This window comes from Eleutherodactylus coqui, chromosome 1 (genome assembly GCF_035609145.1).
Source record: "Eleutherodactylus coqui strain aEleCoq1 chromosome 1, aEleCoq1.hap1, whole genome shotgun sequence".
Classification (NCBI taxonomy): Eukaryota; Metazoa; Chordata; class Amphibia; order Anura; family Eleutherodactylidae; genus Eleutherodactylus; species Eleutherodactylus coqui.
Window position 1 is genome coordinate 410,231,991 of NC_089837.1, and position 144,179 is coordinate 410,376,169.

General features: G+C 44.7%; 1 protein-coding gene across 1 annotated transcript; it reads right to left on the minus strand.

Annotated features, from left to right (window-relative positions):
• Positions 1–7,161: 7,161 nt before the first annotated feature.
• Positions 7,162–112,499, minus strand: NDFIP2 (Nedd4 family interacting protein 2). Its single transcript, XM_066580755.1, has 8 exons — positions 112,266–112,499; positions 77,853–78,009; positions 73,949–74,076; positions 47,581–47,668; positions 40,169–40,293; positions 32,864–32,930; positions 17,136–17,241; positions 7,162–12,175 (listed from the first exon to the last, which is right to left on the minus strand). The coding sequence occupies exons 1-7, from the start codon at positions 112,305–112,307 to the stop codon at positions 17,138–17,140; spliced, it is 711 nt and encodes a 236-aa protein (XP_066436852.1). The 5' UTR covers positions 112,308–112,499; the 3' UTR covers positions 7,162–12,175; positions 17,136–17,137.
• Positions 112,500–144,179: the final 31,680 nt, after the last annotated feature.

The following is a 144,179-nucleotide window of genomic DNA, read 5'->3' on the forward strand; positions in this document are numbered from 1 at the left end:
GTTCTGTTTCTGCTCTACTCGTAATACACCATGCTGAGGGGTAGGGGTAGGCCTAGAGGACGTGGACGCGGGCGAGGACGCGAAGGCCCAAGTCAGGGTGTGGCCACAGGCCGAGCTCCTGATTCAGGTGTATCGCAGCCGACTGCTGCAGGATTAGGAGAGAGGCACGCTTCTGGTATCCCCAGATTCATCTCACAATTAATGGGTCCACGAGGTAGACATTTATTAGAAAATTAGCAGTGTGAGCAGGTCGTGTCGTGGATGGCAGAAAGTGCATCCAGCAATCTATCGACCACGCAGAGTTCTACGCCGTCCACTTCTGCAACTCTGAATCCTCTGGCTGCTGCTCCTCCTTCCTCCCAGCCTCCTCACTCCATTACAATGACACATCCTGAGGAGCAGTCAGACTCCCAGGAACTGTTCTCAGCCCCCTGCCCAGAATGGGCAGCAATGGTTCCTCTCCCACCGGAGGAGTTTGTCGTGACCGATGCCCAACCTTTGGAAAGTTCCCGGGGTCCGGGGGATGAGGCTGGGGACTTCCGGAAACTGTCTCAAGAGCTTTCAGTGGGTGAGGAGGACGATGACGATGAGACACAGTTGTCTATCACTCAGGTAGTAGTAATTGCAGTAAGTCCGAGGGAGAAGCGCACAGAGGATTCAGAGGAAGAGCAGCTGGACGATGGGGTGACTAACCCCACCTGGTTTGCTAAGCCTACTGAGGACAGGTCTTCAGAGGGGGAGGCAAGTGCAGCAGCAGGGCAGGTTGGAAGAGGCAGTGCGGTGGCCAGGGGTAGAGGCAGGGCCAGACCAAATAATCCACCAACTGTTTCCCAAAGCGCCCCCTCGCGCCATGCCACCCTGCAGAGGCCGAGGTGCTCAAAGGTCTGGCAGTTTTTCACTGAGAGTGCAGACGACCGACGAACTGTGGTGTGCAAGGTTTGTCGCGCCAAGATCAGCCGGAGAGCCACCACCACCAGCATGCGCCAGGCATATGATGGCCAAGCACCCCACAAGGTGGGACGAAGGCCGTTCACCGCCTCTGGTTTGCACCACTGCCTCTCCCCCTGTGCCCCAACCTGCCACTGAGATCAAACCCCACGCTCAGGACACAGGCACGACCGTCTCCCGGTCTGTACCCACACGCTCACCTCCGCTGTCCTCGGCCCCATCCAGCAATATCTCTCAGCGCAGCGTCCAGCCGTCGCTAGCGCAACTGTTTGAGCGCAAGCGCAAGTACGCCGCCACGCACCCGCACGCTCAAGCATTAAACGTGCACATAGCCAAATTGATCAGCCTGGAGATGCTGCCGTATAGGCTTTCAAAAACATGATGGCGGCGGCAGCCCCACGCTACTCGGTTCCCAGTCGCCACTACTTTTCCCGATGTGCCGTCCCAGCCCTGCACGACCACGTCTCCTGCAACATTGTATGCACCCTCACCAACGCGGTTACTGTCAAGGTCCACTTAACAACAGACATGTGGACAAGCACAGGCGGGCAGGGCCACTATATCTCCCTGACGGCACATTGGGTGAATTTAGTGGAGGCTGGGACCGAGTCAGAGCCTGGGACCGCTCCCGTCCTACCCACCCCCAGAATTGCGGGCCCCAGCTTGGTGGTGGTATCTGCACCGGTGTATGCTTCCTCCACTAAACCACCCTCCTCCTCCTCCTCCTCCTCCTACGCAACCTCTGTCTCGCAATCAAGATGTGTCAGCAACAGTACGTCGCCACCAGTCGGTGTCGCGCGAGGTGGCAGCACAGCGGGGGGAAAGCGCCAGCAGGCCGTGCTGAAACTACTCAGCTTAGGAGAGAAGAGGCACACGGCCCACGAACTGCTGCAGGGTCTGACAGAGCAGACCGACTGCTGGCTTTCGCCGCTGAGCCTCCAACCGGGCATGGTCGTGTGTGACAACGGCCGTAACCTGGTGGCGGCTCTGCAGCTCGGCAGCCTCACGCATGTGCCATGCCTGGCCCACGTCTTTAATTTGGTGGTTCAGCGCTTTCTGAAAAGCTACCCACGCTTGTCAGACCTGCTCGGAAAGGTGCGCCGGCTCTGCGCACATTTCCACAAGTCCAACACGGACGCTGCCACCCTGCGGACCCTGCAACATCGGTTTAATCTGCCAGTGCACCGACTGCTGTGCGATGTGCCCACACGGTGGAACTCTACGCTGCACATGTTCGCCAGGCTCTATGAGCAGCGTAGAGCTATCGTGGAATACCAACTCCAACATGGGCGGCGCAGTGGGAGTCAGCCTCCTCAATTCTTTACAGAAGAGTGGGCCTGGTTGGCAGACATCTGCCAGGTCCTTGGAAACTTTGAGGAGTCTACCCAGATGGTGAGCGGCGATGCTGCAATCATTAGCGTCACCATTCCTCTGCTATGCCTCTTGAGAAGTTCCCTGCAAAGCATAAAGGCAGACGCTTTGCGCTCGGAAACGGAGGCGGGGGAAGACAGTATGTTGCTGGATAGTCAGAGCACCCTCATGTCTATATCTCAGCGCGTTGAGGAGGAGGAGGGGGAGGAGCATGAGGAGGAGGGGGAAGAGACAGCTTGGCCCACTGCTGAGGGTACCCATGCTGCTTGCCTGTCATCCTTTCAGCGTGTATGGCCTGAGGAGGAGGAGGAGGATCCTGAAAGTGATCTTCCTAGTGAGGACAGCCATGTGTTGCGTACAGGTACCCTGGCACACATGGCTGACTTCATGTTAGGATGCCTTTCTCGTGACCCTCACGTTACACGCATTCTGGCCACTACGGATTACTGGGTGTACATACTGCTCGACCCACGGTATAAGGAGAACCTTTCCACTCTCATACCCGAAGAGGAAAGGGGTTCGAAAGTGATGCTATACCACAGGACCCTGGCGGACAAACTGATGGTAAAATTCCCATCCGACAGCGCTAGTGGCAGAAGGCGCAGTTGCGAGGGCCAGGTAGCAGGGGAGGCGCGGAGATCAGGCAGCATGTACAGCACACGCAGGGGAACTCTCCAAGGCCTTTGCCAGCTTTATGGCTCCCCAGCAAGACTGTGTCGCGGCTCCCCAGTCAAGGCTGAGTCGGCGGGTGCACTGTAAATGGATGGTGAGGGAGTACGTAGCCGATCGCACGACCGTCCTCCGTGACGCCTCTGCCCCCTACAACTACTGGGTGTTGAAGCTGGACACGTGGCCTGAACTCGCGCTGTATGCCCTGGAGGTGCTTGCTTGTCCTGCGGCTAGCGTCTTGTCAGAGAGGGTGTTTAGTGTGGCTGGGGGAATCATCACGGATAAGCGTACCCGCCTGTCAACCGACAGGCTTACACTCATAAAGATGAACAAAGCCTGGATTTCCCCAGACTTCTCTTCTCCACTAGCGGACAGCAGCGGTACCTAAACAATACGTAGGCTGCACCCATGGATGGAAGCATCGCTCTCTATCACCAACAAAAACGGGGACCTTTTAGCTTCATCACTGTGTATTATATTCATCCTCCTCCTCCTGCTCCTCCTCCTGAAACCTCATGTAATCACCCCGAACGGGCAATTTTACTTAGGCCCACAAGGCTCAGTCATATTACTTTAGTAAACAATGTTTATACGTTTCAATTCTCATTAAAGCGTTGAAACTTGCACCTGAACCAATTTTTATTTTAACTGGGCTGCCTACAGGCCTAGTTACAAATTAAGTCACATTAACCAAAGCGATTAATGGGTTTCACCTGCCCTCTTGGTTGGGCATGGGCAATTTTTCTGAGGTACATTAGTACTGTTGGTACACCAATTTTTTTGGGCCCTCGCCTACATTGTAATCCTAGTAATTTTTAGCCCACCTGCATTAAACCTGACGTTACCTCAGCTGTGCTGGGCACTGCAATGGGATATATTTATGTACCGCCGGTGGCTTCCTGGGACCCACCCATGCTGTCGGTCCACACGGAGTTGTAACTGCATGTGTCCACTTCTAAAGAACCCCAGTCTGACTGGGGCATGCAGTGTGGGCCGAAGCCCACCTGCATTAAAGCTGACGTTTCCTCAGCTGTGCTGGGCACTGCAATGGGATACATTTATGTACAGCCGGTGGGTTCCAGGGAGCCACCCATGCTGTGTGTGCACACGGAATTCCCATTGCGGAGTTGTACCTGCCTGTGACTATTTATAAAAAACCCCGGTCTGACTGGGGCATGCAGACACCTTGACAGAATGAATAGTGTGTGGCACATGGGTTCCCCATGGCTTTGCCCACGTGTGTAGCTCCTGATGGAGGTGGCACAGGATTGGATTTCTCATTGCTTCTGTACAGCATTATGGGCTATCGCCCCGCCCCTTTTAAAGAGGGTCGCTGCCTGGCCGTCAACCCTCGGCAGTGTGTGCCTCCGGTTCCTCCTCATGGCAGACGCACCTATAAATAGACATGAGGGTGGTGTGGCTATGAGGCCAGCGTGTGGCACGAGGGCAGCTAAAGGCTGCGCAGGAACACTGGTGTGCGCTGTGGACACTGGGTCGTGCGGGGGGGGGGGGGTGGGGTGGGCAGCATGTAACCCAGGAGAAGTGGCAGCGGAGTGTGATGCAGGCAGTGATTGTGCTTAGTTGGAGGTAGTGTGGTGCTTAGCTAAGGTATGCCTTGCTAATGAGGGTTTTTCAGAAATAAAAATTGTTGGGAGGGGGGGCCCACTCTTGCCGCTATTGTGGCTTAATAGTGGGACCTGGGAACTTGAGATGCAGCCCAACATGTAGCCCCTCGCCTGCCCGATCCGTTGCTGTGTCGTTTCCATCACTTTCTTGAATTGCCCAGATTTTCACAAATGGAAACCTTAGCGAGCATCGGCGATATACAAAAATGCTCGGGTCGCCCATTGACTTCAATGGGGTTCGTTACTCGAAACGAACCCTCGAGCATCGCGAAAATTTCGTCTCGAGTAACGAGCACCCGAGCATTTTGGTGCTCGCTCATCTCTAATTATAATCACTTACTTATATCATAGAATCATAGACTGGTAGAGTTGGAAGGGATCTCCAGGGTCATCGGGTCCAACCCCCTGCTCAGTGCAGGATTCACTAAATCATCCCATACAGATATTTGTCCAACCTTTGTTTGAACACTTCCATTAAGGGGGAACTCACCACCGCCCGTGGTAACCTGTTCCACTCATTGATCACCCTCACTGTCAGAACGTTTTTTCTGAGATCAAATTTGTGTCTTTTCCCTTTCAGTATTATCCCATTGCTTCTGGTCTTTCCTTGTGTAGATGAGACTAGGGCTGATCCCTCTGCACTGTGACAGCCCTTCAGATATTTGTAGACAGCTATTAAGTCTCCTCTCAGCCTTCTTTTTTGCAAGCTAAACATTCCCAGATCCTTTAACCGTTCTTCATAGGACATGATTTGCAGACCGCTTACCATCTTGGTAACTCTTCTTTGAACTTGCTCCAGTTAGTCTCTGTCTTTTTTAAAGTGGGGTGCCCAGAATTGGACACAGTATTAAAGATGAGGTCTGACTAAGGAAGAGTAGAGGGGGATAATGACCTTACGTGATCTAGACTCTATGCTTCTCTTAATACATCCCAGAATTATGTTTCCCTTTTTGGCTGCTGCATCACATTGTTGACTCATGTCCAGTCTATGATCTATTAGTATACCCAAGTCTTTTTCACATGTGCTGCTTAGCCCAATTCCTCCCATACTGTATGTGCTTTTTTCATTTTTCTTGCCTAGTGTTAGCTAATCCTCATAGTTTTGTGTTGTCGGCAAATGTGATCATTTTTCCATCAATTCCCTCCTCCAGATCATTTATAAAAATGTTGAACAACACTGGGCCTAGAATAAAGCCTTGTAGTACCCCACTGGATACATTCTTCCACTTGGATGTGCAGCCATTTATAACCACTCTGAGTACAAATCATGCCATTCACACATATAAAGTTTCATTCGACTCCAACAATTCAATTTTGGTGCATTTTTTTTGCGAATGAATATATCTTGTATGCATCTTCTCTTTTAATATATCTTGTCTTTCTAGATCTTTCTGTATATTTTTGTTTTTATCACTTCAGGTAAAACTATTAATTCCCTTTGCTAAAACCTGATGAAATTATTATATGATCCCAGCATTTTATATGAAAAAAACAAAACAAAAAAAATACACACTCAAGAAGGAATGCAGAAAAAAAACCTGCAATACCAGGGCGGCCAATGTTTGTGACAAACTGCTGTGTTGGAGATTTTACAACAAATCCCACATTACTCACCTATAAACATGTCATAATAACAGAAATCCTACAATACTAGTGTATTCAGGCTCTGGATAATGTTGCAAATACAGGAAATACATTACAGACAGATACTTAATCACCATTAATACCCATACTAATTTCATAGCAGGGATTTTCAAGGTAAGCAGAAAAGGATCATACTCGTTAGGCCGGTTTCACACGATTTTCTGTGATGATGTGACAGCACTACAAAATCGCATGTATGTGAAGCCCATGCTTTCCTATGGGTTCTATCATATTTGCAGGCTGCTACATTGCAAAAAAAACAAAACAAAAAAAAACAAAACATGCTGCTAAATATTGCCGCAATTTGCACTATTTTGTAGCCCATGTTTCCCCATGGAGCCTTCCTATGTGTTGCATCGCACGAAAATGGGGTTTTCGTGTGGTGCCATGCAACTTTTACAGTAAGAAATCCTACTGTGTGCCCTAAAATAAGCCCCAGCTGCAGTTAAAAAAAAAGACACAAAACACAATACATCACCTAAGCGGTGCTGTCCGGCTCACCGCATGTCTCCTCAGGTCCTCAGGAGACTTGCTTGTAGTTTTCCCCCAGTGCTTCCTAGTCAGGGGTTCAAAATCCCCGCCTCCAGGAAGCACTGGCTCTGATTGGTTCTCGAGCACCGTGGCTCAGCCAATCAGAGCCAGCGCTCAATGGACCAATCACGGCCATTCAATGTGATGGCTGTGGTTGGTTCATCAAGCGCTGGCTTTGATTGGTTCTCAAGCGCTGCGGCAAAGTCACACGACTGTAGCAACACAAAATCACGATAATCGGACAGAACATGGATGTGATATCACTGCGATTTTCTGACGGCGATATCGCTGTCACCCGTGTGACAGAGGCCTTATAAACACACTAGGTATTATGTGCACAAATAGGTAAAATGACCAAATCAACTCACAGAAATGATCTTTCAACAAAATGTTTTATTGAATTGTTAATTACAATACACATACACTGAAATAAAAAAATAAAAAGGCAGATGAATTTTAAGAAAAAAGTGTGCAAATCAAGTGATAAGCAATATTTCTGTAGTCCAAAAAAAGTCTGGTACTTTGTTTGGCAACATTACAATATTTAAATAGCAAAATCATATATTTTTGAAGATCTTGTGTCAGTCCAGAATGGTTAAAATATTTCCAATTCAAGTTGTTAGGTGCAATGAAAAAAAATTAATATATATATATTTTTCCAATAATACTAACAAAATGAATATCCAACTGCCACAAAATCTGAATATGCAATGCCTGACTCCCAGCAAGATCTGCCAACTATGAACCTTCAATGTCTTATTCAAATTAGATCTCCTCCAGAAGAAGGAAACTGCTTCTCTCATGCCACCTATATACAGAAGGTTGGCTACCTTCATACCCTTTTCTCCCAGTGGAGATATGTCTGGCCTGCAAGGTGCCCTATGCCAACCTGGCAGTCTCCACAAGAAGAAACAAACTCTCTACCAGGCCTAATAGTACCATGTACTAGTAATCACTGGATTATAGTCACTTGACTTACCATCCCTCCAGAAGTGGGATATATAGATATAGTAGAGATCTATATCTTCACTGAGCAGATCAAGCTTCGTAGTAGTAGCATTGCGGCCATCGGTATTAAAGGGAAGCTGTCACACTGAGCATGCAGTCTGATCGGTGGGCTGCAGGATACAGAGCAGGTCATTCTAAGCAGACGGATATATAGTCATGTTGGGTTTAATCAGACCAGAGAATGGGGCATATCTTCTTGATATATAGTTAGTTTCTATACATAGGAGTCATGTGGGAAGTCCTACTTGGTGACTGACCGCTAACTCTGTATGTATAGTCATAGGGAAGGTTGCCAATAACTGGGTAAGGCCGCCCACTGGAGTCCCAAGCACAGAAACTGCAAGGATGTGAATAACGAAATAGAAGTTATAATGAATCCTGTCCTACAAAACTATATGCCAATTTGCCCAACATTTCCTACTCTATAACCTGCTGCCCACAGGGCAGACTGCATGTTTAGTATGACAGGTTCCCTTTAAGGCTACATTTTTCTGTATTACTACATAGGTTTGTAACAGATTGAAAAACAATATGGGAATGTTGGATTTCAGTAGTTTGTTTCCATGTTAGGTAAGCTGCTGCCAAATACCAGACAGTGGCTTATTCCCCCATGGACAGTTTTAATCGGAAATAAGTGATAATGACCTCTCACTTGATGGGCTGATCATTAGTTAATGTGCTACTTGACGTTGTTGGACAGGGTGTGAACAATCGGTTCATCCAAAAAATTGGAAGTATTTAAGACCAGATAGGACTGGACTAGGTTGACGGTTTTGACATTAATAGAGCTGCGCCCTTTCTCAGTTCATCTAGCCCCTTTCACACGTACCATTTTGTTTGCTGCTGTAAACTATCACAGCAACTAAATGTGTCGTTGGGGGTTTTATAAAATCTCACTCACACAATGCAGCTTAAAACCGCCTAGATTTATAAAGAAAGTTGCCAATTTGGTGCATTTTTCCTCTGTTGACTTCAATGGTTGTAACATGTAGTAATGAATGTAACTCAACGTACCTCTAGAATTACATTCTAATTTGTAATATTATGCATACGATGCCTTTACAGTGAATAAAGATACGAGTACCATGCTACTTTGATGGCACCATAGATATCGGCACCGAAGTATTCTCCATACACCAACTTCTTCATAAGAACTCAAAACATATACATGTTATACACTGTGGTGACCCTCTACATGACCATTTGGGATTTTTTATGTAAATCAACATGCTTCGAACAAATTAATATTTCAGAGGTTTGATTCACATTTTACAAAAGGTGTCTGTGGTTTGACCTGCAACTGAAGCCTGCTGCAGCAAATACAGCTTTGCTCTAAGGACGCTTACCAATAGAAGCTTGAGAAATGCATAGATTCCATACATATGAACACATCTTTATGTAGTAAGTCTAGATCCAGAAAGTAAACTTTAGCTCTAGTGTATTACTCTTGAAGGGACTTGAGAATGGAAGACAGGCAATGCTTAGCAGATTTTGTGGCTAAGTGTTACACAACATTTGTTTGACAAATTCCAGATAAGTGAAAAAAAAAAATACTATGGATATCAGAGAATAGATTACAGCACCAAGAAATTCCGAGAAGATAATGACCCATGCAGAAGCCCTGTGCATTGGGTTTTAGTGAATCTCAGAGAATTGGTTAATAGGCCATTATTATAGAATTTAGAAATGCATAGAATTGCTGATATATGGTGCCCTACTCTATAGCACAGATGCAAAACTTGAGAGATAATAGTAATGCGATTCTCCTATCCTACAGAACCCTTCCATTTAGGTAAAACAAGAGATTGCCATCAGATGTAAACTTATATATGATCAAATAAAGCTTTTCAAATAGTAATGCATTGCCTGAACTACATGACAGCTGGTGGCACTGCAGCAGTGGTAATGGGTAACATGTAGTCAACTTAAAGAGGCCGTCCACTTTGGACAATCCCTACTTGTTAGAAGGGCTTCTTGACAATTAGCGAAACACAAAGTATTCCACTGCAGAGACCCCTAGTGACCAGCTGTGATCTGGGGGAACACATGGCAGTAAGTGTTCAGTGTTCCTGCAGCGCACCTATAATGGAAATTAGGTATAATACAGCGCCCAATCAAATCAATGGACTGTCTATGCAATGCAGGAAAGGACAGTTCTTCAGACAGAAGAAATGTTTCACTCCGGCTGGCCTTAACAAGGCATATAGTGTATATATGAAAATAAATGAAGATACTTTGCAAGTGAAAAAGTAATTTTTAGAATGAGCGATCCCTCGTTTTAATAAGACCGACACCCCCATACTACATACAATATCATGGGAGGCTATAGTGAATGTGTCACTTTTCCATTTGCGATCGTGTTTTTTCTATATTCTCATCTGGTCAAACTATTTAGTCAACAAATAATGCAAAAGGCACTATGAGAGTTAGTAATTCTGTTTTAAGACTATGTCCCCATTGGCATTTGGCGATACATGAGCTTGATTTGGCTTGGAGTTATTTCTCATGGACTATAGAGATAGATTCTGTGCCCATCTACGCATCATTAAAACTGCTCTACCTCACTAATAGTGAAGCGGCTCTCCATGGTCTCCTCTAAAGTATCACGGCCGGGTCAATGTATCCAGCTAAAATATCCCACTAAATGAGAAGTAACAGAATGCCTATGAACTATTGGTTCTACATCCCCCGGCTACTTGTCTGGCGGTCCACCATAGGTAATTCTAAGGAAAAATAAAGTTCTAGATGCACAATAGATCAGCAATAAACCGAAGGCTGGAGAAGCACAATAAAGCAAGACTCAGGTATTTCTATAACGAGCATCATATTTCATAGAACAAAATGCACAAATGAATCCCACACCATTTCCAAGTCCTATTCCAGTTACATTATTTAACTCCATCGTACCTTTCTCCCTTGTATGGCACATAATTAGGAAGAAAACAAACATTTCCTATGACTCTTGGCTGCTGTCACATCACACAAGCTGCAATAAATGGAGCCGTCCTTTTCCAATCATGTGCAAAATTAGCTCTCAGAGTTGACGGGATTAGGAGATGAGATTATGTTTTCCAGCAATAAAACGTTCAACAGCTTAATTAGCATTACTAAAAAATGCTATCATTCCAGAAGTAAAGGCTGCATAATGCTAAATAAATAATGGAGACATGTTTGTCCTTCCAAGGACACAATAAACACTGCTCCGCGTACTGCATATTACATTACAGAGTATTGCTGTGTACTGCCACTGTTTCCCCTCACCATGCTACTAATAGACACTTTACAATTTGATCTGTCAGCCCATTAGGATATTAGTTTGAGAAGTAGCAATTTTTAAAAAATGGTTATAAATTGTGAGAGTGTTAGTTGATCGATTTTAACCTCTTCCATCCTAGTCTTCCCTCCTTGGGCATTGAAGAAAGCTATTAATTGGCACTTGGAAACTGAATATGTCAGATAAAATCAGAGAAGACACGCCGAGGATATTGGTTATATATCTCAATGGCTGATAATTCGGAGGATCAAGAAGACATTGGCAAATACATTGTGTCTGATATAGTAGCGAGGTATTTGAAAGACACTTGTGCAAAGCGAACACTCTGTGTTGATCTCACCCTCATGCTAAAGATTTTCTCAAAATCATTAGTTTTGTACCTTTTTGTTCAACCATTAATCAGATTAGACATTGACAGATCACAAGACGAAATGATACAATCCGATTAGACCACAAGTGATTGTATGGCACATTTTTAAACAGTGTGTATCAAGAACCGTTCTATTCATTCATACAAAAAAAAAAAAAAAGCTAAATGTTAGTAAAAATAGACATATATTATTCCGATTTAAATTAACTTAATTAACATAGCGCTTCGATAGAATAAACTTGCCGAACAGACGTACAGAGATGGAGATTTACAAATGAGTCGTTTTGCAAAATAATTGTGCCTTTCTTTTAGGAAAACCTATTCATGCTGAAGTCGTACGCACAAATAAAGAAGGAAGAATTTGGTGCTTAATTGAGCAGAATCTGTCAATTCTTCGAATATTGGCTAATTATTGTGATAAAGACAGCATGGGCAGTAGAACGCCGCCCGCTAATGTGTTGGCGCAGGTCAGGTTTAACATGCTACATGGCAAATTCTGCATCAAAAAAATGGTCTGTCATGTACAGGGATTGGAAAAAAGTTTCCATTTGGCAAATGTGCAATCTTAAAGGAGATATTTACAGAGAGATTGGAGAATTCTATCAAACAACCAGAGCTGCTGGCAACCAAGCGACTCGTTTTCTTGCTTAGTAGTCTTCTTGTCTATTAATCTGGCGCCTTCTACACCTTCTTGATTCACATTGGATAAAGAAAGGAATGTCTGCTTGCTTTCGCCTAAAAGGAAACAAAAAACACTCTTTTGAAACCAAAGCAAAGCGGAGATCAATATTTTGTATAAATATACTGTTACTCCCACGGTAACACAAAGAGAACTTTCAGCTATCTCTGCGATGTTAAGAAAATGCTTTTTTTCCAACATTTCTCATGCAGTGATGTATTTAAAGGGCAAAGGCAGATTTTACTAGCTAGACTCTTCTCCGAACAGCACAGAATCAATTCTACTCTAGGAGATTATATTGAGCCGCTTCATGACCCCATAGCATAAATGACAGTGCTTCATATCTCTAGTCGCTAAAAAAAAAAAAGTTTGCACTATACTAGCAACTCTTCAAAGGGATACTAAACTTAAATGCGGGTTGTGCTCATCAAAGATCTACTGCTTTCAGCCAAATCTAAAACTTTAGAAGAAAAAGACAAGCAATATGGTTTCAACTACTCCGCTCTTGAAAGATTAGGAAACAATCTCCAAAGCCACAAAAAAAGGCTATCGACGTTCCCGAGAAGACGTCAATGGTCTACTGTCGGAATCTACTGAACAAGTTGTCGGAGATTAGCAACCCAGAGAAAACTAGTGACTAGTACTAACCACCAAGAAGCCCAACTAGGAATAATGGAATGGATTAGATTACAATGATTTTCTAAAAATAGGTGAACGGCCAATTAGTTGATAATTAAAATAAATGATGTGGAGATATTCTTGTCAAGGGAAGTTTTCTCTGCAATACATTTACAGCCGCTGTAGGGAAAATGAACAGGGGGTCAGGTAAAAGTTGGCAGGGCCAAGTGCCCCTTAGTGACTCTTCCATTTGAGAAAACATCCCCTTCTGCCAAACTATGTTCATGGGGGACATAATATAAGTGCAACCATACAGACACAGAGGCCACTTCTACTTCATTGTTATACCGATGAGGGACATTCTGGAGAGCCATGAATGAGGTAGTCTATGGCTAGCACTACACAGTCATCAAATAAGCCACTGAAAGTCAATATATACTAGCCTTGTTGCCATGTGTCTTTGTGATATCAGGTTTATTATAATTAGGTCTGGCAGCAGCTATGAAATCAAAAAATGTCTGTCAGCTGTTGTGTTATTCACTGTAAACAACCCTAAGGCCTAGCGCCCACGGCCGTGACGGGCTCCGCAAGCGGAATTCCGCAGCTGAGTCAGTCATGGCGCCCCCTTAGAGACCCCATACTCACCTCCGGATCCACTGCCCGATGTCCTGCACCGGCGCCTATGCGCAGTACAGCGCATGATGCGCTGGCAGTGTCATATGACACGCCCACAGCATCACATGACACACCGCCCGCGTCATATAACGCGGGTGTCGGTGGGCGGGGAAGCATTTTCACGCTATCTACCGCTGTGCTGCAGCGGAACATAGCGTGACGGACGGCTTCCATTGACTGCAATGGAAGCCATCTGCGCATACGCTCGCAGCAAATAGAACACGCCGCGGGTGATTACACAGGGCGGAATTCCGCACAGTGAGCATTGCGCTGTTAGGTTTAATAGACCCTAATAGCTGCGGGGCAACGCCCGCGGATTTCCGCCCGTGGGGATTAGGCCTAAGGCCTCATGTCCACGGGGAAAATCAGATCCGCTGCAGATTCTCCATGGAGAATCTGCAGCGGGTCCCTCCTGCCCCGCGGACATGAGCGCTGAAAATAACAATAAATCAGAATAAACTCACCTCCCATCCGCTCCGTTTCTTCTCTTCGCTGCGGCGTCATCTTCTCTCGTCGCGGCCGGATCTTCTTTCTTCGGCTCGGCGGATGTGCATGATGACGTCGGTGACGTGCCCCGCGCATGCGCCGGGCCGAAGCAAAATGATCCGGCCGCGACTGAGAGAAGATGGCGCGGCGCCGAAGAGAAGAACCGGAGCGTGTGAGTAAACTCTTATTTTTGTCTCCCGCGGATCCGGACGGCTTCCATAGGCTTCAATAGAAGCCCGCGGGAGCCGTCCCCGCGGGAGACCCGCATGAAAATGGAGCATGGTCCGGATTTTTTCATGCTCCATTTTTTTTAAAATCCCTTTTATTGACCATCCGCGGGTATTTATCTACTCCGCGGGTGGTCAATGCATCCCTATGGGGTGCGGATCCGCGGGCAGGAGAAGAGTTAAAATCCGCTGCGGATTTTAATTCTTATTTTGCCCGTGGACATGAGCCCTAAGTAACAGTACTTGCAGTTTATTTTAATACACTCTGCCAGTCACTTTTCAGGCACTTTCCCTAAGGTCATACATTTCTGTGATATCGTAACAAATGTACTACTTGCGTCAGTCATTCACATGTCAGGACTATAAGATCCCGGGGACATTCACATGTTCCACGTCCAATGTTGTGTACCTGATCCTGTGCAGTAAATGTTCTGTTGGGGGGATTTATGTTGAAGGAACAGGACAAAAACTGAAAGCCAGGATGAGGTCTCATCACCATACAATTAACCACAGAAAGAGAGAATTGCCTGTGGCCGAGCACTTCTCTAACCATGGACATGACATAGGAGATATGAGAGTTTTGATATTGAAGGGTGGTTTCAAGTCACAAAACCATAGAGGAATTTGGGAATATAAATTGATAACTTTTGACATGCTGAACAGTGGGTTGAATTATTCACGAGGATTTATGGGTGTATGGCAGGCATGAAACATCTATAGACTGCTGGCCTGGTGAAAACCCCCATCAACAGTAATTCAGGGACCATAAACTTTCATTCCCTTATCAGTGTCTAATTAAAAAATGTTTGTGTACAAACACCGAGTCATGACCGACTCCTTGGGTGACGTCACATCGTGAGATTTTCTTGGCAGACTGTATTTGTGGGGTGGTTTGCCATTGCCTTCCCCAGTCATCGGTAAACCTTGAGCTGGCTACTTGAATCAAGGCAGGGATTGAATCCGCAACCTTCAGGTCATGAGCGAGAGCTTAGGACTGCATTTCTGCTGCCTTAACAGAGCCCTGGACATACCATATGCACAATCAAATTAGCAGTTGGAGATCAAAGAGGTTCTTCTATTTTCCTTGCCCTTTGTTTTTGGTGTCCACCTTTGCACCATCATATGTGAATAGCTAGATTTTAAGCAATAGCACTTTTGATATAGTGACAAACTGGTATCTGACTTGTATACACTGATCAGTCATTACATTTGCCTAATGTATAGGTCCCCCTCATGTCACTAAAACAGCTCTGACCTGGTGAGGCCTAGAATTCATAAAGCCTTTAATGGCGTTTTGTGGTATCTGACACCAAGATGTTGGCAGCTGATTCTGTGATTCAAGGTTTACCAGTAGAACACTACAGAGAGCATCCCGCTTCCTCTACCTACTTGCCCATTGGTCATCCAGAAGCCATCTTTCCCCAGCTATGTCATGCAGATGTACCCAACCATCCACATAATGTACACAGATTAGACCAGGCCACCTATTTCCATCGCTCCACTGTCCAGAATTGCATCTGCTGCTATGCAAGTCCATATTCAGCCGGTTGCCATGCACTGACACCTTTCTATCCTAGCCAGCAGTAACCTTTTCAGCATTTAGTGCTACAGTAGCTCTTCTGTGGGACCGGACCAGGTGCGCTAGCCTTGCTGGGAGCACCATTCAGGTCCTACTGCTTTGGACATGCTCAAACACAGGCATCTAGTTATTAAGATTTGGTGCTTGTAAAGGCCCTTTTACATGCAACGATTATCGCTCAAAATTCATTCAAACGAGCGAAACTGAGCGATAATCATTCAGTGTGAAGCAAAACTATCGCTCACTTGTCGTTAGTGGTTGTGTAAGCTGACTTTTCAGTAAACTTAAAAAACCTAGCTAGCAACGCTGGCTTCTGGTTCTGCGTGACAGCTCCCCACTGGGAGCGAGAAGTGGACGTGCAAACAGTAAACCGCCGGCAGGCCTTTCAGTTTGAAAGCACCGCACGAGCGCTAACGACCTTAGTGGCTACGTCAGTGCTCGTGCAGTCACTGAAACAACTGGAAAAGGGTCTAAAAATTAACTCTTTTCCTGCTTCCAGCACATCACCTTCAAAAACGAACTGTTCACTTTCTGCCTATACATCCCATCCCTTGTCATCAATGCTACTCACATCCCCGTCAGTGCTTTTAATCTTATGACAGATCGGTGTAAATGTTGAAAGGCTCTGGACCACAGCCAATATTATCCGCATGCGGATGCTCCCAAGTCAAGGAAAAAACGTGCTCTATTGTTTCCGATTAAAGGGAAACTAACCATATGGGGGCATATACACAAGTGTTCATAAATAACTCTGTAAGTACAGTAAACATAGGAGTCAAGAGAGGTAACTCACAGAATGTCCAACAAACCCCCAGAACGCTCATCACTGGAAGAAGCAGATGATTTACAGCAAACTAAACCAGTTCTACAGCTCCGTCCTGCTATGAAATTTATGAAGGTTGCAAGATGCCCTTTAATATACATCATTATTGCATAAAAATATTCAGTGCTTTAAAATAAAAAAAAAAGCCCAATTCATTTAGCTGTCCATCGCCCCACACATACTAATCAGTGAAGACTCCATAGAGGTGTAACATGCAGTCTACCACGGAGGGCAGTAGATCAGCATATAAAGCAGCTGTCACTGCAGGGCAGGAGAGTCCCCAGCTAGAAGGTGCCACCTTCCTGATGGGCTGCCGGCTTATTACACCAAGCATCTTATGCCACTTAAAACATGGCCATCCATTTAAACTTCAAGGCTCATTAAAAGAAAATTGATGGGAAAATAGCCGAAAATAAAGTACTGCCTGCGTATCAGAGAGACGGAAGCTCAGATCCGCTTTGCTAACTGGCTATTTGGGACACATTTACCCGGAGCTAATGTAGAGCGTTACATGAATTTAACCTTCACTGCTGAAATCATAAAGTCACCTTTAATACTAAAAACAAGACTGATGCTCTGCATTGTTGAGTTAGAGATTAAGTACTTACCTCTAGTACAAGAAAAAAAATCTTGTTCTGTGAGTGGCCGCCATACTTTCAGACATGTTTCGTACTTTGAGGTAATTGACGAACCCTCTAAAGAACAGCAACAGACCTAAAACAGAATAAAAAAGACACTTCATTGAATGATGCCGAATTTTACACTTTTCATGTATAATAATTACAGATGAGCGAGCACGCTCGGTAAAGGCAGATACAGCATCGCTCTTGAGTAACTGCATACTCGTCTGAGCAAATGCGGGGGGCGGAGTGGGGGGGGGGCGAGAGAGAGCGATCTCTCTCTCTCACCCCCCCCCCCCCCACTCACCCCCGCATTTGCTCGGACGAGTATGCAGTTACTCGAGAAGACCGATGCTCGCTCAAGCATCTGCCTTTACCAAGCGCGCTCGCTCATCTCTTATAATAATACATGAGACTGCTGACCTGTGTGGAGGGAATAAAATGCACATAAAACAATTGACAAATAAGACAAGAGGGCGCCATTTCTGGGTAACAGAAAAAGGGTGTATTTTTCTGATATCAGACAACACTTGATGTAAAAGCACTTTCTACCCTTTAACCCTTTCCAATACAATTTTTTGTTCAGGGTTACCCAAAAGACTTTTTCTTTTTTGCTGTTCTACAACAGTGCTATCTGTTGGCTAAGCCCAGTGTGTGTGCACCAGAGAGGCTCCAACAGCAGAGTGGCTGGCAATAGAGGGTAAAAATACCCTGTCGGACGTCTTCTGACATTGGAGCTGTACGAGCTTCAATCAGAATGTAGGTAGATGTCAGACAGTGGATTGGAAAGGGTAATATATTAATAGAGACAGTGCTAGTTTCAAACTTTGAGGCTGGATCCACACGGGGGGGCTGATCAGCAGCAGAAAGCCTACCCCCAAACCCGTACCATTTGGTGCAGATTTTATCGCGTATTTCTGTGCCGAATTCTCCCCTCATTGAAAAGAAGGGAATTCAGTCGCACAGCATGCCAATTTTATTGGCATTTCTGCTGCAGAATTCCACACCACAGGTCAATTTCCGTACAGGTTTTTGCGCAGATTTCCACAGCTTGTGGATGAGAAATTCAAAATCTCACCCACTTTGCTGCTACTGTAAATGCTCTCCATGCAGAGGGTCTGCACAGAAATTCCATGGCAAAATTTTTTTTCTTTTGCTTCAAAAGACAGTAACTCATACCATGCAAATTTGTTAATAAATAACATTTATTAAAATGTGCACTTTATTCTGGTGTCGTTTTCTAAGCGTCCTTTTATGTTTGAGGTCAGAAAGCGTCTTAGGGGCACATTTTGAAGAAAAATATCCAAAACCTATTTTTTTTTTAAGAGACATATTTAGTTGTGAGATTTTCAATTTTAATAATTACTTTCGGCAACACAACAGCAGTTAGCAGATAAAGAGGACTCACCATTTATTACTATGAATCTGCAGTTTTTGGAAATATCCCACATGTGGCCCCAGGGTAGAACAGGACTCAAACACAGGTTTCAAAAATGATGCGGCACCTTGTGGGTTTTGGGGACTCCCTTTTATTTTACAGGCACCACTTCAGGTGTGCCCAGGGGCCTTGAGGTGCCACGAAAACCTCCTCAAAAGACCTCATTTTAAAAACCAGAACCCTCAAAGAATTAATCAATAATAATAATAATCCTTAGGCCTAATGCCCACGGCCCGGAAATCTGCCGTGTTTCACCGCAGCTATTAGGTTGTATTGAACCTAATAGCTCAATGTTCACGCTACGGAATTCCATCACGGAATTCCGCAGTATGAAATTACCCGCGGCATGTCCTATTTGCTGCAGGAATACGCGCGGCGAGCTTCCACGCCGGCCGTCACGCTATACTTCCACTGTAGCACAGCGAAGTATAGAATGAATACACTTCCCTGCCCATCGCGTCATATGACACTGCTGGCGCGTCATGTGCTGTACTGCGCATCATGCAGGACCTACACAGCGGATTCCGGAGGCTAGTATGGGGTCTTTGGGGGACGCCATGACAGACTCCGCTGCAGCATTCCACTTGCTGAGCCTGTCATGGCCGTGGGTATGAGCCCTTATTTGTATAGCGCCAACTTATTTCGCAGCCTAGCGTAGTGAGTGTTTTGCCCCAAAGAGGTTTGGTGGTACTTGTTAACGTTGGGCTATGAAAATGAATAATTGCACTTTTTTCAAAAACACAAAGGTTCAGCCCCAATTTTGTTATTTTTCAAGAGAGGCCATATGTGTAAAAGCATCCCAAAATTGTGGTCTGACTAGTATGTCTATAATCTATAATGTGGGGGAGTATGTAAGCTGCGCGTTGTACATCAGGGTTAATGATTTTTTGGTGGAAAAGAGAATGGGAAAACCAGAAATCCCGTCATTGTTGCATTGGTTTTATTTTTATTGCATTCATCGTGTGGTATAAATTACATTATTATTACATAATTACATTACATTCTTTATTCTGCGGGACAGCATGGTTACGATAATACCAGATTTAGCCTTTCCCTCACAGCCAAGATAACGTTAAAAAGTCCCAATCAATAGAGAAGCTAAATGCCTAACAACAGGCGGAGGTTTGCAGAGAGGCTACACGTCAAACTTGATTTAGAACCAAAAACAGTTAAGTATATTACAAGATTGATAAGATATACACAGTCCATTAGATGAGCACATGGTGTCTGAAACTTGGTGTCCTTTAACCCTCTCCACTCCAATTTTGGATTCAGGGTTTCCTAAAAGGCTTTCTCTTTTTGCTGCTATACAATGGTGGTATCTGCTGGCTAAAGCAGGTGTGTGCGCCAGAGAGGCTCCAACAGCGAAGTGGTTAGCACGTCTTCTGACATTGGAGCTGTACAAGCTCCAATCAGAATGTAGGAAGACATCAGGCAGTTAATTGGAAAGGGTTAAAATTCTCTCTCAATGCTTTCCTCTGTAAAAAACTAGCGCCATTTTAACCGATCACATCTCAACAACCAACCGTGCCATAGCTCCACTTCATATACACCACCAACTACTGGTTTAGATTTCAATTTCTAACCCCCATATATTCTCAGGTTATCTTCCCCTATGCTAATTTACTCCTCGTGGTGCCTAGAATCATGGGGTTATGATTTTACTGGATGCACAACCAAAATTACAAAACGAGAGAGCGGAGAGAGAGGAGACCTACTTTATTCCCAAGGCTCCCTCCAGGCTGTATATCAGGCACGCAGAACACCATACCTAGCATATGGAACATCTGTACTATGCATTATTTAACAGACAACATTTTGAGGTCACGATGATTTGGAGAAAAACTGATCTTGCCTTAACGGGAACGACTTGTTTAATAAAACAGGTCTGTAATGATGTGCAGCAGGAAATGCGACTTAGGATTTTTTTTTTCTTTTGAGTAGAAACAACCGTCTTCTTCATAAACTATATTTTTCTAAAGCCAAGGAAGCGTGCAACGACTCTAATGATAATCTGGTCACTAGAAGACACTGGAGTGTGTTAATTAGATTTAATTAGCAGAGTGAACGCAAAATGCTCCATCAACACATTCTATTTAGGTAATACATTTGCTTCAAAACTATTTTTTTCGTCATTTAAATTTACTGTTTACAGAATACACATTGTGTGCAACTGTGGCATATTAAACAGAATAGAAGAAATATCACAAAAAGGGATTATCCTATGAATCATTTTTAGAACCAAAAGTCCTGAAAGGGCTGTTAATTGCCATTTTAAAATCCCTTGCAGTAGTTACAGCATAAAACAAAGAAAATAAAAACAAATGTGTACCCTCTTGGACAAAATCAGTCTCCTCTACCCTCTGGCAGCAGGCAATATAGTCCCTTCTTGCATCCCTGCAGAAGGTCTTTTCAGCTATACTGCAGAGGCTCTGCTTCTTCCTTGACAAGCATAGCAGCCATTTCTAATTGGCTACCATGCAATGAACAGAGGATCATTATGCAGAAACCTGTAAGGGGTGTGACTGAGCATGTGTGTCCACCGGCACTCAGCTCAGGAGGTGCACATGCACACCGCTATACACTGTTAGGGAAATTCAATGTTCCGTCAATATGCTGTAAGGCTCCAAAGCAGAGGTGGTTATGGCGGCCGCTGTGAGAAAGCAGTGACACAGACTGGTCCATGTGCAAAGCAATCTACCTTTATTACATATGTCACAACTTATATAGTAACATGACGCAGGGCGGGCTTTATGCCTGATACACTTGTTTTCACATAAACATACATTGTTGCTTAGAGATGTTATCTTAGATTGTACAACTTTTCACATTCCAATATTACATTGACAGTTTGAATACAGAATAAGCCAGAGTTACTAATGCTGTAAATAGTTAGCTAATACGGTAGTAGCTCATGCTGGTTGATAACTCTGGTGCATTTTTAGACTGTCTAATCAAAGTTTATATTATTCATTAGCCAAGTTTATATCACCTATTTATTGCCCAAATTCTAGTGCACATAGTCACAATTAGGCCACACCCTCTCCTATGAAGTCACACCCCTTTTTTGGTGAAGAATCGGCAGTTTCTGGGATAATTTGTGTCCGAAAGCTGCTGCATTTTCAATAGTAAATCTGTGTTTGTAGTTTAGAGCTATATTTAAATGACCTTAATATTCTTTGCAGGATAACCACTTTAATATGGGAGTGTCCAGCTCACGAGACCTGTGGCAAATAACTGCTTTTGCAAGGGAAATTTGAAGCCAACGGCTGGACAGATCATGTCCACCAAAGTAACGGGAACAGCTTGTTAGTGGCCCTCCGCTCTATAGCATTATAAGGGGCCATGCATAGGGTAATCCACTATATGACACAAGGCAGTCTCCTGGTCAGTAAGCCAAAACCATTTCTGAGACTTTAAAAACACAGATATAGAAAAATCTTTCCATTATGCCTTTTTTTCTAGGTAGGCTTCACCCCTCGTTTTGCATTACAAATTATGATGTATAATATGCCCATGTGAATGTGCATATTCTTGTATCTTGCCTCCACCAGAGCAATGAGTGGAGACCTAGTGAATGACAGTATCCACCCTCTTTACGCCCCCAAAAGATCCTCATTGGCTAGGGTGGCTGTGTGTGCTTTGCAGGAGCCGGCTTTAGGAGCTGCCCAAGGACGATTATGAGGGGCTGCAGCGGGGCCAAGAGAGGCTGATGGTGGTGGTGGGGTGACAGGAACTGGCAGGTTACTGAGGTGCGCGGTCGAGAAGGGAGAGTGTCGCTGCAAAAGGACCAGAGATCGACGTTCCACTGTGATTGTTCCCCTCTACCGCCCTCCCCGCTTGCCACACACTGTGCTCCAAGGCGGCTGACTGGCATCAGTGTCCACCTCGGCCAGTAAGACAATCCCTGGCACCCTCACATCTTCGGGAGTCTTCCCGGCAGCATCCATTGTAAGCTAGTGGCAACGCGGTCACTGTTAGTACAGGCGCTGATGCAGCCTCCCGGCAACCAGTGATACTGTGGGATCGCCGGCACCTAGCACAGCTATGCAGCCTTCTCATTGGGGCGACGATCCACAGCGCTGTTGGTGGTCCTGCAGCAGGGGCAACATCTGGACTACAGTGCGGTAGCCAATCACAAAATAGGGGAGTGAACTGGGAGCTCTCGGCCAAACCCTTGTCTCCACCCATAGCTCAGGTGGAGACAAGATATAACAATACAGTGAATGTAACCGTAAGCAGATATAAGCATAACTGATACACGGCTGAATATACGTTTTATCTGGGCATGCTAGGTTACAACAAGACCGGCCACTATTAAAGGTCCCATAACAGTTGTCACCCAACTTTACCTGATTCCCGAAAGATAAATTTGCCCAAGCACAGCTGAATAACTAGATAAAAGTGACATTGAGGACAGCAGTTGTAAGGGCAGCCAGAATGTTTGCCAAGAGAGATCTATAAAAATGATGAGAAGGCAAGGAAATAGCATTTTCAAAAATTTATCTGGATGAATAAAGGATTTCGATTTCCTGGTGTTTTTATTATTTTAAGAACAAGAACTCTTCAGGTCAGTAGAAAAATAATGTATGGCCATTATGGTAAACAGGCATTACCATAACAAGAAGAGTGCTGGCGGCCATACTTTATTGAGATGCAGATTGCACATATTCATAATGGAGAAAGAATGAAGACGACCCTTAGCTTGTATTGTAATGGCCGTGGATGAGATTAGAAACAGGTGCCGGTCAGACAGCAGATTACAGAGGTTAATACAATATTTCCCTAGTCATCACGCCGTGGTGGTGAGAAGTTTGTGAAACCTAATCTTGTTAAATGCGGAGGATTGAAAACCATTATTACCCCAGCAAATATTCCAGAATATATTTTGGGAATGAAGCTGATCCGGCGGATGTGCTGTGATCTAGAAGCATGAAGGCTCTTTGTATGCCTGGCTGAGCATGGCATAATGTACTATGCATCTGAAAGAGCAGACCTCCTTGGGGATCCATACTGCTCCTGCATTCCCATGAATGCCGGTTTAGGCTACAGAGCTGTAAAAGGTCTAAACCTAAAATATGGGCATGCTGCAAGCAATATGTCATACAGAACAGTAACAATCTAGAAATCTCCTCATTTTAACTTGATATTGCCTAACAAATGTGTTTGGCCTGCAGCGCTTTGTATAATGCATAAGCTACTTTCCCTAACAAAGCAAATATGTTCTATGCTACACGGTTTCTTTAGTAGCAGCAACTAAATAGACCCCAAACTATTAATACTTGGATTAATAAGTCAGATCTATATGGCTGCAACACTTGAACTTAGTCAAAACACATGATGCCAGTAATAATCTCCCAAGCAATGCCGAATACTCTAAGTGAAATGTGTATAATAGCCAATTGGATCACACCTGTCACACAGAAGTATCGCCCCTGACTACAACAATTTGGAGCCCTTGGTTCCTAAATTTAAAATGTAGTCGCCAAATTATATGGTTAGTTGCCAAATGTAACCCCTTAGTGATGAAGCCTGTTTGCACCTTAATGACCAACCAAATTTTCAGTTGTTTTCATCGCTGCATTCCAAGAGCCATAGCTTGTTTTTTTGGTGGGGCAAGTTGTATTTTTTAATGGCATCATTTTTTAGTACAGTAATTCTGCAGATCAGTACAATTATGTCAAATTTATACAGGTCTTTTTTGTCTTGCAACTTTTTCAACACTTTTTAAAAAAGAATTTCATTTTTTGTTCAATGACTGCTTTTAAAGACCCCTGACATTTTTCTTTTTTTGTCAACGTTGCTGTGAAAGAGTTACTTTTTAGCGGGATGAGTAGTACCATTTGTTGATCCATGCAATGTTCTCATAACTTTCTATTCTATTTTTTTGTAAGGCAAAACAGTACAAATAACATAGTGAAAATAGTTAATTTTGACTGTTTTTTCATGATGTGCACTGCATGGGTTAAATAATACTAACTTTTTTCTCTGGGTTACATTGAACGCAGCGATACATCATATGTGATTTTTTTTATATAGTAAAGGGGTAAAAGGTGGGGTTTTGACGTTTTAATTTTTAGGGTGCCTACCCACTAGCGCTTTTTTCTCTAGTGATGCGAGATCGGGTGCCTCGCCTCATATTAGTCATTGTTTCCAATGGGGCCGTCGGCAAAAGCGCCAGCCCCATTGAAAACATGGTGAGTACATCGTGGACTTCTGCCACAGCTGTGACAGCTATGGCAGAGGATTCCTTCATCCCCGCGGTGACAGCAGGCATGAAGGAATCCACTGCTACAGCTGTGGCAGAGGTCCGTGATGCTGTCCCATTTCTTCCAATGGGGCCAGCACTGCTGCGGCCCTATTGAAAGCAGTGGGTTTGCAGCAATGATTTTCGGGAAAGGACTTGAACTATAAGCCCTTCCCTGTAAATCATAGCTAGCTGTAAAAAAGGGGAATCTCTCTCTCTCTCATTAATATATATAGATTACATACATACATACATACATACATACATACATACATACATACACACACAATATATATATATACACATACACATACACACACATATATATATACATACATATACATATACATACATACACATACACACACACACGCCTAGAAGAGCCGTCCGACTCTTCACTCTGGCCTAGGAAGTTGTCTTCTGGAGGCCGGGGATTGAAAAATCCCCGCTTCCAGAAAGCACTGGTGTCATTGGCTGTGCGCTCAGCCAATCACAGGCAGCGCTCAGGCATTGATTGACAGCTGAGCGCTGCCTGTGATTGGTCACAGCGCTCAGCCAATCACAGGCAGCCCTCAGGAAAGGCTTATATGTCAAGCCCTTCCGCGAAAATCATTGCTGCAAACCCACTGCTTTCAATGGGGCCGCAGCAGTGCCGCAGCATCACGGACTCCTGGCACAGCTGTGACAGAGGATTCCCGTGGGAATAAAGGAATCCTCTGCCATCCATAGCTGACACAGCTGTGGCAGAAGTCTACGATGCCCTCCCTATGTTTTCAATGGGGCTAGCGCTGCTACCGCCGGCTCCATTGAAAACATTGAGCGATATCGCAGATTTTTTCTGTGCGCTGCGAGACTTAAGAAAAAAAAAACGCAAATAAGTATGAAACCATTGAAAATTAATTGGATTCATAATCATCGCTCTCGCATTGCAAGAAAAAATATTGCTAGTGGATAGGCACTCATTTTTTTATTTTTTTTTTATAGTTCAAACTTTTTATTTTTGTCCCACTAGGGGGGCTTAAATATCAACATCTTTTATCAATATTCTAATACACTACTATATATCAGTATGGTAGTGCATTAATAAGCCTATGAAGCTCAGCCAGGGGTTGAGCCTCATAGGCCACTGTAACTGGCAGACTGAGCATCCATGGTGGGCTTCTAATGCAGCCGCTGTCAAAAGATGTATGGGCAGTCATTAGGGGTTAAATATATAATGTAATAGTAATGAAAAACAACTTACTGTGCTACATATTACATATACACATGCGCTGCCCCCCCCCCCCCCAATATAATCTCCATCTCATCACAGTAATCACCTACACCTCCAGAGTGAGATGCCCCCAGTATAATTTAAACACTATATATCCAGCACATGCCCTTCTTGGAGTATAACTGTAAGCGGGGCCTCATCTCATGGCACAATCACATTCAGCTATATTTCCTGTGGCATAACTGCACTGAGAGCCACCTCTTGCAGTGTAATCACATCTAGAGTTTCCACTCCCTCCCCTTGCAGTAATCACATTTACAGCGCCACCCTCAGTCTAATCACACTCAGCTTCTCTTCCTCCAAAGTATAATCACATTCAAAGCTTCTCTTCCCCTTCCAGTGTACTCACATTCAGAGCACCTTCCTCCCCCAAGCCTAACCCCTGCCTGCAGTAATCATGCTGACCTCCGCCAGTGGAGTCATATTCACAGTAGCCAGGCCCCCCTCCTCCACTGCAGTAATCTCACACAGGAGTAGCTGGTGGTCTGACTCCTATTACATACTTGCCTACTGATATCAAGCCTCCCTTGCCCCTGGCAGGCAATAGGTGTCAAGAAGGCGGATCTTACAGAGAAAAGTTTTATTTTATTACAGCCTAGCAATGTGGCTAGTGGCAAATTGCAACACTCTTGTCACCTGTTGCAAAATATCAATGGCGAACTTTTTGGTCGCCATCTGGAGCCCTGAGAGCAGTACAAGTTCAGGCAAATACGGTACATAAGACATTAAGTAGATAAAACACTTAATTGTAGAATTCCATTGTGCCAGGGACAGCCACCAATGCAGAGGAGTCCCTACACGGAGTAAGCAATCACGAGGCTGTGACACTAGGAGGTGCGCTACCTCTAACTATGCTGATCAGAGGCCCCTACCAACCAAACATTTAGGGCCATCAATGCTTGAGTCCCATGGAACCCCTTTGAGTCTCATGGTCTAGTAAGATATCAGGATTAACTGCAATCACATCAATGTTTTTGTGTTTTCCGTGGATATTATCGTCAAAGGGTCCAGGACACGGAGATACGAGGAGTTTGATGGGTTGCCGACACCAGAAGCTACAGTAGATCACCCACCTACCCCACTGTTCCCGCCATGTTGTAGGGCAGTACAGTACCCATTATTAGGGTTGAGTAGAGTTTGCACACCCTATTAATAACAGATCTGGAGCATATTGAATACAACTGCCTAATAAAGCAAACATTCACATACAATACGAGATAATTGTCTTAATTAGAACCGTTTATTAGCAACATAAAATACCGTTTTTCTTACTTTAATTACAATCTTTATAGGCAGGTAGGTGAGAGGCATGCCATCATTTCTACTATAGTTTACACACGGACAAAGAAAGAAAAGTGGCATAATACGCGTAAAAACTTTTCATTTTTCATTTTAATGGCATCTCAGAATTCACTGCGCGCCGTGCATTCACTGGCGAAAGCGGGTTTTATAACTTGCTTAAAACATATAAAAGTTCTCATAAATATGTTTTATCGTTGCTGAACTATGGCTGCTGTGGAGATTTTCGCTTTTTTCTGCTATAAATATCAGATATGCTGTATACATCCATCTTTATGATTGAGGAGAGAACATTACACTCTCCACACTGACAGAACTAACAACGTCAAGCCAGAGCGCAGCTGTGCACAGCACGGACCGCGCTTCACACGTGCTACATGTTGCTCCTGCCTGATAGAAACATTCGTCCCTTAACTACAATTTGGCAGCTCAGATGTACCAGGCGGGTCTCTACATGGCTTTCATTTAGGCTTCTACACAAACTGCATACCAGAAAAAAATTGCATATTATAGACAAGTCATAGAACGCACCCAAACCACTCAAACAATGGAGACTATTCACTTTTCCCACCGAAAAGAACACCTCCATGGATGGAGACTTAAAGGATTGCCCAGGCTGCTCATTGTATAATTAAAGGTCTAAAGTTATTCCCTGTCCATAGGCATAACCTAACAGCGGCGAGAAGATGTGGGTAAAGGACTCGTGTTCTCAGGATTGTTGGAGGTCTCAGTGGTGATTGGAGATAACTTTAGACTTTGGCATAACCCCTTTAAGTTCTGCAACTTTCTAATAGCTTTGCGTCAGTGACTGAGATGTTCTTCTTGGGTTCAGTTCACATGGTGGAATTAGCTTGAGAGCTGATGCAGAATCAGATATAACTCCAGGCCTGCATCCGCTCATTTGAATGGGAATCCATGCTGTAGTCTATAAGCTGCAGATTTCCACAAAGAAAAGGGACATGTGAATATGTGCCGTGGACAGAGGCATAACTTGAAGCTTCTAGGCCCCAATGCGAAATCTGTAACAGGGCCCCCAACTATAATGCTTTATTCATAGTACTCGGCTCCCTATATGGAGAAGAGAGGCCTTATGGGCCCCCTAAACTCCTGGGCCCAGATGCAACCGCATTCCCTATAGGTACACCCCTAGCCGTGGAGTACGCGTTGAGTTATCTGCATAAGGATAGCCACCATTGACTGAAGCTAATCTGCATGTGGATTGGAAGTCTACACTGAATGCATCTACATTGTATGTTCCTAAGTGAACATTGCCTACAAAGGAGTATTCGCATCTTGGCCAAGAACGCAACGCTGTATGCAGCAGCTGGGAGTACAGAAACAGCCATGTGGGCAGTTTCCATAAAACCCATAGAAATGAACAGAAGCGATAGAAACCACATGAGATCCGCTGTTTCTGTAACTCCAGTGTTGTGGAAAAATTGTAGTTTGCTTTGCTACGTCATTTCTGTAACTCCCATTCCCTTCTATGAGAGTTATGGAAACTGCATAGAACAGCCAATACTGTACTCCTGAGAATCAGGGCCATGCTGGTGATGGGGTCAACGGACCCCCATCTATCAAACTTTTATGGCATATCCTATGACTGTGCTAGAAAAGTCAGAAATGGCAATACCCCTTTACAATGTATTGTGTCTCCAGAACAATCCCAGTTCTTATGCCTTGTTAGCACATATAGACTTCATATAGGCAGATCCCCTCTACGAGGCAGAGCAGTTGCGAGCACCGCCTTCCGCTCTGTCACATTCAATGCATCCACATAAGGACAGCGAATCCCTTGTATGGGCGCTATGTAGAAGTACATGCATGCAGGGAGCTCTAGCTAACAATCTGGGGCGATCAGGCGTTAGGACTTCCACGGAGAGGAAAATAAAATAGCAGCTGAACATATGCAAAAGGACAAAGGACACGGATGCGGCATATATTTAGTTATTAAAGCCTATGGTCATGTCAGCGTTTGCGCATGGTGTGAATACACACGTACTGTAGTCCAAGCTGTTTAGCCGACAGCAGATTGCCTAACAGTTGTCACCTAGCTACAAGATGAATTAAAAAGTAGAAAACTGAAGTTGTATTAATCTTTTTTTTATAAGTATATACTCCGTATAAGGAAATAACCAGATGGCCATTTTAGTTATATTAGCCCACCTCCCTGTGAAGAGTCATTGATTCCCCCCCCCCCCCAGGACATAACCTTCTACTAGACACCATGCATTGATTGCCCTTGCTCATCATCCACTCTGGCCCCCTTCTAGTGCTCTCATAGAAAATTTAAATATTCAATGCAATAAGCTTCGATGTGAACGAGTTGCCATGGAAACCAGTGATATCCTTATGTTATCTGCTTTTATGAACATGCGTATATAGACCGTGCTTAGATCACTGGTGCAGAGGCAATAATCTCCACCCCGCACCCATATACTAACTAAATAATTGGTCTCTTATGTGAGGATAAGTCATGTTGACCCAACGCTACAAAATCCATCCATCACCATTATGTAGGTCTTTATGTGAACTATCTGATCTGTAGGCAGTATGGTGTAGAGGAGGAAGAGCGAGATATATAGAGTTGTGTGCGAGACGTCGCGATACGTCTTTATATCCCTTCTCAATCTGCTCTTAGAACCAGCCAAGGAAAGTCAATATACGGCTAGGCTCACATTGTGCGTTTGTGATCCATTTACCATATGGCAGGACGGTTTTTAGTGCTTGCATCACACAGACCAATAGGCTCCCGTTCACTGAATGGAAGCCCTTTTAGCCCTTTTAGCCTTCATTCGGACGGTATCCATTGGGAACGCAGTTTCTTTATTTTTCAATTCTGGATGGAATAATACAACAGACAGTAGTTCCATCCAGAAAAATCAAGTGCGAAAGAAAAAAAAGCTGTTATTCAGATACGATAATAGCCTACAAGGGATGGATGTGGACAACAGGAGGCACTATTTTGTCCAGAGAATGAAGGCTGGCATAACAGAAGCCCAACGAACCCCATCCTAGTCTAAGGGGTCCTGCTGATGCCACTAGTTTCCGTCGCGTGAAAAATCTGTCCCCGGCTGCCATTCCCTATAACAGAACAGCCCCGGTGAATGTGCAGTATATGATGGCATTTGGTAAACTTATGTGCCCGGAAAAGCTCCCATTAATGCAGTGTGAGAAGAGCTCATGGTAAACTGGTGGAAAGTAATAAGTCCTTCATAGTTTCTAGAAGACTGCAGAATGCGGATAGAAACCATTGCCGTGAGTGCCCAAGCAGGCAAGCCGCAAATCCTGGCTAGGACTACAGGAAGCCCTGTGATTGAGAGGAGTAACAGCACTTTTGAAGCATCGGTATACTTTGGGTTACTTTTAATCATTTACATTTGACTATACCCTATACAACACTACAAGGCACAGGTTTTTGGCTATTCCTCTTTTTTCTATAGAAGTGTCTACAAAGCCTTTTGACCACAAGTCCTCACTGCCTGCATCACTATCCCAGTGAGTTTAAAGTAGGGTTGTCAAGTTCATTCTCACCGAGGGCCACATCCACATTGTGGTTGCCTTTAATGGGCCCTGTTTATTCACAAGGGCATATCTACACTCCGTATAAGCGTGGATTTTTTTATGCACGTTACATGGATAGCTTAAACTCCATTGATTTGCATTGGGGTGTTCATACATGTGTTTTCACACGCGTGAGAAAATTTGCAGCATGTCCTATTTTGTTCTGTATTATGGACTGAGATTGCCCATTAAACTCAATGGGACTGCATAAATACGCAGTGAATACACGATACGTGCATATTCTCTGCGCATGTATACATGAAGGCAGGAGAAATCTATGGTACCTTCTTACCTTTTATCATGCACACGTGAAAAATGCAGTGAATGTGTGTACAAGTAAAAAAACAGAAGAAGGTCCAAATACGCAGTTTCAATCCATGAAAACGTTGCATATTTTATTGACCGACACTGCATATGCCCATGTGAGTGAGCCTTAATGTAACTACTCCTTAACATGGCTATGGAGCTATATGCACTATGATGGCATTTCTCCGCTTCTACCTCTTCAGCACTCGGCCTACGTTGACGGGTGGCTAGGATGCCTGGTTAGGACTGTCAGAGCTGTCACGCAGTTATAATAGAGGAGATCACAGCTCTCCCTCTTGACTGTATATTTATGGTCTATAACTGTCTGTAGGTGAATATAGAATTTAAATGGTCCACTAAGCGCTGAGTTTATGCACCATGGGAATGATGTGAAAGTAAAAAATATTACTATCAAGATGGTCCCTGATAAGCATCAGACAGGAAGCTGCATTGCATGAAAGTGGCTAGTATATACAGGGTAAACCTCCAGAGTATGAAAGGCAATCAGGTAAGTCTTTCATGTATAAGTGTTCAAAGATAGCAGTCAATCATTACATGAGGTGGCCCATGGGACTCTACGCCCAAAAGATAATAGGATCACCGAAGAGCGATTGGCAATCATGCATGTAAACTGCACTCTGACTAATATTTGCACATGGTAAATGGAACAAAAAAGGAAAACCCAAACCTCATTCAATAAGGAGCTTCTACATAGGATACAGAAGCAGTGCAAACCTGAAAAACATTTAAGGTCACCGAGAGTCGTGAATGACTAAACTGCTAGCAACAACATATAAGATACATTATGATTAACCCACATGTATCGTTCAGCTGTGTCACATTCCAGAAGATGTTACATGCATGTGTATAAGGAATCCACAATATCCCACAGACAGAGCCCTCCTGTCGCAGTAATATACAGCTTAGGGTGGACACTCACTGGCGATATTTTCTTTCTTGCGCTGCGAGAGCACGTGAAAACTCTGAAATACAACCGGCATATCGCCAGTGTTTTCAATGGAGCCAGCGGCAGCAGCGCTAGCCCCATTGAAAACATAGGGAGAATAGCACGGACTTCTGCCACAGCTGTAACAGAAGTCCGCGGCATTCTCCATTTCTTTTCAATGGGGCTAGCGCTGCTGCCGCTGGCTCCATTGAAAAGACTGGCGATATCCCGGCGTGATGCAGTTTTTTTTCCTCGCACTGCGCTGCGAGACTTTTCCTTTACTCTCGCAGCGCAGTGGAGAAAAAAACGCCAGTGGGTGTGAGCCCTGAGTCTCTTCACATCTGCAGCGGAGGCTGTTTGGAGCCTCCAACACAAATCCCAGATGAAACACTACAGCATGCTGCTCTATCTAGAAGACATTGGAAGCCCGATTTACCCCATTACAGTCAACGGGGTCCGTTGGGCACTACTGCCGTCCGTCTTGTGCCGGATTTGGCACTGCAGCTATTTTTGTTTTTCGGCTCCTATGACAGGTCTGAACAATGCGAATAAAAAACTGCTGTTGTGAACCCAGCCTTAGTCACAGCACCGATAATGGTCATCCTTATCTAAATAGAAGCCCAATTCAAAATGGAGAACTTACCAAGTACAAGGAATATCCACCACAGCCAATACTGTCCATTGAAATAGCCAGTGAAGTAGTCAGAGAACTGAAAAGAGAACAGAGAGTTATGGTCTGTGTTAGAAGTTATTAAAAGTCAGTAATTTCATAGTACAGAAATGATGAAAGTGGTCGATCCACAAGACAGAGGCGGATAATGGATACAACGTATAATGGAGGGAAGCTCGGCTTCGATATGGCTACAGCTGTACAATAATGATGCGGAAGTCACAGGAGCCGAATACAGAGGTCTCTGTGATTATGCCATTAGCTAATACCGTAACCGTATTTAGTGACGGCGCTTGCAGGGCAGATGAGGGACTTTATTCCTTTTTACTTTTAGCGGCTATGTGGACACTTGATACGCATCACTGGTAAACTGCTATGACAGCTACTTGAAGCAGCAGTCTGACATCTTGCTGCAGGTCATCCCAGGTTATTAATCAATGCATCCTAGGTGTAAGCACCAGCAGATTGGGGAACTTCACTCCCCCAGATCTCCATGTAGCCGCTAGACACAAGACTCCAGACATGCCTGGATCCACTTCTACATGCACCTTGTCAGTTTACATTGACGTGTACTTCACCTCCTGGGAACTTTGTCAGTTTAGACGTGATCCTCAAAGCTGTACCATGTTAATCTTATCAAAATGGCATGTTCACTGCGCCCCTCAAAGGAGCAACTTTTGACCTTCTTAAACCCCCAATGCCAACTGCTGTCAAAAGATAGCAACCTCACAATCCTCAGTCTCATTAAAGTCTTTTCATGTTCAAAACTAGATGCTCCTGTAGTAGGATCCCAGCAGAGCGCAGAACACGACTAAATGAAGCTTGAAGTAGCGCCTCAGCCCTGTTACTGGCCACGCTAGATAGTTTTGTCCTCCGTCTGATAAGGGAATATGAATAGGCACACTGTGATTGATTCTGCGGTGGGGCCGTATGCTTGGCTGATAAAAGCAACCATCACACGTCCTTAGTATTCATCTGTGGCACAGTTCTTACACAACTTGCCTAAATAGCTTCTCGGAAGACGCTATCAGAAACTAGTTTTTAGATGCCTCTTGTTCTCGCTCCGTACAAATTTGCCTTAAATGAAATGTACAGAGTACAGAACACAACAGATAGTATAATCTGCCTCTGTTGATCAGATGTGATAGGAGTTTTATTAATGTGCTAGCAGCTTAAATAATGGTGTATTGACAAGTTTTAGTGTCCTTGGAACCATACTGTTACGTTTCAGGTTTACATAATGGAAACTATTACGGCAGCATAGAGGTACTGCCGCTTGTGTTCTTCACTAGCCATTATTCTCTGTATATGTCCTTGTTAGGTAGGCAGACCTAATATATTAAAAGGACTTATTGATATAATTTTAGTATACCATTAGTTATTAAACAGTAGTTGTTTATGTTATATTGTATAGGTATTGCGTATACGTACACAAAATAAGCACAGTATATGTTGGAGGTATACTTAAAGGAGATGTCTCGAGGAAGCAGTGAATTTTTTTTTTTGCCCAGTCCCCCTAATTAAACATACATTACTAATTACCCCTGTAAATTACTTTCCTAGCTGGTTTCTACTTACCGTTCCAGCGTTTCAGCAACTTATAAAACTTTTTCCCAAGATGGCCGCCAGCTCTTTTCGCATCGCTTGCTGTAGCCCGACGTGCGCGCTCCCGAGACGCTACCAGCTGTGTCTCCATGGCAACCAGACGCCCCGCAGCCGCCGACCGGACCCCTGGAGTGAACACCGCCGACCTGTCACCCACCGCCAGGCACAAGGTAACCGGCGCAGCCCCCCCCCCCCCCATCACAGCCCCCCCGGCCCAGCGACAGCCCTCCCCCCCCCCCCCGGCCCAGCGCTAGTTCCCCCGGCGCAGCGGCAGCCCCCCCGGCCTAGCGACAGCCCCCCGGCCTAGCGACAGCCCCCCCCATCGCAGCGGCAGCCCCCCCGGCCTAGCGACAGCCCCCCCCATCGCAGCGGCAGCCCCCCCGGCCTAGCGCTAGTTCCCCCGACGCAGTGGCAGCCCCCCCGGCCTAGCGACAGCCCCCCCCCATCGCAGCGGCAGCCCCCCGGCCTAGCGACAGCCCCCCCCATCGCAGCGGCAGCCCCCCGGCCTAGCGACAGCCCCCCCCCATCGCAGCGGCAGCCCCCCCGGCCTAGCGCTAGTTCCCCCGGCGCAGCGACAGCCCCCCCCCCATCGCAGCGGCAGCCCGGCGCAGCGGCAGCCCCCCCCCGGCCCATCACTTACCAGGACAGCTGGACGGCGGGACAGCTGGACGGCGGGACAGCTGGACGGCGGGACAGCTGGGCGGCTTCTCCGGAGGCTCGGCAGCTCTGCACCTTCCTCTAACAGAGGAAGGTACAGAATGGCCGCTCCAGCGCGCTCCCGAGCAGTGACAGCTCGTCTGCGCATGCGCAGAAGAGCTGTAGCGGGGAGCACACTGAAGCGGCTCGTGCTGAATGAGAAGACCGGACTGCGCAAGCGCGTCTAAAAAGGCAAGCTGCCGGCGAATTTAGACGGAACCATGGAGACGAGGACGCTAGCAACGGAGCAGGTAAGTGGAATAACTTCTGTATGGCTCATATTTAATGCACGATGTATATTACAAAGTGCATTAATATGGCCATACGGAAGTGTATAACCCCACTTGGTTTCGCGAGACCACCCCTTTAAGGAAATTTTCCCAACGTACACCTCCAACTGTCACTACCGAAGAGCATGAAAGAGACCTAAATCATCAATTTTCTTGATGAGTTAGGTCTCTTTCATGCTCTTCAGTAGTGACAGTTGGAGGTGTATGTTGGGAGAATTTCCTTAAGTATACCTCCAACATATACTGTGTCTATCGCCCACAAACTCCCATGCTATAGATTATTAAGTGAACCCCACATTTACTATGAGGTGCAACTGAATGAAATAGTGCAGTTTGCTGCATTATAGCATACAGCAAAACAAAAAGCCATACTGATGTGTATTCGGCCAGCGGAGGCCAAAAGGACACACTTTTTGCCTTGCTTAGGTGACTGAGGTCCTATGGATACTTCGGACGTTTGCGCTGGGAGCTTTCCTGGCACATACAGTATGGCGAACATACACTACATGTGTTTGCACTGTAAAAGCGGTCTTACATACTTGTAATTAAAATCAGTCTACGAGTAGGAGCATTCCCATATATGTGCCTGCATCGTGCCTATGGAGCAGTAAATATATGCCAATGGAAAACTTGCCACATCTGCTAAATGAGTGACAGGGAAGGTGCCAGAAAGTTATTGGAGTCATCTGCTTTGGGCAGGACCCCTGGCAATAAGCTGATTGCAGAGGTCACACCATTAAAAAGAGTGGCTGAATGCTCATTCCCACTTACAGTAAATAAGTGGAGTTTCACTAATATCCACAGCACAATATACTCATCCCAACCCGGAATTCTTTCCTGTTGTAATGAATTTCCAGACCCGAAACCTGAAGCCTAAAACTAGTGATGACAACATGTCCTTCTCCATTAGGTAAGAGGAACTCAGACCACTAAATGCAATCTCTCCATCCTGCCTGGCTCTAATCTTGGTAGATAGTGATGGATTTGGTTACTTTAATCCACACAAATCTTCAATGCCAACAGTGCACTAGACGGAAATCCCAACATGAGACGTCATCTGAACCTGGCAGTAGTGCAGCCTCACACTCTGGGCCTGTAACATTAACTGATCATACTTCAGTACCGAAAGATATTAAAAAACAGCTTTTAATGCGCACCAATTCCCTTATTTAAATGGGTTGTCCTTAGAAGAGGTCATCAAGAGTAGACTGGCACAAGTCTGCTGCATGGGACTTCTGCTTCCTGCAGAAATAAGTTCAGTGCATAAGCACAAAGGCCTAGCTTACAGTTGATCAGCAGACAGCTCTGTTTCCACTGTAGTGGTCAGGCTTGGTATTACAGCCATTAAAGCGAATGGGAACTTTGCCCGCAATACCAAGCCTAGCCACTGCAGTATTAATAGTTGACTGGCTGAGGTCCGTCGCTCGGGACCCCGACTGATCAGCTAAGTGGGCGCACGCTGTCAGTGCCACAAATATACAGAGGTCAGAGTGGAAGTCTCTGCACGCGCTTGTAACTGCATCACAGCTCACGTTGATTTCAATGAGAGCTGTGCCTGCAGTAACAAGCGCTGGCCACTACACAGAGGTCGGTGCAGAGGCTTCCGCTCTGACCTCTATGCATTTACGGCGCTGACAGCGTGCGCCCACTCAGCTGACCGGTCAGGGTCCCAAGCGACGGACCCCAGCCGATAAACTATTGATGACCTATCCTGAGGAGAAGTCATCCCCTGGAAAACCCCGTTAAGGTAAGAGAACAATAACTTTTGAATGGCTTAGGATACAATAACTAGTTGCAGAAAGGCCCAGCTAAACCTTCCCTTGGGACAGCTGCAAACTCCAGCTGGATACTCAGATGTAGCAAAGTTGGTCTCACTGAAAAAAACCCTTTGATCTTGTGTTTCTATGATTTTACCCCACTGCTTTCCTATTCAAGAAGCAGGCCAGTGGAAAATATTTTTTCCGTTCTACTTTCTGCTTTTGCTATCACACTAATTAATTCTTCTCTACCCCTCAGCCGGATCATGTCCCTGTCTAGCCTTTTCTATAGCGGCTGTCTATAGAAGATATCTGGCTATCAGACTGATACCACAGTGGACATATCTGACAATTACTCTCCCTAAACAGACAGGATCAATTTTCGACTTGTCAGAAGACAAGTGCAGACAGTCCTCCTACAGTCTGCAACGCATGGCTTAACAGAGCCAGTAACACTCAGGGATTACAGCACCACTTCAGTTAGCTCACTGTCATTCACTGATATATTCGTTTTGTATCCTTCAAGCCCCCTGAAATCTGGAAAGGGATCCTGGAGACAACCCTAGGATCTCAGTGCACGGTAGTGGCCGAAATGGAAAATGGTCCCTGCTGAGGAGAGAGGTGGTGGCTGCTCCAATTTGCAAATAAAGAATGAATAGGACTTTTAAGAAAAATGTCATGTAGGATAACGTGATGATAGCAGATATGCTGTTTTTACAGGAACGATGATAGATGACTTTTGACACTTTGCACTCCATTGAGTTATAGTTGTGCCAGAGTTTTACATCTTTCCTTTTTGCTGGATAGAATAGTGATGTGCGGTTACTCATTCCGACTGTCAAAGAGCAAAAGAAACCTGACAAAAACAACTAAGGTAAATGTAGAAGCAGCCATATACTTCCTTGCGGCTCTAGAAACAACTTTCCTTGCATAAAACTTTTTACATATCACAAGGACATAGCAGAAGTATGGAAACGAAGAGCAGAAGTGCTTAGCTGAGTAATGTGACCCTACAATTGTGAATGGCTCTCCCTGGCTCGGCGGGATGGGCTGAAGACTGATCATAGACTTAGCTAACCCTGCCCCTTACCCGAGGAGAGCCAATCACAGCCAAAGGGGCGCATTGCTGGCGGAGTAATTCTACCCTTACAGTTCAGTAATGAGTGAGGGTCTCAGCACTCGGATCCCCGCTCCCCACTGGAATCAAAATTTCTAACAAAAGTCTTATAAGAAGGCAGCTAAGTAGTTACTCAAGATCCATCATGAACTGCCGTAGGACAACCCAGTGTTTCCCATTGGTGACTGTAATCCTAAAAAAATTGAGACTCTGTCCAAGATTTCTTTCTAAAATTAGGTTGAATGTTTTTCCTTTCTTACATCATCTCCCCATTGATTTTAAGAGTCGTTGGGCATGTTTTGGTGTGTTCAAAGCAATAGTTTTTTGCAGCAGGTGCCGCTATCACAGCATGTAAACGCGCCCCATGGAGGCAGATGGTAAACTTTGCCAAGCAGCCATAATACCATCAACAGCCTTGTGGACGTCTCTGGAGGTTTCTAGCAGGTGAATCAACTTACCATAAGCCATGTCTTCACTGCATAGCAACTGAAGGATTTTACATAGATAAGGTGTGATACCTGGTACATTCCTATGTTAAAGGGCCGCTCCAGAGAAAACATATTGTTCTATCCCTGTACCCCTCACCTGATTGCCTGTCATACACTTGAGGTTTCCTCTGCCACTTCCATGCAGTGCAGTCTCCTGTCTGATAATTGTTAGGCAGCATCTTATTGTTGCTCACACTATTCTGTGCCATCAATCTTATGATGCAGCAGCTTGGCATTAGCTAGAGGCTGTACCATCTCTTCCCACTTGGGGGACCGTTTAAATATCATTGCCTTCTATATTCTTCTAAATAAGCTACAGATCATAAGTATACAGTAAGGAGGATGAGCTGTGATCTTCTCTATTATAACTGTGACAAGAGCCTCTAATCATCATCAATAACTGTGATAGTTTCTGTGCCCCCCTCTAAGCAGTTTCTGTGGTAGAGGCCATATAATATAAATCACAGAAATATTAGGCTGAGAAACTGACTAGTTTGATAAGACATAAACCAAAGTAAATCTCAACTAGTATGAATGACATTAGATGACGCAGCTGAGGAGAAGGACTAATGTTAGAGTTTCTGATAGTAAGGAATAACTAGCCAAGGTAATACTAGAATTATATGCGCTGGGGGGACAGTTATATAATGAATGAAAAATAATTCACTGGAGTGGCCCTTTAAAATATCAAAACCTGCGGTATTTATTGCATCACTATTTTGCTTGTAGGCATCGAACACATTCATATAATTGGTGATTACTAACATGTATAAACTATACTAACACAAATGAGTCACCTAATAGAGAAAAAAAAATGATGCAACAGTGAATTGCCCGGCTTCCATGTAATCAACAGAAAAACAATTACATTTGTGTCCTGTACATCAGAAAGAAAAATACACCAGATCAATAGGTTTCAAAATGAAAAATGTAAACCATATTATAGTGTTAAATTCTGTTTGGAGAGATCATACAAGCCGCATCCCTGGGTAAACCCTCTGGCACTTTTGTGCCCAAGTACAGATGTTTCGAGAACATTAAAAAAAAAAAAAAAAGAAAAAAAGAACAAACGACTAGACTTATACTTGGACCAACAGCACCACACAGTGGCCAAACAGATGTATTGCTGCAGATTTGTACAAAAGCATTTTATTACGTTTTTTGAATCACTACAAATCTTTGCAGTACAATCACAAATTAGCTGGGTCATTTAGGGTCCTAGAAAAGATTTCCACAGTAATAACATCAAAAATTCATTACGGGGCAACAACTATTTAAAGGGATTATGGGAGATAATGCAGCCAGACACACACAATATCACTTACCCTCACAATTAAAATCCATTTGATGAGCGATAATCCAAACCCACAGATTGCACCGTAGCGCCCGGCAATTGTGTTGGTTATACAAAAGGATAGACAGAAGCCGATCCAGTTGAAAATGAATGCCACTAAAAAAGATGAATACTAGTAAGCAGATGATACATATTACAGAGTCATAGGCTTGCTTTAACAATACAGCATAATTATTTGAAAGCACATTACTCACCTACTGTGCTCTAAAGTACTAGATTTTACAACATGATGGATGATTACAGGCTCTCTGTGAGGCAAGGAATGGTAGGCGATACAGTGCAGCTCATTATACCTCTTACAGAATAAGGGTCCTCTCGATTCTAGAAAATTAGCAATTACCTAAAGTGCTATTAAACTTTTTGGAATGGAGAATCCTCGATGCTGAGAGTCCTACCTATCATCTGTTTATGCAGGGCAAGCAGTAGTATCTAGGGTTGCTTCCTGCACTGATGCTAAAGAGACACCAACATACGGAAATCGGTGCACATTTATTCCATGATATAACCAGCTCCACGGAACCAGTTCCTCAGTTAGACACGCCAGGACTCTGCTCCGAACACGGTGCAACAATCCGAAAAGGAAAAATGTCCAGCATGGATGAGGAGCAAATTGCGATTGTTCTCAGCCTAGAAACCAAGTAATCTTGTAGATATGACACCTTTTAATGGCTAACAAAAATACATGATGTTACAGCGAGCTTTCCAACCTACTTAGGGTTCTTCCTCAGACTTAATGGAATAGATAAGTAGTATTTTTACACATACATATGAAAACGACAGACATGGTGGGACTAATTTGCACTTAAATTAATACCAGAAGAGGATGAGGAGTAATTAATTAGTCCACCGATAAAGATATGAAAGATTTCTGGTCTCTAAATTAGTGTTAGGGGGTCAGCAGGCCAGCGTGTTATTCTGTTACAGATTTCTTATATACTTTACTGATGCATGAAACCATGCTGATTCTGGTCTTGAGAGAGTGTCAAAGATTGTTATAAACTTGTACTCCTAAAACTTCAAACTTTTTTAAAAGTATTTTAAAGGCAAACCAAGGCACAGTCCATATCATAAACTGCGGACACGATCTGGATGTATGGTCTTTAGATGTAGCCAAGGCCAAGGACAATACGTCCTTTTTATTTTTCGTATTTATTCCATCCATTATTTATCATGGCTGAAGCTACAGTCATGAAGGGAGGGGGGGGGGGGCGTCGGTTGAATTAATTTAGGGGTTTATAAGTAAGGGCCCCCCTTTATAAGATAAACATACCAGTTAAATTTTAAAAAGTATGGAAAGGGGGTCTCCTAACCTAAAGCAGGATCTTCAAGTAGTTATCACTTTTGTTCCATAGCTGTAAGCAGACTGACGGAGCCGATGCAATGACGCCAAAACCTTGATGTCTGCTTCTATATAATGAATGAGAGGACGCTATGACATTAACAGAATCAATGCTAACTTCGCACTCATTTCTAGAACATTTTTCTTCTGCGGGTCAATTCCACAGAACAGTCGTCATCAGATAACGTCTCCGGGATGGAGTGGCACTTCTCCCATTGTAAGGGATGTAGTAATGCATCAGATCTTTACATGGTTATATAAGAGCGCTCCGCTCTCCCGGCGTAGTCTCACATTATTGTCCCTTTCATCTGAGTATCACTTCAGGGCTTCCACAAACAATCACAGCTCTCTTATTTCTTCTATAGCACTGCAGTCTGTTTAATACATAGGCTTTCGGAAAATGGCTTAAGGAAAAGGAGATGCCTGCCCCTTCTTTACATGAGATTAGCTCTGCGGTCTCCATGTAAAGGATGCTGGATGTAAAGGCTATCTTCATGCACAGCTAGTTGGGGGAGAGAATTACAAGCTACAAAACAGGAGAACAAATAGAAGTGGTAAACAAACAGCTTACGTCTTTTTAAAGTGGTCATTTCCTTAAGGCTCCTATTATATTACATACATTGAATAGAAGAGCCCCTCGGAGAGTGAAGAGCTGCTACAAATAGAGCACCTCTCTTCGGAGAGCCAGCAACTCTCTGCATGCCGATTACTGGAGAACAGAGGATCCGCTGTCCGCTTCCCCTGTACAAAACAACAGGAGGGGGACAAGCAGCGGAAGGTCCCCCCATGAGTCAGACAACCTCTTAATAAAGGGGGTGCAGAAATCAGAAAACCCCTTCAGAGTGTGTTCAAACACTGCTGATTTGCTGCAGATTTCACCCCTTCAATTTGAATTCAATTGAAAGGGTGAAATCCGCTGCAGATCCACACTAAAATCCACTGCAAAAGAAAAAATCTACATGTGAATGCACCTAAGTCATACAATTTTTGAACAGACGGGGCTTGGGGCAAGAAGGTATTATTAAATCTGTACCTCGGTGTTTCTCTGGAGTTCCAACAAACTGGACACGACTTGGGTATTATCCAATATGTGCGCAGATCTAGGACTCATTTTGCAGTGTAAAAATGCTGAAGTTCTTCCCAACTAGTTCTGGTGTAGAATATGGATTACTCGCGTGGGCAAGTGACTTCTCTACGGGGTGAAGGTAATAGTCCTGTCCAGTCGCTGGGGCTTGGAGTTCATAACCAATTATGAAAAATAGAGATGAGCGGCAGGCTCGGATACAGCAGTTACTCGAGCGAGCATCGCTCTTCTTGAGTAATTGCTTACTGGTCTGAGCGTGCTAAGGGGAGGGAGGGGAGAGGGGGGGTGGTAGCTGGGGGTGGAGAGAGAGAGAGATCTCCCCCCCCCCTGCCGCCCCCCCCAAGCACGCTCGTATCAGTAAGCAGTTACTTGAGAAGAGCGTACTCGCTCATCTCTAATGAAGAACCAACAATGAAGCAAAGCCAACGTCATCATGTTAAGGTGACACTGACTAAGGTGGGTTCGCGCTGAGCAGCCTGTTTGTACAGGCAGATGAATCATTTGCTCATAAATCATTCAGTCCTTCACTGTACCAGTAGATGTGAATGACTAAACAATCACTAATCACACACAACGATGACGTGCGAATGATTAACACAACGACTGATAAACACTCTTTCTTAAAAAAATAAATAAAATCGCGCCCCTAGAAGGAGTTGTTCTTTCGCTGCAAAACTCAGCATGCAGTTTCATCTCAGGTATATATGCAAGTGATTAGAGTAGGGGTGATTAGATGAACGGTCTTGTCACCTGAGGCCCTAAGGGCGCTTTCACACAATAGTTTTTATGTTGCGTTTTTTTTGTGAACCAAAACCAGGAGTGGAGAGAAATTATAATGGAAAGATTTTCACGCCTTTCGTATTTTGGACCCACTCCTGGTTTTAGCTCACAAAAAAACGGAACATAAAAACGGTTGCATGAAAGCGCTCTAAAAGTGGTTCCACTCTTGGCCTATAAAAGGCTCTCAGGGACTACTTGTGTGTTGTGGACCTCTTGTGTGGAGCTTGTTGACTACTAGACGCCTCTACGATGTAATCAAAGAGATTGTGCCCAGTTACCAGATTCTGAGAGGGGGGCATTATTAGAACACAAGAAGTTAAATGATCGTATTGACGAACTGCCCACCACCTGAGCCATTCTGACCAGACTGTTAGGAGGTGTTGGGACCAGTGGATGTGTAAGGGCACACACAAGGCGACCAGGCTCAGGACACCCTCAACAGACCACCTGTAGAGTGGATGGTCTGATAAGCGCTAGCAGCTTCGACATTCAGAGACAAGTGGTGCCATCATTACATGCCCCTGATTCTGTCGGAAATATTTCTAGGTTCTTGGCTGAAGGACCCTTGGTCTCAAAGCACCCATTACATGTACTGCCTTTTATACCCCCCGTCTTGTTTGTTTTCAGTGGTATCATGAATGATGAAACTGGATTGCTGTGGAGTGGATCCGGGTTGTCTTCAGCAACGAATCTAGGTTTAGTTTGGGCGCTGATGACGACTGTGTTCGTGTCTGGAGACCGAGGAGTGATCGCCTCAATCCTGCCTTTGCTGTGGAGCAGCATACTGCCCCCCACTGCTGTTGTGACGGTCTGTGGGCCATCGTATATGACAGTCGGTCACCCCAGTTGTGGTACAAGGGACAATGACAGCTCCGGGATATGTTCAGGACATCCTGCAGACACATGTGGTCCTCTCATGGCGACTTCCAAGTGGCATTTTCCATCAGGATAATGCTCAGCTGCACACACAAGGGTGTCACAGGAATGTCTCCACCACATTCTCATAGTTGGGGACCTGCCCGATCACCGGATGTATTGCCAATAAAACATGTATGGAACCATCTGGGAAGCCAACTTGGACAGCCTATGAGTTTGCATGATATAGAGGCTCAGTTACAGCAAATGTGGAGCGATATACCACAGGATACCGTACAGAATCTGTATGCCTTCATGCCGCCCGTATCACATCTTATATCCAAGCTAGAGGTGATACAACAGGGTACTAGAGCTGCCACGCCCACCCGTATCACATCTTATCTCTAAGCTAGAGGCAGTACAACAGGGTACTAGAACCTCCATGCCTCCCGTATCACATCTTATATCCAAGCTAGAGGTGGTACAACAGGGTATTAGAGCCTCCATGCCGCCCGTATCACATCTTGTATCCAAGCTAGAGGCAGTACAACAGGGTACTAGAGCCTCCATGCCCACCTGTATCACATCTTGCATCCAAGCTAGAGGTGGTACAACAGAGTACTAGAGCCTCCATGCCCATCCATATCACATCTTGTATCCAAGCTAGAGGTGATACAACAGGGTACTAGAGCCGCCACGCCCACCCGTATCACATCTTATCTCTAAGCTAGAGGCAGTACAACAGGGTACTAGAACCTCCATGCCTCCCGTATCACATCTTATATCCAAGCTAGAGGTGGTACAACAGGGTACTAGAGCCTCCATGCCTGCCTGTATCACATCTTACATCCAAGCTGGAGGCGGTACAACAGGGCACTAGAGCTTTTCTTCAAGTGTTCAGCTTTCTGCAATAAATTATCTTTTTCCTTGGATATTGTAATCACTTACTTATATCAAGGTTACAAATCACACAGAAAGTTTTATCTAACTCCAACAACTCCTTCTAGGTGCTTGATTTTTTTGACAATGAGTGTATATGGATCTTTTTGAGTTGCAGTGCACAAACACGCCACTAGAGGGTGATTACACACCATAATATACAGAATACTTCTGATTCTTTGAATGTAACCGATTTTTAAATTTTAAAAGTGATCAAAAATTAATAAGGCAAAATCTGGATACAAGTGAAAATCTCAAAAATGCCTAAATGGTGAGAGATTTCAAATCTACTATTACCACTTTTTGAACTGCTACTTTATGGCATATCAAGAGTTTACAGTATTTCTATCTCATATTTTAGAGCAGTGGTCCCCAAGCAGTGACTTGGGAGCCATTGTGGCTTGGAACGCCATGCAATGTGGCTCTCCATGTTCATCCTGGGTTATGGCCACTTGAACTGGCAATTTATATTACAAACATGCCCCAACCGCCAAACTATTTGGATAATATAATGCTAATGACCAATTTTGAGCAGCAAATATTTGTAAATTCACATTTTCTTGTTTATCTACATTTAATATTCCTACTCTCCATTTTGTTATATACTGGGGCTTCCAATCTTCACTCAACGTTGAAGGTGGCTCACAAGTTACAAAAGTTTGTGGACCTCTGTCCTAGAGCTTCAAGTCCTCTACACGGACTGATACAAAAACAGCCTGGTGTTGAGTCAGCGACTTATTCTGATTGCCAGCTTTAGAGTCGGGAGAAATCCCCCACCACCACCACCACCAGATTCAGGAAAATTGGCTTCTATCTCATAGGGGTTTTTTCTTTTGCCATACTCTGGATCAACACCGCAGAATAATAGGTTGAACTGGATTGACAAGTGTCTTTTTTGGCTTTACATACTATGTTGCTTTAAGGATTGTGCATCAATGGGGACAGTCAGGTCATACGAATCTACACAGAGAAGGTGGCTCTAGACTAAGGGTCAACTGGCAGGGTATCATCTAACCTGATTCTCCGGTGTCCAGGTAGGGACGCTGCAGGGGTCATATAGAGAGTAATATACTTTACTGTACAATGTATTCTAGATTACTCCAGTTATGCATGAAACATATTATAGTGCAGGCTTAGCAGAATACTGTGACTTAATGTTTTCATATACATAAAACAGAAGTAAGGTGGTGGTGGAACAATTGTTGAACGATCATTTTGCAGATGCCGCCACACACATTTTAGTCCATAGTGGCCAAACATAACTCACAGAAAAAGAAGCCAGATACAGGGTATATACTACAGGAAAAGCTCAATCGCCATTTAACTTGCTAGGGTGCAACAAGCCAGATTGCAATATAGAGGAGCTAAAATGTTCATGTGCAGACTGATGGGGAGCCACTCAACTCAACTCAGGTAGGGGAGGGGTGACTGCTAGGAAACCCAGTCTGCACAATATGAAGTGATACCAAGATGACCGCCATAGATGGGTATGCCACACATACAGTTGTACAACCCACACTGACTAAGCAGTGGATTGCCCTGCATAAATAAGTGTGCCACACAGTCAAGTCCGCCTGGGCTCCTCCAGCATCTATAGCAAACTGCATGCATAGAAAAAACACACTGATAAATTCGGGTGTTAGTTAGCATTTTAGGCCCAAAACACGTAAGCTGGCGCACCACGGCAAGGCCAGCGCGTGTACGTCAGAACCTACGCTATCTCACAATTAACTACATAAAATCACAGAGGTGAGAAAAAATGCTCAAAGACATATATCGTGTATCTGGCCTCTTTTTCTGTGAGTTAGGCCATTGAGAATTTTTTCTTACCTCTACGATTTTATGCAGTTAATTGTGAGATAGCGTAGGTTCTGGCGTACACATGGTGGCCTTGCCGTGGCACGCCAGCTTACGTGCTTTGGCCTAAAATACTAACACTTGCATTTATCAGTGTGTGTTTTCTATGCATGTGGTTTGCTGTAGATGCCGGAGGAGCCCAGGATGGCATGCCTGTGTGGCACACTGATTAAGTCAGCTGAAACCATCGTTCATTGTTAAGTTTCATTCAATTAACAATTGTTTTGGTTGAAATAGTCCATTTCCATCAACTTTAGACTACCTGTATGGTCTCTGCAGTAGGAGTCAGAGCTTCTTGTAGGGCGTAATGGGATTTTATAGCACAGAAGCCTAGGAGTAAGGGCATGACTGTCTGGAGAACTACAAGTAGTCTTCAGTGCAGACCATGGCTGCTCAATGCTAATGTTTAGGAGCTGGATTACGTAGCCAAATGGTTAAGAAAACAGTATTTTGCACTGTAATTGTTTTTCCTTACATAACTGGAGGTACGCTGAAGTTGATTTGGGAAATATATACAGTACAGACTTACTGAAGAAAGCCAGCATAAAGATGCCATCGTTCCCGACTCTCAACTGGTCTGCATCACTGAAGTCATCTCTTGGTGGATATTCTTCTTCCTAGGCCAAAAATAGTAGAAAATAGATGAAACGGTCATCTAAGATATATGATACATCTTATTGATAGGCTACAATTTTATCTACTCAACATGCACATGGTTTTCACACTTTTCTTCCACAATTACTAAAAACAGAACAATGCAACTACACCATGGGGGAAAGCCGTCAATGCCACGTACCATTAGAGTCCATGCTACAGCAGATTACTGACAGACACGGACAATCAGTAAGATAGCCGTCACATTCATTACACAAATACTTCACAGATTTACAAACAATAACTGCTGTCCCAACCACTTATTGGGGGGGATTTACTAAACTAAGAATTCTGACTCCATCTGACCCAAAAACTGGTGTACATATGCCTTGCACTAGATTCATTAATGGTTTCAGACAGCTTTTGCAGCCTGGCTTATTAGGAAAAGCACACGGCTTAAAGTGCAACAACAAAAAAAAAAATGGCCTAAAGTGAGCCAGCCAAGAGGTGGCATAGTTAGACAAGGACTTTAAAAGGTGCTCCAAATTTAAAGGGATTGTACTAAGATTACAAGTTATCCATTACCCACAGGATAGCTAGTAACTGTCTGATCGGTGGGAGTTTCACTGCTGAGATCCTCCATGCTCTCAAGAATGGGGAATCTGTATCCCCTTCCGGCTGTCACTGTGGGGGTCGCTCCTGCCTAGGCCTCCAGCAGAACTCTCCTTAGCCCACTTACCCTCTGAGGGTACTTGCACATGGGCAGAATATCATCTGAAAAATCACTCAAACGAGCTGTTTTCAGCGATAGTTGCCCCATGTAAAAGCATAGATCCAAAAGCGATAGTCGTCCCATGTAAAAATACGCTAAGGCCATGTTCACATTTGGAGCCTCTAGTGCAGAACAAAAGCACAGATGCAATAGGGCAGCATGCCCTGAAAAGGTTCTGGCCAGTAGCCAGATGGGCTCAATTAAAGTCAATGGGGTCTGCTCGGTGATACGGAAATTCGGCACCTTTCAGTTCCAGTATTTTCATTTTTCGACTACGAGAATGGAGCGCAAATAGACCAGAGACCTCAACACAAATCTGTACGTGGCCAAATAATAATAAGGCGATTCTACTCATTCTGTCAATCTGTCTAAACAAAGCTGACAAGTGAGCTACACAAGCAGGATGTGGGGGACGGGGACAGCCTTGCCCCCTTCTCCTACGTTCTCAGGGAGAGTCTGTAACCCCCCTCCCCTCTCTCCCCACTATAAGAATTCCCTTGGAGAGAGAGATGGGGGTAGTCCCCTATTGCTGGGGGATTACGCGGCTGCTTGCAGTAGGACATTTAGAAGGTGCTGCCCAGAAGCAACTTTTAAATGTCCCGTTGCAAAATCCTGTCAGTCCTCGCAGGGATTAACGGAACCCTCGGTGGGTCCCCTCATCCCTGTGGGAACTGACAGGGGTTAACAGTGGGACATTTAAAAAGTGCTTTCTGGGCAGCACTTTTGAAATGCCCTACTGTAAGCAGCGGGGAAGCTATTGCCAACGCAGGAGTTTTGATTCACTCCTGCTCCCATAGGAGTCAACTCCTAGGAATATCCTGCCATCGCGTACCTAAAAAAGATAGAACATGCACTACATCTGGTGCATGCCGGCAGGCGTTTTGCATTGCAAATTCCTCGCAAATGAACATTTCTATAAGAACCCATTGGTTCTTTTAGAAGTGCTCATTTGCCACGGTCCTAAAGCACGCTCATCTGACTGCACCCTTAGTCTGCATGTAGGGTGTGCTCTCTGGTTCATCTTGTATGGACATCACCCAACTTGTTGGCATAATTGTTGGATGGGGCTCTACCTTATAATCATACAACCTCAGAAAAGCAGTTTATGCTACATTTAGGACAGAATAACCATCGCTGAAATGAGCGAAACTGAATGATAACCATTCAGTTAAAACGCGAGCCAACGACTGAACGATGAACAGGAATCGCGCGCTTTTCGAGGGCATAAAAGTCATCATCAGCTCATTGGCTTCTCAGTGCGGTTAAACACCGATCGTTGAGCGTTTCACATAGGAATGTGAAACATTGTACGATAAATGAATGAGAAGTTCACGATTCCCAGCAATGTCTTGCCTGTCTACACAGGCTGCCCGAGCGCCAACAAGCCGGTGGGGACATTGCCAGCTGGTTCGCTCGGGCAAAAGAGAACTGTGAGATGCACACGGGCGGAAATTCCACGGCGAGATTTCATGCGGAATTTCTGCCATTGCACGCTGCCATTGGATTATGCAATGCTATGCATAATCCGCGGGTCACGGCAGGGGCACAGGTCGTATTCCGCTGCGAGAATCTTGCAGTCGGAATCCCACCAGGCCATCTGCATTCACCCTTAGATTTAGTTAAATATTTTGTACTAGTTTTACTTTTTCACGCAGCATTTGTAAGAAAAGTAATATTATAATGCTAAGGACAGAGTAAATGGCCTCTCTAGTTCATACTTCATAACAAAGCAGCAAAAGAAGATGGTAGTTTAATGAATAAAGCTCAGTAATACAATCCTCATACGGAAAGCCTCTAGAGCGTGCAAACTTGTAAGCTGTTACAGTGACAGCAGTAGCAGACGGGGGCTGAGGTTTTCCGTGCCAGGAGGGTTAGGGTTACTGTTACGGTTAAAGAAGAAGTTGTGGCAGAGGTTTGCGCTGGCTGGAGGGTTAGTGTTAGGTGTGGGTTAAATGAGTATCTGTGGCGCTACTGATGCATCAGCATCAGCGACCACAGCGGGACAGAGTGACCCAGTTGCAGCACCTGTAGCCGGGTGCTGCGGACGCAGCTCGGACTGGCAGCATTGGAGGGTGACAGTGCTGTTTGCCGCAGCGCCAGTAGCTTTAGGGAAGGGACTGCAGACTCTGAGCCTTGTTGTCGGTAGCAGAGCAGACACTGACACCCTCACACAGGAGCGGCTGCCTGTGACACTCACACACTGTATGCGAGCGAAAATGCTTGTCTCACTGGGGACACTTGACAGCAGAGGAGCAGCCAGAGGAAAAGGGAGCGCAGTGCACACAAACATCAGGCTGGAGGGGACATGATGGGAGAGCGGCAGGAAAGGTTAAGGGACCAGCATCAGCCAGTCTGGAGCTTGGGGCTCCTAAGTCCACTAGGACAAACCCATTTCTTCACCCAGGACAAACCCTTGTCTCCAGCCATAGTTCCGGTGGAGACAAGATGCACCAGTACCTTGCCTATGTGCCTGAAATGTAACTGCATACCGTGTTTTGCAGCAAAACGACAACTCCTTCTAGGGGCTTGATTTTTTTTTTATATCACTGATTAGCTCTGCTGCCTGACACATGTCTATATAAACATGGCAATGATGTAGAAGGATGCCACATTTGTCACAAGTGAGATGGTGAAATTTTTGATCTGCTAAATACGTATAAGCACCGTTATTGTGAAGTAGAAGTATCTGGGCATAACAACAACAACTCAGCCATGAAGCGGTAGACCATGTAAATTCACAGTATGACTGCCAAGTTTTAAGGTACGTGGTACATTAAACTACCCTCTCCTCTTTTTAAACATTCAAACACTTGAAGTCTGCCTCTGGAAGCAACATAAGAACAAGAAATGTGTGACAGTAGCTTTATGAAACTGGCTGAGCGGCCATACTTCGGTCTAAGATCACAATGTGTAATACAAAGTGTTGGGTGAAGTGGTGTAATGTATCTATGTTTGGTTGATGTCTGGAAAAACACTACCTACCGGTATGCCTATGGTGAGTTATGCTGGAGGAAGGATATTGCTATAGCTCCTGTTTTTTAGGCTTGGACAGGGTTATTTCAGTAATGATAATTGCTGCAGCGTACAAGGACTATTTATACAATTACATGTCTCTAATTTTGTGCCAACAGTTTGGGACAGGCCCTTTCCTGTTCCAGCAGGTCTGGAAGCTATAAGAAACATAAGGACATTGTTTGACGAAATTGGTATGAAGGAATTAAGAGTGGCCTGAATTCAACCCAATCGAGCACATTTGGGATAAACAGAACACTGACTGAAAGCCATAACAAATACTTTTTAGGTATATGGGAACAAATTCCCACAGACATGCTCCAAAAATGTGTGGAAAGCCTTCCCAGAAGAATGTAGGTGGTTCTAGCTGCAAAAGAGTGCCCAACTCCATATTGACCCCATGGTGATGTTCAGATGTCTACATACTATGGTAGCCAAAAAGTGTATATCGAGTAAAATGCATCAAAAAGGTCTGGGGGGGGGGGGGGGGAATTGGAATTACTGCATAAAACAACCACTTTCTAGTACAGTGCAGAGACAGAAGTCTGAACTTTTATTGGTTGCTCCAGGTAACAAGGACACTTTGGCTATGACATATAATAAATCAGGTCCACTGAATCTATAGCCATTACTAATATCTAAAAATTGGGCGGATGGCTACCAATGACTAATGTGTAAAGTGCCTATATCATGTATAGGATCTAGACCAAGCACTGGTCCTATCGCACAGCCATGTGTGGCTAGTCTATTTAAGGTTTACTTGAAGGAAATTGGTTGTCAGGGGTTGTCTGGTTCGTAAAACACGCTTTCAGATATTAAAGAATTTTGACTAGAAAAGGAGTAAATACATGTATTTTTTTCAGCAGTTTTACCGAACTTTACATTAACTGTTTACCACAGTAAAATAATGGCGCGGGTTTAAGGCAGCTTGTCCACCTGTATTCCGCTACAGAAATCTCTCTCCATAGAGAGAAGAGAGCCCGCAGCAGAAACGGCAATACATTGGAAATGCTACAGATTTGAATTCCGCGAGCCCTCTACTGTACCTCTATATTCCTGGATTTCATACAGCATTTTTTCAGCTTCTGAACAAAGGAGCATGCATAGCCATGGCCATGACCCCAAAAGCAGACAGCCATCAGCTGATAGCTATTCCTCCCAACCTCCCAAGTTATGCAAGAGTTCTGAAAGGGAAAAGGGGATAAGCTTTTCCCAGACAGCTCTCACTGTGACTTATCTCCCCTGAGTACAAAAGTATCAGGTGCCTTTAAATTTCAACTAGCTGATCTTTCTTTCCCCTTAAGGCCCATTTACACGCAACGGTTATCGCTCAAACTAACAAAGTTGCGCAATAATTACTACATGTAAATGCAAAGTCACTGTGCACCATTTGTTCATTTATCCACTGAGTTTCAACCTGCATAAAAATGACCCTTAGTTTGTTTGCTTTTCGCTTTGTTTAAAATGGCATTCCTTCAGTCTTTGAAAGACTGAAGGACTTGAGGGGAGGGGTGATTGTGTTTGCCTTTCTAAAACACAATGACTACTTATTTACCCATGCTTGCAGAAGACAATAGCTTATCTTCACATTAATTAAAATCCTGCTGGCCAGAGATTCCTCACATAAACACCCAGCCACCTGAACAAATAAGATGTACAGAGTTACATAGCTAATAAGGGCAATGGCGAGGATTTCAAATGATTATCTGTACATTTAAATGCTCAGCATCTGTAGGCAAAAGTTGTTAATTTGTTCAGTCGCTTGTTCAAACGATAATCGTTGTGTGTAAATGGGGCTTAATCTCATCTCTATTAATTGCGCAGTTGAGCACAATCTATAGTTCCAATAGTGTATTAGGAAGATACTGACTGCAGGATAACTATATATTCTGTTCATGCCCCTATGATCACTACTTTATCTCCCAGCTCTCCATTACTGAGCCCCACCACCACCAAAAAAAACAAGAAAGCATTTTTGTATAAATCTATGAATGTTAGAAGTGGTTGGTATGCTAGAATGTTAGATCTGCTCACAGAATTCATGTGTCTATGTAAAGTTCCTTTAATTCAACCTGGTAAATCGCAGAAATAACATCAAATGCAAATGTTTTTCCCAACATCATATTTTATTTAATAATCACCGTCACTGAATAAATGTGCACATAAATTTCAATTTCTAGCAGGCTGATCTAATAACTTAATCATAAATGTATGCAGTAAAAAGGAGAACTGTAGACTCTGGCGGAACACCATTCTGAGAGCCTTGTAGCCATCAAAGTACTCTCTGCTCCAGCTTCAAGTCATTATTCGGCTGTGCTACAGGTCACTGGTAAAAATAGAATCGGCACTAATGTTACTTCAGCGGGGCGGGATGAGAAGCCTCTAACAGGGATGTGACATTAGAAAAGAAGTAGCGGCTGAACTTTTAAAATGTTGAATAATAACAATAATAGCAACGTGAAAAGGTTCCCGGTGACGGATATTTTTACTTTAGAAATGGCTCGCAGCAAATTAGCAGCTACAAGTGCCTTGAACGCTTCAGCAGCAGGCATAGTGAAGAGCTATTTGTCTAAATATGACAAAACGCCTCTGCCGCGAGAAGCAGCCCACGAGCATAATAACCCGGAAGCTTCAATACACTTCGGTATGAGCGCAGATGATGAATGATTAATGTACTGCAATTTTCCCAACGTGAAATGATCCGGGCAGAATAGCTGAAGAAGGGTCATGCGATCAAATTCATTACTTTAATAAAATGAAAGGTGCGTCTGTGTGGGAAATGAGGGATTTGGGTAGAGCTGGCGGCTTACACAATGTGTGATTAGTGGGAATCATTTCCTTGAAGATCACAGGGGGTTATGCGGATTTCAAAGGGCCTATTGTATTTGTCTTATTCTAAACTCAGGCGCTCGCTGTGTATTTTGGCCATGGATTTGGAATAGATCGGCTCTGTACATATTGAAGTTTCCAGGTGTCAGAGCGGCTAGGGTTCCTTTCAGCTAAGTTTGACAGGTGGTTTAACACTTTCATGTCCAAGGCTTTTTAAAACTTGCTAAACACGTCAAAACTTTTTCTGTTGGAGTGATACAAATACCAAAAAAAAATAAAAAAAAAAATTCCCTTTTAGTATGAATGTCTCTACACATTTTTTTTATAGGGTTAATTTTTTTTTTAGGACTTTTTTTTCCCTCTTACATAGGAAACGTAGAAAATATAAAGTGAATATAGTTTGCTAAAGGATCAAAAATTCCAACTAAATGCACCACTCCAATTTTGCGAGTCATTATAATGGAACGGATTACCTTTGTTCTCATTGTTAGTCTTTATTCACATTAGTGTTTTTACGTGACTAATTTAGCCACGATAAAAAAATCATGACCATGTGAAGCATTAGATTTAGTGATGAGCACGTATACTCGCTAAGGGCAATTACTCGAGCGAGCATTGCCTTTAGCGAGTACCTGCCCGCTCGAGACAAAAGGTTCGGGTGTCGGCGGCGGGCAGGGAGCTGTGGGGGAGAGCGGAGAGGAACGGAGGGGAGATCTTCTCTCCCTCTCTCCCCCCCACTGACTGCCCCTACTCACCGCTCCCCCGCGTTGGCACCTGAACCTTCTGTTTCGAGCAGGCAGGTACTCGCTAAGGGCAATGCTCGCTCGAGCAATTGCCCTTAGCGAGTATACTTGCTCATCTCTAATTAGATTCCACTGTATTCATTCACATGGGCGATTATTAGACACTTAAAAAACGACCGGCTGGTGAAGATAGGCTATCGGCAGCCAAATACCATGTTTTGATGCGGCCGGAAAAGATAGGTCTTGCCCTATCTTTAGGCTGCAATTAGCCTGCAGCTCCATAGGCTTCTATAGAAGCTGCCAGCAAAGGGAGGGGGAGGTCGTTCAGCAGCGGCTATCACTGCTAAACTAGGTCAGCTGGGTCTGTTAAGCCAATTGAAGAATTCTCCCGGTCAAAGGAATTCCGGACTGTGCCGTATATACGCCGCACCTAGCCGTGTGAATGGGCACGAAAATGCGAGATTTAGCAGCAAAATGGTCACGGATTTGTTTTCTCATTCATGCGATTTTTGGCCGCAATGCGGGTGGCAGAGATTCACAACGCTCGTGTGAAAGAGGCCTTACAAGCACATCTAAGGGCCTTTTTACACGGGATGATTATCGTTCAAATACGTTGTGGAGTCGTGTGAAAATGGCCAATAATCATTCAGTGTAAACGTGGCAACCACTGAACAATACTTTGTGTGCTTATCCGCAGTCGTTCCTTTTACGCAGGCATAAAACTCATCATTCGTCATTTACGAGTCGCTGTGTGTAAAAGGTGATCATTCAGTCATTTGCAGAATCCCCTGAGAGACCAACGTGGGACTTAACAAGCTTAGATGAAAAAATGAGGACGTTTTAAACCATTCTCTGCACATGTGAACGGATGCGGTTTCAAAGCAAACGGCTCGTTGCAACAACTAATTACTCCATGTAAAAAGGACCCTTGCTGCGTTGTACCATGTATTGTATCTTCACATGAATGCTGGGATAAGTTGGGATACTCTTCATCTTCCCTCCTGGTCGAGGAAGTAGTGATGTCACCAACATTACCTGTTTCCATGGAAACACCTGAACAAGGAATCGATTTGGGAATAGTGTACACAATTTGAGCGCGATGTACAGCAGTTCTTAGAAGACTGAAGCAGTCATTGCCGGGTCACGCTGCCACAATCACGGCTCAGTTGGGCTACTTAGCTGCTGACACCTACACAGACAGATACAGGACTTGTGATGACCTACATCTGTATACTGGGGAACTGGCCTTTTAGCAGCAGCGTCCTTGCTAGCAAACACCGACAGCTCCATATAGTGCAACAGGAACTGACAGCGGCAGGTAAAATATACACTTCAACAGGTAATGTCACACAATTCACATACTGACCATCTATTATGCACCGCATGCTTCAGTATTCTAGACAATTAACTAATGGCCCATTTACAAGAACCGAGTAATGGCGAAATCGGTACATTTCTAAGCAATAGCAAATATAGCCTTCCAGTGTAAATGTACAAGTTTGATCATACACAAAAATCATAGTTATTGTTTGTATCACTGGAAAATGTTAATGCTTGTCCTCCGAATCATCTCATTAGTTCTTGATTGATGCTATAATCGAATGTGTGTACAAAACGGTTCTTAACCCCTTAGTGAATACCAAAATATCTTTTTACGGTAGTCACTAATGGGCTTTGACCTGCGTGTACATCATTTTAAGGCAGGGACATGGCTGACTACTGACAGCCAGGCTCCTGCTCTAATAGTCAGGAATGGCGAAACCTCAGATCCCAACAGTTTAACCCCTTAGATGCCACAACAATTAGCGACTGCAGCATGTAAGCAGATGACAGGGGAGAGAGCTCTGTCACCCATCAGCAGCCAGCAGTGCGATCGCAAAGTAACAATGGGTTCCCATGTCAGTCGAAAGCGTGACAAAGGCCTCCGTGTCTGCCATTTAACTCAGCCTATTAGATCTCGCCTTCCACAGTGGCGACTGTCATAGGCTTAGTAGAATGCGCTACATAAGTAAATAAGTGTACCATCCTAGTGATCAAACAATCGTATATTCAAGTCCCCTCCTTGGACTAAAAAAAAAATTGCGTAAAAAAAAAAAAAAAAAAGGCAATAAAATTTAATTTAAAAGGGGGAAAAAAAAAATTAAAATCAAGCTTAATGCATATTTTTCCCACAATAAAACATTTTAAATGGATAAAATACATAAAAACACCACAACGGGTATTACCCCAATCATAATGGCCCCAACAATGTGTTTTTGTTATTTATTTCACATGGTTAATGCCATAAAAATGTTTTAAAACAGTAATGCCAGAGCTGTTATTTTGCTTTTGTTCACCTCCGAAAAAATGTTATAGAAAGCAGTATAAAAGTCATACGTACCTAAAAATGGTATCAATAAAAATGACAACTCTTTCCGTAAAAAAAAAAAGACCTCACAGAGGTCTAGGCATCTTAGAGTGGGGAAGATGCAGATGTAATCGTGTTTTCTTAAAAAACTTGTTTTCTCATCTGTATCATTGGGGGACACAATTTTGACCTTGGGTATATACCACCTGCTGATTGGGGGCGGGCACTAAGCAGCTCCTCCCACTTGCTGTATACCGTCTGCAGGTACTCAGCTAATCAGTTTTTAATAGATCCAAGAAAATAGGGTGCATTTGGCACAAATAAAAGCAAGGCACTTCTTTCAATGTCAACCAAGCACCCTATTTTCTTGGATCTATTTGAAATAAAACCGCTGTGACTGCACGGTATGGTTTGACAAGGAGAAGTGATTCTGCGAGAGCGGACAGGTGTAAGATCCCAGCAAAGGTGAACAATTTTTCTTTTGAATCCATACGGATAATCAGCTTTTAGCTTAGTGTCTGTAGGAGGCATACCTCTTCAATCAAGGTCTTCAGGACTATGGGGATGTGGGGACAGGCCAAGCAGCTCGCTACCTGTTCCCCATGAAGAAGATAGACGGCAAGTGTTGGTCCTTCTCAAAGAAGTGAATGCAGGTTGACGGAGCAGTATTACTCTCTGATCTACCCCTACACAGGAGGGCGAACGGCCAGACATCGCTGTTCATTGTCTGCCCTACCTGGAGAAGAAAAGGTAGCACGGCCGGGGTCCAATTCATTGCTTGCCAGCCATAGGTCCCCGGGAAAGTCGCCTCTCCACTTCCTGCGGGATATTGGAGCTGGTCGGGGGACCCTGCTGGAGGCAAGGAAGGAAGAAAGATAGGCGGAAGTTTCTTTGTCATGAAAAGAAGGTCACTATCGTCCTGTTGCATGTTACCTCACTGCATGTGGTATCTTGATCTGCGTTGATAAAGTCTAGTTCCATGTGACGAGCTGGTCACAAGTGGGCTCGGTCATAATTGGCAAATTTACCTCTCTCTAGTGGCATTCTTCAGTCGCCATGGCTCTTTGTTGGTGCTTCCGACAACACAAGTGGGTCCTTGGGTTTACGATGTGGGTTCCTCGCACTGGCGCAGCTTCACAGCAGTGCAGGGTTACCGTGCCAGAGACATCATATGTTCAGGCTGTGTTATGGCACTTATTTCTCGGACAATGGGTGCCACGTTGGAAGCTCCTCTGCGGGAGCCCTTTTCCCGGTGGGGAGATGGGCCAGTTTTCTCAGACCCCTTTATGCTTCATCTCTGAGCATATTGGTTGCTTAGGCACTCATTTATGCTAGTTGCAGTTAAAGAGCTGATTATGCTTCTTTACACATGCGGCTTCTTATAATTACCCACCCCTTGAGTACTGCTCTGGAACATCCCAAGGTCAAAGCTGTGTCCCCCAATGATACAGACAAAAAAAACTAGATTTTGTAAAGAACTTACCTTAAAATCTCTTTCTCGCCATGTTCCTTGGGGACACAGCACCCACCCGATAGGGGTTCTTTTTTGTTTGTCTAAGGTCACACTGGCGTCCCCCTAAGTTATTTTAAGCACTACCATTTCATAACAAACCTCACTGGGGCGCTCTTACTGCTTGCGTACAAAACTAATTAGCCGAGTACCTGCAGAGGGTATATAGCAAGCGGGAGGAGTCAACGCGTTTGTCTGCTTAGTGTCTGCCTCCAATCAGCAGGTGCTATATGCCCAAGTTCTAAGCGGTGTCCCCCAATGAACATGACGAGAAAGAGATTTTACGGTAAGTTCTTTACAAAATCTAGTTTTTAGTATGCTAAAGTAATGGAAAAAAAGCCCTCATATGGCTAGGTCAACAAGTTATGGCTCTTGCACTGTGATTATGAAAATGGCTTGGTCCTTAACCGTGGAACTCTCTGCTTGAAGACATGGTGAATAGCAAAATCGAGAGATCAGTTTAAGAGGACTAGATGTCTTCTTAGAGCACTATGATATTAGAGAATATAGAGATTAAATAACCAGAAGGGCTGTTGATCCGAGGATCTTCCGACTGCCTGACTTGGGGTCAGGAAGGAAATTTTCAAATGTTGTTCCAGGGATTATTCTGACTGACAATATGGAGTCGGGAAAGAATTTTCCCCTCAAAACGGAGTAAATTGGCTTCTGCCTCATTGGTTTTTTTTTGCCTTCCTCTGGATCAACAAAGGAGGTTTAAAAAGGCTGAACTGGATGGACATTGTCTCCTTTCAGCCTAACATAGTATGATACTATGTTAAGGCACAAAATAGGCTGGTCACTAAGGGGAAATAGGCCTATAACTAACTGCAGAACCTCCCATCTAGTGCTTGCAACGATTACAATGCATTACGTGTAAATGGGCTTTAAATCTGAGAAACACATGCAACACATTTCAAATTAGTAGTCATGCAATACACACGTTTAAAGGGTCACTCCAGTAATTTTGTTTTCCATTTGTTATATATATAGGTGGGCTTGTAATATATGTCAGCTAGTATTACCTTATTCATTTAAATCTGAAACTTTCTGGAGTCCTTCTCCTCAGGTGGGTCATGTGATCTCAGTTCTGACCACCTGAGAATTACTTGACCTTATGTTCTTAGGGATCAGTTTTCCAGTCAGGATAATACCTGTATGATGAACTGATGGATTGTACCATATATAGGGAAGGGAAGGGGGGGGTAGAGACAGAAACTCCTATTACAGCTACTGATGATAAGACAGCTCCTTTAACAGAGTTAAAATTAAGGGGATAACAAGATGGCAGCTCATTCTCCTGCCTGCAAACCTAGAGGTCTGTAGCTTATTTAGAGGAATACATAAAGTAGTGATAATCACACTGTCCTCCCTGCAGGCAGAGAGGGTACTGGCTCTAGCTGCGCATACGATTTAGTGCTGATGCATCATGGGAAAGAGGACACAAAGCAGGAAGAAATCTTAGCATCAAGATAGTTCCTGATAAGCATCAGAGAGGAGGCTGCACTGCATGGAAGTGACTGCAATATACATAGAAGACCTCCAGAGTGTGACAGGTGCAGTCATGAAAAAAATGGGTTTTCACTGGAGTGGCCCTTTGAGGCTTGCATTCAATATAAAACATTTCTTGGCATGGATATACATGAGCGGCATAGTTACAGAAACCTAGGTATGAGAAACAATTACAATAGGACATCATTGTAAGACATTTAGGAATCACGTGTTTTACTACAGCTGCCTATAGACAGATATTTTGGTCAATACAATTCCTAAGCAGTACTTGGGGTACCAAGGAAATGGTCATGGGTATTAATGTATCTTGACGCCACCGGAAGCTAGGGGTTTGACAGGAGGAACGCGCCTCTCACACCCCAGCTCCCAATAGGGTCAAGTCTGGAAGGTCCTAGCAGCGCATAATAGCTTTTTACACCCCACCTCCACACCATTCGGAACCTTATTGGTTGTTTGGAGTTACTCATTCACGGTGATTAGTTATTTGGTTTGGCTGATTCAAGGTGATTAGTTGTTTAGGTTGGCTCGAGTAGAGGTGGTGTTGAATAGGGAGATATGCCCCCCGCTCAATGCTGCCAGCTGGGATTCCGTAGTAGCTTTGCAGGACCTACAGGGCTTACAGATGTGCAGCCAATCAGGTACAGGGGGCGTCACCCCCCTGCCAATCGTGACTCCACCAGGAGCTTCTGGTGGCGTCAAGATACACTAATACCATGGTCATGTAATACAACTACTACAACAAACCAGAAGTATGCACAATAAATAAATACTGCTACAATATATTGTGGCGCATCACCAAAACACATATTATAATGGCAAAAACATAAATGAGCATGTATATGTGGCTGGATGTAAAGGTGTAGTCTGGTTATCTGCAGCATATCTGCCTTTACAAGGACATTACTTGGCATTGTGGGCAAAGCTCCAGCTGGCCATACATTACTGTGTGTATTACCATACATTAATTGTGTCCTGGAATACAATGATATGCATACCAGGCCAGTTTAACACCATTTACAGGTGAGGTGTGCCAGCTGGGCTCCGGCAAACAGAGCGAACTTCTGAGTTTATGACTCCACTATGCAGCATACAAGCTCCAGTAGGGTATATAGGGGGCATTCTTCCTGAGAAAGCCCATTTAAAAATAATGTTACAGTCTACAAACTGGTATAATACAGGGTTATCAAACTATCAAGGCCATTAGCACCCAGAAAAATTGTGGATTTAAGCCTTGGGCTATATCGGAGGAGTACAAATAATGTGATGAAATCAGAATTTAGTTCTGAAGAGAGAGGAGTGCTCACTGAACGGATGTAGAGCGTGCCAGAGATCTCTTCCAGCTGCCTGCCTCCATTCAAGATGAACGACTGCCTGTATACAAGGACCGACAGTCGCTCAGCTTTTAGGCAAGCACAATTCTCGCTCACTTGCCCTCTCAGGTCTCGTGTTTATACAGATTGAAAGTCACGCATAATTGCTCATTTGATCGATTATTCGGATGACTGTCGGTTTGTGTAAAAGTACACTTTTTTTAAAAATTTAAATGTATTTTTGATAGAAAATGATTTTTGCAATATGGCATTATTAAAACCTTTGCACCATTTGCATTTTGTGGCCTCCTTCTCCCGTAGTATATAGCAAGCCGCGGAATACTATTCATTATCAACTGCAAGTGAACTCATCTGACAGCTCAGTCTGCAGCCCCATTCACCCCTTTACTAAACGGTCTTCTGAGCTGATTTATGACCAACACTCACTGGAAAAATACAGGATTTAAAAAACATAACTTATTATATTAGGTTAAAAATACAAAAACAAAAAAGTTCCATTCACAATTGCAGAAGCATGTGTGGGAAGGAACTCACCTTAATCACCTCCTATATAGCCCTGCTTGACAAACAGGGCAATCGCCCTGATAAGGGCAGCCCTATGCAGGAAACTCATCCTTATATCTTGGCCCAATGTCCACAGTCGGATTGAATTCTGCTGCGGGAGCCCGCAGCAGAAGCCGACCCTGCCCGCTGGCAAGGACACTGCGTTACCTGTCAGCATCTTCTGTGTGCTGTCCTGGTCTGCGGATGCGTGCGAAAGTGCCGTCCAGCCCGCTGTGCATGCGCAGTATTTTTTTTTTTTAACTCCTGCTTTCTCATGGAATCCACAGCCTTTTCACAATTTAATTGCAGACGGACCGTGAATTGGACAGCTTCTATTGATTTCAATGCAAGTCATCTGTGCGGTGTCTGCACTGAAATGGAGCATGCTGTGATTTGTTTTCTGGAGCCAAAAGGTCCGCAAATCAAATCCACAAGCTTTATTTCATTTGCAGACACCCATGTTTCCCTGTGGGCAGCTCGATTTGCGGTTCTTCTTTATTCTGCAAATCAAACCCGCCCATGGTGTATAGGGCCACCCTTGTCAGAACGATTGCACCATTTATGAAGCAGTGCAGGGTGCTTTTAGGCCATCTGCACATAGGCGGATTTGCATTGCGGAATCGAGAGCAGGCGTCCACCTCCGGATTCTGCAGCAAATCGAGCCTAAAGCATGCTATGGCAAATCGCGATTTCATCTCCATGAGCGGAAATAGATTGCGATTTTCTGCTCGTGGAGAAGAAATCGCAGCATGCTGCGATTCTGTGCGGACTCCGCATGGATGGCTTCCAATGGAAACCATCCGATCCACAGCCCTTTCGCAATGACCTTGCGGAAAGTTTGCGGATTCTGCGTCATCGCTAGGTGATGATGCAGGAAAAGCAGTTATTTTAAAAATAATCCGTACTGCGCATGTCCGACGGCTCGCCATGCGGGCCATCCGCAGTACAGCAAAAAGACTTCCGCACGGGCGCCGGCCGGGCACTGGGTCAGATTCCACATGCAAAATCCGCCCGCCCCTGTGCAGTCGCCTTAGGGCGAGTTTTCCCCCTGTACATACTTTTGCAATGGTCAGTGGAGTTCTTTGCCGCATTTCCTTGCATTTTAAAACCCCAAAGTAAGAGTTATGCTTTAAATCCCATATTTTTCCAGTGACCTAACTTTCCTAACTACAGGTTTATATTGCAGGGAGTAAGGTGGATCCTATACTTTTCCTATCATATTTGGTTCCAATTAATAAGCAAATCACAGTTTAGGCAGCTGCAGAAACCACACAGCGTCTAATGCTGGAAATCATTTTAAAGTCATTGCATTTATCAGATGAAATAAACTAGAATTGATTTTGTTAATTGTACCATGAAATACCGCCCTATTCATTCAGGGCCATCCAACACAACCAGAACATCTGGCAAAAAAGCTGCAGCAGCAGAAAAAGTAACAGCAGCAAGTCAGTCATTAGGAGACTTTAGGCGTACGCCCTTTTGTCTGTGCCCTAATCCGCAGCCTGACTATACCTTGGACAATACTTTTCTATCCCACTAAAAAAAAAGACTGACAGGGAGACCAAAGTGGTCTGTGTGTCACATTAAGGCTGGGTTCTCACGGGATGGAAATCTCACGGCTTGGCCACACCGAAAAGCTGCGGGAATTCTGAGGGAGAGACGCAGCTTCAAAACCCGCAGCATTTCGCCGTGGGTTTTGGAGCGGATCGGCCGCTGGCATTCCGTTGTACCTTTCTCTCCCCATAGAGAGGAGTGAGGCCGCAACAGGAAAAAAATAATAAATTGACACGCTGCGGCTGTAAATTTGCTGCAGATTCCGCAGAAAAATCTGTTAGTGTGCAGGCGCGTGCAGTTTTCTGCATAGAAGACAGAAACTCAAGACTGCGGGGAAAGACGTTACATACAGCAGGCAGACAATCAGCTGTGTTTTGCAGTAGTACAGGGTTGATGTCTTAGGAAAGAAAAGGTGTATAATTGGGTACCGTCAGCATAGAAAAGTAGATGGAAAAGAGGGGAAGATCTAGGACCAAACCCTGGGGAACCCCAACAGCAAGAAGAGAAGAAGTAGAGCTGGTGAATGGTACACTAAACGAGCAGTCAGAGAGGTTGGAGGAAAAGCAGGAGAGTGCCGTTTCCTTACAGGGTTCTTCAAGTTTTTTGTATTCAATTTATGCTGGCCATGCCCAAAAGTAATAAAAGATCCCATTACTCCCCTGTTCCCCATTGTTTATTACTTCCTGTCACAGGCTACTGCAGCCAATCACTGTCCTAGTGGTCCATGATTGGCTGCAGCAACCTATGAGATCCTGTTCGCAGACTAACTGCACTAAAAAGGTGGTCAGAACAGCGGTATGCCGCTGAAGCTAAAGCGTTCGGGAGTATAGGCTCTCTTTACTTTTGGGCATGGCCAGCACAAATAAAAAAAAACCAAAAACTCAGAAACTCCTTTTGATGTCAAAAGTCTATAATGTCCAACACCACAGAGACATCCAAAATTGTCAGAATTCAGTAAAGGCAATTTCTGCAGAATGTACAGTGTGGAAATCAGATTGTAAGGGTGAGGACAGATCGGCAAGAGTAGACCAAGTGTTCCAGAAGTTTAGAGAAGAGGGGGAGATTAGAGACAGGAGCACAGGCCAGTTCAAGAGAGGGTCTTTACCGAAGTTGCCCTTAATGAACAGGAATGAATCTGGCAACCTCATGTTTTCCACTTTCTGGGCAAACTACGTCCTTATTTAGGAAATGTGCCATAAATGGGGAAAAAAATGTAATAATTTTTGTAGAGATATGTTATACACACACACACACACACACACACACACACAACATTAAATTATCAACAGCATACAAGGATCAGGGGGCGGACGGCTGTATCACAACATATATACCCACTTACGGGTACCATTAATGGTGTAGGCGGTTACCCACAGACGACCCCCTGTTCATTCAGGTATTATCACGGTGATCAGTTGAACAATACAGTTTCGGCTCCCGATACCCAAAAGGCAAGCTCACATTTCCTTTAGGCCTTCACATGGGCGACAGCAATATTGCAGTTTTGTTCCCACGATTTTGTAGTATCAGATAATGTGCCGCTTTCACACGGGCTACAAAAACCACGTGAGTTCCCAGCGATGCGACAGCGCTACAAAAAAAAAAACATGTATATCGCAATCGCCCGTGTGAAAGAGGCCTTAGCTTCTGCTGCAGGGAATACGGAGAGGGCTTAGGTCATCCGGAGCAGTGGAGGTCCCGAAAGTCACAGACACATAGCTGGTGACACACACACACATCTATTCTCACATCAGATTTTGTAATGTTGGGGTTTTTCTTGCTTCAGTAATGACAAAAATGAAAGAATCAGGTCACTGAGAGATTTCCGAACACATTGAGAAATCTTCTTGCATGATATCCCGTGCTCGTCACTGTCAGGAGAGCTCCTTCTACACGTCCCGATTCCCAGGCTGAACGCCACCAGACCCATTTATAGCTGACAATAATTCACTACAAACCGGAACATTTGCTTTTCTAGATAAGGATGCAATCTTCCTATCATCTTCATGTTCCACCTTTTAATCTGACATTTGAAGACTCACAGTACCCATTATATGGAAGGTAGGACACTTAATAAGAGGAGGGCAGTAGGACAAAAGGAAAGAATTACCATGCAATAATCTATGGCGGACAGTTCATTATCTAAGCCTTTAATAACAACAGATGGAAACAGGAAGAAAGTTCACATCTCAGCATGAAAGACATTGATATCAAAGTCTAAAACGGTTCCATACCTCTGAAGGACTGAGGAATATTTCATCAAACAGACTTCTAGACTCTCTAATTTGGCCGTGCTTAGCATGTAAAACAAAGACACAAGACAAAAGAACTGACGCAGTTAGGTCGTTGACCAGGAAGAAAGTAACACAGTTTACCAGTTTCTCAGCCTTCAAATGATTAACCAACTACATTATTAAGATTATTGCAGTTGTCAAGAAGCTCCATCGAAAACTTGAAAATAAATTAAGTTATACCAAAAAGGAGACAGAGGAATCGGAGGGGTTGTCGGAGACCCAAATGTGGGGTTCATCCTCTTTACTTACCACTAAAAAGATATAACATGCTACCGATTACTTATCCAAGCTGTAACCTATCCCCAACGTCCGATGACGTCATGCACACAATTGAGGAGCCTTCTCGGTTCAGAGTGTACATGCAAATCAGCAGCATGCACCAATCTTCTCAGACAACTGTTACTGGTGCAGCTGCTGATGTGGCGAAGGTTCTTGGGTTGTATACGTGCATCAGGGGAAGTTCAGGATATTTGGCAAGTTGGACACACGACCATCTACCAGATCGGTATCTTTTTATGGAAAGTCTATTACAAAAATGTTAGCAACTGTAGTAATAGTAGAAGTAATACACATATGGGTCTTCAACAACTTCTTAAGGCTGAAAGCATTAATAAGACATACTCAAGAATGACCTAAGAGAGAAGGATTGTGTACTATCTTCCAAGATACTCCTTAACCTTTCAAATCACATGCCGGATAACATAATTTCATTACACTAATAGAAAGCATAGAATTGTATTAATGTCACAGGTCTAACCACATACATGAACTGTAGTCCTATTAAATTAGAGGACATACACAGTGGAGTCAGAGATGATAAGTCGGTGTATTTCCAACCAGCAGATGCTCCAATTATTTCAAGTACTAAACTTTTCAATGCACTATTTCACACAGAGTCTAAAGCAACAAGAAGGCCAATATGATCCGTCTTAGACTGGAAACACACCAGGAGTTTTAGTTGCAGTTTTCAGAACCAAAGCCAAAAGTAGATTCAAAAGGAATGGGAAATATAAAAGGTCAGACTCATATCCTTCCTGCTGGATCCACTTCTCTTTGGCTCAAAAACTGCATTTATCTTTCCAACCTTAAAGAGAAACTACATTTTTAACCTTAGTCATAAATCAATAATACAAGCGAGTATAAGAAACCCTGTAATATATCTTATTAGAGAAAACTGCTTCTTTTTACACTTATCAGAGCCTTCTCTTCTGAGCACAGACAGATCAGGATTACAGCTGTAGAAGTCTATGGGAGGGGAAGAGGAGGAATTGGGAGGAAGAGACAGACGGTGGACAGAGTTGCTGGGGGAAGATAAACGTGGACTTCTATAGGCTACAGCTGTAATCTGATTGGAGTGATATGATAATTAAGGGTATCAGTAGCATCATTTCATGGACTCAGCGTTTCAGGGTTAACCTAAGCCAAGTCATCAAACCTGAAATCCACAGGTCTATTGTACAAATACTATAATTTGGGACAACTTATCAGGTGCACAAGTTAAAACCAAATTTTATTCCTCTATCATCTGCCATGTTTTAACCTTGGTGCACTCTACCAAACTTGACAAAACCACGCTGGTCGAAACATGGCAAGTGATGGAGAAATAAAATTTAGCTTTAAACTTGTCCACCTCACAAACGACTATTGGTACAGCAAAGTGAGTGATTGGTGCAGGAGGCAAGAAAGGAGGAAAAGTGACTAATAAGTGTTGAAAAAGAAAAAACCAATAGCTCTAATACGATATTTTACAGAGCTTCTTATATTCCCTTGTACTATTGATTGATGGAGAAATATGTCGGTACTCTTTAAATTAGCCATTCACATTTGAAGAAGGTCATTTTGGTAGAGTCATCTAGTAATCTGAGAGGCAGATGTTGGGAGAAAAGGATCAGGCATGTTGAACATTGAATTGGGTTAAGGAGGTTGTCCAGACATACTCTTCTGCCCAATATGAAACGCAACCGCACGCTGGGCAGTTGGGCTGCCAACATATTTGTCCAGTGGCCCTGGCGTATCCTAAATGGATTACTGAGCTGTTGCCTTGACCAGCATACAGAACTGACCCCAACACAGGTGTGAAAGCAGTTGTTAAATATGCTTTTCGGTCTACTCTTCCGATTTTAGTAAAAATGCATATATTTCGAGTGGTTTCACATCTGCGTTGCAACCTCCAGTTGGATGTTCCGTCGCAGATCGGGCACAAAGTACTGGCTGAAAATCAATGGGGGTTATAGTCAATGGGGCCCGGCCAGCGCTGTTCGGTTCGGTCCCAAGACAAAGCCATCTGGCCATGGGGATTCCGGAAATTCAGGTGCAGATGTGAAACCACCCTTATGTCTGGTCCATGCCAAACTACCAAACTTTATAGATTAGGTACCAGATTAAAAGAATCTAGCTGTATGAGGGTTAGGCTGCTTTCACATCTGCGTCAGGGATTCCATTTTCCTGTTCCGTTATGGGAGCAGAAGAGGAAAACCCCCTGGCCGAAAGGGTTCCAATTTATGACGGATTCGAACAGCGCAGAATGGACGCCATTGGCTATAATGGAATCCTTGTGATTCCCGCTCAGCTGTCCAGAATTTTACCAAATGAAAAAGCGCCGCATGTGGTACTTTTGCTTCTGGCGCAGATGTGAAAGCGGCCTTGGTATAGCATAACAGAATAACACATAATTGTGAACTCTTCTGCGCGAGTGTTAGTATGACATAGTAAGACATAAGAGTGTTTAAGCTCTTCTTTGTTGTGCACTTGGAACAATTCTGTTCAGAAAGTATGTAACTACAGAAAAGTGTTAAGAAGAAACCAAGGCTGAAGAAAACCTACTTTGTGGCTTTGATTTTGCATTGTAAAAGCGCTTAAGTACAGCAACTCATCAGACGCCGTTCTCTTTATCTCACACAAGAGGAAACTATTTCATACTGTGTAATTGAGCTGGGCTGACAGACTGAAACTGTCTAGAACAACTCCCCGTGTGCTGAAATGGGCTCATAGAAGGAGATAGCTCTAAGTACTGCTCTCTCACATGGCATAAAACAACATTAGCAGATAACAAACTCAAGTAATGGGCTCTACAACCACAATTGAGTCAAGAGCTGCTGGAAGAGAACACGCACATAAAAGAGGATAACACATCCAAGATCTGCTATCTGTTTGGTACTTAAAGATCTGTAACATTCATTGCAAGTTTCGCTTCTTTTCGTGGCCAAGAAACAAGGAAGATAGCGGCAAACTAGATTTTTTTTAAATCATATTTTTAAATGGAAAATCTCCCATTTCAAACACAAAAATATAAACTCACTTTAGTGTTGAAGTTATAGGGATTTCAGGGATTAGAAATCAAATTCATTATTATTATCATCCGAGTGAAAAAGGCCAAATGAGCATGTAAAACATTTTTTAGGGGAGGGATTTGTGTTTTTTGCTTTTCTATATATACACTGGAGGCCTGCAAAAAGATAAGCTATTACTCCAAGACTAATGAACACATTTTAATGACATTTGGTTAAAACATAGCTTACTCAATGAGAATCAGGAAGCCCTCATAATGTGTGCTGGAAGTACCCACCGTTTGGTTGCGCATGCCTGGACTCGAGGCTCCGTATTGCTGAATGTTCTGGTAAGCAAGTCCAGCATCACTGCAGCAATTCTTGCATAATGTTCCTTTTGAATTTGTGGCTAATTGCAGTAGGCTTTCCCCTTCAGGAGGCATCTTCCCCCAGAAAATAAAACATGGGGAGGTCAAATCAAGAAACTGTGGTGGCCAAAGTCCATTAGAAAGGATTCGAGCCTCAAAGAAAAGCTTGGATCTCAGGCATGGTCGCATTGGAGGTATGACAGGTTGCCCCGTTCTGTTGAAAGTTGGCGATGCCAATTTCCTCATCATGCAATTGATTTTTGAACTCATGGAAGGTCTCCACATACTCTGCACTTTCAAAAAAAGGGGCCAGTCGTGCATCACCGTGATTTCATGTAACAGATGCCAATATTTTCAGGACGAAGAGGGGTTTGGTGGATTTGGGAGGCTTTTAGAACAGTGTATTTTGAAAGTTTACATAGCTAGATAAGTGAAACCATGCCTCGTCTGTAAACCATGTGACATCAAGAATATTTGGATCGTTGATGACAAATGCTTCAAACCAACAACAGTTAACAAGGCATTTCTTTTAATTCGGGACCCTTTCAGTTCATGCACAGCAGTCTCTCGGTATACATGAAGACAAGCTTTTTGGGCATGTTCTCTTGGATGTCCCCATCTGTTGGCTTCTTCAAGAGAGTCTTTATGCACATTGGCTCAACAATCTGTCTATAACATTCTGCACCATATCTTGTGTCATTTTCGGCCTGCCTCCACCATTAACTTCCAACAATTTTCCTGTTTCTAGTTTTTGTATACAACACTTTGCTGGTGGATTCAATGTAGCCTGTTCTCCATTAGGTGCACAAAATTATTACACGCTCTTACACACCCTAGTATGATATGGGCAGCACAGGCTACTTTTGCCTACATGACTGAAGAAACATTTTACCGTCAGGGTAGCATGATTTGCCGAGCGAAACCGCTATGCTAGTCACCCAAAGTAGCCATTCCGTTTTTCCTGCCAGCAATTGCCTCTGTGTGCACAACAGCAGTCGGATTAAGGAGTGCTTGACGAACATGTTATGAGGGGTTCCAGATTCTCATTGAGTAAGTTTTGACAAAATTTCATTAAAAGGAGTTCTCTAATTTTGGAGTTATAGTCGATTTTTCCAGGCCTCCATCAAGCGGGACATCCTGTATAACTACATAGATATTTTCTAATTACCTTGGTACTGTCAGTGGGGACCAAGCCGAAATTTGGGGCTGTCCAATCAAAGACTTGTTAAGTGAAACTGGCTGCATACCTTTGCAGTTTAGTCCTCACTGAATCCTACATGGTTTTTATTTTTTCTTCTACTTCCAGTTCACCCGCAATTACTTCAGTTAGTTTTGCAGCCCAATATTAATTAATTCTCACATGGGAGGTCTCCACCAGACAGTGTCAATGGCTGAGGTGATGCTTGATTGACACTGGGTGGTGGAGACCTCCCACACGACAACGGACTAGCCTTAGGCTCTGAAGCGAATAGGAGTGAGGGACTGGAAGAATAAAACAGTGCAGATATCCATGAGAACTGAGCTGTAAGAGTATGCAGCCAGATTCACTTCCCAGAGGAGGTCACAGGTCTTCTTTATAAAGGGGTTATACTATGTTGACAAAGGTATTGGAACACCCACCAATCCAGTGCGGTCAGGCGAAGGGGCTATGGAAATCTAATGTGTAAGCATAAGGTATAAAGTAGAGTATCACAGAGGCATATCTTAGTACAGAAACCATGAGAATGTCACAAGGTGCAGAGCTAACAAACTTCCAATGGGGTATGGTGGTACGATGTTAATCAAATTACTACAGGGCATCACCACACTTTTGGACCGTCCACCGTTGACAATGTTAATCCCAAATGGAAAACATCTGGTGTGTGCAGTGCAGCCACGTTCATGGAGACCTTGCAAACTGACAGAATGTGGACAATGAAGTCTTGTATAAGATGTGAAGGCTTCACACACATCGTCTGCTGAAACACTCAGGAGGTCTCACAGGCTATTAGAACATCCATAGCACCAGAACCAAGGAACCACATGTGAAGTATTACTATGGACGAGCAGCTGCACACAAGCCAAAATCACAGCAGTGCATGTACAAAAGTACCTGCAATGGTGCTTGAAGTGGCATTCTTGTACCGTCAATGAGTAGAAGCAAATGTTGTGGACAGAAGAATCACAGGACACCATTTCCATTCAGATGTCCACATTTGGGTGTGGTGGTTGCCTGGAGAGCGGTTTCTATGCAACTGCATCGTTGCAACAGTAAAGTCTTGAGGAGGTTCTGATATCAGGGCATTTCAGCTGGGGAGTACTAGAGTCGTTGGTTATAGTGAAGTCCACCATCAACGCTAATGGGTACACAGACATTCTGGACAATGTGGCATTATTGATCCTTTGGTATTACTTTGGTAAACCTCAATGGCCAGCACAAAGTCCGGATCTCAATCCATTGAGCATCTCTGGGATGAACTAGAAGATGGATCCGAACACGCCCATCATGCCCCGCATCACTATATGAAGCTCTTGTAGGAATGGAGACAAATCCCTCCACACATCTATCGGAATTTGGTTGAGAGTAGCCTAGGAGGGTTACTGCAGTCACTGAAGCCAAAGTCAGTCCAACATTGTATTGAACAATGAATAAAACAGAATTTCAAAACCTTCCATGGGTGTCCCAATACTTTTGTCAACATAGTATATAAGTGACAAACATTATGTTAACAACACATGAATACGTTTTTAAGGAGATCACAGACTCTAGAACTAGATATAACTAGTAGCCTGCTTTTCCCTAATGTTGGATGTTATAGGAGCATTCGCAGGATTGTATTTTTTGCATGTGATGATCTTTGCCTTGCTTTTGTTTTATGTTTGGTTTGCAGTGCTACAGGCCAAGAGTACCGGCAGCCAATTGTCTATCTAAGGAACCTCTCATCTCACATCAATATGGCCAGCTGCAGACTGAATTACATTAGAGATCAGAGGTCATCAGTCATTCATCCCTAGCCTTCCGCTATCTAATTATTCTGCATAAAGCAGCTAACTCTTCCCATTTGCTTCATGCATAATATCATAATAATTAGGGATTGTTCTACTTGAAAATACTTTTCAAGGATTTGTCAGCTATAAGTAAAAGAGAATACATAAATACCTACAAAACATTCTACATTACGGACTATAAGGCCTCCTTCACACAGGCGAAAACGCAGCCAAGGAAGCTGAAGGAAAAAAAAACAAAACAATACTCCCCTAACAGGCGCCGTCCGGGTCCCTGCTGCTGTGCTCTGGCGTTGCTGCAGGCTTGCTTGCAGTTGTCAGCGCCGACAAAGCATCTCTTGCTGGTAACGGGAATTGAAAGCCCTGCCTCCAGCAAGAGATTGCTCTCATTGGTTCTCGAGTGCTGGCTCACCCAATCAGAGCCAGGGCTTGATACACTAATCACAGCCATTGATCACGGTAAAAAGCGCCTGTGTGAGGGGGTCTTAGTGTTCCTGTAGGTACATTACTTCATACATTCTCAAATACAGAAACTTTGAAATGTCAATGTAGTTAGAAATAAGGAAAGGTTACATGGAAATGAATGAAAATTCTATTTAGAGACTTTTTGTTTATCATTATGTTAGTTTTGTCATTATGCCCTAGACTTCTTTTCAGTACTTTATTACTTTGCTTGTTTGTTAAAATCTACAAAAGAAATGCCGTCCATTACAGATTCCACAGGAGTTGTCAACTATTTCTCCAGACTTCAAGAAGAATAATTCTTCCAGTTATAAACTGATCTCCTGAATGCATTAACAGATTTGCCAAAGATAAAAGTAATTAAAAACCACTCTAGGAGCTGAAACCGCTGCATTGTAAGGGTCTAGTCACACTTGCATCATGTCTTCCAATGAAGTCATTATGCTGTGATGGATCCATAGTCCGATAAATGCAGACATGGATCCCATTGACTTTAGCAGGGTCCATCAGGGTTCCTAGAATTTTTGACAGAAAGAATAGTGATGCATACCGCAATGATAGTGTCAACCCAGCTTAGGGGTCCGTGAGCTGGACACAAAGGGGGGTGTATGGGCATTAGGCTTATTTCAATGCAAGTTAAAGAAATCAGCGAGTCAGCTAATGGACCCCACTACTGCTATCTGTTAGACAATAAAAAGGTGAATATTCATCGCAAGTACCACCCATAATGTTATAGGATAAAATATTTAAAAAAAACAGCAAACAATAAATCGCTTACCCTCTGAGCAGCTTCAGCTGCAGCAGCAGCCATAGCCGCGGCCTTAGCCTTCTCAGCTTCATCGTACGTTGGAAGAGTGGTTGCAACGCTATAGGGAGGTGGTACCGGGTAGAACTCATTGTGCGCTTCTAGCAATGAAAAGAACAAAATAAGGGTTATTTTACTACATTAAAGCGGTTATCTAGTGAAAAATAGAGTTTATATCGTTAAATCCAGCTCATAATTCTAAACATTTTTTGTAATTTGTAATTACACTTCTTAAAATGAATAAATTGTATCCCAGATATACCAGGACTAATGTTAGCATCGTGCTGCCTGCAGAGCCCTCCTGTGTCTGGTCCATCTCAGGCCAAGGTGGACACACCTGCTCAGGCTTTAGGGTCCTTTTAGATGAGCCGATTCTCGTCACCGCTACCTTGTTAGCACTTATGCAGCCCGTTTAGTCAAATACATTGTTGGCTCATTCAAACGAGAATCGTTTAATTCCTTTATAAGCGAGTACAGGGGCGGAACGTTTGGGATTTAAACCGAACGAGCCAATGATGGGTTTTATACCTGCAGAAAGGGGACGACGGAAGAGAAGCGAACGATTCTCATTGGTCGATCAGTTGTTGGCTCAGGTTTAGACCAAAAGATTATCGTTCACTTCCGCTGGTTTAAACATAATCGTTCTGACTAAGCTCAGCATTATTTCTATCCAGTAGAACAGAGGGTGGATAACACAGCAGGTGGCGCTATTCTAACAGTCCTGGAATATTTGGGGATAGAAACATTTTTTTAATAGGTGTAAATACAAAGAAATCTTTATAATTACGGTCTGGATGTAACTACAAAACAATGTTTTTCATGGTACAAGCCCTCCAACCCCTTAAGGACCAGATACTTTTTAGGGATTTTACCCATGTGGTTTTACTGCGCAATTGTTTTCCTTTAGCTACCAAAATTATTTTTTTACTGCATTCTTTTTTCCGTGACGTATAGGGCGATTTTTTTATGTCTTTTTTCACTGACTTTTTTTTCTCTTTTTTATTTTATTGGGGGTAAAGATTGAGGGTAAAAAAAATGCTTTTTTTTAACATTTATAGTTTGTTGTTTTTTCTAAATTTTTCTAAATTTGCATATTTACACTAAAATCAAGTACAGTAATGGGTTCCTCATTTTGTTTTGGACGTTTTAATATGTAATATATATGGTTTTGGATTACAGGGCGCATACGCTGACCGTTTTGGTTGGCGTCAGCTTAGGGTTATTTTCTTTATGTATATATTTTTATCTTATTCAGTAATTTAAAAAAAAAAATAAAAATATGTAAAAATTAACAATTTTTTTTTTACAATCTATGTCCCCCATGACGTCATATAAGACCATTCACATGGGCTTTTTTTTATTTTACACTTTCCCACAGGACCCCAGTTACAGGGGGAAACCTCCCCTTTACTGACAGTAGTCACTAACAGAGCTGATCAGGGTCTGCTAGAACCCTACAACTCTGCAGTGCAAGGGGGCTTCCAGCGGTCACGTGATCACCGGCTCGCGTAGTGAAAGAAACACTTTTTAGTACATAGCGCTATGTACCCGGGAAAGGAGAAGGCAGAAGCCGTTGAAAACAGCTTCTCCCTTTGCCTCCAGGTTCTTAGCAGGTTCTTATGAGCAGAGGCTTTAATTCTGTACTGTAATTTTACTATCAGCAGAGATTAAAGCCCAGGACCATATATTTACCGCACTTGGTCCTTAAGGGGTTAATAAAAACAAACAAGCATGCTGATGTAGTATTAAAGTCTGATAGTGAAAATATGTATAGCTCTCCTATAGCTGCGAGGCTCGTCTGAAATATGGGGCTATACGGATATTGCTGCAGATCAGAAATGTGATCTTATGAACCTTCAATACTAAAAAGGTAAGATTTAGCTCAGCAACGACTTCTCAAGCACTAATCAGGGTTATGATAAAATGAAATACTGAACGCTGCCAAGTTAAGAAACAATGTAGGCAGTCTTCTATAATTGTTGTGCCCGCTAAACAAATGGTGCCATCTACATCAACTGAATCAGCCCATTATCTGGGCTTCTTGGAAGAGAGCAGCCAGAACTGAAGAGCCCTGTGTTCAGGAATTAATGGGGAGATCACCCAGACAGGCCATGCTAGAACTGACAGAATTATGTCTGTATCATTGGGCACTGCCGGACAACCTAGTGCTCACTAATAACGCTTCTTGTATAACAGCATGAATGGGCGATACCGGCACGAATGTGTATCATCCTATATATTCATTCATATCCCCTCCTTCAGACCAGGACTTCAGACTCATTATATGTAGCTTTATTTGGTATGAAGAAAATGTAGACAACGTTCCAGACTAATTAGTAGCGCTGGAAGGTTTTGTTAATAGAATTTATTTTCAATTAAAGGGGAGTTATAAGAATGGAGTTTTAAGATACAGCAATCTGGTAGAAAACCCTGAGGATTACAGCAATTTTGCAATATATGTGGGGTCAGGTCCTCATTTTCTACTCTCATTTCGGTCGGCCTTAGATGTCATGATATAAGTGCCATGTACTATTAACGCTTTGCAATCCAGTTTTGGATTCAGGGTTTCCTAGGGGGGGGTTTTCTCTTTCTGCCATTATACAATGGCGCCATCTGCTGCCTAGAGCCAGTACTGCAGTATGTGACATGCCGCAGAGGCCCCCGACAACAGAGCGGCCAGTAATATACAGTAATAATACGCTGCCTGACGTCTTCCGACATCGGAGCTTTACAGCCTTCAATCAGAATGCCTTTAGACGTCAGACAGTGAATTGGAAAGGGTTAAACTCCACTCATACACTGGTGCATTATTGTGTGTGCACTTCAGTATATAGGAATGCTGCTCACTTCACCACACTTTAGTGTAAGGCCCAATGTACACAGGCATATCTGCACTGTGGAGTCCGGAGCGGGCGTCCACCTCCGCATTCCGCAGCAAATACTGCCCATAGACCTGCTAACGAAAATTGCTTATCCCTGTCCATGGGTAGAAATCAATTGTGATTTTCCACTCGCGGAGGGAAAATCGCAGCATGCTCTATTTCAGCGTATGTGGCTTCCATTGAAGTCAATGGAAGCCGTCCGATCCGCAGCTGTCACTGTGGACGTCATCTATACTGTGCAAGACAGATCCGGAAGGGGGAGCAGGGCTCACCCGTATGTGGAATCCGACCTCGCCATGTGAATTTGGCCTGAAGGAAATTGGTATTTTTTGTATAACTGAGTAGAATAACTATAGTTTATATTATTTGCCTATATGTTTCAATTTAGACTCACACTTTGGTCTTATTTGCACTACATTTTTGTGGAGGCATAAAAACCTGACATTATCATCCTGTGTAAACAGGCAGTCATTCATCTACGAACGACTACCTGTTTAATCTGAATGGAGGCAGGCAGCCGGAAGAGATGTCCAACGTGCTCCGCCCATCTTTCAGTGAGTAATTATCACTCCTGTGCGAAAGCATAGGACTGATCGTTAGGACAACTGTCAAGTGAATTAGCAATCCTTTATAGGGTCAGCAGGACCTCGTAGAGGGTCCTTTATAGGGTCAGCAGGACCTCGTAGAGTTTGAGAGAAAGGCTCCTGTTGTGCCAAGTCTTTGCTGAGAATAGAGAGTCAGACACGCTGAGTCCCGTAAAAATGGATAGGTCTTTTACGGTATATCTGCTAATTAAATATAACAATGAATAACAAAACTAAAAACTGTGATAAACACACTACTAGATTACTGCATATGAAGAGTTAAGCTACATCAATGCAGGATTATAAAGCTCTCTATTGGACTACAATTAAGCTTCTATTTGGTTGATCAACATGCATGAATGAGAAAGCCAACAACTGAGCTGAAGCAATCACAAATAATACCGTACATACCTGTGTCTACACCATTGTCCACGACTATACTGCTGTATGGCGGTGGAGAGGTGTCTGCTGCACATGCAGAGCTGGTCTGGCAAGCTTGAGAAGCTTGTGTCGAGGTCGACGGCTGTTCTACAGCTGGGGTTTCCGAAGAGTCGTCTTCATTCTCTAGCTAAGGAAAGAAAAAAATGTGATAATGAGTATAAATGGTCTCATCCGCCAAAAACTGTGTATGTTTCTAAGAGGATATTAGAAATACACACACACACACACACACCCACACCCACACACACCCACCCACCCAAATCAATACTCACCTAGCAGGTGAAGCCGATGTCGGGACCTTGCGAAGCCAGCAGATTGCTGTGATTAGCCGAGTCGGCTAAGTGACAGCCGGCCGAGCCAATGAATGAATGGCTGTGATTGGATGTATACAGCACCGGCTCCAATTGGTTAAGCCAGCTGTCACTCAGCCCATCAGAGCAATCTCTCGCTGGAGGCAGGGATTTAGAATCTCCGTTACCAGCGAAAGTTCCTTTAAAAGCTGACAAGTCCCGAGAGCACTGCTGGGGCCAGCGACATCACCTGCAAGGGGAGTATTGATTTTTATTCAGGGCGTTTAGCGCTGCCAAAAGCACGGTACCAAGTTATGCCGCATTTTCAGCAGTGCTGAAACCGCTGCCCGTTCATTTCAATGGGCAACGCAGGGCTGAAAACGGCCAAAAATAGAACATGCAACGCTGTCAAGGCGCAGCGTTGGAGACGCTGTGTTTTCAGCCTTGTGTGAGCAGCCCCATTGAAATGAATGGGAGCGTTGTACAGAGTTTAGCGTTGTGCTTAAAAAGGCAGCGCTAAACGCTGTACAAAAATACCTGTGTGCGCGAGGCCTGACATCTCAGGCAGATGTACAATGGATTAGAGTTGTGGTGATTAAATGAACAGTCTTACTATCTGAGGCCCTAAAAGTGGTTCCACCCTTGGCCTATAAAAGGCTCTCAGAGCCCACCTGTGTGTAGTGACCTCTTTATCTCTTGGTAGAGCTAGTTGACCACTAGACATGACGAATTACCCCTCACCTGGTTGTCTGTCGAGGGTATCCCGAGCCCGGTTAGCTTTTGTGCGTGCCTTCACGCATCCACTGGTCCTAACACCTCCTTACAGTCTGGTCAGAATGGCCCAGGTGGTGGGCAACTCATCGATACATCATCCAGCATCTCACATCCCAATAATGCGCCCCCTCTCAGACTCTTAGCTGGGTGAAATCTCCTTGATTGTGTCATAGAGGCGTCTAGTGGTTAACAAGCTCTACACAAGCGGAAGAAGAGGTCACTACACACAAGGAGCCTCTGAGAGCCTTTTCATAGGCCAAGGGGGAGCCACTTTTAGCACCTCAGGTGGCAAGACCGTTCATCTAATCACTACAACTGTAATCATTTGTATATCTGCTGAGATGTAACTGCATGCCGAGTTTTGCAGTAAAAGGACAACCCCTTTTAGGGGCTGATTTTTTTGCTCTACAAAAAAAGAATGTAAACACTATATTGAATATATATATACTTTGGAAGGTTGTAGACTTGGTTTCAGCTCTCTAGGACCTATCATTTTCGACATTTTTGGATAAAAATAAATAAAAAGCAGAATATAAAAAGCAAACATGAGCTGAAATCCTTATTTACCCATGTGGTTACTTCGGTGCTATAAAGATGTTGGCTTCATATTACGGTAGTAGCAGACAAAGTTATACACAATATAGACCTGTGTGAATCCGGGTAATTCCGCTAATATCATTTTATAACCATTCATGTTTTTTAATTCTAATTTTTTTTTTTTTTTTTAAACTGCTGTTAGCGGCATCAGAGGAGCTAAAACAAACTTTAGTTTGCCAAAAGACATCCATTCTCTGAGAAGCCCTTTGTGAAAGAAGATCAGAGTACAAGACATCATTGTGATCCATCCCACACACATCCTGAAAGATCAGACATAGGCCAGTACTTCTAACAGATCCAAGTACAATACTGATAGATGACCTTCACCCTTGTAATACCCTCTGCGCTGCCTCAAAAGACATCACTGCAACAGTGGCGGTAGGACTAGTGAGCCTGGTGGAGACATCTTAAAGGGGATGTGTCAACAGAAAATGACCTTGTTTTCATGCTGTACATAGTCAGGAATATTAATGATTTTTTTTTTTAAATGTTCTGTCACAATTTGTATATATAAAAAAAACCAAAAAACAAGACAGAAAAAAAAAAACACACACACATGAAATCCTACCATTTTCACGCTATGAGGTAAGAAATTTAAAAGGGAGCTCTAAAAGGACAATAACATTTATTTAAAAGGGGCTCTGTCATGTTTGAAAGGTATCCCATCTATCCACAGGAAGGTTTAGATAGATCTTGGACCAACTGCTGGGTCCCTCTCTGATTCTGAAAAAGGGCTCCTGGGTATCCCAAAGCGAAGGCCACAGTAGACACACATACGCACCGCTGCTCCGTTCACTTTAATGGGAAAAATGTGTGTATTTAGCTGTCTCAGTCAGTCCCGCTGAAGTGAATAAAGTGGTGGCACCAATGTACGATCACTGCTGCACTCACTTTGGGACTTGCCAGAGCCCCATTCTCAGGACCGATGGTTGGACCCCACCAACCTGAAAGCTATCCTCTATCCTGTACTTAGTGAACAACTTTCAAACAGGACGGAACCCCTTTAACCCCTTGAGTGGCACGCCCGGAAATTTTCCGGGACGAGCTCCACTGCTCATAGTGACATAGCCCGGAAGATTTCCGGGCTATGTATCACTATGGGAGCTGCAGCGCACAATGCCACAAGCTGTAGCAGTGTGCTCTGCCTGCACAGACCCACAGAGAGCAGTGCAAGGGCTTTGAAAAACCAGCAGAAGATATTGCCGACATGTTGGCAATGTCCTGCTTTGTTTACACGTTGCCATAGAGACCATCGGCTTGCTTCTGACGATGGTCTCTGTGGCAGGGAGAGCTGGTTGTTAGCTGTCAGAGGACAGCTAGGTACTAGCTCTTACAGCAGAGATCAGAGAAAACCTCCGATCTCTGCTGTGTTAACCCTTTACATGCTGCAGTCTATGTGACTGCAGCATGTAAAGGGCTGTCACTGCAGCATGTAAAGGGCTGTCACCATCGGACCCCCGGAATGTGATCAGGGGTCCTGATGGGTCCCTGTGGAAGTCCCCTAAAGGGACAAAAAAAAATAAAAAAATTTAAAAAAAATTAAAAAAAAAAAAAAAGTAAAAAAATTAAAAAAATTAAAAAAATAAAAAAAAAACACTCGTCTCCCTTTACTTTGTAAAAAATCAAAAATACAATCACACATGTGGTATCCGTGTGCGTCGTAATGACCCAGAGAAGGAAGTTAATACATTATTTAACCCCTTAATGACATGGCCCCTTTTTTCTTTTTTCCCCCATTTCTTTTTTTCCTCCCCCCTGTTTAAAAAATCACAACTTGTCCCGCAAAAAACAAGCCCTCATATGGCCATGTCAATGGAAAAATGAAAAAGTTATGGCTCTTGAGACGCAACTGCAAAACTAGTTGAAATTCAATGATTAGACCATTTTAAAAAACCTGCCCTGGTGGGCACGACAGGGTGGTAGGAAACCTGCCACTCAAAGGGTTAATGGAAGCCAACGCGTCAATCAGCTAGTTGCTGTGCATCTGATTTCTCTAAGCCCTGGTCATCAGCTGTTATTGCTGGAAAAACCACTTCTGGCCAAAAATTATAATATATGGTCTAATAAGCACATGGAAACACACGTTTCTACCCAAATTTATATGTATGGCATTTTTTTCTTTTAATTAACAGAGCCTGCATTATATTCTCAGGCATTTTTGCGTGCGTGTGTTTCCATGTAGATTTCCATCAAACAGTACATTACCATACACCCACATAAAGTACCGAAGATATAGAGCGGTACGGTTAACTGCAGTCTAAGCTCCAACAATTCAATCTAAATTAGGCAATTACTCCAAGTTGTCTTCTAGGGGCATGGGCTTCCCAGAGATAACATGGCCAGGATGTATAATAAATGGTGGAACTGAAAATCTGTCTCAGGACGTCCGGTCCGGATAAGGGGGTGATTTTCTCAAATAGGTGGTCTTTTGGAGAGGATTCACTGGACAGATACCTTACTAACCCATTCTAAAATAGGATTCAGCGAACGGAATATGTAGACCTGTCAAGCTTCCTGGAAAAACACAACTAATCACATTAGCGTGAACAGAGCCTAAAGTTGACCATACATCTTACATTCAAGTTTACAAGATTGGCCATGAGTAGAACATGTATAGGGGCATCAGATCTCAATGGAATGAAGGACTGAGCATGATGGAGCTTAAAGGAGATGTCTCGAGGAAGCAGTTAATTTTTTTTTTTGCCCAGTCCCCCCCATTAAACACACATTACTAAGCCCCCCTGTAAATGACATTTCTAGCTGGTTCGTACTTACCGTTCCAGCGTTTCAGCAAGTTATAAAAGTTTCCTCAAGATGGCCGCCGGCTCTTTCCCAGTCGCTCGCTGCAGCCCGACGTGCGCGCTCCCGAGACGCCGCCAGCTGTGTCTCCATGGCAACCGGACGCATCGCAGCCGCCGACCAGACGCCCCGCAGCCGCCGACCAGACAGCAGGTAACCGGCGCTAGCCCCCGGCTCCCCAGCGCTAGCTCCCCCGGCGCAGCGACAGCCCCCCCGGCCTAGCGCTAGCTCCCCCGGCGCAGCGACAGCCCCCCCCGGCCTAGCGCTAGCTCCCCCGGCGCAGCGACAGCCCCCCCCATCGCAGCGACAGCCCCCCCGGCCTAGCGCTAGCTCCCCCGGCGCAGCGACAGCCCCCCCGGCCTAGCGCTAGCTCCCCCGGCGCAGCGACAGCCCCCCCCATCGCAGCGACAGCTCCCCCGGCGCAGCGACAGCCCCCCCGGCCTAGCGCTAGCTCCCCCGGCCTAGCGCTAGCTCCCCCGGCGCAGCGACAGCCCCCCCCGGCCTAGCGCTAGCTCCCCCGGCCTAGCGACAGCCCCCCCGGCCTAGCGCTAGCTCCCCCGGCCTAGCGACAGCCCCCCCGGCCTAGCGACAGCCCCCCCCCATCGCAGCGACAGCTCCCCCGGCGCAGCGACAGCCCCCCCGGCCTAGCGCTAGCTCCCCCGGCCTAGCGACAGCCCCCCCCATCGCAGCGACAGCTCCCCCGGCGCAGCGACAGCCCCCCCGGCCTAGCGCTAGCTCCCCCGGCCTAGCGACAGCCCCCCCCATCGCAGCGACAGCTCCCCCGGCGCAGCGACAGCCCCCCCGGCCTAGCGCTAGCTCCCCCGGCGCAGCGACAGCCCCCCCGGCCTAGCGCTAGCTCCCCCGGCGCAGCGGCAGCCCCCCCCCCCGGCGCAGCGGCGGCGCAGCCCGGCGCAGCGGCAGCCCCCCCCGACCCATCACTTACCTGGGAGGCTTCTCGGGGCTGCTGGGCTGGTCTTCTCCGCTGGGCAGCTCCAGTTTCTGCACCTTCCTCTAACAGAGGATGGTGCAGAATGGCCGCTTCAGCGCGCTCCCGAGCAGTGACAGCTCGTCTGCGCATGCGCAGAAGAGCTGTAGCGGGGAGCACACTGAAGCGGCTCGTGCTGAATGGAGAAGACCGGACTGCGCAAGCGCGTCTAAAAAAGCAAGCTGCCAGCGAATTTAGACGGAACCATGGAGACGAGGACGCTAGCAACGGAGCAGGTAAGTGGAATAACTTCTGTATGGCTCATATTTAATGCACAATGTACATTACAAAGTGCATTAATATGGCCATACGGAAGTGTATAACCCCACTTGGTTTCGCGAGACCACCCCTTTAACATTCTTACTCATGGCAATAAGTAGCGTTGCAGAAATCCGCTTATTCCCTTCTCCCCATCAAAACAAACTTGCACTGTTAGCTTAGAGCACACCCGAACTTTCAGATGACTTTTCAGGATAAGCAGTCATGTGTGTACACTATTTCTGGCCTATGAATGACTTGTATCCTGCATTTTTCACCAGCTACCCCTCTGCAGGCGGCATCTCTAATTTTCAGTTCTCTCTTAGTTGGTGACAGAAGACTAGCTGATATAGAGAAAAATGTAGAGTCTGCTCCTTAAAGGGGTTCTGACACAAATAATTTTTTTATGCTTTAGCAGCCATTGTTCCCTGGTCTGCCTAATGGACACAGGGAACCCATGGTTTAATGGCTGCTAAAGCATAAAAATCTTATACTTACCTGTTCTTCTGTTGTTGTCAGCAGCGGGGTCATCCTCTTCTTCCTGCACGAGCCGCGCCGCTCCGAGATCGCGCGCATGCGCAGTGGAGAGGTGCCCTCTGACAGGAGTCAGGACGGGCCGCGTCTCCACTGCGCATGCGCAGAATCTCGGAGTTCAGCAGGACGGACGGGCCGCCCACAGCAAGCACGGCTTGTGACGTGCTTGCTGTGGGCGGCCCGTCCGTTCACCTCGGAAGTGCCTGACGGACGGAGCAGAGCAGGAAGCGGTCTTTTTGACCGCTCCTGCTCTGCTTTTACAAGGCACAGAAGAAGATGCCGGCTGGAGGGGACATGCCTGGCGATCGGGCCAGGCCAGGCAAGGTGAGTAAAATTTTTTTTTTTTTATGTCAGAACCCCTTTAACTGTATAACACCCACCGAGAAATAACCTAATCAGCGAGGACACTAGAGAAGTAATGAGCCATGTAGATAGGATTCCATTAGTTATAAATCATTTACTAGTTAGCTGCTGCAGCTTCTGTGTCAGTTTCTGCTTCTCTCTACCTCCACCTCTCCATAGACTTCTATGGGCAGCACAACAGGCAGTGGAAAGCAAATTAGAAGGTAGGAAGACCCCTAATGGACAGTACTTTAGAGGATATTTTCAGCACAAAAACATAATTTCAGGGAACTGAAGTGATTTGGACTTTTGCTAGCAATCTCACTTGCTACCGATACAAGTTCCCTACAAGTGCAGTGACCATTTAAGTGGATAAGGCCAATTTTCCTTATTTGAGAGGAAAAAAATTCCTTCCTGACCCCAATCTGGCAAATCAAATAATTCCTGGATCAACAACCCTTCTGAAGTCAATAATGATTATAACGCTCAAGAAAAACGTCCAGGCCCCTCTTATTGAATTTGCCATCACCACATCCTCAGGCAGAGAGTTCCATAGAACGCGATTAATAATAATCTTTATTTATATAGCACCAACTTATTCCACAGCGCTTTCAAGCATAGGAGAAATACAGACAATACAACAATTACAATGTTAGGTACAATCAATTTGAAACAAACAGGGTAGGGGTGGTACAGGAGGTACAAGGGGATTTCATGTGGAAATCAGTAATTAGAAAGTAAACGGGGTGGGGCAGTAAGGAGGTGAAGGGATAGAGGTCATATGTGATAGGCAGGGTGGAAGGTGGGGAGGGGTGGGGGACTAGGCCAGGGGATTTGGTATGCTTCCCTGAAGAGGTGCGTTTTTAAGGCACATCTGAAATTACATGCATCAGGAATAGAGATGAGCGAGCATACTCGCTAAGGGCAATTACTCAATCGAGCATTGCCCTTAGCGAGTACCTGCCCGCTCGGAAGAAAAGGTTCGGCTGCCGGTGGCGAGCGGTGTGGGAGATCTCTCTCCCTCTCTCAACCCCCCCCCCCCCCCCCCCCGCTCACTGACGCAACTCACCTCTCACCCGCACCAGCAGCTGAACCTTTTCTTCCGAGCGGGGAGATACTCGCTAAGGACAATGCTCGATCGAGTAATTGTTCTTAGCGAGTATGCTCGCTCATCTCTAATCGGGAATTGTCCGGATGCCTTGGGGTAGAGCATTCCAGAGAATGGGTGCTTCTCTGGTGAAGTCCTGTAGGTGAGCACGTGAGGTTCGTATTAGAGGGGTATTTAGTCTGAGTGTGTTAGCGGATCAGAGTGTGCGGGCTGGGTAGTATATGGACAGGAGGGAGGCAATGTACAATTAAAGCCAATTATGTAGACTACCATCATTTTGCAAAAAATCAGTAGGAGAAGATTCCATTTTGCCTCAAAAAAGTAACATAAGCCATCTACATGCAGGCAGGACCAACATTAGACGTGTGCATTGTCTTTCTGAGGGGTAGGAAATAGAGATGAGCGAGCATACTCGCTAAGGGCAATTGCTCGAGCGAGCATTACCCTTAGCGAGTACCTGCCCACTCGAGAGACAAGGTTCAGGTGCCGGCGCAGGGGAGCGGTGAGTAGCGGCAGTCAGCAGGGGGAAGCGGGGGGGGGGGGGGGAGAGGGAGCGAGAGATCCCCCTCCGTTCCTCCCCGCTCTCCCCCGCAGCTCTATGCGCGCCGCCGGCACCCGAACCTTGTCTTTTGAGCGGGCAGGTACTCGCTAAGGGCAATGCTCGCTCCAGCAATTGCCCTTAGCGAGTATCACTAGTAGGAAACTATTTTCAGAATAGTTACTTCATATTGTCCACTAAGACCACTCTCATACAAGTGTTTGTAAAATGCTGCGTTTTTAAAGTGAGCATTTTTACAGCGTTTTTAACGCACCCTATTCATTTAAATGGGTGATGCAGGGCAGCAAAAACATGCTGCAACGCCGAAAATAGATAATACAGTATATCACGCATTGTTTTATCATGCATTCTCAACGCTGTGCAAAAATGCTGGTCTGAAGCCCCATTAACATGAAGGGATGCTTAGTGCAGCGTTTTTAGCGCGAGCTAAACTGGATCACTTTATTATCCCGTTTAGGACCAGGCACTGTAAATATACAGTGCCTGGTCCCGGGCTTTAAGCCCAGCTGTATGTAAAATTAGGTGGGTATTAAAGCCTCCTGCTTCTGTAATCAGTTAGCTGATAACCCAGAAAAGGCAGGAGGGGTTTTTAACCCTTTCTGCGTTCTCCTTCCCTGAGTACACAGTGCTCAATGAGCGCTGTGTACTGAAAAGCGAAAGTGGAAGTGTAACTTCCACTACGGTAGCCAGGGTCATGTGACTATCAGGATTCTTTGCTATAGCGGAGCTGCAGGGTCCCAGAAGACCCTAATGAGCTCTGCCAGTGACTAATGTTACTACAGGGGGATGTTTTTCCCAGTAACTGGGGCTCCTATGGATGCCCCTAGCTACAGTGGGAAAGTGTCAAATAAAAAAACAACAAAAACATGTGAATTTCCCACAGACATAATACATGACGTCATGGGGGACATAGATAGTAAAAAACTAAATTACATACAGAAGTACAACAAAATTACAGAATAAAACAACACTATATACATAAGAAATAAAATAACCAAAAGCCAACGCCAACCAAACCCTCACCATATGCACCCTGCATTTCAAAACCATAATTATATATCAAAACATCGGAAACAAAATGAGGAACCCGTTCCCATACTTTATTTTAGCGCAAGTTTACTAATTAAACAAAAAATAACTAGAAATGTTAAAAAAGCAACTTTTTTTTAGCTTCTTACCCCCAAATAAAATGTGAAAAAAAGGAAAGTGAAAAAATATTTAAAAATTAGCCCTATAGGTCACGGGAAAAAAAAAAGGTAGATAAAGGAAAAAAAATAGGCCAGTAAAACCACCATATGGGTAAAATCCCCAAAAAAGATCTGGTCCTTTAGGTACAAACAGCCCGGTCCTTAACCCCTTAGTGACCACCCTATAGTGTTTTTACGTCCTGCAGCTGCAGGACGTGTATGGAGGGAGGTAGCGCTGCCATCTCCCTCCATACAGCGCGGGCGTCAGCTGTTTATTACAGCTGACACCCGCGGGCAATAGCCGCGCTCAGCCGTTCGGCCGACCGCCGCTATTAACCCTTTAAATGCCGCTGTCAATTCTGACAGCGGCATTTAAATCCCCCGAACGCTGTTTGGGGGTCCCGCACAGCCCCCCCCGCGGTGAGATCGGGGGATCTGTGCAGGTGTCATGGCAGCCGGGGCCTAATGAATGGCCCCAGGTCTGCCTTAGCAGACTGCCTATCAAGCTATCCACACAGGGTGGCTTGATAGACTGCCTGTAAAAAAGCAGTATGACGTAATGCTATAGCATTACGTCATACTGCAGGAGCTATTAAAGCATCGCATGTTAAAGTCCCCCAGGGGGACTTCAAAGTAAAGTAAAAAAAAAAGATCAATAAAGTTTTTTAAATTGTAAAAAAAAAAAAAGTTATAAAAGTTTAAAATCACCCCCCTTTTGCCATATCTATTATTAAAAAATCTAAATCATAAAATAAAAATATGTATTTGGTATCACCGCGTCCGTAAAAGTCCGATCTATCAAATTAGTGCATTATTTTTCCTGCACGGTGAACGTCGTCCGAAAAAAAAAAATAAAGAATGCCAGAAATACACTTTTTTAGTTACCCTGTCTCCCAGAAAAAATGCAATAAAAAGCGATCAAAAAGTTGTATGTATTTCAAATTGATACTATCGTAAACTACAGAACATCCAGCAAAAATTGAGCCCTCGCACAACTACGTCGACAGAAAAATTAAAAAGTTATTGCGCACACAAAATGACCGCAGAAAATAATTGAAAAAAATTAAATATCTTTAAAAAAAAAATACAAGTACTACAGCAAAAAAAAACTATATAAGTTTGGTATCGTAGTAATCATACTGACCCATAGAATAAAAATATCAGGTCGTTTTTGTTGCAGTTTGTGCGCCGTAGAAACAGGACGCACCGAAAGATGGTGGAATGTTTTTTTTTCCATTTCTCTCCGCTAAGAATTTTTTTAAAGTTTTTCAGTACATTATATGGTACAATAAATAGTGCCATTGAAAAATACAACTCGTCCCGCAAAAAACAACCCCTCATACAGCGACGTCGATGGATAAATAAAGGAGCTACGATTTTTTAAAAGGGAGTAGGAAAAAACAAAAATAGAAAAAAGCAACCAAGCCCGGTCACTAAGGGGTTGAGGGGTTAAGCATGGTGACTGTAAAATAAGAAATTGCTCACAGTTTTGTTACAGAGAAAATGAAAATCACCTTTAAGAACGGGATTAAAGCTGCCAATGTGAATTAAACCTTCCATAAAAACAGATGAAAAAAAAAAAAAAAAAAAAAAAAAAAAACAATGTTATGTACAAGAATTAAAAGATTATACAAAGCCACAACTCAAATTACTTGTGAATACTAAACACATCGTGTAAGCAGCTTGGGACCCGCCGTCTCGTGACACAACCGGACTTATCCTGAAACACACAATACAATAATTATACTCTTGTGTTACCAGAGTAGCCGGGGGAAGGTGCACCCAACACTGGAGAGGTGCCATCAACATGCTCTATACCCTTAAAAAATACATTTCACCTGGGCGCTCATCTGGGAAACAACCGGATTAGAAGAGCGAGAGGTTCAGCAAGTGGCGCTCTATGATCACACGTACACTCTGGATGCAATACTGAGCGAGAAAAAATCTGAAGTTGGCCAAACATTTTATATATCGATGACAACAGAACAAGCGTTCGGCCAAGAGCCATTCCTCCCAACCCCGGTGCACATGCACTCTTGGCATGAATGCATGCATTCTCAATGGGGAGAAGTAGGTAAGCCACTGCCGGACAAAACTGGTGGTGACTTATGTCCCCAGAGAACAAAAGGATCAGGCATGCTGAAATTCAATATGCCCGACCTTTCTTTCCTCCGACCTCAGCCTTCAACAAACAGCTGGGGCATCACCATACATATTAGATGGTCAGCCAGTTCCACGGGATTAGCCAACATTCATCTCATGTGTAGGACTACTAGCCTTGGACACAATTCATTTCAACCAGCTGCAAACCATGTATAGTTACATATCATCGTGTACCGTGGTGTATGTTTTTGTGTAGGTGAGACAATAGTCCGACACACTACACTATTCTGATCATCAAAAAACAACGAAAGCCCAATAGAAGAGAGCTTCAGAGCGCCATTAGATGCATATCAGGGCCTTCCACCTCTCAAGGGAGAGAAAGATTGGGTTGTTGGATTTCAAACTTCTCGATTCTTTGTCAGCAGGTTATCTCCTTGAAAACTAAAGGCTTTCCTCCCTCTCTAAATTCATGGACGTTTTGTGTGCGGTATGACAGCCATTAGCCAGATAGCTATCTAATCTGCATGTCCACGGCAGTGTATTCACCGGCGGTAAATCGTTGCATTGCTAGGAAAGCGCCGGCACCTGTCCACGATTGCGCCGGCACCTGTCATTCTGCGAATTGCCCTGATTCTCCGCGGTCAGCCTATCTATTAGATAGGGCTGACCGGCGAAGATTCGGCAGCGTCTACTGCTCCTGGGCGGCGGCTCCCATGGCGGAGCTTCGCCGTGGGATACCGCATCGCCAGTGGACAGCCAGCCTTAAGACTCAGTGAAATGTGGTGGATTTACTGCAAATTTCTGTGCCGATTTTTAACCATAATTCCATGACCACCTGTAGTACAAACACATGCAGGAGGTTTCCAAAACCCCATTTACATGTAGGGAAAAAAGTAAAAATTTGTTACATTCTGGATATTGTTTTATCACTGACCTTTGTCGACTATGCTAACCTAGGGCCACTCTCACCTCACACAAGTGGTCGGCAAAATGCTGTGATTTAGATCGCGGCGTTTTGCTGTGATATTACTTTAGTTTTGGGACGCAGGTTTCTGCCTCTGACAACGGGTTTTAGCCCACTCCCTCATAGTGATGGGTGATGAGGTGTGCTAAACGCGGTAAAATAGAGCAGACAGCGCTCGAAAATTGCGGCTTTTTTAATGCTGTAATCGAGCGCATGTCTTCAAGGCCCCATTGAAATCAAGGGGGTGTTATACTGCGATTACCGCAGCGTTCAAAACACCGCTGTAATCGCAGTAAAAAACGCATGTATGAGAGGCCTGAAGAAGAACTGTCACTGAGCAGGCAAACGTTGCCAATAGTGCGGTTCACAGTAGAGCAGAACTGCCGGCTGCACAGCCCTTGGATCCACTGGCATTAATTGATGGTACGGCAGGGTGTACGGCTTTGACATCTTGAATGAAACGGTGTTCATTTAGTTAGGAGAGGTGTGTTGACAATCACTGAATGGCCATCCCAGACGTTACATCACTCCGTAAACGGTTTACGTTTCTGCCATGAATATCTTATGCATTATTCACGAGTGCAACAAGTTTGTGCAATAGTTTATAATAATAACAAAACAGAATTGAACTGCTTGACACATCACTATGGCATGGTATACAGTCCACGGTTATGGAAACCGCCAGTGAGCATCTCACCTATAAGAAGCAGGAAAAATGATGCTATTGGTTGAGCAAACCCTCAGAATAGCTGATAAAAGAAGAGCAGTAAGAGCGTCCAGCAACAAAGACGGAGTTCGGCAACCAAATGCCGAATTTCAGTGAGCGGCAAGGAAAAACAAGGAAATGGATTGGAATAAGCGTTGCAAACAACTCGAAGCAGAAGCCATGAAGGCCATATGCGAGGCCTATTCTCACAGGTCAAGATGGCCCGAAAACGTTTCTTGGCATGCAACAGCACAATCAAAGGCAAAAATGGGAAGGAACTGAATGACCAACAGAGTATCAGGGATAGGTGGAGGGAATACTCAGAGGAACTATATGCCTGCAACCACATACCTGGACCATTGCATGAGGTGGAGCCTGTGGAGTTGGAGCCTCCATTATGGAGTCAGATGTGGTTATGGCAATGAAACAACTAGCCAAAAATAAAGCACCAGGTATAGATAACATACCGGCAAAGGTATTGATGCCAGTACCAGTGAAAACCATCACAGAGCTATGCCAGGCAGCATGGGCATTCACACAATGGCCACACAACTGAAAAAGATCTGTGTTCATCCCTCTACCAAAGAAAGGCAACTCCCAGAATTGCTCCAACTACTGAACAACAGCCCTCATTCGGCATGCAAGAAAGGGCCTTCTCAAAATTATACAGGAAACACTGAGAACAGTCACTGATGCGCAGGGAGGATTCCTGCGAGGATGGGGCAGCCGTGACCATATTGCAAACCTGACATGGACCATGGAAAAAGCTCGAGAATACCAAAAGAATATCTACATGTGCTTCATCGACTAAATCAAAGCCTTTGACTGCGCCAACCATGACAAGCTGTGGCAAGTCCTAAAAGAGTTAGAGCTAGTTAAATCACCTTATACCAATCAAGAAGCCAATGTGAGAACACAGAATGGGGACACAGATTGTTTTGGGATCAGCAAAGGCGTCAGACAGGGTTACATTCGCTCACCCTTCTTGTTTAACTTATATGCGGAAGTGATCATGCAGAAAATTGACCTAGACAAATTAGAAATCGGGGTGAAAATAGGTGGAAGAAACGTCAACAATCTCTGTTATGTGGATGCTACTTGCAGAAATAGAAGCCGGTCTGAAGCAGCTGATATGGAAGATTAAATCTGAAAGTGAAAAAATGGGCCTCTACCTGAATTTAAAGAGGACTAAAATTATGACAACTGCAAAAAAATGGCCAAATTCAAATAAAAAAAAAAATCAACATTGAGGCCATAGAATGCGTGCGAGACTTCATCTTCCTTGGCTCAAAAATTGACTTGGCTGGAGAATCTATGGCGGAGATAAAACGTATGATAGCATTGGGGTGAAGCACATCAGTATAACAACTAAACGCAGGATAGCACAAACCACTGTTTTCCCCACAGCCATGTATGGATGTGAAAACTGGACTGCGACAATAGCTGGTAGAAGGAGGATTGATGCGTTTGAGCTGTGGTGCTGGTGAAAGCTGCTGCGTATGCCCTGGATGGCGAGAGTAACAAACAGAGAAGTCCTAAATCGTATAAAGATCCGATATATCATTGGAGGGCAAGATAACCCGACTCAGACTCACGGATTTTGGCCAAGTAATGCGAGCAGAGTCACTAGAAAAATCTACAATGCTTGGACTGATCAGCAAAAGAAGACCCGGACGCCAAAGGCCAAGATGGCTGATGCTGTCAAAGCTGATACTGGCATGGATATCGCACAACTGAAAGAAGCAGCGCAAATCCAAAAAACATAGAGGGCGGGAGCCTTTAGGGTTGTCGAGGGTCGTGAATGACTAAACGGCTAACAACAACAACAACACAATTTAGCTGATTCATATACTTGCCACCATGAACAACTTCTAAAACTGTTGGGGCATGCAGCTCCTTATCGCCCAGTAAGATGCCGGGCAGCTGAGCAGAAACCAAACGGAACCTCAGTATAGTTAATGGGGTCCATTCGGCTCTGTTCAGTTATGTTGTAAGACGGATCCGGAGCCGTGTAGATCCTCTAATAGAGCACGAAAACAGAAGCCCCGCCGCAATCGTGGAAGCAGCCCAAGGCCATATCCATTCAAGCGTATGCGTATTTGCAGAACGTAGGATGCATTTTTTGTGCGCGCATTGGAATGCAAGACAAATTGCAAGACATGTGAATTTGTGTGCAGCAAAAAATTCTGCACCAAGTGAAATGGCTAGTTAGTCTAATGAGTTCTATTTCCTGCGCAGTTATGCAGTGTTTCTTGCAATTCCTAGCATACTTTACGCGTATTTGCGCATCTCCATTGACTTCTATGTGGGATTTTTGGAATATAGAGCATGCTGCGGGTCAGGGTTTTTTTTTGTTGTTAACAAGACTGAAATGCATCGACGATCAATATTTTTGTGTCGATGTCCCAACCTTATGTAATGGTGTTGCTCTCCGACCCAACGTTACTACTTTATGTGAATGTGGAAATGGCGTCTCATGCTCTTCTCTCATTAGCTATAGCAAGGTCTCCAGCTAGTATGGAGTCAAAGAATGGGTCATTTTCCAATTATTGTAGAGCATAACCAAATAATAATAATGTTGTCAAATGTTTCAGTAAGGCCATTATAACCACATTAGAGGAGGACAATGGGCTGATGTTCTTCTCGCCAAACGACACATATTGCTCGGATGTTTAGCCATAGACATTAGATGGACTTCAGCTGAAAACTAATTTTGATGGGTGTGGCTGATCATCTACTGTGTTCTCCCCCAATGGCAGACACAGAGGGACGGGGATCAGGCAGTTGGGCTTGCAGTAGCTTGCCCCTCTCTCTGCATGCAGAACAACCGAACAGAGCATGCACGTGTATGGGGTTGGTCAAACGACAAGCTAAAGTCTATGGCTACCCTAGGGTTTCGTACATTGGTGGATTGCAGTAATGCTCCTCCACCTAGGAGCTAGAGTCTGTATTCATCCACATATGTACAATCTGCAGCAAGGTGCCTAAATGCAGGACCGTTCATATATGTGCAGGACCCGTCTATTGCAGCTTTCGAATATCATTTCTGTTTCCTTTTTCATAATTTCCAAGATCGTTGCTTGCTGCCATAACCGGAGACCTTGCTTTGACTTAGTCATGCTTACACAGCTGATGGCTTTGATAGTAGATATCAGCAATGATCTGTAAGCTAGACACAGCTGCAGCACAAAATACTCGCCTATCTTGGGTTTTTGGCAGACAGCTCTTTCCCAAACTAATGTGCTTTCTGCTACTAACCCTTTGTTGCAGGGCCTCTCCGGTCCGCACCCTGAAGGACACGGAATACACGGAGGGCTTAGCAGTAAGGACCTTGTTAGCCACCTTCACTCCCTACCGGGGGAACAAGCTCATAGTTAGGTGCTTTTATTAGTAGGGCTAATGCCCACGGCTGGATTATCGCTGAGGAATTCGGTCAAACACCCGCCGCGAATTCCGCAGCAATGTCAGTCCATAGACATGTTGTGGTAAACCATTCTCCCATGCCCACGAGTGGAAATTAACTGTGATATTCCACTTGCGGGGGAAAATCGCAGCACGTTCTATTCTGTGCAGAAAAACATGCGGACGGCTTCCATTGCAGTCAATGGAAGCCGTCCATCCCGCAATACTTCCGCTGCACCGTGCCAACTCACCGGGCGAGGCGCTCGCGGTGGATCAAGGAGAAGTGAGTATAGGGTCTCTGATGGGAGCTGGGTCTGATTCCGATGTGAGATTTCACAAGTGAAATCCGACCCGGCCGTGGGCATGAGACCTTAGTCTAGAAGATTGTTGCACACAAACGGTACACTCATTTGTTTGTATGCGCTGCACTCACAGCAGTTTCCATCTCCTCTGTAGATCTGTATGGTTGACCATGGATACAACTCGCCTTCACGCCATTCTTATGGGGTACAGCATTAAAAAACAACCTTTTAGTCAAGAATTCTTCACGAAGTTCCTATATCAAATCAGGAGGGAAGTCAAGGAGTAAATGCCTTGCCACAAAAGCACAGAATGAAGAAGAAACCTATAGAGGGTAGTTTACTAACCATTGTACACAAAAAGTTTTAGGTCATGAAAAATAAATGGCACACCTTGGCACATGACACTTCCGCACAAAGATTTGTGACTTTTTTGCCATTTTGTGCTTCCCACGCCACTTTTAAAAGTGAGGGGAAAACTAGGCAGGGTTTACCAGGGCCAAGGCCTTCCGGAGACCAACGGAATTATCATAAATTATTCCCAAAATCTGTAAATTGTGGGGTAAATCTATGCCTGCTCATTGTTGGTTAAATTTGCCTATTTTGAGCATGGACAGCCAAGAAGTGTGACAAATTTATTAAGAGGCGTACCCCACTTGTCTTGGGACAAAAAGGGACAGGGGTATGGTATGTGCAGTTCTTCTCTGCCGTCCATCTGACATGCCAATTCTGGCCCCAAGTTTTGACCATCCAAAATGGCCAGCACAATTTTCAATTTTGCTAATGCACACTGTGCACTGCTCTCTGATTGGCCAATGCTGATCAAATGAGCAGCACTGGCCAATCATAGAACCGGTATACTTCATTGGTAGTTTAACACTATTAATGCACTGTGGGGATTAGGTAGTCTGAAGATTGCACAGGCATCTTGGATAGCTGAAAATTTGGCCAGAAGTTAGCAGATTGGAGGGATGGCAAAGAAGAAAAACTACAGATAATATACCTCCTCCCTCTCCGGTCCCAGCACACAATTTAGTCCCAAAAACAGAGGGTTACATTAAAGGTTACATTATTTAAAGAGGTTTTCGGGACTTTACTACTGATGACCTACCCTCAGAATAGGTCATCAATATATGATCTGAGAGGGTCTGCTGATCAGAATCCCTGCCAATCAGCTGTTTGCCCCGTGGCAGCGGACCCCAACAGGCAGGTACAGCCTGCTTCTGCTGCAGATAATGCTGGCTTAGTGCCTGAGCCCACGCCATCGATGTGCTGGAAATCTATAGCATTTTACACAAACTGCCTCCCTTCCATTACACACATGTACATCAAGGGCAGGAAGTGGTTAAATGGAATGTGTCATCTATGCTTTTTTTGCTAATTACAAACCAGATAGCAAAGCATTTTCCATTTTCTCATCTGTTTTTACTTTCTGACTGTAGATTTTTTGTTGTATTGTCCGCACATGACTACGGGGGCAGAGATCTTGTCTGAACTGCGGTTAAAAGGGGTTTTTCAGGCACAAAAACTATTGATGACCTATCCTCAGGCTAGATCATCAATTGATCATCTGGGGTCCACCGCTCGGGAACCCAGCTGATCAGCTGAGTTGACGCATATTGCCAACGTAACTATAACAAAGGTCAAAGCAGAAGGTGTCAATCTCAGCTCTGTGTAGTGACCCCGTTAACAGAATTTAGAAACATGGCTTACAGGCGTTAAGTTAGTGCGGAGCGAAGAAAACTGCGCCCCTCCCAAATGTCCTGGATACACCTCACCTAGACAATACTTGTGTCAACGAAAGACAAATAAATATATATATTTAAACAAATGGGGGACACGAGCAATAACAAGAATACAGGAAAGGGAACCCTTTCCCTAACCAACTTCAGCTAGGCGAACGCTTCCTAAGGGCAGGGTGATCGTCCTGATAGGGTCAGCTCCACATCTCGAACCTAGGGGACCTCGCCTGTCCATAGATGGAGGGTAGGGAAGAACTTATCGCAGATGGAAGTTATATACCAGAGCTAGGCACAGGTAAATAAGGCTCACAGTAAGGCCCAATGTCCACCGGCGGATTAGACTTGCGTAATCCGCACGGGTGAAGATATGCAGTTGAAGCCACTCATAGGGAAGCATGAACGTCCGCACCTCAATTAACATGTGGATTTGTTTTCCGGATTCAGTGTGTGGAAAACAAATCACAGCATACTCCATTTTAGCAAGGATTGTGTGCGGACGGCTTCCATTGAAGTCACGCCAAAAATAAGCTCTAGCTGCAGAAAAAAGATATATCACCTTAGAAGCGCTGTCCGGGGACCGCTGGATCTTCTCCCCGATCCCCAGCACTATTTTTCATCTCTTCTGGTCGGGGATTGAAAAATCCCTGCCCCCTGGAAACGCTTGCTGTGATTGGCTAACACTTAGCCAATCACAGCCAGCGCTCGATGAATGGCTGCAATTGGCTAAGCGTCAGCCAATCAGAGGCAGCACTTCTAGAAGATGGGGATTTTTCAATCCCCGGCCAGAAGAGATAAAGAAGAATAGTGCCAGGGACCTGGGGAGAACATGTGGCCGGGCTCACAGCGCTTCTATAGGGATGTTTTTTTTTCCCTGCAGCCAGGGCTTAGGTTATGGCTTGGAAAGTAGGAGTTCCTACTGTCAAAGTTGTATCGCACAGCACAAAAACACAAAAATTGCGTTTTTGTGCCATGTAATGCAACAGAGAGGAAGGCTCCATATGGAAACATGGGCTACAAAACCTCACGAGTTGCGGGCATATCGCCGGACCCGAAGGGTTTTTGTGACAGGATGTCGCATGCTACAAAATATCGCACATGTGAATTAACCCATAGGAAACCATGGGCTTCACATTCATGCGATTTGTAGCATTGTAGCAATGCAACAAAATCCTGCAACTTTGTCGCCCATGTGAAAGAGGCCTTATCTGCAGATGATCACAACAGACCCCTCATGCATGAAAATAACCAGCACCCATTTAGAGGCAGATCCAGAGTAAACACGCTTCCATTTTTGCTGATTGGCTAGCTAAAGGAACACCCCACCCCCCCTGTTGTCCAATTAGTCCATTCACCACAGGACATATTGTAGCTGGGTAGACAGGAAGGGCCTGTTAAGGAATTCCCAAAAGAGGGCACCAAAGAAACCTTCTGCAGCGACAGGAAACCATAATGACGCTCTCACACATGCATTTACAAAACGCCACGTTCAAAATTGCTGCATTTTACCGTGATTTCGTGCAGCTTTGTACAGTGTTTTTAACGCACCCCATAAAAACGATGGGTCTTGAGGTGTGCTAAAAAAAAGCACCAAAAAGGAAAAAAAAAACGCACTTGAAAATCCCAGCGTTAGAAACTCCATATTCGAGTGGAGGTCTATGAAGCCCCATTGAAATCAATGGAGGCGTTGTACCACGATTAGTGCGGCATTTCAAGCACTGTGCTAATTGCAATAGAAAACAGGCTGTGTGAGAGCGGCCTTAGGGAGTTCCAACAGCCAAACACCTAAGGGACATTCTGCAGTGGCAAGAGATCGGCACACCTTGGCACCCAAGGCGTGGTCACACGGACTAGGGCTGACATTATGATGCCATCCTGGCTCTACTTCCCAATTGCAACTGGTGCACCACAACAATGGGCCATTCACAGAGTGTAAAGAAAGGCACCCATTGACTTCTATAAAAGAGTGGGACCTGTGTAGAGGTTCAGAAAGGGGGAGGAGGTGAGCTGTGAAAATCACTTACTATGAATGGTGGATCCTGTGTTAGCTATATATAGGTGTTGATTTCATATCTTGGTCTGACAAGTATTTATGTATCTCTTGAGTGGCTTCTTCTTGCTGGAGGCCTATTTTTTGTGTGTGGATCATATCTAGAAGGGTAATGTGGGGAAACGAATTGGGACGGGAATCCCTTCAATTTTAGAACTTGAGAATGTAAACTGAAGTGGATGTAAAGAAAATGGACATTCTAGACCGTTTAGGTACTTGTGAACCCATTTAGTGAAGGTCAGTGTCTGGGGTAGATACAGTTCAGCCATCTTCAGGATAGTACCTCCTCAGTTGCGATGAGAACTATCGCAGTATGTCTCTGCTTGTAATCTTAAATTAGCGGTTAGCCCATTTCTGTGACCAGTTTTCTTTTGGTGTAGGGAGACCCCATTTTTTCAGGAGGGAGAGGCCTTCATCACAATTTGTGATGATATGAGAAGTCCCTTCTCAGTTGATACATATCTTCGTCGGGAAGCCTCACTTGTAGAACATTTAATTTTCTCTAAGTGTTGGCATTATTAGGGAAAATTTTTTCCCGGGCTAACATTGCTGCTGGTGAGCAGGCAGAGAACAGGTTATTATTTTCAAAGGGAGAAGGTAGCTCCCTAGGCTCCTTGGAGGCGTTCATAATGGCCTCTTGGATATGATGAAGGGGACCCGTATGATCACATCTCTAGGCGTTTTCTGAAATGGTTTGGGGCCTTGGTAGCCTGTGCAGACTTTCAAGAATGTGTTCTTCAGGGTTAGAATCTGGTATTACACTCTTTAGGAGACATTGCACGAATTTACGCAAATCTTCCGATGACGTTGATTCTGCTACACCTCTGAGCTTAATGTTGCTTAGTCTATTGCGGTCCTCCATTTCGAGTTTGATTGCCTCTAGTTCCTCCACCATTTTGTAATGGTCTTCTATCAGCTCGTTATCTCACTGGTTTTTGACTCTAGGTGCTCTACCCTTTCTCCTAGGTCTGATATAGCAGTGTTGACTGTATTGTTTAGGGCTGTGAGATCATTTTTTCAGAGAAGCCCTGAGAGCTAACACCATATCTCAGACGCTGTCTGGCTGGAACATGCTAGGTTAAGGATGGGATCCCTCATCTCCTCTTCCACTGTTTGTCCTGATCTGCAGGGTTTAGAAGAGATTCCACCTCTATCCTTCATATAGCGTATTTCCTGTATCTCCCTCTTGTGGGGGTAGTGAGCGCCTATCTCCACTCCTCTTTGTGTGCAGCGGTGATTGTGGCCGTGTCAATCCAAGGAGCGAGGGGCAGGGGAAGCCAGTTTACAGTTCCTCTTCAGCGAAGAATCCTCGGCCCACCGCTCCGGACTGCTTTTACCGCCAGTCTCCTGGTCATCGCTTGACTTCTCACAGCTTTCCGCCCCTCGTAGCAGTCCTGGCAGTCCTCAAAAGTCACAGTGATTGTCGCTAAGAGGTCAGTGAGTTCACCCTCTTGTGACCTCCCATCTTAGGCATCCAGGCCACACCCCAATTTTAATTTACATTTTTCCCCAACATAGCCATATGGGAGCTTGTTTTTTGTGGGGCAAATTGTGTAGGTCGAGCTTCATATGCCACTGTAGCTGGTGGTTCCGGAGGCCATATCAAGTCTCCAGGGAACACATAACAGGGGGTCCGATGGATGAGAGAGGGAGACCCCTCCTCTGTCAGCCTTCTGCAGGCCGCGGTCACACTGACCATTGCACGTAAAGGATTAAACGGGGGGGGGGGGGGGGGGGAATCGTAGGTTTCGCTCATTCCCGCTGTTTGAGCAGGTGCCAGGCTGTTATCCAGCATGGCAACCCCGTACTAAGGTTCTGGTGCAGCCGCCGTAAAAAGGCGATTGCATCAGAATAACGCCTACTAACGGCCGCTGTCAAAAGACGTATGAGCAGTCGTTAAGGGGTTATTAATTATTAGTAGATGAATATATTATAGATGAATGCCTATAAACATACAAACAATATATACGTTACATTAAGCACTACCAGGTTTACTGGCATATGGATAGCAAAAAGTAACAGAAAACACAAACTGAAAAAAAGACACAACTGTGATGAAGGGATCTTGTAAAGACGTCATTGTACAGATGGGTGTCAATCCAAGGGCTCATTCACACAGGTGGATGAAAAATGCACCATCCTCAATGCGCGTGCATTTTTGGGGCATATGAGCGTCTTTTACGACTGTGTTGCATCCATGTTTACTACGTTTTTCAAGCGTGCAAAAAAACAAAAAAAACAAACACAGGAAGAAAACCCAAGTGATGCCAGTTTTAACCCACAAAAAGTAGCGTGCACAAAGAAAAAAAAAAGACAACTAGTGAATCCAGATGCTAATGCAGATTCACTGCATTTTTTTAATGCAGCCATAGAATTTAAAGGGCTTGTCTAGTAGTAATCTAGTCATGGCCTATCCTCAGCAAAGATCATCAATAGAAGGTTGGTGTACTGGTGTATCTTGACGCCACCGGAAGTTAGGGGTTTGAAAGGGCTTGGATGGAAGAACGCCCCTGTCACACCCCTAGCTCCCGATAGTCGTATTTTATTAAGGTCCTAGCAGTACAGTGTGTAGAGCTTTTTGCCTGCCCTGGAGGGTTACGGTTAAGGGATTATTGTCCGAAAAGGGACATCCTATCCCCCTTTCATCCTATTGTCCTAACAGGACAATAATAACTTACCCTAACCCTCCAGGGCAGGCAAAAATCTCTACACAGGATGCAGCAATATGTCGCTGCATCTGCCCTCCGTAACCTGCGTCCCACTTCCATCTGACCTCCGCAAGCTGCTCACTCCGGACAAAAGGGACACAGGCACCGTGGAGCAGCAGCGGTGGCGGCGAAGGTCTGGAGTGCACTCAGCTGGTGCCGCTGGCTCAGCATACAGTGCATGTCCTGCTATCGCCAAATCGGGACAGAATGGAGCAGCGGGGAAGCGCCAGGGAACACAATGTCAGAGGTTACATGTGGGGGCACCCGGGGAGGCTGCCATACTAACAGCTGCAGCAGGAAAAGGGCCGGTGAACACACTGGCGGAGGTGACATCTGGGGCCGACCGGGGAGGCTGCCACACTCACAGCAGCAGTGCAGAAGGGCCGGCCAACAGAGTGCAGCCGCCTGAAGTAAACAAAACTTCCAGAGAGCCTGCCACACTGACGGCAGCAGCGGGGAGGAGAACTGTTGGCTGGAAGCTGGGACGGGAAGATGATACTCACCTTCCAGGACCTGCAGGGGAGCTATCTCATCAGCCAATGAGGTACAGGGGGCGTCACTGGGCTGTCAGTGTTCTCTCATGCACTACTTCCTGGTGGCGTCAAGATACACCAGTACTGAAGATTGGTAGTGGGTCCATTTCAAGGAATCCTCCACAGATCAGCTGTTCTCTAGGTTGGTGGGCTTGTGTAGTGAGTTGATTGCTGTAAGAAGCAGACAGCTCCGTTCACACTGTAGTGGTAAGACTTGGTATTGCAGGCCAAGTTCCAACTGAAATGAATGGGAACTGTACCTGTAATACGAGGCTGGGACACTGCAGTGTGAACCCCATCAATCCTGAGGAAAGGCCATTAATAGTTTAAAAATGGAAAACCTCTTTCATGGGCGATTTTGGTCCATGAATAAGACCAAAGTAAGACATGCTGCATTATTTCCCCCTCATTTCCGCATCATTGGTCCATGTAAAAAAGTACATCTGAACACATCTATTTTAGATTGGGCTCACATGGGTGGACTTGTAGTGCGGATTCTGCGATCGCAGTCCGCACGGTAAAACGCTTTTCAGTCTGTATTCCGCTGCGAAAAATCTCTCCCCATAGAGAGAAGAGAGCTTACAGTGGAAACGGCGCCAATACTGATATGTTGCAGATTTGAATTCTGCGCGGCTTGTCTGCAGCGTGTGAACAAAATTTTTGCAAATCTCAACTATTTTGCTGCTTAGGCTCGGGTTTAAAAATGCATGCGGAATTTCCTTGGAAACCCAGCCTTAGGCTTAATGTCCACGGGCGGATTTGATCTGCGGAATCTGTGCATTAGATTTGCAAATCAAGCCGCCCATTGGGAAACATTGGACGTCTGCACTTTATTTAACACCTGCGGATTTGTTTTTATTTGATTTGCAGATGCCACACGTGGATAAGAAATCGTAGCATGCTTCATGTTACCGTGAATCACGCATGGATGAGCTCCATTCATCTTTATGGGAGCCTACCATCCACAGTGCATCTGCAAATAGATTTGCGGTTTCACTGCGGATTTGAAGGTTAAAATCAATTAGGGAGGTGGGGAGAAGGCTGGAGGTGGGTTGTGGATATTTTTTGTGAGAATGATCCACAGTGCATCCGCAAACTCTCACAAGCAATAGTGGGCAATTCTGGTCTGAGAATAGCTCTAGAACAGGACATACTGGAATTTTTAAATTTTTCTCCCCCCCACCATCCCAAAAAACAAACTGATATCTGAATATACACATTGACTTTAATGGGTCAAAGTTCTGTCAGCTTCAAACTCAGACAGGAGTCAAGACATTAAAATCGCCCCTATGACTAAGCGCTGTAGCCAAGCTCCTGCTATATAGTACTTGCATCACCCAAATAAGTCACTTTATGAGCAGGGCAGATTACATAATGCAGGAACGCAGGATCAGGTCAGCACAACGTGGAACTTTACAAGCCACTAATTGCCCTACAAACGTCTCAGCAGAGGATACATTCCCCAGGTTCCCTGCCCGACCGGCTCCACGGCCCAGTTTTAGGATCCATTACAGAACAAGCATTTAAATAGAAAAGCCAACAAAATCCACCCCTAGCTCCGTCCCAACCAGCTTCTAAACAGGTTTATCCAGAATGTTACCGTACTACAGGGTGACAATTCATGAGCAAGGACATTGTAATCTACTTATTCAGTGACAACGTAAAGCCCCATTTACATGCAAAGATGATCACTTAAAATTTTTTTCGAAAGATAGGGAGAAAGATAATAGCTAAGTAGCTTCATTTCCATGTAAATGAGCCTCCCTTCGCTGTATGCAGATAACAGTGGGTGATCTGTTATCTGCATACAGCTCTATTCTTCTCCCATGGGACTACAGTTGAATACAATGTTATCAGCACTCCCATGGAGAATCACAGCGTGCGGTCCCTGCTATCAGCTGCCCAGCCAAACGATGGATTTTATGCTGAACTAAAAATCCTTGTTCGTCAGAAAAGCAAACGATGGTAGCATTTACATGCAACGATTATCACTCAAAAGACATTGTTTGAACGAATTTTGAGCGATAATTGTTGCGTGTAAATGGGGCTTAAGAGGCAGTGAGTAGTAACACGCTATATAAAGAAGAGGAACTCTGACAACCGGAAACGAGAGTTCAATTTAGGAAAATAAAATAAATCAGCTAATCCTTTGTCCAGACATCCGAATCGGTCATCAGGGCCATAAGTGTATCAGCCAGCTTCACTCCCACCGAAATCAATGGGAGTGATGCCACCTATTATACGTCCGGCTCTGGATTGCCATGAGAAGCCATAAGTGTAATAGGGAACATCGCTACCGTTGATTTCAGTTGGGGTAAAGCCATCTATTAGATTCCCGGCCCTAACCACCAATGCGGACATCTGGCCCCGTTGCACTAGCAGCGCACTGGAGAATCAACTTATCTTGGGGATAGGTCATCAATAGCTGATTGGCGGGAATAGGTCATCTATAGTAAATGCTCGGAATATCCCTTTAAAGAGGGCCAGCCTAGTCTTCTGCCAAGGAGGTGGAATGCCTATCTTCTTTAATTTTTCTGCTGATCTACTGTCAAGTGGACAGTCCCAGTGTCAATGGCTGACATCACGCTTGATGAATGACACTTGGCAGTAAACTAGTGTCGGGCTTTGTAAGTAACTGGAGGAATTGCGGTCAACCTGAAGTCAGCGGAGATGCAGAAAAAAAAAAAAAGAGGAAGGAATAAGCATCTGAGCAACTGACATGGGTCAAATTATGACAGCTTTATGACTGGGTCAGAACAAACGCCAAACGACTGGCCTATACAGGAGTTGCTACCTACTAAAAGCGAGCCAGCAACGGACAACCGCTGAAGTGGCACTAAGGTCATGGGCACTCAGGGTTCATTGATGCACTGGGAAAGCAAAGGATGGCCCATCAGGTCTCATCCCATAGAAGAGGCTGGTCAGTGTCCAAGTTCACATCTATCCATCACCAATAGGCATATGAGTATCAGACTCGGAGAATGGAGCAATGGAAGAAGGTGGTCTGGTCTGAAGAATCACGTTTTCTTTTACATCATGTAGACAGAATGGTACATGTGAGACAGAGAGGGAGTTGGGTTGCTCTATTAAAAGTAGGCAAGTTGGTGGAGGCAGTATGCTGCTCTGGCCAACCTTGGGTCCTGGCATTCCTGTTCAGATGACTTTGAGGCCGTTTTGCCACATTGTGTTCCTCTGGAGTTTCTGATGTTCACGTAAATTGAACATCAAAAACTTTGCCGAAAACTGCAGCCACTTTTATCACAAAATCCCATAGTTTGCTGCCGATGGGCTTCTAGTGAAGCACATTATTTCAGTGTACTCCACCTGTAGAAGCCGATGAGCTGAAAAACCACAATTACCATCCATATCCAAAACGCAAAAGGGACGCCACAAGAGAACACAGTCCGACCTGTACCAACCATCTATACAGACCAAGCACACCCTTTCAGGGTATTCCTAATGGCAATGGCCTTCTTCCACGGGATAAAGCGCCCTGCAAAAATTGTTCAAGAGTGATTTGAGGAACATGACATGGAGTTGACTTGGCCTCCAAATTCCCCCACATCTCAATACAATCAGGCATCTGTGGGATGTGCTAGAGAAACAAATCTAGATCATGCAAGCCTCACCTCAAACCTCAAGATTGGTCAAAACTAGCAGATCGGTGGGGGCCTGAAGCTTAAGACACCAACCAATCAGCTCTTCACAAAACCACAGTACTTGGGAACAGAGCTGACTTCAACTACAAGCAGATAGCTCCGGTCCTATTGCAATGGCCTAACTTGGGTATTACAGTCTAAGTCCCCATTCATTTCATGAATGGGCCAATATTATTGCTGCGGAACTGCTGTAAAATATAATAGTACAATGTATGAAGCATTATAGACTCCTCCACATGTAGCGGAGAAAACCATCAGTGCAGAATTGTGGGAAGATAAAACCGAATACTGAAACCCATTGGGGGAGTTTATCACAGGCCTGGTGTCAGTTTTAGGCCTCAATCAGACGGGCGTTTTTTCGCGCGTTTTGCGCATCGCATGTCGGATGCGCATGCGCAAATCGCGTGACCAGAGGTGAAAAATCGCGGGAAAAATCTGCACCTACCCGCGTTTATCGTCGCTGCAAAACGCCCGTCTGACCGGAGAAAAATCGCCGTGCGCATCAAAATGCGCATGAAACTTCGTCTGACCGGCGAAAAAAATTATTTTGGTGCGCACATAAAACGGCGAACGCAGATAGGCGCGATTTGCCAATCGTCGTGTCCTATAATTTTTCGCAAAAGCGGACATGTGACCGATATCATAGCGAACTATTGGTTCTATATATGCGCGAAACGCATGCGCATGCGCAAAACGCGCGAAAAAACGCCCGTCTGACTGAGGCCTTATGGTTAAAAAAAAGTCCCAATTTTTGTTGCATGCTATTTTTGCACAAGAGTGTGATTGACATCTTGTAGCCTGAAAGACTTACAATCTGTTTTAAGTGATAGCGCAAATTTATGCTAACAACTGGTGCGGTTTTCACTTTCTGGTAGGGCCTACAAGGGCCTCGTGGGGTGTAGAGTGTTAAGGCAGCAGAAATGCAGTCCTAAGCTCTCGCTCACTACCTGAAGGTTGTTCAATCCCCGCTTGGTTCAGGTAGCCGGCTTAAGGTTTACTCAGCCTTCCATCCTTCCGAGGTCGGTAAAATGAGTACCCAGCTTGGTGGGGGGGGGGGTAATAAATAATAATTACCTGAAAGCGCTGCGGAATAAGTTGGCGCTATGCAAACAACAAGATTTATTTACAGACAGCCACAGATGCACCACATTTATTAAGAGGTGTGTGCCTCTTTATAGATTCAGAGCATGTGCCTCCAGCATATGTCACTTTAAAAAAAAATCCCCCCTCAACTCTTTTTTTTTTTCTAATTGCTTTTATTGTCTCATTGTAGATTTATTTTTCTATTTTCCGCACATGCTAATGAGGCCGAGAGGGGGTAAGCTGTGTTCAACACATATTGTCAGCTTTATAATAGACACCATTATATAATTTCCTTCCTTTGCACTTTAGCTGTCAAGATCAATCCACTTCAGGGTAAAACTTGGCAGCAACAAGCCCCTATATGATAGAAACAGCATAACCTGCGCATGAATCCTCATGTCTACTAAACTGCATGCCACCAAGAAATAACCGTCACTAACTGAAAGGTATGTAACAAGTAAAGCGCGATATCAGGAACATATAACCCCCCCCCCATCCTGCCTGCTTTCATATAAGTGCTTCCATGCACGGACCCCAAATATGGAGGTTGTAAGATGTAAGGAACAGTCTTTTAACCTGGGCAGGTAAATTGCTCCCAACGAGCAGCGATCAACATTTGTGTTACAAGTATTGGGAGGTTCTTAGGAAGGACGTTTGCTCCCCTCCCGCACACTTCCCATTGTTGTCAGCAGTGTGCCCCTGCTCTACATGGGAAATCATCAGGTCTCCTCACTCACCTTCTAGGTGTCTCCTTAAGGAGAGATGATCCCCTCCCAACCCACGTCACAGGCCTCTCACCAGCCAAGCCAGAACCCTACTGCTCCCTGACGAGGGGCGAAAACCCAGAAACAGCTGTCTGTGTATGGATTCTGGCTTGGCTTTCAATTCTCAATCATTGTTATAAAGACTTGTATAAAGGGTCTGACATTGATTTACATAAATACTGCCAACCAATAGGTGGTGCTGCAGAGATATTGTTCCATCGTTCTTATTTGCGCATATTTCCCAGAGGAGCATGCATGGCCTTATAAGTCTCCTCACCATCTAGGTGTCTCCTTAAGAAGAGATAATACCCCTCCCAGCCACAGGAGTTGTAACAAAAACAAGAAAAAGGTTACCGCTTGTCCTACGCTTGCTGATCATATTTATACCGGCATCAGTCATCGCCCATGTAAGGGGTCCTTAAGGCTAAATCCACACAGGCGAGCGCGATATCCGGTTGAGAAACTTAGCCTAATATTGTGCTGGAAACTGCCTACGCTGCGATGAAACTGACCTGCCATGCGGTATTCAAAGCCGCGGCATGTCAATTATATCGCAGTCTCCGCTGTGGCCTCTCTATGAGGAGAGACAGCCACAGTGTAATGCAGGCGGCGAAGCCGTTTCAAAACCCGCACTGGACGGCGCGCATTTTAAAGCTGCATTTCTGCCACAGAAATCTCACAGTCATTCTGCGAAATTTCTGCGGATTTACGCCCCGTGTGAACCCAGCCTACAGCTTCCTACACACAGCTGAGCGCGATATCGGGCCGTGAAACTCAGCCCAATATCACACTCATGTGATGAATCGGTGGCTACGGGGCTTTTTTTAATCAAAAACACCTCCCATCACTTCAATGAGGTTGCGATCCTGAAAGCTGCGCTGGAGAATCGGCAAGTGTTTCCCATAGACTTCAATAGGAAACCTTGCATCCCACTCGTGTGCACGCCATGCGATGAGTTTTCCTGTCCCATTGAAAACAATGGGCGAGGAAATCTGAGGAACGCACAAAGACAGAGCATGCCGTGAGTTCTCCCACATCTCTCATGTATAGGACTCCATTCAAAAAAAAAAAATGAGGTTCGTAGTTGTGCGACAAAATCCGCCATGTATGAACGCAACCTAAGACTGAATGTTCAATATTACCCCTGAGTGTTCCCCATATCCTCTGCCCCTGTTGACCGGTCCCCATATCTCCCCCTGCTGGCATATATGCGGACCACGAGCTGTATCACAGGAGAGTTTCCAGAAATAAATCATATATCTAAAATAAATAGTAACAAGATAAAACATTCCTTTAATGCTCCACCTTGAAGATACTTTAAAGGATCTAAAACCAGAAAACTATTTAATGCCAATTCCGGTACATCTTATAGGAACCGCTTCCTCAGCCGTGGGAACAAACCAATAAGAATCTTTTCTGGAATTCCCAGAGTTGTGAATCAATCAGACGTGCAGTAATACACTAAGAGGTAGGACCGACAGGACAACACTTGGACTCTACCCACCATAGATAAGTGCTGGCTCAAAGTATACAGCCTGTTGCGTAATTACCCAAGTCCGTTCTCTTTCGAGGGCAGCGACAACAACCAGAAGAAATACCCCCAGGCCTTCAGAAAAAAGCAAGAACGTCATCCACTGATGGTACGCGGAGGTAGATTTCATAGCAGATAGGAGTCACAAGACACAGGTCCTGCCACCAACAGTCAGAACAAGTAGGAGAGTCTACATGGGATATGATCCAATGGATCCCCGATCAGATCCAGAAGGAGTATAAAGAGGCTCTAAATCTACGATTAGGTCCGTGTACATCAAATATGGAGGGATCTCCCGGACATTTCTACAACTACTGATACCATTAAGGCAGAAGAAATGAAGTCCTAAGCTCTTGCTCAGGACCTGAAGGTTGTGGGTTCAATCCCCGCTTGGTTCAGGTAGCCAGCTCAGGGTTGACTCAGCCTTCCATCCGTCTGAGGTCGGTAAGAGGAGTACCGAGCTTGCTGGGGGGTAAAAACATGACTGGGGAAGGCAATGGTAAACCACCCCGCAAAAACAGTCAGCCAAGAAAACGTTATGATGTGACGTCACCCGAGGAGTCAGTCGTGACTTGGTGCTTGCACCAGGGGGACTTTACCTTTACCCATAGAAAACATCATTAATCCAACGGCCCCGCACATCCATATCGAGCACTCTCTCATCTACCCACATGTCAGACAGTCCCGCATTCCCCCAATTTGTCTCCGGGTCATGTGAGATTTTGTTTTTTAACTTCTGATGACATTCCCTTTCAATGAGAAGCCTCAACTTCCAGCCGAGGCAGGAATGGTACGTCATCACTGATGTCAGCAGCAGTTGAGGGTCTAATTTCTCTAAATTCTCCAATTGCTTGTCCATGCATGCGCAGTTCCAACGCTGTAGTGACCTATAGATAACTTCCACACCACGTGCCAAAAGTAGGGGAAGTGACGCGACTAGAAGCTGCTGACGCACATAGACTGGGCGTACGGCAATGATGTTGGGATCACGGACGAACAGAGACAAATGGACTAAAAGATATTTGGCCTCTTTAGGGACTATGTTGATATACTAAAGGTACCTTTACAAAGGCCGATAGTCATCCGAATAACCTCTCAAATGCCCGTGTACACACTGCCCCCAACTGGGCACCGAGCAAGAAGCCACTAGTCATTCTGTTTCAGTGAGCTGTTTAGTTTTTTGGTTTTTTTTTTCCAGAAATGCATAGAACACCGGATTACCCCTTTATAGCTTGTGGCCCCTGATAACAGATCAGTACAGACTGCCAATTGCCACATGCCATTTATAGTGCCGCCCTCTGTTCTCTTACGGCACTCCTCATACACCAAGCCCCAATGTCTCTCCACATCTACAACCTTTCATTCATTAAAGAGACGCTCCGGCTCCAGCATACGATTCTGTCCCGGGCCCACGGATGTAGGGGATATGTAGCCTCAGCTGTTCTTCTCTGCCATCTGTCTGATCCACTAGTTCTGGCTCCTGTTTTTGGGCATCCAAGTTGGCCAACGCAATCTTTAGACTACCAATGCACCATACCTGCTCTCTGATTGGTCAGAGCTGTTCATGTGATCAGCAGTGGCCAATCAGGCAGCAGAGCACAGTGTGCATTAGGTAGTTGGAAAATTGCTGCAGCTATACTAGATGGGTGAAAACAGGGCACTCGTTGGAGGGTTGGAGGGGCGGCAGAGAAGAACAACTACTGGTTATATGCCCCTCTGGACCCGGGACACAGCTTTGTACTGAAACTGGAGGGTCACTTTAAAAGATGTCTCAGTGCCGACACAGAGAAGTCCGGCCGGTTTCACATCTGTGTTGGATCCCCTGGTGTAAGGTTACGTCACCGAGGCGGCTGAAAATACCAGAAGAAAAGCCCTGCATGCAGTACTTTTTCTTCTGTCTAACAGCTGCGCGGAAAGATCTGTCCGGCGCTGTTCAGTTCTGTCCTGGGACAGAACAGTTCGGACCAGGGGGTTCCCCTTTCCTACTCCCCAAATGGTGCAGAAAGGTGGAATCCCCAGCACAGGTGTGAACCCACCCAGGTAAGCACCATAGTGGTCCCATGCCAAGTGCTGTATCAGTGCCCACATTGCCCTGTCCTCTGTGCCACAGAAACAACGGCAGGCACATGTCATTAAGCCTAATGGTGCCTTATACCTCACCGCCGTGATTCGCCACCCAACCTTGTATGAGGCACAAAGTACATCTGTAGAAGTAGGAGCAGCGATTCCCCGTCCATGGGGTACTATGGCCAGTTCTATCATCTCTATGCGGCATCCGCCTGGATGATGACACCCAATATTTACCCCACCCACGCCACCCAGTTATGTTCCCTAGTGCCCCCATCCAGGCCACCCAGTATTGTCCCCAGTGTCCCCATCCAGGCCACCCAGCATTGTCTCCATCCAGGCCACCCAGCATTGTCCTAAGTGTCCCTATCCAGGCCACCCAGCATTGTCCTAAGTGTCCCTATCCAGGCCACCCAGCATTGTCCCCAGTGTTCCCATCCAGGCCACCCAGCATTGTCCTCAGCGTCCCCATCCAGGCCACCCAGCATTGTGCCCATTGTCCCCATCCAGGCCACCCAGCATTGCCCTCAGTGTCCCCATCCAGGCCACCCAGCATTGTGCCCATTGTCCCCATCCAGGCCACCCAGCATTGCCCTCAGTGTCCCCATCCAGGCCACCAAGCATTGTGCCCATTGTCCCCATCCAGGCCACCCAGCATTGCCCTCAGTGTCCCCATCCAGGCCACCAAGCATTTTCCCCAGTGTCCCCATCGAGGCCACCCAGCATTGTCCCCAGTGTCCCCATCCAGGCCACCCAGCATTGTCCCCAGTGTCCCCATCCAGGCCACCCAGCATTGTCCCCAGTGTCCCCATCCAGGCCACCCAGCATTGTCCCCAGTGCCCCCATCCAGGCCACCCAGCATTGTCCCCAGTGCCCACATCTCGGCACCCAGTATTGTCCCCAGTCCCTGCATCCATGGCACCCAGTATTGTCCCCAGTGTCTGCATCCACAGCTCCGAGGTCCCCATCTACGCTACTCAGTATTGTCCCCATCCATGCCACCCAGTATTTTGCCCAGTGTCCCCATCCACAGTACTCAGTATTGTCCCCAGTGTCCCCATCCACACTACTCAGTATTGTCCCCATCCATGCCACCCAGTATTGTGCCGTGTCCCCATCCACAGTACTCAGTATTGTCCCCAGTGCTCCCATCCATGCCACCCAGTATTGTCCCCAGTGCCCCATCCACGGCAGAGCAGCGGCAGGCCCCTCATTACATAACACCCCCATGCTCAGGTAGGCAGCCAGACAACGGCAGCAGCGCACTGCAGAGGGCCCACTGCATCCCATCCCCCGTGACATCACTCCCGGCATGACGTCACTAGTCCCCCAGGTGACTTACCACTTGGTAGCGGTTGGCAGGCTGAAGGTACTGATGGTCCATGACCTCCGGGTAGCGCCCAGCAGAGCCGGCCGTGTGTACGTGCAGCCCCGCTTCCTGCGCTCGCCGCAGTTTCCTGTGTGACACACTATGGCGCTCCCTGCCTCTCTATCACCTGTAGTCACCCTACACTGCGCTCTACCAACCACACTGGAACCTCCGCTCAGGTCCGCGCAACCCTCCGCCCAGTGTCACCTCTGGTCCGCCTCCTGGGCGTGGTTAAAGAATGGGCGTGGCTTACCGTTACTATGGAGTCGTGGTAACGCCGGAGATTCCGTCGTTACGTCAGCACGTACAGGAACGTCAGATCCAGTGCGTGCGCCCGGGTGTCCGCAGAGTCTTCTAGAATATATTACACTGGTTGGCGCTGCAGTAGTTTCCATGGGAACCCCTGAGGTCACTGATGCCATTGTCCATTGCAATAACTGGGCTCACACCAGCGGACTGGGCTCTGTTATTAACCCCTTCCCTGCTGCAGCCCTTCTTGTTTACGTCGTTTTCATTCTCTCCTCCCAAGTTTAAAAACAAACAACTCTTGTGTTTTTCCGGTGGCTTGGCTACAGGGGGGCTTGTTTTTTGTGGGACGAGTTCTATTTTTCAATGGTACCGTTTTGGAAAACTTAAATTCTTTTAGTGGGAAAAATGGGAAAAAACACAATTGTGACTTTTGCCTTTTTTTTCTTTTTTTGGGGGGGGGGTTCTTTTTTTGGCTCTATTCATGCCGTACGATTACAGTGTAACACGATTTGTTTAGATTTTAATGTACTGCCTAGAAAAAAAAGCAAATGCCATTTTAAAAAAAGTGCTTCCTGTGGCCATCAGTGGGGGCTGTCGTTTTGCCCGCTGCCCTGCAGTCTTTGCTGAGAACACCTTGGACTACATGCGACTTGTGATCGCTTCTTATTCTTTTTTTCTTTTACTTGGAGACTGATGGACCCCCAAAAAACATAATTTTGGCATTTGTGTACCTTTTTCTTACAGTGCAGGATTATTGTAATATCTTAATAATTTGAGCTTGTAGAGAGGCAGCAATAAGTATATATATTTTTATATATATATATATATATATATATATATATATATACAATTTTTTTTTTCTTTTTGAAGTGACAGCTGGGAAAAGGTTTTTTTTTACTTTTTTTTTCATAATTAAAACTACCTTTTTTTCTACATTTTTCTTTAGTCAACATAGGGGACTGGACCATGTGATCATACAGTATACTGCAATATTAGAGTATTGCATTATGCTATATTCTGACCAGCAATCTATGAAGGCGTGCCAAAGGCAATCAGAAGGCCCCAGCTGCCATTACTACTGCATGGCTCCCCACGATCAGCACAGAGGAGCCATTAGGGAACACCAAGCAAGTTATGTAAATGCCGCTGTCAGATTTGCTAGTGATATTTAAAGGGTTAACAGCCATGATCAGTGTTATCTCGGATCACAAGCTGTTGCAGGCGGGTGCCGGCTGTTAAAGTTGGCTGACAGCCATCATGTATGTAGTGAGTTCAGCCCCCAAGCCTGCTCCAAACACAGACGCCTGACCGGTGCTGTACGTGTTCAGTGTGCCTCGTGAAGGGGTGTACAGACATGTACAAGAGGCGCTGTGTGAATGTTCCCTTAAACATCCGTTCTGGTCAGTGCTTTACAGTAAATGGTTCTGTCCTACAATGGATCTGAACGGAAAATTCCGTAGTGAAATCCCATCGACAAGGCTTGGGCTGTAAATGCTGTGGATTGTCTGCAGATGCAGTAATTCCACTGTGCAAAATCCACAACATTTTCTCCCTTAGGCTGCATTCAGATGGATATATATCAGCTCTGTTTTCACGCCGAGCCGATATACGTCGTCCTCATCTGCAGGGGGGGAGGATGGAAGAGCCAGGAGCAGGAACTGAGCTCCCGCCCCCTCTCCGCCCCTCTGCACTATTTGCAATGAAAGGAGGCGGGGCGGGGCTAAGTTCCGCAAACTAGATGGTCAGGGTCTATTTTGCAAGGTAGATTATGGTGAACCGTTGTTGAGGTTAATAAAACGAGCAGATGTAAAACTTAACCCCTTAATGCTACAGGATTTAAGGATTGAGGGGCATTTAATGCAACAGGACGTAAACTGTGATCGAAAGCTGGCCTCCCGCTGCAACAGCGGGGATTGATACGAACATAGATCCTCGCTCTTAACTTCTTTCATGCTGCAATCAATGTACATTACGGCATTTAAACAGTTTACCTATAATTATGGAGAGCCAATGTTTTGGCAACTGGACACCATAGACTGTTGTCCAGGCCTGCGATCGCTATTGTGATACTGCATTGTAGTACAAAAGTAGTACCATATTGATCATAGCGTTTATGGTTCAAGTTCCCTCCAGGATATAAAAATGTACAAAAAAACCTAAAACCTTTTTTGCGCATTTTCCCGTTTTAATTTTAAAAAATGTAAAAAACCTACATATTTGGTATTATTGTATTCATATTGACCTGTACAATAAACTGAATACACTATATTTATACTGCATGGCAAAAAACGTAAAAAAAAACCCACAACCTAAAAAATAGAGATATAATCCTTATTTTGTTCATTTTGTCAAAAAAAAAACTCAATAAAAGTGATCATAAAATCCATATGACAGCTCGTCATGCAAAAAACAAGCTCCATCCTGGGAAAAATAAAAGAAGTTATAGGACTTTGAATGCAACAATGTAAAAAAAAATAGGATAGACTATTTCTAAATGCTGGATAATCCCTTAGGCCGGCTGTCAACGGTTGGTGCGATATACCGCCTCCGGGGAGCACCAGTGTCACCGCGATTTTCCACGATTAACCTATCATTATGATAGGTTCATAGCGGAAAATTGTGGCATGCCTCGATTTTTATACGTGACCAGAAAATCACCGCAATTTCCAGTTCGTGTACATTGGGCTGCGCTTTCCAGAGTTATCCTATGGAAAGCGTTCATTGCGTTACCTGCGTGTGGATTAGCACCGCTGGTAACGTAGTGAAATATCGCCCATGGACAGGAGCCCTAAAGGGAGCTTTCAATTGGGATGGAATATTCCACAACAACGTTGCAGGATCTCTCTTTTATGGAATATTCAGCGCCAGAATCCGCACTGCTAACATGAGGGTATTGGTTCGGAATTCTGGGGTGGCATGTTACGCAACATTTTTGTGAAATATTTCGTCCCATGTGAAAGCATTCAGGTTTTGAGACTGATACAAATTTTGGTTTTCTCAAAGTTTGCTGCTTCAGTGTTTATAAATCTTTTAGGGCTTATATCCACGGCCGATTTTTCACTGCATATTAGGCCGCTTTCACACAGGCTACAAAAATGCGCGATTTTGTAGCACTGCGGTAGTGGTACAAAACACATGTATGAGAAGCCCATGGTTTTAAATAGGTTCGGCATGCTCTATACAGCCGCGATTTGCAATTTTTTTGTTTTTTGTAGCCCATGTCTCCCTATGGAGCCATCCTTTGTGTTGCATCACATGAAAACACAGTTTTCATGTGGTGCTATGCAACTTTTACAGTAGCAAATCCTACTGTAAAAGCCTTAAAATAAGCCCTAGCTGCATGTAAAAATACATCACCTAACAGGGGCTGTCCAACTCTGCCGCACTTCTCCCGAAGCTCCCCGTCACTTGCTTGAAGTACTTCAGCAGAGCCTCCTGGTCAGGAGTTTGAAAATCCCCACCCCCCGGGAAGCTCTACCTGTGATTGGCTGAGCTGCGGCGCTCGAGAACCAATCAGAGCCATCGCTCGATGAATGATTGGTTAGATGTTTCTATGGTATAATAAAGTAATTACAAGCATAAGTTTTTAAACTTTTGACAAAGTTTATGCAAAGACTCAATATTTACAGTGTTGATTTTTTTTCAATTTTTTCCAGCATGCCAGGGCATGGATCAGCTTCTGGGCCAAATCCTGACTGTTGACAATCTATTCTTGCCTAATAGGTGCTTTTGTGTTTTGTTTGTCCAACTGACTTTTGAGCATTGAACATAGGTTCTCAATGGGATTGAGATCTAAGGAGTTTCCTAGAATTAACCCAGAATTTCAATGTTTTGTTCATAGAGCCACTTAGTTATCGCTTTTGCCTTGTGACTCGGTGCTCCATCATGCTGAGAGAAGCATTGTTCATCACCAAATTGCTCCTGGATGGTTGGGAGAAGTTGGTCCTGGAGGATGTTTAGATACAATGGCAGTATTCTTAGGCAAAATTGTGAGTGAGCCCACTGCATGGATGAAAAGCAACCCCACGGATGATCTCAGGATGCTTTACTGTTGAGGACTCATGATAGCGCTCACATTTTATTCTCTGGACAACCATTCTTCCAGATGTCCCAAATGATCTGGAAGTAACTTCAGAGAAAATACTGTATAAGAATTGGGCTGCCAAGGACTGCTGTAAAGTTATTTTCCAGAAAACTCACCAGATCTCCTTCCCATTGAGAACCTGTGGACAAACCTCAAAAAGCTGGTGGGCAAACAAAAACACAAAAATTCTGATAAACTCCAAGCACTGATTAGGCAAGAATGGGTTGACATCAGTAAGGATTTGGACCATTTTCATGCCTTTAAGCACTTTTTAATGTTTCTCATCACCCATTACAATGATGGAGTGCATTTAAAAAACAGTGTTGCAGCTTGACATTGCGGTAAAACGCCACGTTTTTGAACAAGGCATTTTGCTAATGTCTGTGTGAGAGTGGCCTCACTCAAACAATCCTTTCTGAGGCATCAAACAGGGATCAAGGGACTCTATTTTCATGATCTGGGATTCAAAGATGGCTGCTTAGTGCACCATTTGTTCTTACTGCCAGACAGATGGATGTGGATCCACCTTGTCATGCACTGGTTTAACCTAGGGTTATCTGAAGAGACAACACTTGGGGAACCTCAGTTTACACCATGTGTCCCCACTTGTCTTCTGCATCCAGATGTTCTCTGCTCGGTGCGTCCGGCTGTTATACAGCCAAGCGCTCCGAGCGGGGTATGGAGAACAGAGCTGGATCGCTCTGTTCTTCATACCCAGCCTGTCATCAGGAACCAGGATACAGCTGAAACAATAGTATTAGTTGTATCACGCTGTGAATCCCTGATAAGGCTCATCGTTGTATTTCAGCATGCTGAAAGACAACGATGAGCGATGGCTCAACGAAAGCTGCACAACGTCAGTGCAGTTACACAGGATTATCACTCAAAAGACAGCTTTTACTAATTTGTTCTGTGCTTTAATGCTTTCCAATTCACTGTCTGACCTCTAAAGACATTATGCTTTAAGTCTTTACACCTCTGATGGTGGAAGACGTCTGCCGGGGTTCTCTTACTGTATATTACCAGCCTCTCTGCTGTCGGAGCCTATCCAACGTGTCACCTCATGCAGTACTGGCTGTAGCCAGCATATAGCGCTGTTGTATAACGGCAGAAAAAGAGTAAGCTCCCTAGGAAAACCAGGATACAGATTGGATTGGAAAGGGTTAACATTGCATTGTCTCAGAGATCCACCAATATCTTTTAACAAAAATTATATCTATAACAAAAATTATGCTTATTGGTGGTCAATGGTTATGGCCAGGTATGTTATGACTTCATCACCTAAGGTATCATGGATGGCATGCCATAAAACATAAGGCACCTACGGAACTATCCCCTATACTGGAGTCAATACGTGCAGAAAACCACATCAGATTGAGGATACTAGTCATGAGCCAAACAAGCTCAAAAAATATCTAAAACTTTTTAGCATTGTATCTGTAGAGGCTGGGCTTCAGGAGTCTTAGCAGCGAGTAGCAGAACATATAGGATTAGCCATGTCAGCATGCTAGAGAGCTAATCTAGACGTGGGTGCTACGAAGGATATTGCTGCTTGGCAGGAAATATAGATTATTCCATTTATGTATTTGGCTTAGTATAATTACTTACTATGCATGACCACTTATTATTGAATAGGATACATAGTGAAGTCCTTCGACAATATAATAAAGGTTCTTCAACTCTGACATTTACTTTCCACTCATTGAAGCAATGCTGAAATCAAATCATAGCAGCTGGTTTCAGGTAACATCTGAACTTCCTTATGACATTTTAAATTGATTCCCGTCACTTCATGTTGTATCCATCACATTCAGATTATGTATCACTTTTGCAAGAGAACACAGGACCCTCAGTGTGTTGCTAAATTTATAGAGCAGTTCAGAACCAACTTCTATTTTTAGTTGAACTCAATACTCGTGTGTTGAGGCTCAGACATAGGGATCAACCAAAGGCAAGAAGTTAGTAAAGTGCCTTTACACTAGAGGACTCCTCAAATCATTGACAAAGTGGTACATGTAATACTGAGAGCTCTCGGCTCCATTTTTGAGAGTTGTCTTGCTTTCTGCCTGTGGTGACCAAGAGAATCCGTCACTGTGGAAAGCACCATACAGCTTCTGTAATGGCTGGATAGGTGAAAATTTGCCGATGTGGTTATTGTTTGGGTACTCCGCCACTGCAGGTAAGAAACTCTCTCCGTAAGTGTTTGTGTATACCTCCAGCCCTCTGTAAAAAAGGGGCTATGAGCCTTGAAAAGCATTAGTGGTTGGACTTAAATTGGATTGTTTTATTTCATGCACTCTTGATTCCAATCCAATAAAGCACTACATCCTCTGCCCTACTTGTATGAATCTTCTGTCGCCATCCATATAATTTTGGATGATAACAAGTCTTGAGACGGCAGCAGTTTACCCATGATACATAAGAGTTACACAATCCAAGCCTCTATGATTTATGATTCATTGGGTTCACATACAGAACTATTCACGAAGACCCCGTATCAGTCCCAGGAGCTGCTCTGCCCAATTTCTTGGCCTGAGATCAACCCCTTCCCTCCCCATTATGTAAGGTTACGTGATGGGAGCAGGGTACTACCCGCAAAATTACGTACCCTTACGTCATAGGGATAGCGCGAGATCATGACAAATCTCGCACTATCCAGCAGCGAGAGCAGCCAGTCAGTCATAGCCGGCCTCCTGCTGTTAACCCCTTCCCTGCCGCAATCTATGTAGATCGCGGCATGGGAAGGGTTCACAGAGGGAGCTCCCTCTGTGAAATTGCCGGGCTCTCTCGATACAATCGCAGAGCGCCCGGCTGGTTGCCATGGCAAGAGGATGCCAGGTACCGGCATCTTGTGTTGCCAGAGCCTGTGATCGCTGTATAAGCGATAAGGCATGGCAGGACAAAAGTCATGCCATGCCTTATCACAGCAATCATTAGTGCTGTGCTTTAAGTCCCCCAAAGGGACACAAATAGTGTAAAAAAGATAAATAAGATAAAACTGTACAAAAAAGAAAAATGTAAAAAAAAAAGTAAAAAAAAAACTTTAGGTGCTTTTGTAAATATTAGCATAAAAAAGGTAAAAAAAATTAAAATTGCACATATTTGGTATCGACGCATCCGTAATGACATGTACAAGACGTTGAACATGCTTTTTATTCTGCACGGCAAAAAGTGTTAAAAAAACGCTAAAAAACAGAGGCAAAAATGCTAATTTTTATCATTTTGCCTCCCAAAAATGCAATAGAAGCGATAAAAAAAACCTGTATATTCCCCAAAATGGTACCAATTAAAACTACAGCTCGTCTCGCAAAAAATAAGCCCTCACAGAGCTCCGTACATAGAAAAATAAAAATGTTACAGAACTTTGAATCCAGAGATTTAGAAAAAAAAAGATTTCCAAAAAAGGGTTTTTATTGCAGAAAAGAGGAAAAACCTAAAAAAATATATATAAGAATTTTGGTATCATTGTAATCCTACTGGCTCACAGAAAAAGATGTATTGTGTCATTTATGCTGCATGATTAACGCTGCAACCCCCCCCCCCCCAAAAAAAAAAAAATCTATGGCAGAATTGATGCGTTTTCTCTCCCTGTTATCATATAAAAAAAATAAAAGTTTTACAATGTAGTCTATGTACCCAAAAATGGCTCCATCAAAAACTACAGTTCGCCACGCAAAAAACAAGCCCTTATACGGCCGCTTCAATAGAAAATTAAAAAAGTTATGGCTTTTGAAAAATGGAGATGAAAATCTGCTAAAAATCGTTACGTCCTTAAGCCCAAAATAGGCCATGTCCTTAAGGGGTTAAAGAAGCACTCCCCTGACAACACATTTTTCCATCCCTGTGCCCCCCACCTGATTGCCTGACACACTCTAGAGTCCTCCTATGTATGTTTACTCTTTTCCATACAGTATAGCCTCCTGTCACATGCTTATGAGGATATATTCACAAGGACATTTTCTTTGCAGTCGTAAAAAAATGGACCGAATTTTTAAGTTATTTATTTATTTTTTCACCTAATTTAAATGCGTTTCTGCAATTTTTTAGCTCAATTTCTTTATGATGATTCTCGACATCGTCTGCACCAAGGTAGTGTTTAGTTTCTTTCTGATGGCTCACTTTCATGCCTCCTCCATCCATCCGCACTTTCTGTAACAATAGATGAGATATGAGAATGAGTTCTGCACGGATCCTGGACACAACACATGACGACTACAAGCGGGGCCGGAAGTAATTAGATAGTAATTAGAGATGAGCGAGCACGTTCGTTTAAGGCTGATGCTTGATCGTGCATTGGTCTTGTCGAGTAACTGATTACTCGACCGAGCACCATGTCTACAAAAGCCTCCACTAAAAAAAAAAATATAGTTTGGGTAAAAGCCTCCACTAAAGAAATGGCACCGCTCTGGGTTCTTACACCTGATGACATCATTAAGGCTGTCATGCGTGACCTCCAGGGCCGCTGTTTTATCCTCGGGACCCTGAGAGTTCTGAGCTATCAGACCATCATGGATGGAGAGGACTTTTCTGAATTGGTGATGAATCTTGCGGAGTTCCACTATTATTTCACATCTTTGGGGCACATTGGTTTATCGAAGATGAATAACTCAACCTTGGTGTCCTCTGTCATTAAGGACGATGTCAGCATGTAAGAAATAATGCAGAAATTATGCAACTTCTGATCTATTAATCTATAATAGCAAAAGATGAAGAGACTTACATGTGTAATCCAGGTTCAGCTCAGGGTACATAGCAAAATGAAGCCGTAGGCAAATCACAGTCACAACTTTGATTGTGGGAAAAAAAAAAAAAAAATCACAAACAGCCTTGCATCTGCAGTAAAATTTCTGACCCTGCTAGAAACTAGTAGTAGAAAAGTGGCAGACAACTTTCTGATTTCCCACTATTTTTAAGCGCTCTGCTTTCTGGCAGTAGTTTGCATCTTCCTAGGCTATAGGCTGACAATCCGTACTGACTCAATATGTCTCACAGCTCTGAATTTGCTACAATTATATCCAGTCTGCACTTAAAGCTGTAATTTACCTACGCTGATAAATTGTAGCAAACTATCACAATAGCAGAGGGATTTGTGCAGCTGCTTTGCTCACAACACAGTTGTCATAGACAGTTCTTGATAATTGTAAGAAACCATCAGCTTCCAGAAATATCAGCTTTGTAAAGCTTTCCAGTCTCTGGGAGATGTTGAACACGAAAAAGAACTGAAATCCAACATCTGTATAATAGAGAACAGCAGAATTTTTACATAAAACCGGGCCATATTAGGGTTTTAATGGTTAACAAAAATTCTTGATGTTATAGCGAGCTTTCGGACCGCTCAGAGTCCTTCCCCAGACATAATGGAACAAATCCAAAGACGTATTTACTATAACACATGATCACATGGGAGGGCAGGAACACGGTGAACTTAATTTGCACTAGATAAATACCAGGGACAGAGGGTGAGAGGGCACAGACATGTTGGGATTAGTAGCATTTAGATAAATACAAGGGAGGGATGACCATAACAGTAAATAATTGGTCCAGTAACAAGGAATATGAAATCTCTCATTAACCATAATGGTAACGTTTCTCAGAAATACAAAATGCCAAATATAATACCCAATGTCCCTTTTAGGGGTTAACCCTCTACTACTTTAAATACAGTCTATTAGAAAGGCAGACAATGGACCACATTTTCACCATTTCCTCTTTTAAGACTCGCTAAATGCCCCAGATGATGCTTTCCTCTTCTAAGACTAATCAATATTTCAGTCCATGAACAGGGTCTCAAGCAACAGAAACTTGCTAACAGACCAGTGTCCTTAGTGTACGTTCTGTTATCTACAGCAAGCCTATTGAATATAAATACCTAGTCCTGACAGTGTGCACACCTATGGTTTTAAAGAGGACAGTCCACTTATGGTTGGTCGCATGGGAGTCACAGCTGCTACTGACCTAGGCTTGTCCAGACAACAGCTGTATGTAGAAGATAGCTGTCCCACTTGTCATCTGCATACAAAGTGAGCCTTCATTTACACACTTATGCAAAGTGAATGCTCAAAACTGTCACTCAAACTGGTGTTTGAGAGATCATCTTGCCTTGTAAATGCACACAACGATTATCACTCAAAAGATGTCTTTTGAGCAACCTTTGAGCGATAATCTGAAAGCTCGCATTAACATCATGTATTTTTGTTAACCATTAAAAGGTATCATATCTACAAGATTACTTGGTTTCTCTTGCTGTGAACAATCACATTTTGCTCTACTGGCTAACACCGTACCAAACTTTTAAAAATTTTCTCCAGTGTTGTTCTGTTTTCATTGCTCAACCACACCCTGCTGCAACAACACAATGGGCTATTTTTGATACATTTATCTTCCCCATAAGGCATCGCTGCAAGAAATTCACAATGATATTGCATCGCTGGTCTGTGCGATATTGCTGCGTTTTCTCGCGGCAATACCGCAATTTTGTAGTGCTACAAAGTCGCATGTGACGCTACAAAGTCATGCAACTTTGTAGCATCACATGCGAAGATTTTCAGAGGGGGGCTTGAAATATAAGCCCTACATTAAAAATAAGCTACACTGTAGCTGAATAAAAAAGAAAAAAAGTATACATCACCTCTCCTGCACTGTCTGGGGCACCACCACAGCTTCTCACCGGGTCCCGGCATTGCTTCGTTTCTTCATCTTCTGGCCGGGGATTTAAAAATCTCCGGCTCCTGGAAGCGCTGGCTGTGATTGGCTGACTCTTAGCCAATCACAGCCAGTGCTGGATGAATGGCTGTGATTGGCTAAGCATCAGCCAATCACAGCCAGCGCTTCCAGGAGGCGAAGATTTTTCAATTCCCGGGCCAGCAGATTAAGAAGAGAAGCAGTGCCGGGACCCAGGGAGAAGCTGTGGCAGCATCGGAGAGCGCTTCTAAGGTGATGAATGTGGTTTTTTTTTATTTTTTTCTGCAGCTAGGGCTTAGGTTATGGCTTTGACAGTAGGATTTTCTACTGTCAAAGTTGCATCGCACTGCACGATGCAATGCAACAGAGAGGAGGGCTGCATAGGGAAATATGGGCTACAAAACCTCACGTGTCACGGACATATTGACGGACCCACAAGGTTTATATGTCGGGTTGTTGCATGCTGAAGGAGCCCATAGGAAAGCATGGGCTTCACATACATGCGATTTGTAGCATTGTAGCAACGCGACAAGAATCTCATGACTTTGTCGCCTGTGTGAAGGAGGCCTTAATGTTGCAGTTATCATATCCCACATGTCTCCATTAGGGAGCATTCTTCAGCATAGCCATTAACCGTTTGCTAACCAACTTTGGATTAAAGGTTTCCTAGGGGGCTTGGTCTTTCGGCCATTATACAATGGCACCATCTGCTGGCTAGAGCCAGTACTGCGGTACGTGACATGCTGGAGAGGCCCCCGACAACAGAGTGGCCATTAATATACAGTCAGTATACCCTGTCAGATGTCTTCCGGCATCCGAGCTGTACAGCCTTCATTTAGAATGTCTTTAGACGTCAGACAGTGGATTGGAAAGGGTTAATATTATTGCTGGCCTGAGATATCAGATTTTTCATTACTTTTAATGTCATTGTTGTCCTTGCATGTATGACTTTGTTTCTATCTTAACAATTTTTGAGTGTGCATAACATTTTTGTGGGTTTTTGGGTGTGTCCCTACCCAATCTGACCCTTTCCAATCCGTTCTGACAGAATTACACTTTTTTTGACAAGCAATACATGGTAATGTTCTGTTGTTAATCTATTTATAAACTTCTAGGAAGAATAATAGAGGAAGGGCACAAAGAAGAGTGCTAAGAATAGATAAGCGAGAATTTTTGTTTTATGAACAGAGCTATCAAGAGATTAAATCTCCTTACCTCCTATATAGCCGAAGGCTGATGATCCACTTATTTTGTTTCTTCTGATGACCCCTGGTGGTTTTGGGCTATGTATTGCAGTAACTTACAGTGGCTGCAGTGCCAGCATCTTTCTAAAATGACTGAATGTCACAGCGGAAATTAGCTGATTCATTAAGTTTAGTGAAATTCAGCAAATGGATATAGATCTGCCCATAATATGCCAAATCGTGGATATAGAATTAATAATCAAGCCAATTCTAATGCATAAATTATAGAGGCCACTCAGGAGAAATCATAATTGTCTTGCATGAATTGTGAAAGCACCTGGTAAGTTTTTTTTATCCGGCTTTAAAGTAGATGTCCACTTCTGAGCTTAAAAAACATGTCACTATGGGTAATACACTCATTGTCAAAAACAATCCCTCCCCTAGAAGGAGCTGTCGGAATCAAATAAAACGTTCTCTGTGTGACTGTAATGTTGGTATAAGTAAGTGATTACAAAATCAGAGCAAAAGGATAATTTATTGCAGAAAACTGATCCCTTGAAGGGAGGCTCTAGTACTCTGCTGTACCCCCTCTAGCTTGGATACAAGGTGTGATACGGGCGGGCATGGAGGCTCTAGTACTCTGTTGTACCCCCTCTAGCTTGGATATAAGATGTGATACGGATAGGCATGGAGGCTCTCGTACCCTGTTGTACCCCCTCTAGCTTGGATACAAGATGTGATACAGGCGGACATGGAGGCTCTAGCACCCTGTTCCGCATCTAGCTTGGATGGAGGCTGTAGTACCCTGTTATACCCCCTCTAGCTTGGATACAAGATGTGAAACGAGCGGGAATGGATGCTCTAGTACCCTGTTGTACCGCCTCTAGCTTGGATGGAAGATGTGATACAGGCAGGCATGGAGACTCTAGTACCCTGTTGTGCCACCTCTACCTTGAATGTAAAATGTGATACGGGTGGGCATGGAGGCCCTAGTACTCTGTTGTACTGCCGCCATGAGAGGAACACATGTGGCTGCAGGATGTCCTGAACAGATCGCTGAGCTCTCATTGTGTCTCATGCCATTACTAGGGGTGACCAACTGTCGTATGTGATGGCCCTCAGATGATCACACCAACAATGGGGCACTGTGCCGCTCCATAGCAAAGGCAGGATTGAGGTGCTCACCCCTAGGTCTCTAGACATCGTCAGCGCCCAAACTAAATCTGGATTCATCACTTAAGGCAACCGTGTTCCACTCCATAGAAGTTTCTTCATTCAAAACACCACAGGAAACAGAGGCGATGGTGAGTGACAAAGGCAGTATAAATAATGGGTGCAGTGAGAACAAATGTCCTACAGCCAAGTGCCTGAAAATGGTTCCAACAGACACAGGGACCTGTAACGATGGCGACAACTGTCTTTGGATGATGGACAATAAAGCAGTTGGAGCTGCTAGTGCTTGTCGGCTAATCAGATAATTCTCTGTACATCTGGTCTGTCAAGGGTGTCTTGAGCCTGGTAGGCTTGTGTGCATGCCCTCACACATCCACTGGTTCCAACATCTTCCAACAGTCTGGTCAGAATGGCCCAGATGGCAAGCAATTCATCGATACAACATTCAGCTTCTTGCATTCCAATAATGCGCCCCCTCTCAGATTCTGGTAACTGGGTAAAATCTCTTTGATTGTGTTAGGGATAAAATCCATGTTACGTTAATATGCTGTGGGGCTCCAAATCAGAGCTGGTTATGCCGGCCACCCTGAGAAAGCAATAGACACAGGCATCACGGTCGTGTCTTAGAGCAATCTGAGTTTATTTCGTACATTGACTTATTCTTATACAGAAAAATAGTAGGCGTATCAGAGGTTGAACTGCTTTACAGAGGTCGACCTGTTTTTCTGGTAAGTGATTGTGTCTTCTCTATAAACAATGCTTTATTTGTTTGTATGTAGACATCGTGTCTGGTATCCTGATTATCATCACACTCTACATATTAATCACATGCCCTACCTAGACAGCAGACAATGATCAAAGCATTCCTCACAACCTTTGTAAACAAAAGCTGAACAAGATCTTGGAGACATGATGGACATTTAAGATTACACCTCCACTTCATTTAGCAGAGCTTTTCATAGGACACAGAATAGAGTATACAATTTAGGCCTACAGCCTCCGGAAACGTATATTACAGATGGATGAAATGTATACATATATAAGTTTTCATGTTCATAACCCTCACAGTCCCCCATTTTGAAACAGTCCATCTTGAAAAGAGCCTTTGTAGTGGTACTATCAAGGGTGCTAAGCCACCCCTGCCGGTCTTTCTATCCTCTTCGCCGGATCCCCACTGTTGTTGCTCTTTTACGTATGACTGTTTTAACGATATTGTAGAGGGGGCGATTCCAGATAATTTGCTTGTCTCCGTATCCCACAGAATGTCCATAAATTGCAAACACTCAAAAGAATGAACAAAAGAAACAGTATTAATAATGGGTGAAACATAAAATCCATCATCTTTCCTGCTGTAGGTGACCATTCAGTAAAAATATCATACCAGTTATACTCTGTGTCTACCTGGATCTCAATACCTAGGCTGACTAGCTTATCTCCTACCCATACATTTTTCTAATTCCATAAGGGAGAGGTTAGTAACATCCAAATGCTTTTAAAGGTGTTCAGTATCTATCATTAGTCTTACAATTCTACCCAAGGATACTGTCAGAGTTGACATAGGGATAGCATCTGGGTACCAGTAGTACCTTAATGTTGCTTCAGCATCTGGCAAAAATGTGTAAGTTTCTGTAAACCAATGTATCACCGATATGTTCTGTATACATCCAGACAATGGAGTGATGAGATTATACATACTGGTGGTTCCAGTTCGGTTGGCAACAAAGAATATATATTGGGGGCCAACTTCTATCAGCATATAGATGAAGCAGGTAACACCGTCCAATCACATATGCTGACTGAAGGCTGCTGGAAACATGGCTCATATGCGGCTGTACTCCGTCCGCATGCTAGGCCATCCAGTGTTTCTTCACAGTTCTCTATACCATGGGTTTTATTTTCACTATAAATCATCATACCTGTGAACTTGGGCAACCAATATTGTGAAGCATATAGAGGCGGTCCGAACACCACAGGTAGTACTACAGACTTACACATCAGGCTTGTGTCCTTTACATCATAAAATCATTTCCCCAGTGCTATACTCATCAGAGCATTCTATACTATCAGCCCCGGGCCGTATCCAAGATGCTACTGGAATTACATTATTGAGAATATTTCTCCACAATTTTTCATTCTTTGTCATCACATCTGACCGCTTTGTCCCTCTCGTGAATCATATATACATATTGCAGGCTACATTGTGTATAGTTCATGAATTTACTCATATTTACAAACAAATCCTTTTAAACCGCAAAACCAGATTAAAAAGCGTTAATACATCCTTATCATATCCTAATGCAAGACATCGGGGGAGGAACAAGGAAGGCATGCATTGTGCCTGAACATTTATCAATCTAGAAACATCCTGTCCTACCCCAGCCATTTTATTCTTCATCACCTCTAAATCTATAGAGTTCAGAACCCCTACACCTGTACCAATTCCCCCTAATAGGGTATCATACCATTTTCGTTTTCCTCTGGTGCAGGGTTTCATTGCCTGAAGAGAAATATTATAATGCAATATGGTTTTCTGGCTCTTTGTGGATGATAAGGGGTGTCAAATGCCTGGGAGTTACCCAGGGCAGACATGAAATGTTGCATTATTTCACCTGTGAAATGTGTACCTCTATCTGACTCGATTACCTCTGGTACCCCGTATCTGCAGATTACCTTATTCATGAGCTTCTTTTCGGTTACCTGCTCATTTACTTTTGTAACAGGGTACGCCTCCAACCTGAAAAACATCAACAACAAGCACATATTCATACTTCCCAACACGTGGGAGCTGAATGTTGTCAATTTGCAATCCCTGAAATGGGTAGAGTGGTCCTGGCAAGTGCCTTTGTGGTCAATTTACTTCTACCCTGTTGCTTACGGCATAGCTCATGCAAAACTGGACAAATGATGTAGCAGCTACAAAGAACCCAGGGGGCAACCCTTTCTCTCTCAAGCGTAGGTAACATAGCTGCCTTCGATAGGTGAGTCTTTCCATGGATCAGCTGGGCCATCATGGGGTACAGGGATCGTGGTAGGCAAGTTACTGACTGTTTGCCATACGCCACCCTGTTCTACTGCTCCCATATTAGTCCATTTATCTTTTTCTTCTTTGCTGGCTTGTGACTGTAATGTCTTTAGTACATCAATGTTCAAATTTTTATCAAAGTCCAAATCATAGTCTCTGACTTGTGCGGTCAGTATCTTCTTTTCTTCTTTCTTCCACGGCTTGAGGGCCGCTGTCTGCGTTGAAGTCTGCTAGGGCGTTGCCTTTTGCTTCTGCACTGTTGGCTTTAGTATGAGCTTTCACCTTCAGGATTGCTACTTTGTCTGGTAGGAGTAGGGCTTTCATAAGGTTCTGTACTGCTACACCATTCTCAATGGGTTGTCCTACAGAAGTTTAAAAATGTCTGGCCTTCCATATTGGGCCGTAACCATGATCTATGCCGAATACATACCAGGAGTCAGTGTAAATGGTTACCTTCTGTCACTCTACACGCCTCAGTGAGGGCCTTCAGTTCCGCTTCTTGTACTGAGACATGCGGAGGCATTCTGCTTTTAGAGATCTTGTTGTGTGAACATCTGGTGTGGAGTCGTCAATCACCCTGGTACCATCTATAAAATACAACTCAAAATATGTATTAACAAGGGGTTTCAATAACTCTTTAAAACTTAAACTTTTCTTGTTGCATCAATGCTAGACAATCATGCTGATATTCTATTCCAAATAGATCACGTTCTTATTTGCAAAAATTTTTAAAAATAGCTGATCTGTAATACATAGATCACCTATGCATCCCCCTCCCCCATTTGAAACAGGATACTCGATTGGAAGAAGAGTAGCCGGGTTCACCATTGAAAAGAAATATTAAAGGGGGGGGCATGAGCAAAGCACATTGCAACCTTATTTGACGAGCTAGAGACAGATGTTTAGGTTGCACTTGAGTGAGTATACTCTGAATGTCATGAGGGGTGAGAACCACTAGAAGGGTAGTTCAGGACCAACTCAGAAGATTTGTCAACCCTTACTTGTACTGCTGCCACCGCACAGACACAGGAGGGGGCTCCTCGGGCTACCGGAGTAATACCCAAGTGACCGTGGACGTCCTCCATGTTTTTGCGTCAATACTGCTGTCGCATGAAAGGCCAGGGACGGCAGTATGAGACAAGTCCCAAAAAGGTGCGAAGCTTTGGCAGCAGAAGAAGATACAGAAATGGCTTGAACTGCAGCCCTGCGTCGTTCTGTGAGATGTCTGCCTTCTTGAGCTAGACAACAACCTTTTGTTTACAAAGCTGTAATTTTTCCTTTTTAAGCCTTGCAGCCATTTTCTGCTAAAAAAAAATTTTAGAAGAGAAATAGATGCAGATTGACATGTTTCAGATCCTCAACACAAAGCTGGAAAGTCATTAACATATTGCAACAGCACAGTCCCCTCAGGCGGAGTCCAACAGTTACATAAATGCCCTTTTGTCTGAAAAAGGGCCGGAGATTCAGACTGTCTCCACTCTGGTTTATTATCTATGACCTTAGGGATTCCAATAGACCTTCTACAAAGGCCATACTAAGTACATGTTTGCCCATCTTTTCTATGCCCCTATACCCCAGATCTGACTAATGTTGTTGAAGGCGGGCATAGAATTGTTTTACACTTTCTTCCTTCTCTTTGTGTGATATTAGAAAGAGACAAGGAGGATTCTCTCAAATTTTTGTTTTTTCTTTTTCCCCAATGTTCCAGACAAATTAAAAATATTTTACCACTTCTCAATTCTCTATGTTTAATTTTATCCCAATCTGTGCCACAATAGTTTTTCACATAATTTTAGATTATCAGTGGGAACCCTGTTTTACATCTGCTCCTATTCCACCCTCCGCTCCCTGCATCTCTTTCTTGTCCTCATGCTTCCACTCACTAGCCTAGGATCTAGTGAGCATAGGCATAACCGGTTTGCACCGAGGAGCTCCGCAAGCAGGGCAGCTCTCTCTCCAATCCGGGTTCTGTTGTCCACAATGCCAGCAGGTCCATCCCTCCAGTCCAATGTTTGACCTTGGAGTGGATGACTTGGCATAGGGTGGGGAGGAGACGGTTGGAATTGAGATGAAGGAGGGGGTGAAGATGGAAGAGGGAACTAACCCGACAATGAGAGAACATCTTTGAATTCTTTTCTCATTTCATTTTCAGCTACTGAACAGTATATATATATATATATATATGATACAACATACTTCCTATGTAGCCAAATATAACCAATTCTTAATTCAGATTTCTTTGCAAAGACAAGTAGGTCTTCTAAAGCCCAGTACTCCCCACCCTTTGAAATTTATCTTATCTTCTATAGAACACAGAAACTTGTCCAGACAGATAGCTGTATAACTGGTTCCACTGCCTGTGACTATCTTCCTGGGCTGTCTATTTAAGATTAACCCAGAATGTAATACACTTGCCCCCCCACCTTACAAAACTGCAAATTCACACTCACTAAGGGGGGTTTTATTCATTCCTATACGGACTGATAATATGTGAAGTAGAAATTGGGATTGTATTTACTGTACACCAGACTTCCAATAATGAGCGAATTATGTATAGATAAGAAAAACTCTTAGTACCGCGGTTTTTACACAATTCGTTCAGAATAGGCTACCCAATGACAAACACAATACAACTTATGCCCATTTCTACTCACATACTGATATTCACCACACTGTGACCACTCAGCGGCCAATATATTATAGGGGGCTTTATTCCACCCTGGCATTATTAACAATTCATCGGACACTTCTTTGTTCTTAGCTACCGACATTTTCGTACTATTGCGGATTTTCTTAAAAGGCGACATTTTCACACTAAGCCCGATTATCACAAGAAATTCTTCAACTATCAGTTTATCAAAATTTTCCTTTAAAACAAACTAGTGTATTACTCTCTGCGTAATCCGGTTCACAGCGCCATTTATGTATTGCTGCAAGGAGCAAGACTTAGTTCAAATTACGCTTTAAAGAGAGTTAGACACTATAAAAGGTTCATACTGTAGTTGATTGGGACCCTAATAAGTGGGATGGGGACCAATATTCATTTGCCAATTTCTTTAGCTATCTTCCGCACCTTATCCTCTTTACCAGCAGTATGGACAATGGCTGGCGGTTTATGTACACCAAGAGGCTTATTGTTTTTATTCTTTCACACACATAAAACGATTGTTTGTTTCACTATTTTCTTATGCAGTCTTCCATACCTTATCCTCTTTACCAGCAGTATGGACAATGGCTGGCGGTTTATGTATACCAAGAGGCTTATTATTTTTATTATTATTTTCTTTATACACTCTTCAAATAAAATACTGTTGTTCATTGAAGATGAATTACACTTTAAATAGAACTTTTGTTATTAATTTGACTAAAGTACTTATCAGGTGTTTCAAGTACACAATTATCTCATATTAATATCTTAATTCAATAATATTCAAATTAACACAACCCAATATTTTTGAATTCCACATATTCCACGAATCTGTATATACATATATACACTGTGGTAATCCTGGGCTATTATCTCACACAACTAGTCTCAGGAATAAAATTAGATAATTAGATGCCCCTCCTTTGGTCACTCCATTTGTTCAAGTGGGAGACTTAACATGGAGTCTAAGAGTGACCTTCACTCTATACATTACCACAATATACATATATATACACCAACATCCACTTAAAATGGAGACACACTTTTCACCTAGGCTGGACTGTGTGTAGGGTGGAGCAAGACCTGTTCCTATTGTTCTTCCCTCCCATCTCCTTACATCACCTAGCTCCACCCCCTGTGGTCTGGCTCAGCATTTGGCCATTTTTGCTTCATTTCGTTTCTGGTTACCGGACAGTATACACCATATAACACAGTCTAACTCTCATACAGGTCCTTCCATTTATACACACATATAAAAACAAAAACATTTGCATGTCAGTTACTAAAGTGTCAGTACTTTTTTTAAGTGTCAGTACTTCCTCACTTGTCTAAAAGTGTCGGTACTTCCCAACCCTGCTTATTTCCCCCCGTCTCAACTACTTCTCTTATACCTATAAGAGGATCCCATCAGGGATTTTATCCCCTGAAAATTTTAGGCTTCCCTGGTACAATTTATACCATGCCTTTCAGAGATCGGCAAGCGGGTTTCATATTCTGTACTTCCTCACCCTGCATATTCTGTACACTGACCATGCAAAGTAACAAATAAAGACAATAACAGTTAAACACCCGCACAGCATATTCAGCCCACCATATGAATTCTTAAAAAGCTTGAAGATTTATAAGAGGCATGCACTTCTTACCCCTCGGACAGGAAAGGAGCAGCCAGGAAGCACGGATAGATTGTGGCAAGATAAAACCTTACCTTACTGCGCAGTTTTTGTCAATCCGTGGTTCCGAGTGGCTCCTTATCCCATCTGGGTCCGGGGGGGTTCGAGGTGTAGGTGGTCCTCTTGTTCCATCAAGCCCCGCGTTCGGGCGCCAATTATGTTAGGGATAAAATCCATGTTACGTTAATATGCTGTGGGGCTCCAAATCAGAGCTGGTTATGCCGGCCACCCTGAGAAAGCAATAGACACAGGCATCACGGTCGTGTCTTAGAGCAATCTGAGTTTATTTCGTACATTGACTTATTCTTATACAGAAAAATAGTAGGCGTATCAGAGGTTGAACTGCTTTACAGAGGTCGACCTGTTTTTCTGGTAAGTGATTGTGTCTTCTCTATAAACAATGCTTTATTTGTTTGTATGTAGACATCGTGTCTGGTATCCTGATTATCATCACACTCTACATATTAATCACATGCCCTACCTAGACAGCAGACAATGATCAAAGCATTCCTCACAACCTTTGTAAACAAAAGCTGAACAAGATCTTGGAGACATGATGGACATTTAAGATTACACCTCCACTTCATTTAGCAGAGCTTTTCATAGGACACAGAATAGAGTATACAATTTAGGCCTACAGCCTCCGGAAACGTATATTACAGATGGATGAAATGTATACATATATAAGTTTTCATGTTCATAACCCTCACAATTGCATCATAGAGGCATGTCTAGTTGTCAACAAGCTCTACACAAGCAGAAAAAGAGGTCAGTACACACAAGGAGCCTCGGAGAGCATTTTTATAGGCCTATGGAGGAACCACTTTTAGGGCCTCAGGTGGTAAAACCCTTCATCCAATCGCACAACAATGCTAATCAATTGTATATCTGCCTGAGATGTAACTGCATGCTGAGTTTTGCAGCAAAACGACAACTTCTAGGGGCTGGATTTTTTTTTTTTACATTGAGTGTTGTGACCTTCGTTTTTTTTCTTTTCTATGTTTGCTCTTTGTGTTGTACACACACATTAGATTAATGTTTGAAGATCATGCAAGCATTGCGGTTTTTTTCCCCTGAACTTGTTTTTTTCATTACTCTACAAATCAAACTAATGGATTACAAAATTGTGAAATTGACATGATTCAGCAGCAGTTTTAGATTCAATTTCCTTTGACTTAGGGCTAATGCCCACAGACGGATTTCCACCGCGTGTAACGAGGCGGAAATTCGCGGCGCTACACCGCAGCTATTAGGTTCTATTGAACCTAACAGCTGAATGTTCACGCTGCGGAATTCCACCGCAGATTTCTGCAGTGTGAAATAATCCGCAGCATGTCCTATTTGCCACGGGAACACAGCCATCACTCTATACTTCCGCTGTAAGTACAGCGGAAGTATCGCATGAATACGTGACCCCGCCCACCGCGTCATGCACTGTACTGCGCATGCGCATTAGGCGGGACACGCACAGTGGATTCGGGAGGTGAGTATGGAGTCCTTGGGGGGCGCCGTGACGGACTCTGCTGCGATATTCCACAGACGGAGTCCGTCACGGCCATAGGCATGAGCCTTTAGGGCTTATCCACAGGTCTTTACCCTTCCCTCCCCCTCACCGGCTTTCTGCCTCTCTCCTCCCCTCCGGCTGTTTGCAACGGGAGGGGTGACGACGGAGCTAAGTTCTCACCCCCTCCCTGACCCTTGTCCGCGGGGAAGAGAGAGGCAGAGAGGGGAGGGAAAGGGGAATGCAGCTCAGATGGTAGCGTATATCGGCCGGCCGTGAAAATGGTGGCCAATATACGCTTGTGTAAATAAGCCCTAAGGCTGTGTGTCATCGGGTGGGATGGAATATCGCGAGCGGTTTCACGATGAACCACTCTTAACGACAAGTTCATCGTGGAGAATCGCAGCATGCCACAATTTATAGATGCGAGCAGAAAATCATGCATTGTGATGCACTTCCCAAAGTTACCCTACAGAAAGCGTGTCATGCATGCTCTGCATGCGATTTATCACCACGGATCACGGTATGACAAATCGCCCGTGGACACTCGGCCTTAAAGGGGTATTTGGGTAGAATGAAGTTTAGCTCTATCCAGCAGATACGGAATAACTAGATTATCAGTGTGGGTCCAACTGCTGGGCCCTCCAAGTGACCCCGAGACGGGGATGTAGTGGGTTCCCAAATGAACAGAGCAGGGTCACGGATGCGTGCCGCAGCTCGATTTATTTCAATGGCAGTGTGAAAAATTCCTGAAATTCAAAGGCTTGCCAATCTCCAGTGCTCTCATTGAACTAAATGGCGCAGTGGTGCACATGCGTGACTTCTGCCCTCACCATATCGCACGAAATGGCTAAAAGATCAAAGGTGTTTCAGGTTTTTACTATTGCCTTGAAATATATTTAAAAAGAGTGTGCATGATAAACCTGAAGAAGTGTACTATGTAACATCTGAACACTTTGCCATCTTCCCGCAGGTTCCTTGACACTGGAAATTCATTTGCTTCATTGCATTTTGATTTTCTGTTGGGCATATCTGCAACATCCCAGAAGAATGACCCCAGACACTTGACTACTGTGCAGAACTAGGGGGAATAAGTGCTGGCTTGTCACCGCAGCACTTACCAGGCTCTGATTCCTGAGGGACATCACGCAGCCAAGGTCAGAGCAGGATTGCAGGCCACCTTTGACACCCCTAGGATAGGGAATTCCAATAAATGGGTTGATGTGGGTAGTAGTAGTTATCACTCGTGATGCCACTGTTCCCATACACCGGTCTGCTACGCGGTGGAGAAAAGAACACAAAGACTTGTGTATAGTACCTCGGGTCCCCAGGAACGGTTAGGGACTGGTATAACTTTTACTTAAAGGATAAACTTTTACAACACAGATATTCAAAGCAATGCAGGTATAATTCTCTTTTAGTGGCAGAAGGCTAGAGCTCAGGGAGGATACACGGGATAAAAGCAAGTCCTACAGACACTTCAGAGGAGGAAGGGGGTAGGGGTCACTCCAGTCCACAGACACTCTGACAGAAAATTATTTAAAAGAAGGCTTAAACACTAAACACCCTGCATGGCAGGCGCGTGGGTGTGACTCAGTCGCGTACCTCTGTGCCGTGATCCTGACTTTGGACGGCCGCACAGGAAAAGCGTGAATGGGTACCTGTACGGTGGGTTCCTCTGTACAGAATTATTAGAATTGCTCTCTTTCTAGGATCTTGGGACTCACTCCATATGCTACGGGATATCGCTCCTCTTCCTCCACAGTCTTTTCAAATCCAGAGCCGCATCAAGGATTTATAAATGCAGGTTAAGTGCCCCATCTTTATTGGAAAAGTGCGCAAGCTCCTCTTCCTCCATCTTCACCTACATGGAAGCTGAAGGTGCTTCCATGTGGCTCTGTGTTAGCACTCTCTCAGATAGACAAGATGGAACTCAGAGATTGAAGACAGAACACCATTCCCACTCTCAAGCACTCCTATTTATACCTTCACTTATACCACATGACATGACAAACTGACACATTTACATGCAGGCAATGATTTTATTACTGTTAACCTCTCAAGCTCCGCAACTGTGCAACACACACTGGATATGACAGGACAAGCTTTGCACACTGCATCTACATAGGACAAAACATGTATGAGATTTATGGAGGGGACCAGGATGGTGTTCTGGGCCACTACAATATCTACGATATCTGGGATCGTCCAGGAGACCTATGATGTCCTTTGGCAGCATCTGGTGCCTTTGGTGATGGCTCTGCCCACTCATCAAGATTGGTTAGAATTTACTGAGGGATTACCAAAGTGCATTGGGGCACTGGACAGTATAGTATAGACTATGGAACTCTCTGCTTGAGGACGTGGCGATGGCAAAATCGATAAAGTTTAAGAAGGGACAAGACATCTTTTTAGAGCACTATGACATTACAGGACATTAACTAGTTAGAAGGGATGATGATCAGGGGATCTTTCAACTGCTGGACTTGAGTCTGGAAGGAACCTTCTCTGAAGAGGATTGATCCAGGGATTATTCTGACTGCCATTATAGAGTCAGGAAGGATTTTTTTTCCCCCAGGGTGGAGTAAATTGGCTTCTGCCTCATTAGGGGGGTAGGTTGACTTTTTCTCGATCAATATGGGATAGCACAAACAGGCTAAGCTAGATGGACACTTGTTATTTTAGCTGGGGACACACAACCAACATTGAGAACCCACCAATGCTGGCTGTGTGTCCTCTGGCCATTGGTCCCCCAGAAGTCCAGGAGCCAGAAGCACTCATCTTTGGGGTTCGACTGCAGGACCACATCAAAAAACATTTCCATGGCTACCTTCATTTTGGGAATGAGGTCTTCTGGCAGCTTACAGAAATTATGCACCAGCTCCTGGCAGCAGTGGTCTCCCCAATCTTGCAGGTATCTCAGGACAGCCTGTTCCACCTGCGAACCAAGAGAAGGACTGGGCATGCTTGCTGGGGTGGCTGGTGATGGGGCCCTAGAGGAGGCACTGGCCACTAGCTGTTCCTGCGCTTGGCCAACCTGGCTCTCCTCCTCCTCTGATCCCTGCAGGTTACCCCAGGCAGACTCCAGCCCCACATTGCTGTGTTCCTCCAGCTCGGGGTCTGGCTCTCTCGTTGATCGGCTTGAAACAGTGGAAGGATTCAAAGACTGACAGGGAGTTTTAGGCAAAAGGTGACTTGGGCCCAATTTTGCAGAAATCTGAAAGGGCCCAATAAACTTTTGCCCTTATTTGGGAGCGAGCATGAGGGCCTTTAGGTTCTTGGTTGATAACTATACTTTTTCTCCTACCTGGAAAGCAGGGGCAGCTTGGCAGTGTTTATCCACCACCTCTCTGTAAGCTGCTTAGGCCTCCTGTAAGGCATCCTTTAACCCTTCCTGAGTTCTAGCCAGCATTGTCAGTCTCTGAGTATTAAAAGGGAGGCCAGTAGAGATGAGCGAGCACCAAAATGCTCGGGTGCTCGTTGCTTGAGTCGAACTTTCCGCGATGCTCGAGAGTTCGTTTTGAGTAATGAACCCCATTGAAGTCAATAGGCGACTCGAGCATTTTTGTATATGACCGATGCTTCATTTGTGAAAATCTGGAAAACTCAAGAAAGTGATGGAAACGACACAGAAACGGGTAGGGCAGGCGAGGGGCAACATGCTGAGCTACATCTCAGGTTCCCAGGTCCCACTATTAAGCCACAATAGTGGGACCAAACCCTCATTAGCAAGGCACACCTTAGCTAAGCACCACACTACCTCCAACAAAGCACAATCACTGCCTGCTAGACACACAGCTGCCTCTTCTCCTGGGTTACATGCTGCCCAACCCCCCCACACGACCCTGCGTCCGCAGCGCACACAAAAGTGTCCCTGCGCAGCCTTCAGCTGCCCTCATGCCACACGCTCACTTCATAGCCACACTGAGCTCCCGCCCCCTCTCCGCCCCTTGCCACTATTTGCAATAGGAGGGGGCGAGACGGGGGCGGAGCTAAGTCCCGGAGCGTAGCTCCGCCCCTCCCATTGCAAATAATGGCGCCGGGTGGGGAAGGGGCGGGGGCTCAGTTCCTGCTCCTGCCTCTTCCATCCTTTCCCCTCCCTGCAGACAAGGACACCGTATATCGGCTCGGTGAAAACCGAGCCGATATATGGTCGTCTGAATTCACCCTCATGTTTTTTCATAAGTGCGTCTACGATGAGGTGGAACCGGAGGCACACACTGCAGAGGGTTGGCATGGCCAGGTAGCGACCCTCTTCAAAAGGGGCGATAGCCCACAATGCAGTTGAGTATCAATGAGAAATTGACGTTCGATCTTCATTCCAATCCTGTGCCACCTCTGTCAGGAGCTGCAAACGTGGGAATGAGTTACGTAGCGATGGGGAATCCATGTGCCCACACAGTGTTCATTCTGTCTATGTGTCGGATAGCTCAATCGACACCGCAAGGGGAAAGCCATCTGCACTCTGTGACCTACCCAAGTCAGTTAGTGTCTTTGTGGCAGACAGGTGAAGCACCGTGATGGGAACTAAGTGTGCACCCACAGCAGGGGTGGGTCCGAGGAAGCCACCAACGGTACATAAAAAAATTCCATTGCAGTGCCCCTCTTAAAGCTGCGGTAATGTGAGATGAAATGCAGGTTGGCTTCAGCCCACACTGCATTCCCCAGTCAGTCTGGGTTACTTTCATAGTCACAGGCAGGTAGAACTCCCCTATGGGAAGTCTGTGTGCACCCACAGCATGGGTGGCTCCCTGGAACCCACCGACGGTACATAAATTAATCGCATAGCAGTGCCCAACACAGCTGAGGTAAAGTGAGATGAAATGCAGGTTGGCCTCGGCCCACACTGCAAGCCCTAGTCAGGCTGGGTTATTTTCATAGTCACAGGCAGGTAGAACTCCCCTATGGGAAGTCTGTGTGCACCCACAGCATGGGTGGGTCCCAGGAAGCCACCAACAGTACATAAATAAATCCCATTGCAGTGCCCCTCATAGCTGAGGTAACGTGAGATAAAATGCAGGTTGGCTTCGGCCCACACTGCATGCCCCAGTCAGTCTGGGTAATTAAGATTTGTCACAGATAGGACGAACTCCCCTATGGCAAGTCTGTGTGCACCCACAGCATGGGTGGCTCCCTGGAACCCACCGACGGTACATAAATTAATCCCATTGCAGTGCCTCCCTTAAAGCTGAGGTAACGCGAGAAGAAATGCAGGTTGGCTTCGGCCAACACTGCATGCCCCAGTCAGTCTGGGTAATTTTCATTGTCACAGGTAGGTAGAACTCCGCTATGGGAATTCTGTGTGCACCCACAGCAGGGGTGGGTCCCAGGAAGCCACCGACGATACATAAAAATATCCCATTGCAGTGCCTCCCTTAAAGCTGAGGTAACGCGATAAGAAATGCAGGTTGGCTTTGGCCCACACTGCATGCTCCAGTCAGTATGGGTAATTTACATTGTCACAGGTAGGTAGAACTCCGCTATGGGAAGTCTGTGTGCACCCACAGTATGGGTGGCTCCCTGGAACCCACCGACTGGGTGGGTTGAGTGAGTGACAGCATATTAGCCTGCCATGGACAAGTTTGTCCTCCACAGCATTGTCTGGCTGCCGGCATATTTGTAGTGCTTATGGCGGTTGTGCCTTTCCTACTGCGATTTTGCCAATGGTGATTGTGCCTGTCTTGTGGCGATACTGCCTATGGCGACCGTGTCTGCTTTGAAGAAAAAGGGGTATTGGATTTTTGGCTTTTTCTGTGAATTATTCATAACATTGCAGTGCCCCGAATAGCTAAGGTAACGTGAGATAAAATGCAGGTAGGCTTCGGCCCACACTGCCTGCCCTAGTCAGTCTGGGTTATTTTTTTTTGGGCCACGTACGTTGAACACCGCTATGGGAACACTTAGTGCACCCATAGTATGCACAGACCCCAGTAATACTCCTGTAGCAAAGGTATAAGCTGACCCCACTAACAGTTATGTTGCAGAACTCTAGGGAGACCCTAGTAACACTTCTGTAGTAACAGTATAGACGGACCCCAGTAACATTTCAGTAGCTGCAGTATAGGCAGAGCCCAGTATCAGTTACATTTCAGTAGTAACAGTATCGACAGACCCCTGTAACATTTCCGTAACAGCAGTATAGGCATAGCTCAGTATTAGTGGGATTTCAGTAGTAACAGTATAGACAGATTGACAACACCTATGTGGAAAAGCTAGTATTTTCTAAGACAAGAGAGGGGCATTTGATTGCAATGAAAAGGATATTCAAGGTACTGAAAGTCTGAACTCCTCCTCATCTCAAGCTGAAACATGGAAAGGCTTCATTCATATGTTTTCTGTTGTCCATTTCAAAGTGTTAGCAAATAGCAATCCAAGTTTCCGGCTACTACCACGCATCTTACTTAGGAATTACCAAAGATGATCACAAGTAAAGGCGTCATCAGTCAGTCCAAAATCATTCTGGGAGTATGTGGTTCTCAGCTGGCCTGCTTTCAGGAGTGGTGCCTGCTGCTACTCTGTCCCTTGTCCCTTGCCCTGAAGGGATGCTGTGTTCTATAGTCACCTGTATTCTGACCTCAGCTGTACGCTTAACTTTGGACTTAGCAGTACCAACAAGTTGGAAGCCACCATTGCTCTACCAGTCGGCTGAAAGCTTCAGCTACGGATAACGGACTAGTACCGCGGTTTTATTTAGTTGGTTTTCGGAATGTGGCCAGGATAAAGTTGTGGAGTGTGGACTTAGTAGCGTGGTTTTATTTAGTTGGTTTTCAAAATGTGGCCATGATTAAGTTGTGGAGTGTGGACCTAGTAGCGCGGTTTTATTTAGTTGGTTTTCGGAATGTGGCCAGGATTAAGAGGGCCGTGGCGGGGGGTGGGGGGGGCTTTCTTATTGTGTCATTTTAGGTGAAATTCTTGGACGTCCGCCAGATGGACCACTGTGAAAGCATTTGCCAAGAATGTTTTCATTGTTGGAGGAGGGGGATGTTTTTGAGGCAGTACGTCTCCTGACCACGTGTCCGTGGTTATATGCACCTTTCCAGTAACCGCGTTGGTGAAAAATTGGCGCGACTGTGGACCTAGAACCGCGGTTTTATTTAGTTGGTTTTCGGAATGTAGCCAGGATTAATTTGTGGAGTGTGGACCTAGTAGCACGGTTTTATTTAGTTGGTTTTCGGAATGTGGCCAGGATTAAGAGGGCCGTGGCAAGACACAAAATTGTCGCGACTGTGGACCTAGTAGCGCGGCCTCGCCGCCATCATATCTTTGGAAAGCCTCTGTTTCCACAAGCCTGTAACATTGCTGTAACAGCAGTATAGGCAGAGCCCAGAATTAGTAACATTTCAGTGGTCAGAGTATAGACAGACCCCAGTAACATTTCTGTAGCGGCAGTATAGGCAGAGCCCATAACATTGCAGTTGCAGCAGTATAGACAGAGCCCAGTATTAGTAACATTTCAGTGGTAACAGTATGGACAGACCCCAGTAACATTTCCGTAGCAGCAGTGTAGGGAGAGCACAGTATTTGTAACATTTCAGTTGTAGCAGTATAGACAGGCCCACAGCTGGGTCCTGCACCTCAGTCCCATTAACTGGACTTTGATTCCCCACATAACCTTATTTTTCTCCACCTCCCCTAGTTATTCCTGATCATTGTGAAGCTACCATTCCCTTGATGACATGGATCAGTTGAGCGTGGCATAATGAGATGTGGCCATAACTGAGAAGAAATACAGTCTCTCAGAGCTTCAAGCTAGGCATCCAAAGTTTCTTTTATCTTATTCTCTTGCCATGAATCTTAGTTATATCCTTAAAATATTTCCCCAGAATAGAACCTGGCTCCGCCAATCTTTTTAGCAGGATTGTCCAGGATTAGAAAAACATGGCTGCTTTCTTCCAAACACAGTGCCACACTTGTCCATATGGTTGTGTGCTGTGTTGTAGCTTAACCCTTTGCAATCCAATTTTGGATTCAGGATTTCATAGGGGGCTTCCTCTTTCTGCCATTATACAATGGCACCATCTGTTGGCTAGAGCCAGTACTGTGGTATAGGACATGCTGGAGAGGCCTCCAAAAACAGAGCGGCCAGTAATCTACAGAAAGAATACCCTGCTGGATGTCTTCCGACATCGGAGCTGTATAGCCTTCAATCAGAATGTCTTTAGACATCAGACAGTGGATTGGAAAGGGTTAACTCAATTGAAGCTACCGCTGCAATACCAGACACAACCCATTGACAACAGTGGCACTGTATTTGGAAGAAGGCAGACATGTTTTTCTAGCCCTGGAAATCCCTTTAATTTACGCAACACAGATTCACAGACATAGTGCTAATTTTTATACTTCCCCTTGGAATATACTTACAGGCAAAAGAATCACACATAGAACATTTTTTTTACATCTGGTAAAATTCTATTGCCCTACTACTTAGTCACACTAGAAAATCCCTACAAAAATGCTTCAGCTGTGACTACCTGGGCTCAGAAACGTCTGCTACTAAATGAACGGCCAGTTAAGGCTACCTACACACAGGTGAGCGCAATATCGGGCTGAGAAACGTGGCCCGATATCGCGCTCATGAACGTGCGATTTACCAATGGAGGCAAGGCGATTTTCAGGCAAAAACGCCTTGCATCTCATCAGTGAAATTCCAATACACTTGTGCAAGTTTCATGCGCAATAGAGGATCGGATGTTTCCCATTGATTTCAAAGGGAAACCTCGCATGGCACTCGCATGCACATCGCACAGCATGCAATAGCTATATGAGGCATTAAAGATCCTATTGAAACCAATGGTTGATGTGTTCCGAGGAACGGGAAGAGATGGCACATGCAGCGGTGCGGGAAAACATCGCTCGTGTATATGACTCTGTTCAAAGGCATGGAGTTCCTATTCGCGTGAGATTTTTGCATCTCGCAACGCACAAATCTCATATGAGTTTCTCAGAAGTGTGAAAGTGGCCTAAATTGGATGAAATATCCTTCTCCTCCTTGAGGAGCTACAAACACATTGCTATCTCCTTTTAACCCCTTAGTGACCCCCCATACGTGTTTTCACATCTTGGGTGTCTGGGCTTTAATCTACAGTAAACCATAACAAGACGCCGGCCCTGTAGAGTAAAGCCCTGGCGTCTGTACCTGTGATAGCTCCCTGCTATCAGCTACGCAGCAGTACACTGGGTCACCGCCGGCTCTAGAGCTGAAAACACGGTGTGCCCCCGCAGTGTTTTACGCTTATGGCCATGTGAGCCCTGCCTAAGGCTGGATTCACACGAGCCGATATACGTCGTCCTCATCCGCAGGGGGGGGGGGGGGGGGGTGGATGGAAGAGCCAGGAGCAGGAACTGAGCTCCCGCCCCCTCTCTGCCTCCTCTCCGCCCCTCTGCACTATTTGCAATGAAATGAGGCGGGACAGGGGCGGGCTAAGTTCCGAGAATTAGCCCGCCCCTGTCCCGCCTCTCCCCATTGCAAAGAGTGCAGAGGGGTGGAGACGAGTAGAGAGGGGGCGGGAGCTCAGTTCCTGCTCCTGGCTCTTCCATCCTCCCCCCCTGTAGATGAGGACGACGTATATCGGCTTGGCGTGAAAACCGAGCCGATATACGTTCGTGTGAATGCACCCAAAGGGGTACAAGTTCAACCATTTTTTCCCTTTTGACACATGAAAAAGGTAAATATAAC

What these genes read in the sequence shown, in the direction of transcription:
- NDFIP2 (XM_066580755.1), bottom strand. Translation starts at nt 112,307, where the DNA reads ATGGACCATCAGTACCTTCAGCCTGCCAACCGCTACCAAGTG. An exon ending in CTGCCAACCGCTACCAAGTG is followed by an intron (nt 78,010 to 112,265) that starts GTAAGTCACCTG and finishes TTCTTTCCTTAG; the next exon opens with CTAGAGAATGAAGACGACTC. An exon ending in AATGGATTTTAATTGTGAGG is followed by an intron (nt 32,931 to 40,168) that starts GTAAGTGATATT and finishes TTCTCTTTTCAG; the next exon opens with TTCTCTGACTACTTCACTGG.